The following is a 121,409-nucleotide window of genomic DNA, read 5'->3' as shown; positions in this document are numbered from 1 at the left end:
GAACTTGTTTGTAATTTGTGATACTAAACTGTTTTGTGACGCATTTGAAAGGGCCTCACCCACAGTCTTTGTTACACTCACGTTCAAGAGGCCATTCTGGTGCTGCTCAGTTTCCCTGCTAACCGTCTCCAAGACTGTGACACAGCACACAGAAAAGCCCACACAGAGAAGCAGTCATGTAAGAAGAAACAATGATTCAAGTGTTGCAGTAGCAGTAGTCTATTCCCACTCTTGAAATTTGTGCTAAATGCTACCTGCATTTTTGACAGCCTTTGTCTTCTATTGTGGATTAGTTCTAGACTCACTGGTGAAACAAAGACACACAGCCCACCAATAATTTGGGACATTTCATAAATTTGATAGCCTTCTTTTTAAGAAACTGCAACTTCATGATTACTTTAACTGTGAAAGGTCTTTAAGGAAGAGAAATGTTATGTCTTAATCAGCAACTGGTGTCTGCTTAAATGTATTTAGGATATTCTCCTGTATTATCACTGTAATTCATGTTATTGAATATGTTATTGAATGTTTAGGCATAATTAGTGCCATAACTAGGGGCTGGAGAGTATCCAACCACATAATGGGTAGGGTACGCCCTCCAGAAGTTATCAGTCTATTACTGGAGGAACACATCCTATTATTATTTACTTTTTTACACTGTCACTTAACAAATAGATAACTAGACTATTGTCTAGTTATCTATTTGGTTCAGAACTGAACCAATGGGACAGGTTATCATGGAATTGGATGGACTTGGATGGATCTGGAATTTTTAATAAGGTGTTTAAATCAACCTCTCAGAGATCATGTTAAAGGTATATCTGTACGATACAATGGATTATTTCTGAACAGTAATGTGAATTACAGCAAAAAACAAGTCTCACAACGTACAAATAGCACATGAATTTTGTTTTTAATTAAGAAACACCAAGGGCAAGAAGAGCATCTTTCAACATTGGAAATGAAACAGTCAAGTCATTTTGACATAGACATTTTTCAGCTGGTACACTTTCATTCATTTATCTGATACAGTAAGAATTTGCTTTTGTCTGCCGCTCAGAAGTGAAGGAGTAAAATGATCAATGAAAAAATAAAAATAAAAACAGCAAGTTAAAATCCAAAACCAAAAGTGCACCTTTCTTTATTTGTAGTGGAGTAAAATAAACCAAAAGCAGCTATCAGTTTCTCACTAACCGCATTTGGTGACAGTGTACAGTGTATGTGTGAAAATCCAGTTGAAGAGCAGATACACATAAGGCACCCACCAAGGGGCACACACACCATCATTATCTGCTTTAATGTCCTAACCTGGACCACAGCGTTAGCTTTCTTCATCCCGCTTGTTCATGATGACATCATTCTGTGCACTCATACATTTGGAGCCTAAGACTTTTTTCAATTAGTGAATAATAAGACCACTTTTCATCCATTTGACCAGGAAGCTCCAGTCAAATATCACATGTTAACCTTTAATGGAACCTTGTTGGGGTCATTTTTGAAGAAGTTTCCAGGTGGGCCCTATTGAAATCGAACATCAGGAGAAAAACAACAGGGTGTGGGAGGCAATACACAATAACCAAAGAAAAGAAAGTAGCAAGCTTCTGTAATTGTTCTAAAACAGTAGAATCGAGCCTAGAAAGCAATAAAAAAGCAGGGAAAAAAAGAAAAACACAAAATAAATTAAAACGGTGCAACTCTATGTGAAAGGATGCTGCTCATTTTAGGATATTAATACAAATATTTTAAGCTTACAAAAAAAACAAGAAAAGGGTTTGTGAATCCCAAAGTGATTGTGCCATTGTGTGGTGTGGTCAACTAAAGGCTTGCGAGCATGCTTTATTTTATTAGAGCTACACTATTGATCACAGCACCTGCAGGAGGCTTCCACTGCATTCACACATGGCCAAACACTAATCCAACTATGTGCTGCGGATGAATCTCTCTTTGGAGAGAAAACATCCCATAGAACCACAGAGCCTTCAGAGTTTCATAGCTTAGTGAGGTGTCTCTAAAGCTACCAAACCTGTGTAAAACCTTGAGGCAGTTCTGCATTGATCCTCCTGAGGATATGGATAATGACACATGCACACACACACAAACCCAAATGCACACATCTGACCCTTACTGCGGCTGAATGTGGAGTGTTCTGTGAAAAAACGGAAAGGTCTAAAACATACATAACAAACAAATTTACTTCACATATACACTCATTCTTAGTTGACACAGATATCTACCTGACTGGCAGATAGTTTAACACATAAAACAATATCTTCAATAACCATACATAAAAAATGACACATTTTCAGTTCACTTAAACTCCTTCTTTGAGATCTACTCAATCAAATAAGGCTGTTGAGGCAACAAACAATGCCATACCGCCATTAAATCAATCCAAAAATGCCATGCACATCAACAAAAGTAATGACTGTATGCTGATCTATGCCAAATTACTAAATAAAACCTCTACATGTGACATATTAACTATTTGACTATGTGCTGTATTGTAATGTCTCACCTTAGCACCAAGATTTCTTTCTTTAAAAATAAAAAAAATATATAGACAGAAGACAAAAAGCACTGCAAATTACTAGTGAATCAACAATAAGCCAAGCTGAAGCAGCGGTACTTATATCCTTAGCTTTTAATCCTTTGTATTTGACGTCCTGAGTTGTGTGCTGAAGCTGCAAGTGACTGTGACCATGTGCACTCCTCTCCCAACGGTTCAGGAAAGACTGTAAGCATGCTCGCAATGAAAAGGTTCCTCTACAGAAGTGAAGAAAGAAGGCCTAAAAGTCTTCAGGTATTAATACAGTTAGGCCTTTAAAAAGCCCAGGACACAGAGTACTAGAACCCAGAAACAATTCTAGGAAAGATGAAGAGCAGTTATGGTTAGTTTGCATGTTTCCCCCCACAAATATAATATATATAATCATATGTATATAAATAAAAATTCAGTGCTGTAAAAACATCTCCACCTCCTTAGGATCTGACCCATCGTAGAAGGCCTAATATGTTTTACTTTTCTCATGGCTAATTCTACTGCTGGAAGTATGTAAACTGTACTGGTTTTCCTGTGTTAATAGTCCTTCATCAAGAATACAACACCGAGGAAGAGAAGACGTGTTAATATTGTCTGAATTTTTCTGTCTTTTTTTTGGTTTTACTGCACACAGATAAATGCATCTTGTTGTGTAATCTTTTTTTTTTGGTAGCAGCAAAGCACCAAGTATGTGTCAGGCTCTATTTGTGTAAGTCTTTTTGTGTAGGTTTGCTGTGTGTGTGTGTGTGTGTGTGTGTGTGTGTGTGTGTGTGTGTGTGATGTTTCTTCAAAGTCTCTATGTGTGTTTGTGTACGTGTGTGCAGCAGTCTATGAAGAGCATGGCTGCACGTTGATGCCATGGGCCGCGTGGGCTTGCAGGTCAATGGCCTGGGCTGGCTGCTGTCCTGGCCGAGCATTCATCAGTGCCAGGTTCCTCACACAGCCCTTCATTCCTGATGAAAACTTCCCTCCTGTCATGGCAGTCATACCCGGGGCTCCACCTGTTGCATGGAATCACACCCACATAGGTAACTTTATTGATTTGCAAATATTGAAGAAAAGCATGTCTGAAACTGACATACTGGAATAAAGCTAGATGATAGATAAACACAGTGAGAAACTATTTCCATTGTAACCAAGAAAAATTAAAAGGTAACGATAATGCTATGAAGGCTAAAGAATTGTGTGAAAATTGTTTGCATGCCAGGAAAAATATGTGAACTACTTTGACACAATAATGCCTCTGAAAAGCTCAATTTTTTTCAGGGAAACTAAGTAGCCAGAAAATCCTCTGACTTGTGTTACAACTCATTATTTATCTGACTGTCTTTGAACAATGACAGCTGGGATAAGTGCCAGCCCCCCTGTGACTGTGCACTGGACAAGCGGTTAAGAAAATGGAAGAATGGATTATTATTTATTATTAATTCATCACTATTCATGTATTATTTAACTTATATTTGTGAATGAATGTATTCAATTGTGCAGTATTTTAGTCCTGTTTTTTCAAATAATCCATCTATATTTTGTCACTTTGTGGACTCAATCCTGCCATTCTACGCACCAAGATATATATTGCCTTTGGTGTTGACCATGAGGCTTTTGCCTTTAGATTGTCCATGTAGCTTGGCTCCTCCATCAACCTGGATATAGCCATCTTTTCCAGTTCTGTGAGAAAAGAGCCACACAACACAAGTTAATTCAAGAAATTATGGAACTCCACAGGTTAATAATCAACCTTTTCAACAACAGATAATCTGACAAAGTTACAGAAGTTACAAGTTATAGTACAAAAAGTATACGTTCATTTGATATAAATAATAGATGTATTCTACTGAGACAGAAAATTAAGTAGCTATTGATGAAAGAAGACAACCACAACTCATAGTGCTTTATTTTATTAAATACATCTAGAATGTAAAAGCAAATGACTGCAGGATAATGAAATGCAATCATACCTGACTGCTGTGATCTTATGCCATCTGCCGTCATTGATTGACCTGTCGGAAAAGATTTGTGCCTCTCCACTTCCCAGTTGGTAACTAGATAATACAAATCATGACCATAATTATGAGTTGTAAACATTTTTTCCTAATCTGCATGTCAGAAGATTTAGAGAATTTCAGAACAGACCTACCTGAAAACAAGGCGTCCATTCTGTAGGCCGAGGCTAATAAAGTCCTTGCGTTTGCCATGTTCTCCAGGTTCCTGGAATTAAATATGTTAGGTCACAACAAGGTCACAGCTTGTTGTGTGACTGTGTATGAATTGCTGAACACGGACCAGCTGACCTGTGGTCATATTGCAGAACAAGCGCTATAACAGCAAACATGAACCAGTGTAGTGAGATCATTCCTGGCAGTGACACAAAATGTTCCATGCAAACTAACAATGTCAAAAGAGGACTGATGATATAGTACCTTACAAACAAAGATACAATTCATGTGGCACAGATGGGAAAAAAAAAAGTGGATACCTTTTTAATAGCATGCACCTTTCGCAAAATGCGTGCACCATTGGTCTCCTGAGGAAAATTGAGGGGGTGAGTTAGAGAAGCAACATGCATTTATTTAGTGGTGTCAGAGGGTGCCAGGCTTACAGTCAGCATGCCTGAAAATGACATAGCTTCAGCAGAAGATTTGATAGTGTAATGATGAAAGATGTAGTAATGCATCAGTTATGTATTACCGACCGCACTGAAGTCTATAAATGACATGAAATGCTATGAAAATGGCAGCAATTCTTTTCTTTTCTTTTTTTTACAGTCACAGTGATGATTAAGAGTGCTCGAGTGCAGAAGCAAAGTTAGGTTGGGAATGAAAACATGGAGGAGAAATATGAATATAAGGCACAGAACTAGGCAGAACCAGGACTCACCACTCCCTGCCATAGGATCAGGCCATCAGAGGAGCTGGTGTTGATCTCCATTTCAATTGTTTCTGGTGAATCGTGGGCACTTAAACAGTAAAAAACAACAGCACCACAATAATAATTTCACTTCATCATTATATTAATTCATATAAATTCACTAAATGTGAAAACAAATTATTTACCTTCTTGGGAAAATGGATTTAGGAAGTGCAATGTATCCATTATTGTTGAAATGAGCTGCATACTGATAGGGTGAATCTGCAATAAATACAATAAAATAAGCATAAAAACAGATTCAAGTCACAGTAAAGCTGGTTCACCTTCACTTGAACTTATGGTGCCCTCTAGTGGTAAAAGTACAGAGAATTCCTGGTAAAACAGACTTGATTAGATGCAACATTTCTAGACAATTTCTACAGTCCCATTCTTCGACAGAAAAAAACACTATGTAACCATAGTGTAACCACAGGCTTTTTTTTTAAAAAACTGTCTTATTTGTCTGGTAGATACAGCAGCTACTCAACAATGAGACAAACCCAAAAACAGGGAATTTTTTTTCTCACTGACATTTTTTGCCTCTTGATTTAAATTTTTTTTTTTTAGTTTTCATTTAGCGCGATACCTCGACTGTACAGATGTTGCACATGCAGCCCCACTCATCTAGGATGGCACAGTACATGTCATTGCTAGGTTTGTTGCATCTCCAAACACAGTCTCATGAGCATGCAGGAGACTTTAGGAGACATACAGTTATTCTAGGAGAGCTTGACAGTGCCGTAGAAAGTCCCTAAACCATCACCAGGACTGGTATCTGCTCCTTTGTGTAGGAACAGGCTGAGCACTGCCAGAGTGCCCTAAAATGACCTCCAGCAGGACACCGATGTGAATCAAACAATGAGAAACAGACTTTATGAGGATGGTCTGAGTGCCCGACATCCACTTTTGGGACCACTGCCCGATTGGCATTTGCCAAAGAATACAAGAATTGGCAGGTCCATCACCGCGCCCTGTGCTTTTCACAGATGAGAGCAGGTTCACCCGGTGCACAGTGATGGTCTTGGGCGGCATATCCATGGAGGGATGCTCTACAGCAGGGGTGTCAAACTCAAATACACAGTGGGCCAAAATTCAAAACTGGAACAAAGTCGCGGGCTAACATTAATATTTATTGAAAAAAAAATCTTCCTCCAGATATAAGAATGAATCTTTTCTTATGGACTCAAATAAGTTTTGCTGGAAAACTGAATATGGAACAAGCAAAGCTTAATACCAAACAATATATATATTAGCTGTATAATACCAGTAGGCCAGCTCTAATAGTAATTTGGTATGGCTTCGCGGGCCAAATGTAATTAGGCTGCGGGCCAAATTTGGCCCGCGGGCCAGAGTTTGACACCTATGACTTATGGCAAAGTTAGTCTCAATGTTATTCTTTATTTTTTCTCAGTGTCTTCTTGAGGGACAGTATGTGTATATGTGTACGTGATATTAAATGAATGTTTAAGTGCAGGTTATTGTGCAGACTCAGCACAGAGCATCAAAGAGTTGATTTGTAGTGTGTCACATCAGTGTGGTGGCAGCTGTCCTGGCAGCCATTTTTGGAATTCCTTAAGATACTATGATTCATATCAGAATGTCACACATAAACACATTGTATTGAATGACACAAAAACAGAATCTTATGAGAATTATAAGCTTCTGCTAACATTCTGTCCACATTTGATAACCTGCTTAGTGATGTGAAATCATCATCAATGTGTGTGGGCAAAACAGAAGCAACTTTGGATTTCTAACTACAAATCCATTCTCTCTTGTTTCTTTTTGTCTTTATCCCACTCTAAAAGTTGGATGTAACAGTGAGACTAAATTCACAACCCAATAGAAACAGATCCAGGTACATTTACAGCAATATTCAAACTGAATACAGGCTGCTGGCCATTGACATGTAGTATACTTGAAGTCACCTGGAACTGTAGCTGTGCTGTAAACAAATAATGAAGCACAGTTTGACCAGAATAAGAACTAGAATCTTTAAAACACTAAGATAATAAAATACACAAGCCATTTGGCTGGTAACTGGCAATAAGCCAGAGGACTAATGGCCCAGAAGGCCCAAACGAAACTAGTAATGTCCAGACATCTAGCCTATATTACTTAATATTCATTAACCTATTTAAAAAGCACTTTTGCTCTGTTTCAGGTAAAGTGTAAATCTGCACCTCTGATTTGTGTGATTACATTTTCTCTTTGTCTTTTTCTGCTGCAGCAGCCAAAGTCTGATTTATTAATGACAAACCAGTGGTAGAAGCATCATAACATCAAGAAAACTGGACAGTTAAAGGATTTGTCTTTTTACATAAAAAAGAAAAAAAATGTTTGATGATCTGAAATGTTTAAGTGTGACAAACATACAAATAAATAGGAAAACGCTTTTTCACACCATTGTCATATAAAAGACTTACTTCCTTCATTCTGTTCATTGACCCCATTGTGGACCACTAAAATTTTGTATACTATGTAGTATATACCTTATTTACTTTATTTATTAAGTTTTGGGTTTGTTTTGTTTTTTTGCGCTACATTAGACAACATCAAAATAGCATTGTCAAAAATGACAATAGCGTTGGCATTTTTGTTATTTGTGTTTTGTAATCTTTATAAAAACCTAGAAAAAAACACCTCTTAATCTTTGGTATATGGCGAGGTGCGGTGGACATCCAAGTTTGTGATTGTGTCGATTTTTCAAATCAATACCATGGTTGCATCTACTGAAAATCTCTGTGAAGCTTAAAGCTCAGTGACCTTGACTTCAAGGTCAGAGGTCAACTTTTCTGAAAATCAGAGGCGTTTCACATTTATAACACAGGTATGTCTACTAGGAGGCTGAAGGGTATATATATTTATAAACAATCAAAAACAACAATTTAGTTCCAATTTGTATGGAATTTATTTCTGTAAACATGGTGTTTTAGGTCGGATTAAAGGACTGATGTGATGGTAAGGTGTCCGCTGCTCTGCTTTGAATATTGGTAGGCTTTTATTTTTTTTAATTTTCACAAGAATTGCTAGTTCCCCCAGAGTTTTGGCCACCCCAGCAATCAGAAGATTCCCTATGAGCAAGCATTTAGTGACAGTGGGAAGGAAAAACTCCCTTTAAAAAGGAAGAAACCTTCGACAGAACCAGGCTCAGGAAGGGACAGTTATCTGCCGCGACTGTTTGGGGTGGGGGGAGTGAAAATTAAAAAAAAAAAAAAGCCAAAGTGATAATTATTGGAGCAGCTTAATTAATATTTCCAGTGTAATTTGCTGTTAATATCCTTTTCCAACCCCAGTTTGTGTTTTTATCACTTTTGTCCAGGGTGGAAGATGCCATGCTGGAGAGTTGACTCTGTATGGTCTTTCAATGTTGATACTTGGGAACCTGTTGGAGAGGCCAGGGTTGAAAAAGGGATGCCGTAGAACCTGAGAGGGTGTTATCCGCTGGTGTGGATCCAAGGCCAACATCTCTTTAATTAGTCTGACAAATAAGCGTTGGCCATCTTCTGGTCCTCGTCTAAACATCATTATTTGTTCGAGGTCATCCAGACGTGTCAGTTTTATGTATCTTGTCTCCAAAGATTCATATCCTGTCTCGTATTTAAATTGTTGGGCGGTCTTAAATGTCCAGCGCTGTTGGTTGTAGTTGTAGTTGTCTTTTGTGAAATAGTCTTCAGTATACACGCCAGAATCGAGAACATGATCTGGTGGCTGACCCTGAGTCTCTATGATGAATTTCAAAACATCATAATATTTTTTTCCAGGGTAGAGTGGCACCCCTGTAACAAGCTCAACAGCCACCAGCCCCAGAGACCACATGTCACATGCTTCGTTATAAGGAAGGCCAAGCATAACCTCAGGTGCACTATAACCAACCGTCCCCACACGGTCACCAGGCATCACTGCAGACGCAGGACATGCGAGGCCAAAGTCTATAAGTCTGACTTTGACTGGAGACTCATAGCGTTTTACAACCATGATGTTGCCAGGTTTGAGGTCAGCGTGCACTATTCCCAAAGAACCCAGGTGGGACAGAGCATTTGTGAGTTGACCTAAAATTGGCCTGACTTCGCTTATGGGGAGACGCCGGTTATTCGGGTCCCCTATGTAGTCCCACAGGCATTGATCTACGTAGGAGTTCAAATTTCAGGCAAACTCGCTCTCTGTCAAGGAAAAAGCCGTTCCATTGAACAATGTTGGCGGCATCTGGATCCAACCTTTGCAGCTGCTCCAGGATGAAAATTTCCTTTTTTGCCTGTTCCAGAATATCAGTGCGGTTCTTGTTCACTTTAATAGCCACAGCTTGGTTGGTTTTAGTATCACGGCATTTGGCTACAATACCAAAGCCCCCTTCTCCGAGGAAATCCTCTACCTTGTAGTGGTTTCCCAAAAAGCTCCCTTCAACTATTTCAAGCTCATCTGAGCTGAAGGATGGGCTGGCTGATGTGTGGACGAATACTTGCTGAGAAAATTCAACCGAGTTTTGAAAACTGCAGTTGATTTTCTCTGATCTCTTGCATTTCAAGTTTGAAGGGTGCTGAAAGACCACAGGGTTTTGTGGTCTTTCAGCATGTCAATGCAAGGGGAACTCGTAGGGTTGAAAAAGGGATGCCGGAGAACCTCTAAGCCTTTCTAGACCTTTCTAAAAGTCACACTTTAACACACCTATGCAATGAAATGCCACTGCTTAAATTTCATTATGTTCTCAAAGATGAGAAGATAATGATGCATATGCAAATACTGCTTTTTTAAAGTGTAGAACAACAAAACTTCAAGATGCAGACTTGTGTCAACACTGGCCATCACATGAGTCAATTATTGACCGTTTCTTGCTCTTACGGACAAAAATCTTCACAGCCATGGCACCATGCACATATGCCACTGAGTACATAATATGCTTGAAATACATTCTGACTGAACCAAACAATGATCACATTGTACTTTCAGCAGACACTTTAAGTTGTTAGTGAGACCACAAATATTCTGACATGGAGCAGACTCAATGACCTGACTTAGTTTCAAAGAGGAAACAAGTGTTTTGCTTTAGGTTTTTTTTTTTTGGTGTGGTTGTACAAACAGGCAGGTTTTTAGTTTACAGAAACAAGATTGTATTTGTAAGTATCCATCTTACAGGCACAGGCATAATGAGAGTGAAAGAGGAAAAGAAAAACAAGGGGAATTCCACATTTCTATCACTTCCAGAATGAAAATGGTGCAACTCCAATGCAGAGTGCATATATTAGTTTAGCTCCCAAATGCAGGCTACCACCCTATTACCCCTTAGTTTAAATGCAGAATTCCCCTCTCCCAACTTTCAATGGGAATGATAGCCTCAGTTGTTGGTGAGAATAAAGACGCTTGGATTGTGTTTTTGTGGGCATGTATGTTAGGTAAAAGACAGTTCAGGTGGAGCTTTGAAGGGACATGGGGCCCCTCAAACTCAGACAGGGCCCTGTTAGTCACGGTCGCGTCAGGCAGACTGAATATTTAGATACTGTACCATTCGCCTCGCTAGACTCCAAATTCCTCAGGGCCTCTGGGAAGCTGACGACCTGGCCTGTGTGTGCAGGATATAGCGGTGAGAGTGCAGGAGTAAGACACGTGTAATCATTTAGGGTTAACCCTCCCAGCACTGCATGCTGGGAGCAAACTGTTTGATGTATAATGGGCTTTATTTTTTGGAAAATTTGAATCACATGTGCTGTATGTTTGTGACTGTGTGTGCAACCATTTTTGCTTTGATGATGTGTGGCTTTGTCTAAAGGATATACATTTGTGTACTAAGCAGTGTAACGTGAGAAGATATGAGTCGCTTTTTGCTCCTGGTTTAGACTGGTTTAATGACAACATGCAGTATTTCACCTGATAATACTTCCTCACAGTTGAGACCTGTGTACCCAGGTGTACACACACACTGGCTGTTGATGCAGATGCCTCCATTCTGGCAATGAAGATTGCTATGGCACGCATCCTTCACTATCTCGCACCGTTCACCTGCAGGGTCACATATCAATCATGAGTCAAGAAAGGTCACAGGTCAAACAGGTTACTTCTTCAAAAAAGTAACTGAGTTTTGCAAACAAAGTTTTTTGCAGCTCTTTCCCTAAAAATAAACATTTCAAACTATTTACAGAACAATCAGGTGTTCTGTTCTGCATCAAATCTGATGCCACACAAATTATTTGTGCCACTCCCAAAAAAGATTTCTGTCCACTATGAGATAAAGGGGAACATCACAAGCCTGATACCTGCAGGCCTGACAACAGGAGATGTATCACTCCTGTAACACCTGTAACATTTAGCAGTCGCCTCATTGTTCTGACACACACAACAAAACTATTGACTACACTACACACTAACTTCACAAGATTTGCGCTAAACGTCGCAAATCTCTCACATCTCAAAACACCGCTGCAACTCCTAAAACTTCTCTCTCCCTAAACAACTAAATGCCATGTTGTCATATCATTTTTTGATTGATAGTACATTTTTCCACTAATAGGAAAGGCTGGGGGGGGGTGGTTGCTCACAGGCGGAGAGCGCTTTCAAGCGTTTTCCTTATAAAACGCCATTTTTACAGTTTCTTCCCGCAGTAAATATAAATAACGATAGTATTCAGGAAATAAACAAACACGGCATATATTTTTTTATCATAACTATGGTTTTACGTGGCCTATCAACACAATTGAAAAACTGTTATAGTTTTTCAATTGTGCTATAGTCCACACTTTCACATCTCCAATGGTTGTACACGTCATTAACGTGGCTTCACTCCACATCAGCCACGCTTTGCTAGCTAAAATACCGGTGTCGGCACATAAGGATGCTGTCATAGCCTGCCAACGACGTTGATTAGCTGCGTATATACGAATGTGAATCGCATTATTGGCTGGACTATGGGATAAGGTGACATCGTTCTAATCCCATACTGGAGCAGCCAGTCACTTACTGACTAACACTATTTATTTTAATTTCAATTCAGGTTAGATTTCTTTTTGTGCGCAACACAGCTTAGAGGGAACATTGCATGTGACATTTGCTATGTCTTCTTTTAAGCACTCACCTTCAAATCCATCCTTACAGAGGCACTGGTACTCATACTCAGCACTAGACATGCAGTGACCACCATTCAGACAGGGCCGCCGGTCACATGGGCTTCTGTCCACACATTTACTGATAGATCTACTCTCTGTGAAGCTGTAGGACAAATCCACCTTCTTGTTGTTGATGGAAACCTAAGCATGTAATACAAACTAATTCAAGCTTCCACGTGTTCAAATATATTGTGTAACCACATCTCATTTTTAGTACACAGAGATCTCACCTCTCCTATGCAGCCCTTAAACATGTCGCTGACATTAGCAGGCTTAGGCAGGATGTCCATGTTGGACACTCCTCCTATGTACATGAGGGTGTGAATATTGAGGCCCTGGGCTTTGCCCGGAGATGTCTTTCTCTCCACTGGACCTTGGTCGACCCTCAGGTGGCCATCCCTCTTGTTCCGCTCAGCCACAACTCTGTGCCACTGCCCCAGAGAGACTGGCTCAGGACTGACAAGTATCGCCTGGCCTGAAAGACAAATACAAAAACTATTAAGTTTAATTTTATACTAATTACAATAAGAAAAGAGTGCCACTTTTATTGATTTAACATTTCTATAACTTCTATATATCATGGAGTGATATTTACAATCAATATCTATATATTATAGCTACTTTTCTAAACTTTTAATCAACTGTAAAACAGTTTCAGTTTATGTGTTGTTTTCAAGAAATTGCATGCTCAAAATTTTTTTGTTCTCACTCCCATTTCTTCTTGTTGCACATTGAAGCTCTACTTGGAACCTTGTGAAGATCCAACCATGCAAAATACGATTTTTTGCCATTTTTCAAGTAGACTTAAACTTTTAATCGGGACTGTATCACTACCTAAATTGTACAGTTGCTTATTTTGAAATAAAAAATAAATATGATTTCTCTTTACCTGTGCCCAGTTCATATCTAAACTCTACATGTCCCTTCACCATGGAAATGGCGACGAAATCCTCCACCTTCATTTTTTTCCCACCACAGAAGAAGATCAGGCCATCTCTCTGCACTGGCTTGAACTCCAGCTCAACACGCAGGTCATCATGGATGTTGGTCAGAGGAGGATAGGCGATGTATGACTCCTCACCATCAAACAGTGGCGTGGTAACCAGTTCCCCTAGGAGGAAATTAATAAAAAAAAATAAAACTTAATTTCTTATAGCAGTGTTATAAATAATTATATCTGCATATCACTATGTACCTTACATTTTCATCATGACCATTGTAAAAATATGTCATAACAGCTAGATTTTTCTGTTTTTATAAAAGACAAAGGTATATTTCAACTTACCATCCATGCATTTATCCCCAAATTTGCCAAGATGGCAGCGGCAGTCGTAGCCAAGGCCATTCAGGCGGTTGATGCAAGTAGCATCTGGTCCACAGGCCTCTGAAAAAGGTGTGAAAAATGATGAGTGCAACACTTTTATTCGTTTATAATAATTCCATTAGGAATATTCAGATACTTTGATTCAAATGTGGGGTCAATTAGTGATTCACACCTACCCGAGTGACAGTGGAGAGAAGAGTGGTGCTGACAGTTGCTGCCTGTAAATCCTCTGGGACAGCTGCACTTATACAAACTAGCCTCTGAATCCTCACACATCCCTCCATTCTAATTCAGGATATTACAATTTGTTTTACTAGTTATAATAAAATAAAACAGCAAACAAAGAAAGATGTGGATAGATTTAACTGACCTGACATGGTTTATCTTCACAGGTAGGACAGTTTGTCACACCAGTAGAGCTGCGGTCAAGGTCTTTAAAGATGATTTCCTCACCCTGGATGAATAGCTGACGAATACAGCCTGCATGGTACCAACACTCAGTAAGGGCAAATCATCACACATATATACAGAACCTTTCTCCACAATGTAGTTCTGTTATTTAGTAAAGCATGGGATATCTTACCCACAAAACCAGTCTTAATTCCAGCAGTTTTGGTGAGGAGTGTGTAGTTGGGATAACCACCCACATAAAGCTCCTCATTGAGATCCAGACCCTGGAACTTGCCCTTATTAACAGAAAAAAGACCACATTAACTTGCATTAAAAATGAAGTGCAAATAGCGGATCAGCTGTCTTGCTCAGCTGTCACTGAAACGACAGTACCTGTGAGCTGCCATTGATGGGCTCTCCTCCATCTACAATAATATATCCTTGGGTGAGGTTGCGATGCAGCTCAACTGTGTGAAACTCTCCCAGTTTAATAGGGTGCGGGTCACGTATGGTGGCCATGCCAGAGCCCACATCAAACCTAAGATAACAGAGATTTTAAAAATCCATACATCTTCTTAAGGTCACCTGTCCATTTTTAAATTATAGCAATAGTATATATGATAACAAATGTAAATTGATTTCAACTGACCGGAATTCCAAGCGGCCACCCACAAGCCCCAGAGAGATAAAGTCAGCTCCTGTAGTCCTTCTCTGGCCATTGTAGAGAATCATACCTGCACAGCAAGAAGACACAACACTAGTACAAAGTTGATTCTAGATAATTTTCCCCACATCTTAATCCTTATCCATCTTAATAAGTCAAATAAATCTACTAGATTTATTTAAACACATGATGTTATTTCAAGAATATCCTTGTCTCAGTGGTGCATAATTTCTCTTTTCAGCTGTGCCTTCATTTAATGGCACTGCTTTCAGAGTATTTACACGATATGTAAGTGACTTGTTAGGATGGATATTGGTTGCAGTATCATTCACACAGGAAGTGAAAGAATCAATCCAGTGAAAGCTGGATGGTAAAGCAGCATGCTAGGGCGACACGAGTATAAAGCCAACCAAAGCCATGTTACAAACGGTCCTCCTATCACTAGGCTGCAAAATGGAACCAGTCACATCATAATAGCATATTCTTCTGTTTTCTTTCTCTACATGCTGAAAATATACATGCTTATATGAGGCTCATGGTGAAATGCGAACATGCAATCTTGCATGTCTACCTTTATCTTTACCGAAAATGGATGATCAACATGTTAAAAAAAAATAAGGATACTGTAAAACATGTAATTAATTGTTATTCATTTGTCATTAATCTGAGGCTGCACTTACATAGTTTTAAGATCTTGTAAAGACCTGATCATTTTTATTAATTCCTGTTATGTAAAAACTTTACCATATTTGATCCTCTAAATATATGAAAGCAAAAGATTTTAATAGCATGGTCAAATTGTTCTTGCAGTTTATTTCATTTTGGGTTTTTTGCTTTGTTTTTTTTGCTACAATTTGCTACCTGATGGGTGGAGCAAAAATCTGTAATGTCACATATAAGTTGCAAAAGATAAAACTGGCAATGATGAAAATTAGAGCCAGATAGATTTCCATCAATGCTGAATTATTTCATGCCCCATTCATTCAAAAGAGAGAGTATAACTACTGTACTTGCAAAAGCAGCTTGACTTTAGCTTCAAATGTGCATTTGTAATATTGTTCTTCCTTATACATACAATCATTTGAAGCACAGCTGATTTGTACATAGCTTTGAAGCGGATGAACAAGACTGGGATGTGAAAGCAGACTTGTAAGCTTTTTTAATACTGATCACATCTAATATTACCAAATGTGTTCTTGGAATCACGAATGAAAACTCAGTACAAAAACATTGGCCATGCACCATGTCGAATCTGTTTCACAGCCCCAAAATCAGCTCTGAGCTGGATGCATTATGGGAAAATCTGATGCAGCCAAAAAGCAATACTGCCAACATCAGCCTTGAGTTCCTGAGATTCTCAAGCACTGAGACTCACCAGCGTACAATATGAGACCTTCCCACCACACGGGTGAGATGTGAGAGAGATGGAAGGGACAGGAGACGCAGTGAAATTACACATGAGGAGATATGAAAAATATACTACACAACAATGCGCAAGATTTAACAAAAAAGTAATGCAAAATATACACTATGCAATTAAAGCAGATTTAAGTATGTACATCCTTACCATCAACGTTATCAGGTCTAAAGTTGACCTTAATATTGAAAGCTTTATAAGCATTTTTGATAGTTGGCAGGGTGAGGTACGACGAAGGTTCCTGGGCAAAATATGGCATCACTCTCTCTGGAAGGAAAAACAAGAAAAAGAATCACATTATAGTTAACGCAGGCTTTTCTTTGGTTCATACTCACAGCTATTTACTAATATCTCAACTCCCCACACTAACCATGGACTTCAAGTGTAGTAAAGGACTCCACTTTGCCCTGCTTGTTTGAGGCTGTACAGACGTATGTGCCAGAATCCTCATGGGTGACCCGAGGAACTGTCAGCACGTTGGCTTCTTGGAAACACTTAGCAGGAAGCTCCCTATCAAGCTACATAAACAAACAAAATAAATAAATAAAAAGATTTGTACATAAAACACACTATGCACATATTTTTTAAATAAGGTTTTACCAAAGAGAGACTTTAGCCTCAATAATCCATCTTAACAATGTCTGCTAGGCTACCTTAGACCATTTGATATCAGGAACAGGATATCCTGAGGCCACACAAGGCAAGACTGCATCTGACCCAACCGCCACCTCCTTCGTTTTTGGCAGAGCAGCAATTTGAGGAAGGGCTGTGCAAACAAGTTAGGAATTGAAATGATGATGAGTGGGAGCTTAAGTCATTAATATGTTTGAAAGTGCAAGCATCTGCCTATGTGATGAAAGGGAAAAATGTCCCATTATGAACTCACACTGGACATTCAGGACCACTTGAGACTGTACTGAGCCCACATCATTGGTGGCTGTGCAGCGGTACTGGCCAGCATCGGCCTCTGTCACCTGTTCAATCTTCAGCATGCCACCCTTCACTACAATGTGAGGTGGCAGAGACCCACCGACTTTGCTCCACTTTACTGTGGGCTCTGGGTCACCAACAGCCTGGCATTCAAACTCCACAGAGTTCCCAATCATAACTGTCTGCACTGAGGTACGCACATTGATCATGACCTTTGGCAAGGCTGTGGAAAAAATAAATAACAAAGATGAATAAGGTTGGAACTGGTTTGGATAAAGCAGTGTATAGATTAGCGTATACACAAAGGACGTAACAGACCTTGGATTGTCAAACGAGCAGTGTCCTGTGCTTGACCATACACGCTGCTAGCTCGGCAGATATAAACACCTTCATTGCTTTGCTCTAGGTTCTCAATCCTGCAGGAAAAAGTGATTGGAAAAAAGTTTGAACACATATTATAGAACATTTAAGGGACTTGATTATTTTACTTTTGCTTCTCAGTTGTTGTAGAAAAAAAACATTACAAACATATCAACAAACTACACCGTCGTGTAGGAGAGTGTATTTATCACAGTGAACAAAGGCTCTGCAGTTTACTTTTAGCTCATTCCTTCTGTACTAACCTCCTGCCTGAAATAAACACAAGCACACCAAATCCACGTCTGAACATAGTCCCCATAAATTCATCATATTTTTTCCTTGATATGCAGTTTTCATAATCTGCCCTTTAAAATTAAAATCACATAATTGTAACTTGTTTTAAAAATGTTCAGTAGGAACAAATTTACCTTAACAGAGACAATATAGAAAACTCAAAATGCATTAAGAGATTGATTCATGTGATGACTGAATTGATGCACATTTGTTGACTTGTAAAAAATCCAAAGTACACAATATCACCTCACCTTTAGGTAGATCTTTTGAGTTTATTATGTTTAATTTGTTTTGGGAAGACTAAGATGAGAAGACTAAACTTTCAGGACACACAAACATCCACATACTGACACGTTTTTAATTATGACTTCTTTTCCATTTTCATGAATCCAAAACGAATTACCTGAGCACTCCATCCTTGATGTGGCTGTTTGGTGGCAGGGCTCCTCCTTCCTTTAGCCACTCAATCTTGGTTTCTACACCACCTGCTGCTGAACAGGTGAACTCCACAGCACTGCCCTGGGCTTTTACTTCAACCTGTGGTGCTACACGCACTGCCAACGGAGCTACAAAAAGGAAAGAAGACTGTCGTCTAAGTTTTGCTGTGACACAGCACATAACGGTTACAAGAAGAAATTTTCACAAGAAGAAATATGAGTGGTATTTATTTTAGACTACTGGCCTAACTCACATCTGACTGTGACTTTTGCAATCACTTCACTGTTGCCCACTTTGTTGCTGGCCACACACTTGTAGCTTCCAGCATCCTCAGAGGTAGCTAGGTTTATCTGGAGGTCCCCTTCCCTAACCTCAGCCCTTGGCGAGAGGTTTCCATCCAGCTTGGTCCAAGTATAGGTCAAAGGAGGAGTTCCATGGGCCAGGCATTGCAACCTGATCACCTCCCCAACCCGCACAGCCACATCATTAGGCACAGAGGTGGCATACGGAGGAGCTAGAGACAAGAGAGGAAAAACTCAGTAGATTAACTATAGACTGCAAAACTACTTTAAATCCATAGTACACGCATACCCAGACAGACTCTGAAAAGTGACTACAGAAGCAACAATGGAAATACAGACACTCACTCTCTACATCTAACGTAATGGTGACTTTAGTGGTGCCCATGTTGTTGGTGGCACTGCAGATGTACTCTCCAGAGTCTTGTCTGCCAACGTTTTGCAACACCAAGCTGTTGTTCACAAGCGTGTGCCGCCAAGGCAGAGGGGACCGCAGCTTGGTCCACCTGATTTCTGGGGCAGGGAAACCTACCAAAAGACAAAGCAGGGAAATAAATATATTCTTTTCAGCTCGGCTTGAAATGGACACTTTCAAACTGTTTACTTCTTGCAGTATTCACTTAAAATGAAGCTGATTTTACAGGTTTTACCTTTTTATAGTACTACAACATAAAAACTGTCAAAGTGTATTTATAAAAAGGTTTCAGATGAATTCAAAATACATTACCGTGGGCCTCACAGCGCAGTGTTGCAGTTTGACCCTCCACTACAATCATAAGCGGTTCAGGAACAAAGGCCCTGGGCACTGTAGGCAACTGGGATCCTCCCTCGACAATTACTTCCACCCTGGTCTCAGTAGTACCTTCATTGTTTCGAGCTGCACACACATATGTGCCACTGTCTTCTGGACGTGCTGCTAGTATCTGAAAAAAGGACATAATTAAAAGAGATAATATTAAAATAAACAGACAAGCACTGACTTGGAAGCTGGGTCTTTAACTAGGAAAACAGGTAGAAATCTGGATTGGTTTGAAAATTTTGACAGTGGTCTAAGAATATCAGTACCTGCATGACTGCGTTGGACTCCACGAGCACAGGACTGCTCAGCACTACCTTGCGGTTGTTGTCAAGCCTGTGCCATGAAACCAAGGGGCGGGGCTCTCCTGAAGCTTGGCATTCCAGGTTAATGGGCTCACCCACCCTAATCTGTACAGGCCCGACAGGGGTTACCGTGGCCACAGGAGCCTCTGAAGGTACATACGCACAATATTGGTATGGAGTGCTGATATTTAAGCAGCCACTAGAGGGAACCATCGTGCAAACCAGTTTGAATAAAGTGCTGAATGACATGCATGCAGCTTACCCTTAACAATCAAAGACACTATGGTGTGCGTGATGCCGAATGGGTTGCTTGCCACACAGCGATAGGCACCATGGTTGATGGTGCGTGCATTGGTAATGGTAATAACAGAACCATCAGAGCTGACTTTGACATTGTCTGCAGAACACAGTGGCAAATGAAACATTAAATTAGCTTTAAAAACTGAAGAAGACATTTAAAAAAATTGTACTCAGTCTACAAAATCAGCAGTAGTAATCTCTTATTCACTGGTACAAAGAGGTATCTAATTACTTCTTTAAGACAGACAAAAGTGTGAACCTTTTTGGCGGTGTGGGGTTTGAAAGAAGTAAAACTTCACGGGAAAGGAGAGTGCTAATGAAAACTCATTTAGAATTTCTCTTTCAGGTTGGGGTGCTGTCTGAACATTTTCTACGTTTGTTTATCAGAAAATACTTTGTATTAGTCATATTTTTAATACTAGAAATGCTCTGTGTGATTTAGGCTAAGAAGCTGCTTGACGAGAGCATGGAGGACGAAGTACACAGAAGCTTTGAATTCAATGTCCCACCTTTGAGCAATCTGACATAATATGGACACCTGAAAGTTCAAAGTTCACAAACTTGTGAACTTTCAGGTTAAAGATTTTTTATTGTCCAATTTAACCGTGGTGGACATGTGGTAACATTTAGAAAAGTTCAGAACTATAGTAAATGTGTGAAAACACCCTGGTTTTTATCCTTAAATCTCAGAAAACTCTCAAAAACATTCAAATATGTTTTTCTAGCCCCCCACGTAAACCCTTGGTTTCACTGTAAAAGCTTTCACTCTAGAAAATATGAATATTTATTGATCATATTTATAAGCAAGTATCAATTTGTTATTACAATAAAAAGGACGCTTTCTCAAAAGCTCCCTGAATGAAGTTTAAAATTAGTGATTAAACATAGAATATATTATGGAGGGTGAACTGCAGCTGTAACTGATTGTAAATAATTATGTCATAAAATCAGTAGTTATTAAGAAGGTTTTGTTCTTTAAAGGTGGTTTGAGCACAGTAATTACCTGGCAATGGCTTGTTACTGGCCAGTTTCCACTCCAGTCTAACAGGCTGGGCTCCACTGTACACATTGCATTTGAAGCTGGCTGACTCCCCTACACGCACTGCAGCGCTGTGGGGTTCAATGGCAATGATTGGGCTCTGCTGGCCTGCAGCAGAAAGCAGTGGTTTTGACTCTGGACAAAATCTCTTTGAACAATCTCATTCATTTAACTGATATACTAGTCACAAAAACATGAAGCAACAGATTCATCATGGTGATGGGTTACACTGGCAGCTGGGAAAGTAACTCAAACATCACTGAAGTCAAGGAAGAAGTGAATGAGGATGAGATCATGGGATAGTTGCAGGGAAAATAATTCAATCTGAGGTCACACTGGGCAACACTGGAAACTGAAAATGGAAAGTTAATTCATGAAGTGAAGCAGTGAGAACAACACCTTCCCATGTAATGCCCTGTTTCGCCCAGCTGCTGACGGATGCTGGCAAATAAAAATCCCTGGTACTGTCAATCTCAAGCATGGTGAACACAGTGAGCTTAAACAATGTGAAAAAACCCAATGGGCTCTTAGATTACTTGAGTCTGTCAGTCAGTCTTTATAACAGAACATTGGAAACAATCAAATATTTAAACTGAGTCATTTTACTATTTCACAAAAAAATATTAGATCATTTGAATATAATGGCAACGGAAAATCAAAAAAAAAAAAAGACTGAGCAAAGAAGACTGGAAAATTAAGTGTTACCAAAAAATAAAAAATAAACAGCTGGAAGAAAATTTTGCAACTAATTTGGTTAATTAGCAACAGGTCACTAACATGAGTGGGTCTAAAAAGAACATCTTTTCATAGATTCTCTGAAATAAAGAGGGATGCCAGTCAGCAGAAAAATTATTTGAGCAATTTCAGAATAATGTTCCTCAACGTACAATTCTGAATTCTGAATGTCTCATATTATGGAGGTGCATTAGTGCCTATAGAATGGGCAGCTTGCACATCTGGAAAGGCACCATCAATGCTGAAAGATCCATACAGGTTTTAGAACATGTGCTCCCGTATGATATCTTTTTCAGGGAAGGCTCTCAGTGCCACACAAACTTACGTGAAGAAGACGAAGTAACAGACACAGAGACAGAGGCCTGATGGACACGAGATCCAGAGCTGCCGGGGTTTCCTTGTACTCGACAGATATACTCTCCTGAGTCGTCTGCAGTAGCTGACAGGATTCGTAGCTGACTGCCCACAACCTGCACAAAGGAATCGAGTTGCTTCAACTGAACATGCAAGATGAAATTACCACCTTACATTTACTACTGGAAAAAAAATCAATACACTAATGAGCAAAACATTATAACCACTCACTAATGAAGCCAATATAATTGATTATTATGTCTCAACATTACACGTTAAGCTGAGGAATATATTCACACAAGTTACGGGAAATTTAATGATAGTTACTAACATAAAGTATGCTGTTGTATATACCCATACAGAAAAGAAATAGTAAAAACTTATATGTGATTACTCATGAAAGTGGCCACTTTCATGAGTAAATCATATAAGGCTTACATGATTTACTCATGAAAGTGGCCACTTTCGCATTACTTTCATACATTGTTTTAGTAATTATCCAAAACATACAAGTTTCATTATATAATTTTTCAAGGGATCTTATATCTGTTTTCACACTTATATGCTTTTCATACAAGTTTCACACAAGACAGATACAAACTTTATAAGATTTATATATATCTTTTCCATATGGGTAGGGCTGCAAATTCACAGACCAGGGACTGAACTACATTTTAAGCAATTGAAGGAAGCCAGCTGATTCCCTTCTCTTTGAAATCGTGTGAACAGCTAACATTTACCAGGGGAAGCAATGCCACCAGGATGCACTGTGGGAAGGATGAACCCTACAGCTAATTTCCCCAGATGAAACTCAAACTGAGCATCTGTGAGCTGCTGTGGAACAACAAGTCTGTCATCACATTGAAACTTAGGGGAGTTAAAGGATTTGCAGTTCATATCTTGTTGCCAGATACCACAAGGCCTGAAAAGTCTATTTCTTGGTGGTTCGCAGCTGTTTTGACAGATGTGTCCATCTAGATTATTTTGTGTGACATGCTTAGTTTTGGAGATATCATTTTTGGAAATGTCAGCCTTTTCTTGAACTAGATGGCATAACTTTCTGGTGGTTAAAGCATTAAAAAAAGTCAGCAGTAATGTCTCGTTCCAAATCTTAAAAGTTTTTCTTACTATTTACTGTTTTTACAAAGTTCTTTTGTCTGAAATACATGCTAACTGTGCATGCATTACTAAGGATTATATATTACTATATATATATATTACTATATATATATATATATTTATATATATATATATATAATATATATATATATATATATATATATATATTACTATATCTGACATAAAAATGCTGACAAAACTGATATAATGGATAGGCACAAAAGTAGGTTGTGCATACACTGGACTTTGGCAAGAACTGCGATCCTTGTGATTGTATAGTATGTACTGTATGCATGTTGAGTGAGTCTAAGTCAAAGAACCAAATTTATGTGCAGTCTGGAAAAGATAAAGGTTATATAGATTATTTTCCCTTGCTAGCATATAAGATATCTCTTATCAAATGGAGGAACAATGACGCACAATGTGTGATTACCTGGTGATTGGCAGAGAGGTGTCCACTAGCTTTAGTCCAGATGACAGGGGGAGGAGGATTTCCTGGCGCAAAACAATTGAGCTCCAGATTGTGGCCTACTTGGACATCAGCTATGGATGGTTGGATGCTCACCACATTATAGCTATGATCAGCTGCAAGGCACAAACATAAATAGTTAAGCTGAACAGTGTTTTTATCTGTCAGAGTATTTATAGTAAAACACAATAAAATGAAATTAAAATTGAAAGTTGTGTCTGAGCCACTGATGACTTTAGTTTGACTACCATGCTGTCTTACCTTTGTGCACACTGACTTTAATGGGAGCACTATTTGAGCCAATGCTGTTGCTGCCGACACACATATAAGTACCCGAGTCGGCCACCTTGATATTAGGGATGAACAGAGTACCGATGTCGGTGCGGTCATTACGAGCCTGGAGAGGACATACAAAAATGAGACAAACTTAGAAACTACATTACCATTCTTTTGTGAAACAATACAAAACAAGCGTTATTTGACTTATATTTGCCTCATATTTGACAAAGATAAATCATAAACTGACAGAGCACATTACTTACCTGTGTCCCTTGAAACAGCACAAATATAACATTGCTGATTGAGTCACATTACTAGCTAAAAGCAACACAAAAGCGCTATAGCATAGGTCTTAAAGACGAGACAAGAGCTGTTATTACTCTAGTTTGTACAGTTGTTTATGAATTTGGTGACACTGTCCATCGTACATGGAAGTGTAAAAAGTAGTGCCAGCTTTACTACGATGTTATGATTTGTTAATAGTCCATGATCAGTGATAATTACAGCACTGTGCACTCATCTTGAGGACTTTTCTTTATATTTTGTTCCCAAGCTTCCAGCAGCCTTCTTGATTTTTTAGGTGGTCTCTTCTCCATTTTCTCTTATGAAGGTCTTTCAAAATTCTTTGAACATTGGCTGTTTTTTAAATCCTTTTAGACCATTTGCAAAGGAAGGATTTTTGTTTTTTAAGCCACATACCACTTACCAGGCCTAAAAAAGTATCTAGAGCAAATAAACAGTATCTGTTTAGGAACAGATGCTTCAAACCGCTTCAAGAATTTACAAAGAAATGTTGCTTAAGAGCAATATTTCTTGTGTTGAATCATAAGCACAGACTGAACAAGTATTATTGTTCAGTCCCAATTCCCAATTATTGACTTTCAAGCTGGTTTAAAATTGAACAAACTCTGTTTTTGCCTTACATAATGTACCTCGATTTACATTTGCACATTTCAATAAATCACTGTACCTATTTTCAACTTTCCTAGCAAAATATAAAGAAATTTGGGGTGACTCAAAACTTTTTGCACAGTACTGTAAATTTACTACAGCTTACAGTTGTTGATCACCAAAATAATGAAAAAATTACAACATTTAGAGAAGACAGGTTGTGACAGTTAGCATTTTAAAACAGGTCTAAACTTTATATCCACCATCAAATATCTTAAAACAATTTCACCACATATTTATGAGCTCCTGAGACTTTTCAGCTAGCAACTTGACTTGTTTGTACTCTACTCCACATGGCAGTCAGATGCCCAGCAAAGCTGAAAATGAGCTTGTATTAAGTTTGGAAACACCTTAGATGGGAGGAGAAACAGAAAGGGGTTGGTCTGGGGAGGGATTACTGTATCCGGGGGGTGTCAGGGCATCCATGGACAAAGCTGCTTAGCTTCGGACCATTCAACCGTGAGGGAGGCTAAACCGAGCAGTGGCTGAGGCGGGCTGTGGCTCAATGTGTGTCTGAACCCATTGACAAGTTTTCAAAGCAAGCTGTTTGCTAGAGCATACAGAATTTCTGCGTGGTCGCACGGCAGAGCCCGGCTCCCCCTGGGAAAGGCTGACACAACGCAGTGGCTCTCTGAGGCAGAACTAAACAGGCCCCGAAGCCCTTGTCAAGCCGAGGAGGGCCGGTCAGAATCCAGACTAACACAAAACCCTCTGGGCAGGGGGGCAGAGGGCTACGCCTGGCATAGAGAAAAATATGTCTGAAATACCTACAGTACCTACTGTATGCTTAGTGCTGTTAATACACTCAATGGAATGATGGGGTCAACTGGGTGCTGAGAACCCAAACATTTGAGGGATGGTATGATATGGACAGCACAAAAACAGGACACCATGGAATGCCTTTATTATTACAACATAATTTAAAAACAGGTACTGCATGCGAGTACACTAAGAAGTCAACCGGGCCAAGCTAGTTGGTTTTAATGTATTTGGCACCAATGCCACAATGACTTAGTGAGCAGCTGTGACAAATTAACATAGTTTACAAAGTGTGAATCAAGGACACGTTTGATCATGCACTTAGTCGACAATGTGTGAAGACAAGGTCAGTAGAGGACAATGGATGTGAACTATGAGACAAAACAGACAGACGGTGGACAGATGGACAGACCTGCAGGTCCTCAATACGTCTCTGTAACACATCGAGACTGTTGCTTTTAAACTGATGGAAACCGTGAGAGGGAATAGCCTGAGCAAATGTCAGAACAGGGTAGGACAAAAAAAAGAAGAGGAGGAGACAAACAGAAGGGAGGGAAAAATAAAGTTAAGAGGTCAAAATGCTGAAACAGCCATAAACACTCTGATTACCATCGGCACTGGACTTACCTTGAGGTTTTAGATAGAGATAATACAGAAAGGAATATAAATGCGATTACCGTTTTTAATTAAATGCTGTTCTTTCAGGCATTGGAAAGATGGATATAGCTCACCTGAGGGGGGATTTGTCCTCCATTTTTCAGCCAGGTGAGCTTCGGGGTGGGTGATCCCGATGCTCTGCAGTACAACCTCAATGTGTCACCTTCTTGGACTTCTGTATTTTGAGGACTGACTTGGACTTGAGGTAGGTTGCCTAGACCGCTAGGGTTAGAGTCTAACCAAAGAATGCAACATGACATTCAAAGACACATATTGTGATCACAGGAAACTGGAATCATCTGTTAACTTAGAAAACCACTCTATTCCTAAACCCGAACATTGTATTTTGTCCCCAGATAGTTGTGAGTCCTCAAAATGTTTCTGTGGAAACATGAAATAAAAAGGCACACACACTTAAACACAGTGCATACTTTGGACAAGGAGAGAAACCCGCGCTGTGTGCTCGCCATGCGTGTTTAGGGCCTTGCAGGTGTAGTCTCCCTCATCAGCCGCGTCCACTGAGGTGAAGGTCAGTATGCCACCTCGTATCACTGCTCTCTGACTCATTCGGTTACCTGGACCTCCTGTAGGGATCACACAATTACACTAATGTCACTAATGACAAAATCAAAGCAGTGGGGGTAAGTTTTGTAGATTTCTTTTGCTGGACTAGATTTCCTAGAGACAAACACAACATAGCGGAATCTGGTCTTTCTACTTAAATAACTAGAAATAGCTCAATAAACCCTGCATTAAATAGATTAAGAATGAAATCCAACTTATCATACCAATCCATTCGATGGCAGGGGTTGGGTTTCCAGTTACTGTGCAGTGGAACTCTGCCCTCTGGCCTTGATAGACGTTCAGCACTGAGGGAGTTACAGTGGCCAGAGGCCGGGCCCCCTCTGCAGCTACAGAAGGACACAATTCAGTCAAGCACAGCTCTAAAATCTCGCCAGACCTAACATGGAGAAACAGACCTTCTAAATGAATCATGAATTTTTGTCAGGAGACTACAGCCTCTGCTTGACCATCGGGTTATTTTATTACAAACTGTGGAAATGTTTTTACATGTAAGGGAGTGATCAGACTTAGAGAGAAAGTGATGGCCTGTGCCTCAACCCACTTGGCAGCCTAAATCCCCAGTGCAGACAAAACAGATGAGATGTGGCATGCAGTCCTTGGCAGGGCCTCTGGGTATATTGCTGTCTACGCCAGTTTGGCTAGCTTCTGGACTGTGTATTCGATCCCAGGGTAGCAGACCAAAAGAAAGGGCTCTTTCAGTCGGATGGGAGGAGGCTATGTACTGTAGGCTGAAAACTGGGATTTTTGAAGCCTTGGCTAATCTTTGACTCTCTGACCCCAGTGACACGAACACTCCAGGGCGTTCACTGTGGGACATGAGGCAGGCATGACAGTCTGAACACTGGCTTAGCATCTATGAACTGATTTGATTATGACTATAGATGTATTTTATTATTTGTATTTGTTATGTTTTGTAAATGTCACGTCACAGCAAGAAGGCCGTGGGTATGAATCCTCCGTGTGACCTTTCTATGTGAAGTTTGCATATTCTCCTCATGCTTGCCTGGGTTCTCTCTGGATTCCTCCCACAGTCCAAAGACATGAGGTTTGGCTAACTGGTGATTCTAAATTGTCTGAAGGTGTGAATGTGAATGGTTGTCTGTCTCTGTGTGTTGGCCCACTGACAGACTGGTGACGTGTCTGTCACAGGGCAGACATGGTTGCCCCCCACCCACACATACCTGGATTGGATAAGTGGAACAAAACGGATGGATGGATGTAAATGTCTATGGTAGAATCAGTGCAACATGCAATAACACTTAAAATACCAAAAAAGGAAGAAAACCCACCAAAAAACTACTTCTCACATTATTAACATGGGATCTGTCTTAGCAGTTAGCTTTGGTTTTATCTGCCCAGTTTTTGAGATATAATTCTTCTCATCTTTTTTTACTCTGGTTATACTGTATTACAGTAAAGGTATTTCATTTGCTATTCAAAAAGACTAGCAATATCAGTAGTTCCATTAGTTTGTACTATTTTTTAACTAAATGCCAAGAAACATGTTAACCTGCATGTGTTTAGGAAATATATTGAATAATTTGCTAATTATCACATTTTAAGAAGAGCTCAAAAAGATTGGATGTTTTTATTTAACAAGTTTTAGGGCTATAAAAAATACCTGACACTCTCGGCCTGATGATGGTGCTATGTGAAAGGTTTACTGGTGTTTACAAACAGTTGTGAAAGGATGTGAATATGTGTAGTGCTGCATATTTCATGGCAATCCATAAAGAAGTTGTTGAGGAATTTTATTCAAAAAAACATAAACTGAGCACTGAGTGAGTCTGGAAAATAGTCATGGGAATAAGAGTTATTCTCTGGGCACCACAGATATTATATGGAAATCCATTCTGTTACTCGTTGAGCTAATTCACCTGTGGCCACTGCAGAAAACAACTATCTATAATCACACTAGAATTAAGATACTGCTTTAAGAAACAAATATTTTCTTCATACAGTGTTTGATTGTATGAAGCCACTGCAGTATAGTTTAGCCTAAACACTCACGGTGTTACTTGAAGTACACTTCCATCTGAGTATCTCTTCACACAAATGGAAGTGTGGACTCCAGTCTGCTATGCACATTTAGCTATGATGCAATGGGGTTGTGATGAGATGTATTAAGCACAGTATGATGTTTGAAGCCCAGATGACAGTATAAAAAAAGTTTAGCATGATTCCTGAAACGATAGAGGAAAGTGAAGAGGAAAAGAAGGTAAGGATGAAGTGACATTTCCTATATGACATTCTGTCATATAAAACATGCAAGTACACAACCAGAAAATTAGCTGGACAATTATTATTTTAACAAAACATACTTAATTACTTTGTCCACGTTATATTTCATCTTTTTTGGTCATCTGTAACTAGGACGATAAAGTAACTTAAAGGACTCCAGTGACTGAAAAAAATAGATTTTTAAAAGTCTTTTTCTAAATGATGGAAAGTAGACTCTACATTCACAAGGAGATGCCCATTGGAATGAACATGCACTTTTCCCAGCAGTGATGGATCCAAATGAACCAAAAAAGTCAAGTAGGAACCAGTAACACTCATGTACAATCTTATAAGCCTTAATTCTAAGAAGGACACAAAAAACACATTTTTAGCTCTAAATTTGACTTTTTTGATACTTTTTGAACACCACATAAGAGAGCATGTATGCTCCAGGCTATTATTTATGCAGCGTCTGCAGCTGTTGCTTGGGTGGTTGTACATGGATGTTACCAAATCACTAGCGCATCCATGCTGTGGAAGATTAGAGCATGCATGTAAAGGAGACAGAGAGAGGAGGGTCCTTCTAGGGAACCCTGTAGAAGAAATCATGCTCATGCGGACTTACTATGTCTGCGTCCTTCAAACATTTCATAGGATGTGTAAAACATCTGAGTCTGTGAGGCCTCTGGATATGAGGGAGGGAGGAAGGGATGAAGGGAACAGGTAAACTGACAGGTCAGCTTTCTGAAGTAACGGTGGTTTACCTCGCATCTCCTCAGAGACACTTACATCCGTCCTTGCATGTGAGTCGCCGTAGTTTTTCCCACTCGATTGCAAACATCATCACACACGATGTAAACATGTTAAAAAAATCATGGGATTGAATTGAAATGGCACCACTTTGACATTTGTTTTTCCATTTCAGCTTGTGGTTTTTTTAAATTGTTTAAGAATTTGTCACTCGTGGTGCCATTAAATAGCTTCATGCATTCAAATTAATACTTACCTAATACATATTGTGTGAGTCAAGATAGTTTCCGAAATGATGCTTTGAAATTTATCAGTTTTATGCTTATCTAACAATGAGGAAAACCCACTTAGACTTTAAAGTCTGACCACCACATGTGTAACAGACAAAAGAATCATGAAACATACAAACACACAGACACACAGACTCAAAGAGCATCACTATGAGAACTGTTCAGCAACACAAAATTAAGATATACAAAGTAGCCACATGCAGGTTAGTAGCAAGAAGCTGTTTTAAATACAGAAATTTCAGGTGCTAAAAGCCAACATACAGCTTGTGGTCACCCTGAATCTAAAATATATTATAGATGTAAATGAGTGAGGCTGTAAAAAAAAAATCTCTTTGTTCTATATGTGATACTTTTAATAACTTTTTTTCTTTTAAACATATTTCACAGTTAATATAAATACATTGTAGTGTACATTACATAATTTTGGTGTGTTTTAAAAAGAAAGTAAAAAAAAGGAGAGTAAATTAAAAAATATATTTAAAAGCACATTTGTGTATACATGCTGACATGTAGCCTTTGAATTAATAAGAATGAAAAATAAAGAAATCTACTCAGTCGACTGAAATAAAGCCAAAAGACAACATTTAAAGTTTAACCTGTGAAATTTAAAAGTATTTTTTTTTAGTAAAAATACTTAAAATTGTGTGAATGTAAACAAACATCTTGCCATGTAACTGTGTCCACGTTGCCTTTTTTAAAGGTTCCTTTAAAAAGCCACCCAAAATCTACATTTCTTATATATTTGATTTCATGAAAACATTCTAGGCTAACAAATTTCAGTCAATCACAGAATCAAAAGCACCAACAACATTGACAAAGTGTAAATAAAAAACACAATATACAATTGTAGTTGATTTAATACATGCTTTTTTCTTTTTCTTCTGCAGGTCAGATGAAAAAGTCAGATATTGAAGTTTTTAACCAACAAAAAATTAGAAGTAGCAATCAATACAAAGGTGGACTAACACTAAAGGAATGAAACATTACTATTACAACAGTACAGCACAGTTCAACAGTAAATTTAAACATAGATTTAACCAACTGTGTGACTAGTAGCACCATTTTGTTCAACAACGTTCATCATCAGGATGGTAAGTGGAGTAACAAAGCAGCCAGTAGTTTCATGAAGGGACACTTTAAAAGTTGGGTAACACAAATACTCAAGAGTAGTAGGACTTCTTCCTATTCATCCTTTACAGTGAAGTCCTAGTTGAATGTCAGTCACAGAGTCACTAAGCACACATCGTGGCATCCGCATTTCCCCTCGTCTTATGCACTACGCTACACACACTACACTTAAGCCAGGGAGGAGCATAGGAGCACACCAGAATCCAGCACCCTGCTAGCAAAATGTTTGGCGGCACCAACAAGAAAATCTATGAGTAATCAGGAAGCAACCAGACCACCACCGATTAATTATGAAAAAATAAACCAAAAAACAAACAAACAAGAAGATAAAAATCAGCAGTAGCTTCATCAGAGTGTTGGCAGAAAGCATTGTCCACAAATCACATCTCCAAAAGAGATATGACCTTTGAGTGCCCATTAGTTAATCTGTATGCTTGCCCATGTATATTGTGTGTTATATCTTATGTTCTACAGTTTCAGTTATTACCAAACCCACAAGCTGTATTTCTTCATATATATTCCAGGAAACCACATTAAGAGACACAAAAGACTGTAAGTTAAAAAAAAGCAGAGAAGAGAGCTGATTGATTGGCAGCATGAGGTCAGACATGTCATATATGTGGTAACTGAGAGCAGAGGGCGAAAGCACTGGGAGTTAGAACTGCAAGCGCTTAGGAAGCTGTTAACCCTGAGCTGAATGTTTACATCACACGGCGTGAAACGAAAAGCATGCACTACTGTAAGACGACGGACTGGGGTAATGTGTGAGGATGAGAAAGTATGGTAGTCACAGCTGGTATGGCAGCAAGGCGTGATGGGTAATGGAATGCGGTGCCAAGGATCACGAACCTGGCACGTAGAGGATGGCTCTGCCCTCGTCCATGCCAAACATGTTGGAACCTGTGCAAATGTAGACACCTGCATCCTCAGGCTGGACATTCTGAATTGTTAGGATGCCGTTAAAGTCCATGGCACGGTTGGGAAGTTTCCCATTGCCGCTTCGAGTCCAGACCAGAGTGTAGGCTGGTGACTGTACGTAAGTTAGCAGATAAACATATATGAATCTCACAGGGTATGCGTCTCCAAAACACTGTCTCAGTGTCTCATAAATAAAGGATGAGCCAGCGTTACCTTGCTCTGTGCAGTACAGATGAATTGGACAGTAGACCCGACCCTTATAGTCTGGGATTTGGGCTCTTCAACGATTACCTGGATAGGTTTGGAAGGGACACCTGGTGGCAGGGAGAGTTAGATTACATTGACTGTTTAAAAATACTTCAAGTGGATTTCAGAACGCAACACAAGACACCAATTTAAATTTACCACAAAGCCCAAATCCTTTTTTTTCATCATAAAAATCAGTGTTTATTGAACCACAGCTGACATATATTTGGTGTTCTTTAACAGGCAGCATCAGGAAAAACATCTTTCTCTTAATGTGACAGTGATACCCATACACACTTGTGACAACAATTTCAGCGTGGCTCCTGTTAGTGCTGCGCTGGTCTTGGCAGGTGCAGATGTAAACACCGGCATCCTTTGGCTGGACGCTGGTGAAGTACAGCTCGGCTCCTGCACACACAAATTTCGCATTTGCATATATATCATCATTCTACTATACAAGATACGATCATGTCAGTTTCATTTACATTTAGGGTGAAAGGGTTGAATCTTGTACCTTGTCTATGTCTCTCAGCACTGCCGGAGATTGGCTGTCCATCTTCTCTCGACCAGAAGAAATAGTGCGGAGGTGATCCAGACACCTGACACCGCAGAGTGACAGGGTTTCCCTGTGGCACTAGGACTCTCTCTGGATAAATTCTGACTACGAGTGGGGCTGCAACTGGAGGTGCAACGGTCAATATAAACACTCAGGAATTCACTCTGAGAAGAATTTTGTAAGAACAGTCAAAAATTTCATAAATTTCTGAATTATTATGTTTCCTATAGATTTCATGCACAGTTACAGCACAAGGCTTTCATTTATTTTATTGGAAGCATGGAAACGTTACCATCATTTGGACGACACTTCTCTCTTGCCTGTGGGTTTCCAACATATCCAGGAGCACAACTAACAGGCACAGAAAAAAAACCCCGTCTCACAACAGTCCATGGAAAGCAAAAGCACTTTTACAGAAATTCCAGTAGGTGTATTTTCATAAATGATGCATTTCATCTTATTAAGGTTTTTCTGAAATAAACACATGAGGTATTCTCTCTGAGAGTAGCAGTTATCTTACCGTTCACAGTACTGGCCAGTGTAGCCAGGCTGACAGGCAGTACACTGGTAACCTCCATTTCCAAGGCTCTCACAGGTAGGGGAGAACCTGCATAAGTTACACACAAAGTAAAAGTGTTGGTCTAGAAACTCAGTTAACAAGTAATTGGTGTTTACTTGTAATTTTGACTAGACTTAGGGTCCTTTATGGAAGTTATAGTAGTCTTTAAGACTTTGCCTTTTTACAATTGTTTTTCAAAATTATTATTTTCAACAGATTTGGTATTTCATTGCCATGAAACAGCAAAATTATGTTATGGTAAAGTGAAATGTAAGTGCAAAATCAGACACTTTCATCAGGATAATGAAATACGCAGGATTTGATATAAGGCTGTAGTAAACAGGGTAATGTTTCACCAATACTCCAAAATCTACAAGACAGGGTTAATTGCACTGGACAGTTGTCCTGAGCTATAAATAGAGCTGGAATGTAACGTCTTAATATACGTGCCAGAACTTACTGGTTGTCTGGGTCAGTGTGAGGGCAGGCACATGGCTGGCAGTCTTCTGGAGTGCCAACAGTGGGGTCACCAAAGAAACCAGGAGCACACTGCTCACAGAGCTCACCCTGCGTGTTATGTAGGCAGCTCTGGAAGAAGGCAAATACTCTGTTTAGAGATCTTGTCAGGAAGCTTTAATTCAAAGAAAAATACCAATCATTAGCTGATCTGGTGCTTCGTACTGTACAGATGCCGGTCTCCGGGTGACAGGAGTCAGAGTGACCATTGCATTCACAGAGCTCACAGTGACCCAGGTACAAGCCACCACCGGTGCGGGTATAGCCAGGAGCACAGTCCTAAAAATGACACATACTTGATTTAGGCACAATCAGGTAAAAAGGAAAAAGAAAGAAAAATCTGAGAAATTTATTGAAAAAAATATTGACCTGGCAGGAGAGTCCCTGGTATCCAGGTGGGCATCGGCACTGCTCCACCTCGAGGGCCTGTGCCAAGCCGCTGTAGTTGGGCACAGCAACTTCCATGCTGATGTCAGAGATGCTGGAGGAGCGCATCTCTGTGGAGTAGGATGCTCGAATCAGGATGTCATCGAGATCAGCCAGAACCATCATCAGGTGCTCTCTAGTGGCAATCATGCCATCAGGTCGACGCCAATTTTCCTAGTAGGGAGGAAAAAAAATAGGCTAAAGCAATTGGTGTGCATTATGAATAGATTTTAAGAAAAGTGAGTTTTAGCATGTTCAGCTTCAGGAAGATAAGAAAACAAAGGACAGGCTCAGTCGTGGATGGTTTCACTTCAACAAGCCTAAAATTTTCTGTAGTTTTTATCTCTATCTATATATATATAACACAGGCCTATAGTAAAAATTAAAAATATATTTAAATTGGAAAAATCTAACTTGTAATTAAATTGGCTTATAAAATAACTTAACGCTATGAACCACTCACCTCTCTGAAGACGATCTCAAATGTATTCATCTCTCTGCCCTGTTGCCTCCGCTGCCAAGGCTGACGGGCTACCAAGGTGATGTCATTACCCTGAAGGAAAAACACAAGCAGGTGAGCAAATCCTCCTAATGCATATAACAATGGTAGAAAACAGCAAACTTCCCAGAGATACTCACAATAATCTGAACGTCAGCATCATCAAGGAGCGTTCCTCTCGGACCAGCCACATAGGAAATGGTATATTTAAGTTTTCCACCATAGGACCCCACCTAAAGCGTGAAATTTAATGTCAGGTTAATGAGTGTTGCAGTTCTCAAGATAAAAGAGAAATGTGAAACACATTGGTGGCTTCTGAAAGTGAGTTTTTACTGACAACAAGTCCTTTGATAGGAGGATATAAAGGTGTAAACTGATTTTTTTCCAACATGTGAGCATCTTTACATTTTGCAGAGTTGTAAATACATGTAAAAGTGCATTCCCTGAATTTTATCCATGGGAAGGATGTCTAATGGCTTCTGTGATTGTGAAGGTTATTTTTTCCAAGGCCATTAACAAAGAAAGATACCATCAACTTGCTTTATGTATGCTTTTGAAGCCGGAGGCCATAGCAAAGAATGAAAGTCATGACATTGCTGCATCTGCTGCTTTTGTCTCATGTGAGACGTATACTGCCACGCATGTTTTCATCACTTCATCACTTAATTAAGAGAAAATCTAATAACATGATCTCTGACCTTTGCATTACATCTCACTTTACAAAAAGCCAAGCAGTTAAAACTCCAATCATAACATGGCAAAAAGCCCTCACATTTTAATACATAGGAGGAATGTAGGACAGGAAATCAAGAAGCTACACTGAAGGGAAAGGGTGGGGGACAACTGGAAAACTATGGGCATAGGTTTTGTGGACAGGTATGTAGGAATGCTTGCGGATAATAGGAGTGCAATATTTTATGTGACCTCTAAGGGGATGACCAGGAGCGAGCCACGTTTTCACAATTACCTTATCCCCTGTGAACTGCCCTGGAAGCTGCCAGTAGAGCAGACCATCCTGGTGCAAGTTGAAACCTTTGTAGACCAGAAAGTACTGAGAGGCAAAGGAGGAAGGAGAATAAGCCACAGGAAGCGAGCGAGAGTTAAGCAGCAAGATGAAATCACAAGCAAGCAAGCAAGAATTCCAGAAAGTATGCCTGGGAAGTATCGGGGACAAACATAACATGTAACTAAACACTTTGAAGTAGATGTTTTCACATAGGAGTTTCATTGCTGCCAATCGATAACAGCAGAGCACTTGCACTGTGCCTTGCCTGACAACTAAAACAGCAACTTGCACAGTCAGTAATACGGCAATGACAGCTTAACAAGTGCCTCAATTAGATGGGGATCTAAACCAGACAACAGCATAATGACAGGCCATTATAAAAACCAGTGTTAAGTGGAGAATTACAGTGCACACTGTGACAGCAATGAGTGGGAGTGATTTGCTTAACAACAAAAAATACCTCCATTCCAATTAATCACTAGAATTAAGTCAACTACCCATTCTCTAGTGTTTATGAACTACATGCATTATATTCAGCATTAATGTCGCAAATTATAATTAAGTTTTATTTTAAATATCTGGAAAAAAACAACCCTCAACAAATAAAAAAAGAAAGTTGTTAATTAACTTTAAAGGTTTAAGATTATAATGTACATGAAGTTAGTCACTCAGTCATTCCACTATCTACCTTGCTGGTCCCACCAGTCGTACTATAAGTCTTGCTCACTGTGTTCTTGCTCTGCTGATTCACGGGAGAACCAGGCCCCAAAAAGAAATGCAAGACATCAACATAAGGGTTGCGAAAAATAAACGAAACCTCTTGCAATCTCTGACAGAGTGTACCTGGAGATGAGGAGCATGTCCTGGGGAGTAAGGTTGGGGTCGAGTTGGTCTAACTGAAGCGATACCAGATGGGGAGGGTGGGGGACTCGGGTTACGCAAAGACCAGCGAGAATGAGAGGAAGACGAAGAGGAAGTCGAGACTCGGGAAGTATAGGGAGAAGAGTACGGAGGAAAGGAGGAGGATTTATAGGAGGGAAAAAATGGAGGAGAACCAGCTTGCCCATTGGAGAAATTAGAGAGAAGTGCCCAGACTTCATCATCCAGCTCTCTGACAGCACCCTGAGGGGAAAGTGGTGTACCAGAGACAGGTAATAGGTAACCTGATATATACCCACTCCAAGAGAAGGGGGACCTACCATGGAAACCTTGCTTGACCATCAATAAAAGTGACAAAGTTTATTTAGAAACACCAGGTTATACATGCAATCAGTTTTTATATAGTTACTGTAGATGCTGCCCATGATAGGCTCATTCTATTATTTCCATTCAAACAATGTAGTCACACCAACAAAACACTTAAAAAGTTCTTTCACGTAAGAAACTAAGATTTTGCTATTCATGCCAGAGTTCTCTATAACTCACTCACATGCACACACGCTCATATCTGACGATGTGCTTCTGCTCAGTCCCACTTCATCAAACCCAAGTGTTCATGCTGCTACATCTAATAACCAAGATGATGTTGTTACTTCTATAGATGTCCACAAAAACACTGTGCATCACTTATTCTTGTTAGACAAACGAGTTTTACATTCTCCGATCTACAGTGCAGGTCACACCAAATACCTGACTAGCTCTTTTGGTTCTGTGGGTGTCTTTACGTTGAGTGGCCATTAGGTTCCAGATGGAAGCATCCTTCCTTAGCTGCTCCTCTGGCAAATATGAATCACTCTATTGATGTGGATAAAGTAAGCTCTTTGATCACTTTGCTCACCACTGAGCTGATGGTATTTGCAAGTGTTATGGCAGTGTTATTCCAGTAAAAGTTAAAGTTTATGAAGCTCTTTAATGGACCATTAATGATCAATCCACAAGGCTTATATCATGTGAAGCAGAAAGCGATGTGGAATATGGACTTTGATAAAAGTGGGTAACTCTAAGGGGCCTTTGTTTGCCACCTTCAGCTGCAAAATGCATGCACAGCTGTAAAAATGGCATGCATCTAATAAATAACTGTGCCAGTATAGATAAATGATCACAGAACTTTTCAGTGCATATTCACGATATATGCATAACATGATAATTATTATTATTGTACATCAACCAGCGTATTTCAAATGCAGTACAGTTACTTGAAACATGCCAGATAACACTGCACTTCAGAAAAAAATCACCAGATTTTATATGATCTAATAGCAATCACAACATACAACAACTTTATACCTGATCTTTTCGTTTCACACGAGCAAAATGAGAATTTTTCTATAGAGCGTGGAGAGGGAGACAAACACAAAGAACAAGCTACAGTATGTGAGTCGTCACTGGGGCCATCAAATCTATACAAATTATTTTGCCAATATAAATGCTGTTCAGATTTAAAAGATGAAACCACTGCAGGAATGAAGGAAAAGAAATCACGCAAAGATTGATAAACAAGTTCACTCTAAAAGGACTGGCTGAAGCTTGAAGTAAGAAAAAGCAGCAAAAGGGAGAAAATAGTTGAGTAGGATGGTCTAGTTGTTTCTGATGTGTGCTGCTGAGCATGTTTATATGCAGCATGGGGGTGTTTTAACTGTTGTATCTGTGGTATATTCTTTTTAATACTGACCTTATCACCCTGGTAAACTCCTGGAAGCTGCCAGTAGTGAGGCTCCTGTCCCAGGTAGTCAAAGTTACTGTAGGACAGCTGAGTGCCTTCATTGGAAATCTCTACAGTGAAACCAGTGGAAATGCGACTGGTGCGCTGACGGTTGACCAGAGCGAATCCCTGGAAGTTCCCTGGAGAAAAGACTGAGGACACCTACAAAGCAAATTTAAGTATACAAGCCACTAAATAATGCAGTACCACTTAAAAAACATTAATAAATACGGTGCTTAAAAGAAAAATATTTTGCATTTCCTCATTTTTTAATCGCAAAGTTTTAAAGTGATAAAAGACGCTCCTATTAAACATTCCCACAGATAAGTAATCTCTTTGATCCAAATGCTCAGAGTTCAGACGGTTTTAAACGCTCCACTTCAAACACATTTTTACACTTTCAGATCAGCGAAAGTTGATACCCCTAATATGGTGATGTCATATTCTCATATTCTGGCTGTGAGCACAGAACACCCTTCCACCATGTGCTGAAATCTTTCATTTCCAAGAGGCAGAAAATCAGAAAAAAAAACTTTGCTAAAAGGAAGGGAGAAGCAGACTAACAGGCTTGATACAGACTGCATGAGACTTGAAGGTCTTCTTGCACATGAATAATGAAAGTGCAGGGTTTAATAGAGGCCCACTACAAAAGATACATTAAAAAAGGTACCAATGAAGAAAGCAAAATGGGGGAAGTTGCAATAATGAAAAAAAAACAGGAACCTTTCTGTCACTCAATTGTTTATTTGTTACTTAATTACTTTGGTGTAGTATGAATGACTACAACGGAGGTCTTTATCAGCAGGAAACACTGTAAAACTTATGATAATACAGTTAAAAGTCCAAGATTTATGCCCTCCATCACATTTTCTAACGCTGCCCAGTAGGCCATATTGGAGTCTTTGCTGGGCCTTGACCCTATCTGTTTTTGTATTTTTACTATTATTTAAAGTCTTACCAGATCTCTGTAGTAGGTTGAGCTGAAGCACTGCTGAGTGACACCCATACAGAAGCAGGACAGGCAGCCATCTTTGTTTTCTTGGCTCAGATGGAAGGCCCCAGTCTTACAGGTGGAGCAATACTGGCCTTCAACGTTCATCTACACCAGCATCAGAGGAAAAAGATACAAGCAGCCCATGCTATAATATTCAGAAGGTGAAAATACCTAAGGAATTAATGCAAACATGAAGTGACGGTGTCTGATCACCTTGCAGTTGCACACACCACTATTGCAGCTTTCATGCCCTCTTTGGTCACAGTTATAGCACTCTGTCACACGGCAGAAAGGTAGAAGATTACAGTAAGTTCTGTATTGAATAGTATCTTTGCAACTTGTATTTTCCTTATAAAAATAAGGCACAGATTTGTTATTTTTCTAGATCAAAATACTGAATTTACCATCACGTCCATTGCCAACTTTACAGCTCTGTCCAAGCATTGGATTACCAGTGTATCCTGGAGCACATCTGAAATAAAAATAGATAGTTAAAGTAAATATTTCCAGTCAAGAAGGATGCAAAAAGTATTAACCTGAAGAACAATGGGGCAGGAAGCTGGGAAGCCTGCTAGAAGAGATACATTTGATGAATAATGTCCTTTAAGGCATCTTCTTGACCCAAACCAGACCTCAGCAAGAAACAAAGGACTGAGTGACTCAGACAAGAAACACATGTACCATTCTGTTACTCCATTCAGCAAGTATACGCATCTACACAGACAGCTAGCATTACATCAACATGAACCAAATCACCCAGCTTTTCCGCTGTATACTAACAGGTTTTAAACACTGCCTGCACTGGAGATGGATGAAGCACAGCCTCTGATAAAACTTTCAACATGTCTCAGATGTTGATCCCATCTCTCACAGGAGTGTTGTACAGCTGAAAATGAGAAATCTCTTTTTCAAATGAACAGAAACACTACAATTTATAGAAAACCAGAAAAAAATGATCAAGATGAAAACAATTATTAATCTAAACTCATGTGACAACAAAGAAAGCAGAGGTAGGAATAGTAGCTACTAGGAATAGATAAAAGAGAAGATGCTAAGGCAGAAGAAAGTGATCATTTTTGATAGTGCGACAAAGAAAAGCAAAGCACCATCAGCTCAAGCATACATTGGCACTGTCACCCAGCTCATCCAAACCCGATTTGTGCAGGGACGACTGCTGTCAGTCTTACCTCACCTATCCTCTGGCAGGTCCATAGGTCAACAGCCAAGAAAGCAGACTTCCATGCTATAAACTTGTTTTCAGAAACACTATTCAAACTGTCTACTGGGACTTCAAGAACTTTCCAAAAGGAGTTAACTTAATCTTGTTTTACAGACATCATAATAACAAAAATCAACATACAGTACATCGAAATTGTCATACTGAAAGAACATCATATGGAAATTATAAAAATATAAAACGCAAAGCACAATCTCCAAAAGCAGAAAGCAACACTCACTTTTTTACATGACAATATTAAAATTTTGCCCTTGGATTCTTTTTTTTTATGTCCAAAGCCTTGGACTGCAGAGGAACATTTAGGGGTCAAATTTGAGGTAGCATGCCCATAATGAAGTGAACAAAGTACACATATGAAAGGTTCACATGCTAAGCAATCTCTTCATAGCGGAATTGTGTGCAATAGTTCTGACAGTACTTTGCCACATAATACACTTAAAAATATGTAAGCATCTGCATTAAAGACTAAAGGAATAATACACTAAAGGTATCAAATGCAGGACTTGTTGGTTACTGTTTGCAAAAAAACCAAAAAGAACAAAGCAAAAACAAAGCATTGTCCCTTTAAAATCGGCCCCTCTTTATGACTCGACAAGTAAGAGGGAGAGGAATTTTGCTTCAAGCTGTCCCCTGTGGTCTCTGCTCTGTGTGAGCAGCACAGCTCAGCCGTCAAACACACACAGAGAGCAGAGGACAGAACATTTTTAAAGATATCCACTGTGACTAACCTGCAATTTGTTTTTGGTTTGGGATAAAAGTTGCAGCTTAGAAATGTAGCAAACACAGCAGAATAAGAGGGGAGAGAAGAAATGACAAAAAATGGTTGGGTTTCTGCAGAGGAAAACATCCCCCCCAAACACTTTTGTATTAGTCTATACTGTAAACGCATAGTATACCTTTAATAAATTAAAAGTCACTGTAAAATACTGTAAGTACTGTAATATTTGTGCCTTCATTATATTCCATTGATATGATTGTAGTATATATAAATAGGACCAAGATCAGAGAAATAAAAAAAAAATAACTGAAAAAAAATTATACAACAACAACATATTTTCTAGTCATCAGGGATAATTTTGATGGGAATGGCCAGCTTTCCCAAGACAATATGTAGAGAACCTTCTTGATTCCTGCTCTGCTTAGCAGATTTAGAATCTCCATTTAGAAGCCTCAGCAGGTCCAAAACTCCAGATTCAAAATATTTTTTCTTTTTATGTTGGTGTTTTTTAGTGTTTTTCTTCCTAGCAACAGCCTTGGATTTAGTGGGACTTGATGTCCTTTTTATCGTTATGTTCGACTTCTTCTTTGGAGAGGTAGCGTTGATTTGAGCAAGAGTTGTCCTTCTTACTGTTGTTTTAGGTTTCTTGGCTGTAGTAGCCTTAACAGTCTTTGTGGCTGTCACTGTGACCTTGGTTGAATTTTTCGTTTTGTGAGAGGGCAACTTATGAGCAAACTTGTGCTCAGTCTTTTTCTTATCTGGGTTAGAGCTACCTTTGTGAGGCTTTGGCAATTTCTTTGAATCATCTTCTGAAGTTTTCACACTCTCCGGAGCCTTCTTTGTTGCATCTGCTATCACTGTCTTTTTACGGCCATTGTTTATGTTAAGTAGAGCTGGATCCTTTTTATTGGCCCGATCAGACTGTTTTTGCAGCTGAGGGATTTTAGCAGGCTTTGAGTTGTGAGGTGGTGGGTCCACTTGAAATTTTGTGATTGTTGCCTCTTCTTTAACTTCCTTTAGTTTTGTTTGCCTTGGCTGTGAATTATGTTTTGGTGTCACAGCAGCCCTCCTGCCCTCCGGCTTTTTTGTTTGAGGCTTCACTACAGTTTGAGGTGTAGACTCTGAGTTAGTGTTAGGTTTACTTTGGCTGGTCTTCAACCTGACTGTTGATCTTGCTGAAGACTGATTTTTGAATGACCTATTGACTGATTGGAGGTTTGTTGTGTTTTTCACTGATTGGACTTTTCTATCTGTCTTAGGAGCAGATTTGTGTTTGTTTGAGAGGAGACCTGGAGTCGGTATGCTTTTGGGAACAGTGGCTTTACTAGTGAGAGACATTTTAGTAGGTATAACTCTGACCTGAGGCTGAGGTGTTGAGTGCAATGGGACCGCAATGACAGTTGTGAGTGAAGGCAGAACCCTTTTTTCTTGGAGTGAACGGGAAATGTGTCTTGTACGTTTCATCTTGTTCATCTCCTGAGCCAGGGCTGTGAAACCATCTATTAGGATCTCTAACCGCCCCTCTAGTCTGCTCAGACGAGCCTCCATTTCTGTGTAGCTCTTTTCCAGCTCGCTAACTTTCTTGTTCTTCTCTGAGGCTGTCTGCAGACTGATAACGTCTTTCAGCTGGGAGCTGAGAAGACTCTGCTGTTTCTCCATACTATGAATGCTGTCCTTCATATCAAGCGTGTTGCTTTCCATCATGGTCAGTCGTCGGTTAAAGGAGTTCAGGTGAAGCCGGAGAAGTTGCTGGAAGCTTGACTGTCTGCGCTCTGGGCTTGGAGTGAAGCGTGGTGGGAGTCTGGACACTAACTTTTTGGGGGTGACTGAAACAACGCCCACCCCAATTATTTTTGTTGATTGAGTTCTGTGATGCTGTGATGCAGTAGACAATAAAGCCCTAGTAGGGATAATAGTAGTAACAGGCCTAGGATTTTCACTGTCATCATCTCCACTGCCGTTTAGTTCTAATTCTTTATCCCAGTTGAAATTGAATATTGTTTCAGATCCACATCCCATAGGCAGGGAGCCCTCTGTGTGCTTCTCCAGGAATGGGTCCCCACAACTGTCTGCAGATGGCATCTCTTCTCTTAATATCAAAATAGCAAAATCAGGCAGGGATACAGGCAGGGACTTCATATCATAGTAAATGACAAGATGCGCTGTGTACCCAAGTCACCTTTTCATCTTTGCCATTGGGGTGGCAAAGATTCATTAGCCAGACAGTCCACATAAATGCCACATCTACATTTATGACCAAAACAACTGATCTGTGCAGAAATCACATTAGCCAGCACCTACAATGTGTTTCTATCAGCCAAGCAAAAAGGTGAAGCAGAAGGCAACCTTTGAAAAAGGCTTCTGGAGATAATGTAAAAGGAGAAGAAAGCAAAAGTAAGATATACAGAGGGAAAAAAGTCTATTTCCAAACTGTTAGTTCTCCTTCAGCATATTTCTTTTCTATAAAAAAAAAAAAATCTAATCTGACTGATGGCATCCTCGTTACCAACGAAGGGAACTTAGCCAACAACAAAGACACAGCATTGTGCCACAGGAGAAATAACCTTAGTGGTCTGTGTCGCATGTGGGACGAAGAAAACTACTAGTAGCAGCAGAAATAACTTCACAATCTGCAAATCAAAACACCCACAATACAACACTGAGAACCACCAGCAGCTCTGTGAGGACACAGTACAAAACCTTAAAGATATATTAGAGATCCCATCCCTCCTTTGATATACTTCAGCTACAAAAACCATGAAAAAAAGGGAAATTTGAACCACAGACATGCTTATATCCCTCTCCTGTGAATGAAATCAGTCTGTGCTACTGCCAGCCCCTGGAAACCTTTCTGCCGGCCAGCCAGGTAACCCCAAACACTGAGCAGTGCTTAGACAACCCTGAGAGGAAGACAAAGAGAAAAATAGAGAGATGAGAAATAGAAGAGGAGCAACGTACCTTTCACAGCGTCGGCCAGTGAATCCAAGAGGACAGTTGTCACAGGTCGGCTGGCCGTCAGAATCCAGATAGCAGGTCGTGGAGAATCTGTTTGAAAAAACAGAGATGACGATTGAGAATGATCCTGCCCTGCACACAGTTTACTTTAGCATGAAAAAGAACAAAAAAGTAAACTGAAAATGATTTCTGACATAAACTTACTGGTTATTAGAAGAGATTCCAGGGCAGGAGCAGGGCTTACAGGCCTGAGCACCACCCGTGACAGGGTCTCCATAGAAACCATTTTGACAGCGCTCACATCTTGAGCCAGCAGTGTTATGGAGACATTGCTTTAGGTCAGGAAACACATAAAAAAGGGGTGTGATCCATGGAACAGTTGAAGATATGGCACTTAGGTAGCCACATGTTGGGATTTGCCAAGAAATAATTTGCACATTCCGTGTCAGAGATCAAAGACGGCTCAGCACTGACAAAGGCTACAGAGAGGGGAAGAGTAGCACAGAACCTACCAGACACCTGCCGGTCTCCGGGTCACAGCTGCTGGCGTGACCGTTACAATCACACCTCCCACATGTGCCCAGGTAAAGCCCAGAGGTAGTCCGCGTATACCCTTCGTCACATTCCTGCAGAATGGAAAAAAATGGAAAAGCACCTCAGGTGAGAGACAAGTGATGACAAACAGGAAAATGTCTTTGTTCCACTGCCGGAGCGAGACAGACTGCAATTATCGCCAAGCAGTATTATGGAAAAAATTAAGAGACTTTATTTCTAGCAAGCTTAGACACATCTGTGGTGCCTTTGCTTTCTTTCCTTTGTCAGAATAACTTCAGTAAAATCGAAGGTTGCAAAGTTGCTCGTACCAATTCAAAACAGCAGTTTGAATTATCAGAAGATGGAGTTTGCAGTTTCACATAGAACGGACTACAGAAGCTTGAAGCTAAGCTAGCCTCAGATGAACAACCATCAATGTTTAACATCCTGTTATTCTTGCTTTGATACATTAAACTGATTTAACTGGCAGCTGTAGTTCACTTGAGGGAAAATATTTCCTGTGCAAAACTACATGTATAAATAATTATTGATTTATTTATAAAGAGACATTAGTGCAGATTTTTTTCATTTTCCATTACTTTAAAAACTCCAAAGCAAAAATGCCTCTTTCTGTACAACTAATAACAATGAATAGAATCATAAATCAATAATCATTAGTTGCAGCTATTAAGTTTTTGTCATCTCATCTAGAATAATCTAGACTACTCTCCTCATGTGTACCTGGCAAGATGGTCCTCTGTATCCTTGAGGGCAGGCGCACTCTTCCACCTCCAGAGCACGTTCATACCCAGTCGAGTGAGGAACAGCAATGTCCATCTGGATATCTGAGACACTAAATCACGCATAAAAAAGACATGTGAAGCAGTGTGATCCTCTCGGATTAATATGTGATTTGTGAAACTTTTCCACACTCTTTGAGGAACCTCCCAGCATACCTGCTCTCAGCCAAATTGTCGGCATAGCTGGCTCTGATCATGAAGACAGCAACGTCTGCCAGCGCCATCAGTAGGTGCTCACGAGTACACGGCTGTCCGTCAGCACGACGCCATTCAGACTGTCAGCCAGAGAAAAACAATTAAGCGAAAGTGAAATGTTGATGAGGATTTAGGTTTAGCTAAACTCCCAAAAAACACTGAAACACACCTCTCGGAAGGTCACAGTGACAATTTGTGGGAGACGTGGGAGCGGTCTGGTTTGAGCGTAGTGTTCCAGGAAGATTCCATTGCCTTGGAGAACCACATCTGGCTGACCATCAATCACAAGAGAGCGCTGAAATGGTTCAAAGCTCACTGTGTAGCGAAGCTCTCCGCCATAAGCTGTCACCTGGTAGCAACATGTTGAAAACAAATGCTCATTCGAATCAAATTAGTTTTATTCGTGTAGTGCCAAATCATAACATAGGTCATCTAAGAGCACTTTACATAGTAATATCAAGACATTACAATACAGAGGCAGCACGGTGGCACGGTGGTTAGCACCGTTGCCGCACAGCAAGAAGGTCCTGAGTTCAAATTCCAACATCAGGCCGGGGTCTTTCTGTGTGGAGTTTGCATGTTCTCCCCGTGTTCGCGTGGGTTCTCTCCGGGTACTCCGGCTTCCTCCCACCGTCCAAAGACATGCAGCTTGTGGGGATAGGTTAATTGGATAATCCAAATTGTCACTAGGTGTGAATGTGTGAATGAATGTGAGTGCAAATGGTTGTCTATCCCTGTGTGTTAGCCCTGTGACAGACTGGCGACCTGTCCAGGGTGTACCCCGCCTCTCGCCCTATGACAGCTGGGATAGGCTCCAGCGCCCCCCGCGACCCTGAAAAGGATAAGCGGAAGCGAATGGATGGATGGACAATACAGAGAGAAGCACAAATTTCCTTTGAGCAAGTGTTTGGAGACAGCTGAGAGACATCATCAGTTTTAAACAGAAAGAAACTCCCAGCAGAAACAGATTAATGAAGTATGGCCATCTGCTTTGAAAAGGTGAGCATTTCAACAAACTGAATAGTGGAAAGGTATTTAACCCCTCCGATACTGTGAGGGGAGTCACAAGACATCCTTGACTGGCTTTGACTCGAAGGTCCAAAAAGAGCCTCAATGCATGGATAAAGGCAGCCTTCTTACTTGACAACATAGAAATCAGAAAACAGAAATCACCTTAAACATGCATGATTTTTTCCTTGTTCCCTGCCTGCTACTCACTTGGTTGTTGTTTTGTTAGTTTTCCTCACCTTATCTCCCCTGAAGTTCTCAGGCAGGACCCAGTAGTAGATGTCATTAGGGAGACTCGAGAAGAAACGGTAGACAACTTCAGAGGAGCCCCTTTGTGAGATGCCTTCAGTGATGGTATTAGTGTTGGCACTATTGGAGAGGGAGAAGAGTTGCCCGTTTACGCCGCCCCGCACCTGAGAGATGCAGAAACAAGTCTGACTGAAGCGTTTGCACATTGCTTATAACTAGAAACAATCTAGAACCTGAAAAGATTTGCTGATACAGCATTAGTGAGCAAACACTGAGTGACATCATGGTGCCAAATATATGTGCTCCTTCTTTTTCCATTCAGAGCTTGGCAGCCCACCTGTTCTCTATTCCAAGTGGAGCTGGAACACTGTTTGGTGACGCCCATACAGAAACACTGTAGACAGCCTTCAGCGTTGGACCCTGATAGGTGGAAGAACCCAGGCTTGCACTCGTCACACAGAGCGCCTGCCACATTGTTCTGCAACGTAGGCAAAGAAGCAAATAAACAAACACAGTCACATATGTGGCCCATGTGCCTGTCAAGCCCTTCAATCCTTTGATAAAAAATGGCAGCAGAAAAACTCAGCCTTGCAGATTTATAACAACTGACGATTTAAATGTTTACCATACTGCAGCCATACCTTACAGCTGCATGGCCCGCTGCTGGAGCTGACAATTCCTCTCTCATCACACTTGGTAGATGGGTTTGCTGCAGGGACAGAGCAGTGGAAAGATCACATATGGAGAAGAAAGTCCACCTGGGAGGGTTCCAGCCACCCTGCACACCTAAGCCATGACCACACACTACAATCTACTGTAACCCCAGGAGGGAAAAACTGATGGGAATCATTGCACAAGATTTAGATCTTCTTGTGATCATATGGCTGGATAACTGACTAGTTCAACAAGCCAAACAATAATGTAAAGGTATTTGGATTTCTTTAATGTAAGTGTACTCACAGACAGGGACACATTTTCCATTAGGCAGAAGAGGGTTACCCTGATAACCAGGAGCACACCTGGAAAAAAAAACAGACAGAGATATAGTAGATATCAAAGTGTAGTTAATTTTAATTTTAAATACATTTGGCATATTTGAGAAACCACCTGTATAATATTGCACCATACAATACAACAGTCATTGTCGCAAACAGCCCCAAGTGAGTCGTACAGCTTAATTCATATCCGTACAGGTTCTTAATTACGCTCAGCGATAAGGTACAGGTAATGATATACGTTTCCTCACTTTTCACAGCGTCTTCCTGTATAGCCGGGCCTGCATGCGTCACATGTTGGCTGTTGGTCAATGTTCAGGAAGCAGGTGTCAGAGAACCTACAAGGTCCGCAGAAAGAATAATGAATCAAAATCTAGGAGCTGCAGTTTAATGAGTAGCATGTGAAATACATAAAACAGTATTCTCGTATCTGAATGAGCTCAGTTTGAGTAGTGAGAAAGCTCAGTTTATTTACCAATGAAACCTTGTTTGAAGACTGTTTCCGCATGCATTAGTCTTCCATATTGTACTGTAGATGTGTTTGAGCATTTGTCTGTGACCTTACCGTCGTGATGTCTCAGTGTACGGGCAAGGGCAGGGCTTGCAGTCATCAGGGCGGCCTCGGCTTGGGTCGCCAAAGTAGCCAGAACGACACTTGTCACACTGAGGGCCCTCTGTGTTGTGCTGGCAGCTCTGTGGTTAGGAGAACACACAGTCAATTCACTCACACAGATGTCACTCAAAGTATATTTAACATTTTCGAGAATATTTTGGGTTTTTCTATTGTTGAGAATTCAATGAGAAGAGTGATACCATTGTTAATGACTCTACCAATAAACCTGGACCCAAGCATGCATGCAAGACTGGAATCATGGGGAAATGTGGGGTGTTTTTTATATCATAACTAGCAAGTTTGGGTTTTGCAGTGAATAATATGCTGGAACTGTTTCTTAGCCTTTTTGCTCCATTATGCATCCACCATGAAACCAACTTCTGACTATTTTCCTGTTTGAATCAAAAGGTGTTACTTGCATATGTGCTGGTAGTGAGGCTCTATAAGCCTTTAAAAAGGACTAAACAACCTATTTTGTCCTGCTTTTGTTTTTTAACCTGGGCTAAACAAATCATCCTCTAATGCAGACACAATTGTCTGACTCATTTTTTTTTTGTTTTGGGGTTTTTTACCAGACATTGTCCGCTGATTGGATCACAGGCAGTAGCATGTCCATTACAATTACAACCAGCACAGGTTCCCAGATACAAGCCACCAGGAACACGCTCGAAACCAGCAGAGCACATCTCACAAGACAGGCCTGTGTATCCAGGAGGACATCTGGGAAAGATTAAAATACAAATGATCAAGCATTGCTTTCATAATGAAACTATGATGAGGCAAATTACAACACTTTGCGGTAAATAGAAAACAGCTGACTGAAAAACAGACTTTTTGTTGTTCTTGTTGCATTAGACACAAAGGAGACTGAGATGAAACTATTATAAATAATCACCAAAGTATAAATATAAAATTAGCCCTTGCGATGAAATAATCCATTTATTACTGTATTGTGCTCTTTACACTACATGTGTACACACTGGAGAAACCCAACAGACTGGGCGTTTCCTCCTTCTCACTTAACGCACCTGCATTCTTCAACGTCCTTAGCATGACCCAAAACGCTGAACTCCACAGTCGTGGTATCCATGACAATGTCACTGAGTGCCACACTGACCATGTGGTTATCATAGTTGGTGCGGATGCTGATGCTTTCCAGGTTGGCCAAGGTCATCATCAGCTCATCTCGGGTCACAGAACGACCACTGGAGTGCTGCCAGTTGTCCTAAAAATGTAACAATTAGGTTAACTAACATAATGCATGTGGAAGTGCTTAATTCATCTTACTTTTGATCATTATTAGATTATTACTCCGTCATGACCTATAAAATCTTTCTACATTTTCAAAAACACATATAATCATTACATCATTACAAAGTTACCACAGGATTGTGCAGAATATGAACCAGAGCCCTTACTTCAGTGAATCTGATCTCCTTTTGGTTGACCACATTGGGAGGGGTGCCATTGCCTCTGCGGTACACAAGCCTGCGCCCATTTCCAACCAGCGTCACATCTGGCTTCTCCACAGACTCGGACAATCCGCGTGCTAGTGTGTACCGCACCTTAAACTTCAATGATCCTCCATAGGAATCGATCTAAAACAAATGGAATGATTAACACGAATAAGCGTGTCAATTAAAATGAGACTTGTGAATTATTTTCTCCTTACTTTATTGCCCAGGAACTGGCGAGGCAAGGTCCAGAAGGAGTCGAGGTTAAGGAAACGACGTGAGAGGTCGACAAGCTGGAACTCTTCCATCTCCGGGTTAATAAGGAGCTGAGTGGAGGAAAGAGGAGGAGTACCAGGCCTCGATGGGTAGGTAACGTTCACTCCTGGAATTGACAAGTTCAGATTTATTTTATGTTAGCTCTTAATGTTAGGAATAAAAGTTTGAAAGGTATTTCAGCTGACAGTTTATCTGTTCTGTCAGCTTAAACCATACGCATATGGATTAAAAGCTTTTTTTGCCTTTGAAGTTTTCCTCCTCTGTGAACCGCAGACTGATATGGTTGCGATAACGTCCAGTGCTCTTGCAATTTTTAGAGATTCCACCGCAGAAGCAGGACAAACAGCGGCCATTCACGCTAAAGTGACCATCAGGACAGTTGCCTGGAAAGAACAAGTGGATATAACTTATCTACAGTTATCCTACAGTTTCCAAGGTACATAACTGAATGTTTGTTGTTAAAACTGTAGTCACGTTGACGCTGGGCCCAAGGGATGTGTCCGTACCTTGGTTTGGATTTGAAATAAGAGTTAACACTCCATCTGGGATGCCAAACACCAAGCCTTTAGCATTAATGGCCTCGCATGTGTACGCCCCCTGATCTGACTCCTTCACATCACGAATAATGAGGGTCCCACGGCCATTATCACTGGTCACGGTAATCCTGAGAATAGAGAAATAAAACACCATTGGAATAAGATAAAAAGCTTTCCTTTACATCTCACTGTTACAGTCTTAGAAAACATTGTTACACAAAAACCCATCAATTTTAAATGTAATTGCCCAAACCACACATGCAGTCGTCTACGCCTAGAGTGAACATTTCGAAACGGCAACATCTGGAGCTGGAGTACACCACAAATATTCGGGTAATTACAATCATGGGCCTAAAGATGAAGAGTCAAAGCTGAGACGATCAGCTACACTGTCAACAGCCTCCTCACCTGAAACTGTATCACAGAGGAAAATACCTTCACAGAGATTTTCAAATCTTCAGCGACTACTGCAGATGACTTCTAGCTTTTATCAGATATCAGATTGGAAACAGATTGACTAAAAAATAACATTAACAAACTCCAATTCATAGATATTTTAGGCCATTTTGACTGTGTTTTCTCCAAACTTTGAATTATCAGAGGTTAAGAGTTTCTGAATGTGTACACTAAATTAGGTTTGATTATAGACCTGATGAACAAAAAGCACAGAGGTGGTGAATTTCCTATCAAACCCACCTGTTGCTGGTAGGAATGTGTCCCCAGTTGAGTCTCCAGGTGATAATGGGTGTTGGCACTCCAACAGCTTGACAGGTGAATGTTACTGTGGCTCCCCGTGCAACCTGAACTGACTCTTCTGGGGGGCTTGTTACAGCAGGAGGGGCTGTGAGGAGTCAAAAAGGACAAAAAACCAAAAAATAAATGCACATTTACAAAACAGCTGGCATGTCACTGGAATTTGGCGAGTGAAGCTCATAAAGGCCGAGGAAGTCAAATTCTCTGCTATGGACAGACAATTTTCTTTTAGTTCAGGGATGGAGGGCTCACAAAAGCCCTGTGTTTCACTGAATACATGTGAAAAAAGCCTGTTTCACAGAAAATTAGGCAAAGTGTACAAAGGAGGCAATATACAGAGTAGTGTCAGAGAAGTGATTTGCATGAAAATATGAAAGAAAGCAGTTGAATGTGTATGAGAATGAGTCTATTAACAGGCAGATGTGGACAGGCACTGGAGTGAGACTTACTGCAGCCATACTCATCGGAGCGGTCTTCACAGTCTGGCTCTTCATCACACTGGTAACTAGCTGGGATACATTTGTTATCACTCAGGCATTCAAACTGCTCAGGAGCACACCTGTCATCGGGGCCCTTGGAGGCTGCAGTGATGACAAGATGAAAAGTAATAGCAAATTTATATCCCTTCACAACATAAACAGCAGCTTTGAATCAAGGTCAGAAAGGCTCATAGCAATTGCTTAGCACCAGCAACCAATAACCTAAACTGAAACCAATCATTTTTAGCATTATGGGAAAGGTGCTACCCCACCTCTTGCCCTATGGTAGCAGGGATAGGCTCCTTACCCTGAGATGGCTGGATGGATGGATGGATGGATGGATGGATGGATGGATGGATGGATGGATGGATGGATGGATGGGAAAGGTGCTTTTTTGCAGAGTCAAATAAGAAGATGAATACCACTATTTCTGGATTTAATATATGAACCTGAAGGTGTTAATTGGCCTCACTCAACATAAAGAATGATAAAGAAGGACACCTATCATGGATCTATCCTCCTATCCTTAATTAATATGTACACACAAAAAAACGCTGATGGACTCTTTTTCTTCATCAAGGTCACATTCACAGTAAAGCGACTTATTCTCAGTGGCAATACATACATTTGTGGAAAGTTTCGGAGGCCTATGATTTGTTCCTTCTTTTTAAATAAGTGTGCTCATATTCACACGCAAGTATTTTCCTTTGCTTAACCAGTTCTGGGATATGGCGGTGGGGGGTGGAGCCTATCCCAGCTGTCATAGGGCAAACAGCAGGGTACACACTGGAGAGGCCACCAATCTGTCCGAGGGCTAAACCATAGAGACAGAAAATCGTTCACACCTACAGCTAGTTTAAAATAACCAATTAACCTAACCCCATGCATGTCTTTGGACTGTGCGAAGAAGACTGAGTGTCTGGAAATAGCTCATGAAAATACAAATGTCACACAAAACACCCCAGGTGGAATTTGCACCCAGAACCTTCGCACTGAGGAGACAGCGCTAACCACTGCACTATCATGCCACCCACACAATTATTTGAAATAATAAGATGACTTAACAAATCCAAAATTAGATTTAATATTGTTGTTTAAATTTAAGAGACGGACATCAGAGAGGTAAGGGAGCTTTACTTATTCCTTTAAGACAGATTTTTACTGTCTCACAAAAGAAACGGAGACTTACGGCAGTCGGTTTCATCTGAGTTATCCTCACAGTCATTGTCTCCGTCGCAGCGCCAAAGTTTGAGTGCACAGCGACCATTTTTACACTTGAACTCGTTGGGTTCACAGGGAGATGGAGTACCTGCAAAAAAGGCAAGAGGCTGATTAGGGATCATGTTGCTCTCTGGGACTGTTCGCATGTACAGGGCTGCGTTACTCACCACATCTAAACTCGTCGCTTCCATCTGGGCAGTCCCGCTGACCGTCACAGATATAGTCACGAGGTATACACTCTCCAGTCTGACATGTAGCCTGATCCACTCTGCAGGGTCCAGGTTGGCCGGGGGGACGCACTACCTTCTGGGTTGTATCGACTGTGGTGGCAGGGGTTGTGATGATCGGAATAATCGGCCCTATTGAGTATGACACAACTCTTTCATTAGGCCTATGCAAAGATGTACACAGGTGCTAATTACTGTCCCACACATCAAACAGCCATTACTCCAGCATATAACTGATCATGTTAAACTGCCAACCAGTCACAATGAGGCCACTCACCACAATTGAGCTCATCACTCATGTCTCTGCAGTCTTGTCGGTTGTCACACAGGTATTCCATTAGGATACATGTCCCATCACCACACCTGTGCTCATCTGGCATGCAGGGTCTCACACTGGGGGTTACTGTTAGAGATGCAGAGGGGAAGCAGGGGGAGGGGGATGTTGAAGGATCAAAGACATGCAAGCGTTGACTATGGTACAGCCAAAAAACTACCTAACGTCATATTAAAACACAATTAACAATTTTTTTTTAAATATTTCATTTAATTTTTTTTTAAAAACTTCTCCTGGAACTCTACTGCAGAAAGAACAACTCAGAAGTGTTGAAAATATTACCAAAATCTGAAAGCTTGTGATAATTAGGGAGCTTTTCAAGAACATTACAAGATTTTCATTAGTGTTTGTGTTCTGGTAACCATAAAATATACCATAGGTTCAAACCAACATGGCAGCTATACAATAACACATTAGACAGATTACATTAGGCGGGCAAGACAACACTGGACAGACTAGACTGAAGAACACACAAAAAAGAGATTGACACAAACTAAATGACAAAGAGTAGATTAGACATGGCTAGATGGATACAAAAAAATAGAACAGACATATTTGATACACAATAAGAAATAAATACAAGACTGGACAAGAAAGGCTTAATAACGCACAAATAAAGACTGGATTGAACAAACACTACACTACAGTGAACACAGGCTACAAATACTTTGTAAGAATAGATTCGACACACAGACACACAAAGACAGCAAAACGAGACAGACAGATGAATGACAATGCTGTCACCTGAATAAACAAATAAAAGATAAAGTCACCATTTAACTCTATTAGTTGCCATGTCTGTATAGAGAGTTTTGTGGAATTGATGGCAAAAAAATTTAAAAAGCTGCATTCCTAATCACACTCATGCCATGCAAATATACTTTATACTCATTGGGCACTACTGGACTTCAAAGACTAAACTCAGAAGTAGACTCAAAGTCTGCTTCACACTTCTGTGCTTCCATGCAAAACATTCCTCAGACAACGGGACTTGTACACATCAAATTAAAGACACAAATGCTCAACTGTTCTTTCTAAATGCACTACAGTTTCTAACTCACCATGCAACAGGCATGGCAAAATACAAACCTGGGTCTGCTACATGCTCCGCTGAAGGCAAAGGTTCAGCTATAAACCAGAGGGAAATGTTAAGGTAACTGCCTACCCCGCTGGTAAATCTTCATCTGCTGTAAGTATACAGCAAACTCTTGGGTAACAGTGGCACCTGTTTCAGTACTTCTTGAGGTCTTACCTACTCCAAGCCGTCTGAACTGAAAGCCCTGGACCGAAGTGCTGTAGGAAGCAATTGCTCCCTCCTTCACCACGTTGTACAGCACGCTGCGGATCTGTTCCTCATTGGCGTTGTATTCAGATCCCACATCTATTTCCACAAATACATCAACGCCATCCTCTCTTATCTCCTTTCTGCAAAGACCAAAAGAAGGCCAGCTGAGCCTACAGACTGTGTGGCATGCACCGCATATGTTAAACAATAAAGCTTGTTAAAAGCGTCCTCTTTGGCTGTCCTAGAAAGGACTTACTTATTGCTCCTGTATTACTGACTGAATGTCTACAATGCTGCTGGCCTACTGGCCTTGGGTAATACGGAAAAACAAGAAGAAATATCACCTGGCAAGGTAAAAAAATATCCAAACAACAAAATAAAGCTACTTTAAGTGTCACAAATAAATATTTAAATAATATTGTGTATGTTCTTACTTAACAAGGATCACACTGACTGTCTGGACACCTGGAATCTTGTTGTACTCTGACTCGAGCTGTGGAGGAAAAATAAATTTTTAGACACACAGTCACACATTCTTAAATTAGCAAAGTCATAAATAAAATGTCTTTCACCATATAAGGTAGTAACAGTCTTATGATACTGTACAAGAGCGCTATTTAGCACAGTTTATGAGAACAGGACATACCGTGTCCACCACTGCTTCAGAAAGCTCGATAAATTCACGAGAGAAGATTTCTTCGTATTCGGGACCGTAGACCAGGGAGGTGAAGTTGACAGAAGCTCTGTAATAAACTAGAAACACAAAGTGGGGAGAATTATCTGTTAGTTAAACTGCACATTAATATCCAACTATTGTCAGGTGTGCATGTTATAAGCTGCATTCAAGTCACTGTAGTCACGGTCACTGTGATGTGGGATACTGTTTGGAACTTCCTTTCCTCAGGAAAACCTCTGGTTAAATGTTTCAGGAGGTAAAAACTGAAAAGCACGACTGCGGCTTAAGTGAAAGCCACATACAAATTACAGCATCTATTTCTATATCTCAACTGTGACTGTGTCTGTGGCCAACAACCGACACACACTGACACAGTCACACTCCTCCACATACTGAAAAATAACCATTAAATTGTACTATCAACTATTCTGTGGGTCACAGACATGGAACATAAATAATCTAACATTTTTAAGCATATTTAAATAGAGACACATGATAGAAATGAGTTACAAATACACATAATACTCGTGACATTCAATATAACAGGGCCAAAAGTTTGCTTCAGATCTCCTGACTGAATGCTGATGATATCACAGACTTGGAAGGTCAGTAGGAGTAAAGTCACCATCAATACTGTGCCAGCAGCTGTGGAGGAAGAAGAAGAGGATCCTCTGTGAATGACTCTAGAAGAAGGCCTCAACATTCCCTCCTCAAGTCATACATGCATGAGGCAGGAAGGCTGGAGAGCAGTGTAAGGGGTCAGAGGATTACATCAATGGCCTACTTAGACTCCTTGTTCATGTAGTTCAGCAGCTAAAAACAGAACACTTTGCATTCAAATGTGTGGCAAACAGAAGCTGCAGTTAAATCGAGTTTTTATGCAACGCAAGCAAGTAGACATTTATTTAAATGAGGTTTTACAGGGTTGAGAACATAACAGATGGTGATACCGTGCAAGGACTTTAGGGGTTTTCACATAGCTTAAGAAAGCTTCATGTTAAAAGGTGAGAGCATGCAGACTGAGATCCTGCAAACCATGTGCAATGTTTTCAGAAAATGATTCACAGTATATTCATATATTTTACAACAATAGCTTGTGATGATTACAGGAGAAACAAAAACAATAATGGCATCCGGATAGATAACAACAAAATTCTGTAGAAGCATCCAGCAAAGCAATTGTTCTTCACTTGTGGTAGATTATAGGAGCCACACTGTAAAATAATAGCTTCTGCCAGTACTTCACTGTAATTTAACGGGGAAATTAGCTGCATTAAAGGCTTTTGAAACATTCTCAAATTGTTGATATACCCTCTTGTACAAAACAACTATAATGTGCGACTCGTTTTGAGGGAAATATTCGCTATAATATTATGATTACAATGTCACAGGCTTAGCCATGAAACTTAAAATAGCCTGCGCCTGCGGGGTGCCCCATTCTCACACTCCTGCCAACACTTTGTTAGGATGGGCTTGCCAACCTCTGATTTTAGGCTGGTAGTGTGGATTTAGGGAGGAAGTCAATATTTGTACTGTTTCTTGCAGTGAGATGCTATTTGCCGTGCCAAAAGCAAAGAGTCATGTTCTAAGTAGGCATCTGCTCAGCCTCTAGTTAGAAACATACATGCCCAAATATGCATAAAACAATAAATCTGCTCACATACACACCTACTGTGTGCAGCCGCTATACCCAGTCTTGGTGTATATAATTTTCTTCACCCTTTCCTTGTTCTTTGGATAATTGCACATCACTAGACATTCACACTGGCAGCAGATGTACATCATGCTTAACAGCAGCTACCTAATTAAAAGTTATAGATTTCGTGTCTCACATAAAGGCTGTGCGGTCACTGTGTTTAAGAGCTTTCCTCACTTTATGCCGCTAAGTCCCATTTTCCTTCTACACATCGGTGTTACAACAAGACGTCCAACTCCTGGCGAGAAAAGCACCTTTTATGTCAAAGTAAACTGAGCATTGCCTAAGAAAACAGTAAGGGGAACAAGTAAGAACAGCACTGCAGGCTTTAGCACAACCTGGTGTGCTCGCTTTTCAGACTGCTACTATTAGATTTATAGGACCAATTGTTAGGCCTGAATATGGTCTCAGAAAACAAGCAACATCAAAGTTGCTCATCAAAGCGCCTCTTTTGACCCATATATAATCTAATCACTTGAGTGGGTACTTGCTGCCAGGTCAACAGTGGCTTGAAGCCCCATTTCTCTCCGAGCTTGCCGCAAAAAACAGAATAATGGGACTGCCTGAGATCCTTTGATTAGAGCACCGAGTTGTGCCATACTGCTAACGAGGGCCTCTTTCACTCCAAGAGCTCCTGTGGGCAACTTGCTGCTTTCAGCAAGGGGGAAATCCCCTTTGCCAAGCGCCACCACCATCAAAGGTGATGAAACTGTGAGAACAGATGTGACGAGTGGGAGAGAGAAAAAAAGTGTGGAAAAGTAACATTCCATACTTTTAATTCATAAACTTATTTGGCGATTAAAGCTGTTCAGTAGAACTGTGGCAGCTTTGTGCAATGGGCCCCTCTAACACTCAGAGGGCTACGCAGAAGACAAAGAGTTGATTGAGCAATGAGCCCAGCCTGGCCTTTAAACCCCAGCCACGCTGGGTTTGACCTTCAACCCCCGAGGCTGCGCCCAGCACCAGTCAAGCCATTTCCAAAACATGTGGGGGAGAGCCAGATTCTATAAGAACAAGGCCCAAACCACAATGCTCTAATAACGCCAACAAAGATCTTTAGTAACTCCCCTACATGGGATTTTGCTCTCTCTCATCTCAATCTCCTCCCTAGTTTTTCTGCCTATATTTCCATTTGCCAGCTGTCTCTTTCTCATCTTAACTCCCGTAGACACGACCGCTCCTACTTAACCCCTTCGCTGGTAACAAGCCAAAACCTCTGTTTCCAAGTCCATTTATTGCCCTGTGGGGAAATCTAGGGACTTAATTCTGGCTTCATTATTAAGCTCTCCCCATCCTGCTCATCCACAGCTTGCAATGTAGAGATCAAAACCACCACTATATATAAAAAAGGCTCATTTTCATACTTGTGTTATAGCTACTTAGTATAAGACCTGGTTTGTTGCATTGGAGTTGAACCACCAACATGAGGCTGATATTTCAAAGAGCAATTTTAAAATGAAAGCATGGAGTACATTTTGCAAGTGTCATGGTAACGTCATTTCAAAGACATTTTTAGCAAGAAATGGAAATGTTGTCACTCTGTTACATGATGGAAAAAGCACATAATTTTCCATAGAATCGGAAATCATTGGGAAACGCCTGTAAGACATTTGGAAAAACAAACCAGCTGGACTCAGACACTACATGCCCCAGCTGAGTCTTCCTTGGAATGTTATCTGAGAGTGTGTTTGGAAAAGACCGTGCATAACTGAATGGAACAGGTGAAAGCAGAGTGTGCCAAAGACAAGAAACAAGAGAAAAACAAAGTGTTAAGAAAGAGGTGCGTCAGGACTTACTTTGGTCGTGCTCACTTGGGTTCTGTATGTTCCTCAGATATGAAGAATCCAACCAATGTGCTATAGCAAGAAATGAAGTGCAAGCAGCAGAGAGCAAGCAATAGTGGGAAAAGACGTGACGGGGAGGTCAACACGGCACAAACATGAGCCAGAGGTCAAAGGTCAACCAAGGAAAGCAACACAAGAACAAGGGAAACAAATGAAGTTAGCCAGGCAGGTGCAGAGAGGTTAAAGTTTCAGGAAAGTTAGACAGGGAAACAAATGCAGGGAGAGAGAAAACAGAGAGAGATAATAAGTAGGAGAATTGAAAAGAGAAAAAGTTGTAGTAACAGAAACAGGAAATCAAGAAGAGCCACTACGATTATGTGAAACAGACATATTACAGTGGTAGCAGAACAAAAAATCAAAAAAATCCCAACATAGTTTCATGAGAAGCTGGAAATGTCACCATCGATTTGCTGTGATCAACAGTCACACTAATCATTACCATCTAAATGTTGTGGATACTGCTTCATGGGACAGAGGCTGCAGGAGGCGTGTGGTTTTATTAACCAGTGTCTGCCAGGAAACACATAAGGAAATCTCTTTACATGACAGTGACGAGGAGAAAAGGTGAGGGGCCATAACTTTAGACAAACCTCTTCCTCAGTCTTTCAACACAAAGAGAATACTTTACAAACAAAGCGCACACTTCCACATCCTGCTCTTCACATCTCAGCTGTCTGACACATACATCCACCCTGGCACTGCAGTAATGCAGGGAGGAGCTGTTTCCTGTTTTCCTTTTTAAATGGAAGAACTGAGCACCATTAAAAGAGTTTTAACTGGTTTTACCCTAAGTTCTCTCCACTGGCATGGGCAACAATGACCACGTTCTTTTTCGTGGTGACTCATTCATTCTGCTTGGGGCGTGCTATGAAATGTCAAGTGAGGAGGCCTTTTGGTTGTTTCAAGAAAGAGATCCAAGTACAAAGGTTGATTTACAAACCATTTACAGGATCTATTCACTATCTTGTAAACAAAAGCACCCTTAAAATGTATTAAAATGCTCCACACAAGCACTTTATACTAACAAGAGAGATTTTTTATGCTCCTCTCCAGATAAATATGAGTCCACTCCATAAACTTCAACAAACAGTAGTAAACAAGATCTCCTTCATAATTGAGTGAGTATACTGGATCCAGCTGTTGTACAGCTGCACATGCAAAAACCATGAGGGTTCTGACACACGTTACTGCAGTTGTGGCATATATTTTAGAAGAAGGCAGAGTTTACAAAAAGAAAAAAACTGTGTTAAGAGTTAAGAGCATTTCTTCAAGTCTAAAATGCCCAGCCAGGAAACAATTGAGAGAAAACATGCCCTACCCAAATGACATGAGGTTTCCCACAAGAATAGTGACCCAAACTAATTAAGGCTAATGAAGCATTTGCTACTTCAAAGTCTGCTGATCTGCTGTGATCACTGTCAGAAACAGAAAAAGAGTGGAAGCCAGAGAGGAGGAGGTAACAGATTTGTTAATACTCTCTGCTCTGTTGTGGGTTGATCGGGCTGAGGTCACTTACTGAGACAGTGCTCACTGTGTAAGAGGCTGGATAGAGAGATATTTGAAAATACAACAAACTAAATGGATCTTTTACCCAACAGGAGAAACATAAAGTAAGTATATTGCTCAAAATACAGTAATTAAGACAACACTCAATCTTCATAGTATAACTTGAAGTCGGTTACACTTCAGGGACATCAATGTGTCCAGTTACGAAGCATAAACAATTGTGAATCCATTTCACTCGCTCTGAGGCAAATGAATGTGACAACAGGTGCAATGGAGAGGAAACAACAAGACAACTACATCCATTTTCTTCCGCTTATCCAATTCAGGGTCATGGGCAAGGCAATCCCTAAAAAGGGAATGGTTTTGTACGTGGTGGCCACAGACCATTGCTCTCTCCTTATCCGTCTAGACTGATTTTTGTATACTTTATCCTTTTGTTAGTGTCCTTAACACCACTGAGACACAGTCTTAAGAGTGTGGAGGAGATGCTTGAAGATGGATACACAAAGTGCAATGGACAGGGGCATAGAATGGCATCAATGCAGCAGATGGACAGTATCGGCTTCTTTGGGTCAGGGGCAGCAGGAGCACCGTCAGGACCCTAGAAAATGACCTTAAGCAAGCTACTGATCTGCATGTTTCTGACCAAACTGCTCATGGAGAGAATCAGAACCAGCACCACAAAGCTTGACTGACGATCGGGACCCTAACCCTAACAGAAGAATGGTAGGTCTTCCACTGTGACTCTGTTCATTTCAAAGATGAGAACAGGTTCACACTGAGCACATGTGACAGGTAAAAAAAGAGTCTGGGGATATCAGCAACATCATCTTGCATGACTGGTTTGGCAGTGGGTCAGTAATGGTCTGGCAAGGAATATCCTTGGAGGGTCAAACTTCTGCTAGGTACAAGAATGAAATCCTCAGAATCATTGTCAGAATTTCTGGGCCCCATGTTCCTCCTGGCACAGCGTCATGTGACCAGAGTGTGCAGGCAATGCCTGGATCAAGCAAATATTTTTGAATCCAAATGAGAACCTCTGGGGCATTGTGTAAATAGTGCCACAGACTGTCCAGCAGCTCACTGATGCCCCAGGCAGGCACATGGGGTAATACACTCAGTAGAGTGTGTCTCATGTCAAGCTGCATTATCTTGTGGTTTAAAATTTTAACTTTGATTGAATCCAGCCAGAATACATTATTTTGGCCTCCACTGACTTTTGTTACACCAGTTTATGTGATTTCCCTCTGTTTTGGGGGGCCAGTGGATGTATATGAATTGTCAGCAACAGAAGAAGAACTAGTTAAGAACTTAATTAGTCCCGGGAGTGGTATTATTTAATATAGATACTCTCTAGGGTGCAACCAGGAAGCCACTAATCAACTGTGGAGCTTTATCCAAATGAACTCATATCTGGGAAAACCACAGGACAATTGAATACCCAGCCAATAACCACTTTAATTCAGTATTTGGTCTGCAGCACAATTAAACATTTTGCTAGCACAAGTGTAAGTTACTCACTTATGACGTATCGTAGCTTATTTTTAAGCTCATCAAAATGCACAGAGATATAAAGTACAAGTCCTTCCTGGAGAGAGGAAAAAGAAAATCACTCCAGCAGGCAGATAAGCTCTCTTTGAACGAAACCCTAAAAATCTCTTTCCTAAAGAGGAGTGGCACAAGCCAGCTCTCCAAGGCAACTCATTTGTTATTGGTACAACAGAGTGTAGGATCACAGGGCTAGGTGCAGTAATAGAGCTCAAGTTAGTGACTAAGATCATTCAGCAGGAGTCTTTCAGAACTATGCCCACCCAAAATGAATTGCACACAGTCAGAGTGACAATCTGCTGCTTATGAATGGATAGAAGCTTTTGTCACTGATTGAGACGAGTAGGTAAGACAAAGGTTAGTCCAAACGTGTCGTTTAAAACTGCAGCACCAACGTTCGTTTGCTCCTACAACTGTCCTGTCCACAACATTCTGTTTCAAGTGCGTGACCTCCTTGTAGGGCTCCAGCAGTACAACAACAAAGATCTCAGCAAAATAACTGCAGCTGCCAGCGTTTGTCCCTCTGTGTAAGTGCCCAAGAGGCTCCGTGTATCTGACACACTCTTGCAAACACACACACAGGCAGTGCCACTGAGACACACATACCAGCTGACCATGAAAAAGCATGAAACTGAGTGGGTGGCCTGGCACTGCACAGGCCAAACTGACAAGACAAGCTACATTACCCTGATGTATTGTCCACTAATGGTGCAACATCTGCTCAATTTGACAGATAACGGAGGAATCCAAACCTATGTCGTGTTTTTTTCAGTAAGCGCTCACTAGTAAATGATTAGAAGCAAAGCCAGGTGAGGCTACACAGGAATGCAGTACCCTGTCTGTGAGTCTCCTTCTACTCACATCAGTGTCAACAGTATACACACACACACATGCACACACACACAAATCACAGCATGTAGATCGAACGCCAATGACAGGTGAGTCCTTGTCTAGCTTATTTAAACAATGGATGAGAGAGCTAGTTTAGACAGCAGCATTAGATATTGATGTATAGCAATCTCAGCACGACAATAGCTAGAAGCCATCTGAGTTTCTCAGGGCTGAGATGCTGTTTATCTTGTTTACACTGACATATCTTTTCACCACTTGCACTAACAAAACACAAAGAAAAAGAATGACAGCTAGTAGGATTGTTGACAGAGTGACTTTGACATGTATTGCTTATCTCTTCTATTTTTAATATGTTGTTGTCTTTTCCTTTTTTTTTTCTTTTTTTTGCACAGCAAAAGATAAAAAAAAATATTATATAATTTCTGAGTACATCTCAAGACTTCTTTAAAAGGAGGCTACTTGGACAAATACAATACACTATAATACTGACATGTTCCTGAACCATTGCAATGAGAAATGTACTTGATGGGACATATTACGGTTGAAGTTGGTCTACTATGGGACTGCACTGGGACCTACACCAAATGCCTTCCACTTGCATCTGTGGAAAGCACAAGGTGGAAAGAGCGCACCTCCCTTCCTTTTCATGCGCATACATGGAAAGTTGTGGAGGTGTGGAGAATAAGACTGCAGCATAGTACAAAACAGGAACAAGAGACAACAGACACTGATAAAGTTTTTTAAAAAAGGAGCTGAGGTGGAGGGGGGTTGTAGCTGGACTTCTCTGAGAAGTCAGAAATTAATCAAGCATAATATTCAACTACTAAAAAGAAATATTATTTGTTATTCTGCATTTTAATCAAAAACTAATAGTCCATCCTTGCATTCTCTTCCACTTATCCTTATCAGGGTCGTGGGGGAGGGATGGAGCCTATCCCAGCTTTTATAGGGCGAGAGGCAGGGTGCACCCTGGACAGGTTGCCAGTGTGTTACAGGGCTAACAAAGAGAGGCCGACCATTTGTGCTCATATTCACACATATGGGAAATTTAGTAGAATTACCAATAAACTCAACCCCACTAACTGCATGTCTTTGGACCGTGGAAGGAAGTCAGAGTACCTGGCCCACAGAGACATAAGAGAACATGCAAACTCCACACAGGTGGAGTGGAACTCAGGCAACAGTGATAACCTCCGAGGTGCTCCAAACAATGTGCTTTACTATTTTTTCTTGGATAACAACAACTTACATACATATTTACAACAACATAGTGAATTAACCACTAGAAAATAATGAAAATATATTTTGCTGATTACTAGTACTGTTAAGCTGGGGCATAAACCTTATTTTTAGTAATGGTTAATTACCTTTATTTATTTAGATAGAAAAAGAAGTGGTCTGCCATGTTTTTTCACCCTGGTCTAAGTATATTTAAAAATAATAATTCTCAAACTTTTTACCCAAAATAAACACTGTGCAGAGCGTAACCCCAGCGGCCTTTCGCCAATTACTACACTATTACAAGCGAGTGGCCTGGTAACCTTTGTTTCCTTATGTCCTAAACAAAGTGGCCAATATCCTTAGAACACTGGGAATGTCTGTAATGGAGCCAGTGAAACAAGGAAAGGCTCTCACAGAGCAGATAAGCTGGATTTACCTCCTCAGAGTCCCAAAGAAATCTCTTTGGGACTCTGAGTTTAGAGGTCACGATGAAAGGTTAGGAGGACATGGGACACAGTTTCCATATCTCTGGAAAAGATTGCAGACTATGATTAAGAGGGAGACAAAGAGCAACAATACACAGAAGACGGTTCACAATAGCTCTTATTTAAGAGCAGTTTCAATTCCAGATGTTTTGCAGGGATTCATTTTACATGTCTGAGACAAAGGGAATTGGAAATTCCTTAACCACCATCAGCAAACAGTCACACAACAGGATACAAAGCATAATGGGGGCATCTGTACCACCAGCGTCTCGCCATTTACAGAAGTGGAGGGGGAAGGAAGGCACAGGCTTGGGTGAATTGTCTGGACAGCCAACAGGACAGAGACACTCAGCAAAGTATTCAGGATTCAGCACAGGAAACAGAATTTCCTTCCCAAGGCAGATTTACTCAGATCTATATATGGCGCTAGTCTGACTACACTAATCTTACCACCATGGTCATACTGGGGAGAATGCAAATGTGTCCAGGCACCTTTGAGATAAGGCAATATAATTAAGAAAGCACCAAATAATCTCAACTTTCTTTTCAACAGCTACATTAAAAGAAAATTGACCTCTATGTGAAAACAAAAGCAAGGAAGTTTATGGAACCAGAGTACTTGGGACTGTTCTTGACTCATTCACGCTCAAAATGTTAACACACACAAATGGAAATATATTTTCTCATCCTGTACTGTGAACAGAACACTGATTTGCTTTGTCTTTTATGACTTTTAGATATTTTTTCTCACACAAATCTTTCTGCCATTCTCATTATAAGAGCAGCTCAGTGTGCTGCAGAAGGCTGGAGTACAACTTAGGCTGAAACAAGCGGCAAACTGTGTTTATGGGGTAAAAATGCATTCCCTTTAACTATGTCTCAATCAGTCAACACTAAACAAATACTGAAGGTTGAGTCAAAAAGTGATTCAACAGTCAGTTAAGCGTTGCTAGACTAATCTGCTTCTATCACATGATGTCAACACCACACACATTAATGCTAGCCGTGTCAAAATATCCTCTGGCACCTTTAACTGGCCTAGATTCTGTGAGGCCAGGCAGAATTGCTATTTCTGTGAGTGAACCACATGATGCTCTTATGCTAGCTTGCTACCAAAACAATTATTGTGCCCTGATGTAATTAGCTCCACGAATTGTTGCAAAACATAATCTATTATGTGTCAGAGTCTTTTGGACATGACCTTTTAGTTCACTGGCTCTTTATATGGAATCTACTTTTGAATCTATGGTATTACTGAATACAATTTAATGTTCTTTTCATAAATTCTGGTCCTCATTACAGTCAAACAGGATGATAAGTTATGGTATGCTTTAGGGCCACAGCCATACTACTAACCCAGATCAAAATGGCTGAAGTTATGGCAGCAAATTTCTATCTTTTACATATAGTGTATGTAGATCTAAAGACTTCAGCTAATTGAGTGTCATGTGAGAACTAAAATTAAAAGAACTTTAACCTATTAGCTCCCTTGTACCTGTGATTTCCGATTGCATGCAATTTCCTAGTGGATTCAGGGAGTGTCATGTTTGCACATGCAGACAAGCAGTCAGCAGTCATTACTAAACGAGAGTACTTACTAATCTAAAGTGAGAAATGGCAACTTTGGGCAATGCTTGGACCTAACTCATTGCTGTCACAAAATAGAGTGTTAACACTATAATTATGGGAAATAAAATTAAAGCACATATAGGATGCCATCGATCAGTGAAGTTTCATGGTGAACTATAAATCAAAACCTGAGCAATGGATATCTACGATGCGATTCCAGTTATCCTTTGACGTCGAGCATTAATTTAGCTACAACATCACAGCTCAGCAGTTAAATATAGTATGCTACTAGGTAATACTCTTAAGGCATCCTTTGTGGCTAACCCTGAGTAGCATGCACACATGTTCAGTGAAAAGGTCAGGTAACAGTAATTCTTACTTATTTTGCTGTCTGCAATGAAAAGCAACCCATGGATTGTAAAAACTATAAAACACGGACCAAGAACAGCGGCACACGTAAACTTTAGGTATGATTAAAGAGTCAGACCATCATGCAAAGTTTATTATGGTTCCTGCATTATTATTTTCTGAAACTATGTGCGGTGATATAGTGTGTTCCTTGAACAGAATACAAGTCTGAATAAAAATAATGGGGTAGAGGTGCTTTCCCGCAGTTTTTATTGTTCATTGGGCGTTTATTTATCTTATTGTGCTGTCACCTTCGCCAATGGTTAAAAGGATGAAAGAGGAGATGTTTATGTCTCACAGATAAAGCCAAGGCCCTGTGTTATGACCAGAGTCTGGCAAGCTGGCGAAGAGGGAGGAGAGGATGTAGCAGGATGTGGAGGTATCATCACTCAGGCACCGACAGACATTATGCACAAGTGTGCATGCACAAATGCACGCAATGACACACGCGCGTCAGAGTTGCAGATGGGGGAGCTTTAGAGGGCTGAGTGATCCACTGCATGTAAACAAAATCTGTCAGAGTGGATTGTTAGAGCCACAAGATTGTCTCTTCACTTACTTGTGCTATCAGGCCACGGTGTGCTTCCATATTCCTCTCCACTGGGCTGGTCTTTGGAATGAGAGAAACAGAAGTATAGGTCAATGTGCCAATTTGAGGTGAAGAAAACATGCTTTATTCAATTATATTTAAAGTAGTGCACCAAATCTCCTGGAGATCTATATTCCCCTTAAACAGTCGGAATCTCGCAAGTCACTATAAGACGAATCTCTGAACAAATATTTACCGATTTTCTGTTTTGGCGTGGGTTAACAATCTTAAGAATTTATATTGAAAGCATAAGTGGTGTGAATTAAGAGCAGCTGTTGTTTTGTGGTTATTCAGCTTTTACCAAACCCACCTCCTGACGCTTCATCAGCTGCAAAGTCCTCATCATCATCCAGTAAACTCTGAGATCCCTGGACAGTTTTTTCTGCCTCCAAATCTTCTGGCAGAGGAACCTCTCCCCATACCTTGGAGGCCTGTGTCACCTGCAGTAAACACAGAGTGATTAATAAGGGTTAAAGTCTCTTGGGAAAAGGGTTACACCCAGTGCTATACATGAGCTCTGGAATTGTGCAGCGAAAACAAAAGCTGGAATGGGAAATGGGGCATTGTGATCTGTTTACTTTAATCTTTTATTATCTCTTTTAACAGCATGCAAATAAAAGTTCACGACATCTAAGTTCTATTTTTTTCAGTCCACTCGCTTAAATTCAAAGCATGGCGTTTATGTTTTTTCCTCATGTAAATGTTAATGCGACGAAATTCACAGCTGACTCCAAATCCAATGACAAGCACAGGAATACCTGCGTAAGTACACAGGCACACACACAAATAAAACGTATTTCCGAAAGCCAGAAAAAACAGCTGAAGTTCAGATCAGAATGACACTAATCTGTTAAAGTATCCTTTACACTCTGTTCTCCAGGCTAAAAATATATGCCACATACCACAACTAGTCCTTCAAAACTGACTCTGTACCCTGGAATCAGGAAATAGTCAATCAATAAACCATCATGTGCCCTCCAGCACCTCTAACCAAAACCTTTCTTTTTGATAAAGTGTTTGGTAAGGGCTGGATCAGGTGACCCTGAATCCTTCCTTAGTTATTCTGCGATAGGTCTAAGCTGCTGAGGGCTTCCCATGATGCACATGAGTACTTTTTCTTTGCCATCTCCCGGTCGCAGCAGATGGCCACATCTCCCTGAGCTTGATTACGCCGGAGGTTTGTTCCTGTTAAATGGGAGTTTTTCCTTTCAACTGTTGCCAAAGTGCTTGCTTTTATTGTAGGCTCTTTACCTTACAATGTAAGGTGCCTTGAGGCAACTATTGTTGTGATTTGGCTATATAAATAAAATGGAATTGAAACATCAAAAAGTCATAAAATGTCAGCTCAAAAAGGAAAAGTGGCTTTTTATCCTGTTTACCACAATTTGCCATGTTAGTGAGGTATGTTAGGATAAATGTATTGCTTCACACTGTGCCTGTTCTCCTGCTGTATTGCTCATAATCTAAAGATTTATTAAATATGGAACTTGATAAAGTGTTAGTACATTCACCTCAAGGGAGATTTGAATACCCAGTCCACATCAGAATAATTCCACGTGACCTTTTCCTCAATTATTAAACTACAGACTACCAGCCTCAGGAAGTGCAAATTCTTTTGCAATATTCTCTTTATTGCATGACAACACATAGAAAATCAAATAAGCATGTAGCCAGAATAACGTCCTCCTGCAGGACACGTGACAGACACATCAGACACCTCACTGAGAAGACACAAAGCTTTTCCAGCCATTCCCATATCCTGATCATCTTGATAAAGTTTACTATGGCGGCCTGACTGGAGCACAGTGTGGGTTTATTATCTCTGCTCTCAGCATCTCAGCATGCAGACTGCCCAGACGCTGGCTATAAGTTTAGATACGACTCTGGCAGGATGCCACCTCTGGCATTTCCAGTAGGCATGGCACGCCAGTTCCTATTTCCACCCAACTCTGTCATGGTAGTTTTCCCATTTGAATGGATCCAGCTAATAAATAACTAGATCTAACCCCCCTAAATCCTCTCTCCCCTGACTGAACACCCTTACAACAACAATCCCGGGCCATTTTCAAAAGCAAACTGCTGACTAACCAAATTCTTTTCAGTGATGCCGACCAGCCAACCATTGGTGTGATCATCTCCCGCTTCCCACTCCCTTGGGATGGTGTATGATCTGGACATGCTGGATGCCATTTTGGGTGAAAAAAAAAAAAAAACCCTGAACAAACTTACAGATGGCTGCATATTCACACCTGATCTAAAGCTAACATGCTGAGCCACACTTGTTTGAGAATGTCAGCCGACCTCATCTTAGGCAGAGCTGAGAACTCCATGTGAATGCGCCCTCTCACTCCATTCTAGTTCAAAAGCTAATCTGACCTTTAGTCTGAGTCTTGAGGTTGAGACATGTCTGTGGTGTTAGAGTTATCTCTCCCTGGAGATAAAGCTCTTGACGGACTGTAATTCTTCAAACCCCACCCCACCCAGAGGACAAACACCTCAGAAGCTCTCCTGACTCTAGTACCTTGCTGTGTAAACACATTGCTCTATTAATTTGTTTCAATTTCCAATAAGACATGGTAATCAGGTTAGGCTTTAAAAAAAAAAAAAAAGTAGGCGTCGACATAAACGCACAGGAAGTGGCCTAGATACACACAAAAACACACATGGACACCTTTCACATATAATATTTACTTATAAATTACTTAAAAATATGCAGCATTGACCTTACAAAACCAAATGGTAGTAGCAAAGGGAAATGATGGAATCCATGAATAATGAGTGGCAGGTGACATGGGACAATAAAGACCTTTAGCATGAACAACTGATGATGACGGCAATGAGTGAGAAGCAAAACCTTTTGAAAAACGATTGATCGCACTACACAAAAAGTGAGCCAAGAACCTTTCAAGACTGAAATACTGTCAGCTGTCGTTGAGTCTTGCAGCTGGAGGCCTGCTATCACCTCTGGTTCTCAACAAGTAATGCCTCCCCAATGCTAATATTTGCACTACAAGCCCTTTTATTCATCATTCAAGCATTTCATCACAATTTTTGGTTTTTTGCATTTTTTTTTTGCATTTTCATCATTCTGTGCTGATGAGTTTCACATTAACGTTCCCATATTAACCTCCTCGTCTGCCCTTTGATGAAAACTGATTGGCACTTAATGGTATTGTGCTGCCTGCATGCCAAATTATAACAAGCGTGAAACTGTGGAAGGCAAAACAGCACTGCAAACTGATTCTAATGCAGATAAGTAAAAAACTCACAAACACTGGCATTTGGTACCACGTGCAAACAAACACGGTCAAATACGGCCTTGCATGAACAGACACACACTATCATACACCCACACGTCAGCATTCCCGTCCTGGTTACATCTCAGTGATATCCAAAGCCTGTCAGAGGAAGCGTGAGAAGATTTCTTCAGGGATTCAGTTCGCCCACTCTGTTAATAAACCCACTGATGCAGCTGCAGGACAATCTGTAGGAAATGTCTTAAAGGCACAGCCAGTGTTTTACAGTAAAAAAAAGAGAAAGAAATTGGATTTGCTCATGACAGACACGAGTCTCCCGCAAGTGATGCTCTCTCATTAAAATGTTTATTGATAGCAGCTGACACTGTTTGTTGATAGCAGCAGCACAGGTTTAGCATTTAAATCACCTCTTGAGCTCACACAACCTATCAGCCTTTGTTCCCATGAGAGCTTGGGATATGCAAAAACAGAGAAATGAAAGCTGGAAAAAAGGCAGCATTGCTCATTCCAATCAATTTGATCCAAACGCCAAGTTGTGACCTTTTATGCAAGCAGAAAACCTTCACAAGATGAATTCTCAGCCTACTTGACCCTCCATCTCCCTTTACCCACCACACCTTCTCTTCCTTTTACCCTCTCTAATATCTGCTTGGGCTTGAAGTAGCAGCATGTACTAAGCAGGAATGGAATGTAAACCGTAGAAAGCTTCAAGTAGATGAAAGCTTGACACATACTGACTTCTTTTAGATAGGGTAGGTTGAAAAAGGGCCAACCAAGCACAACCGGGCACCAATGCAGGCTGAGTCGTTGAACTCCCTTTAGTTGACCCATTGTTATCTGAGGAATAGGTGTTGTGAACAAGCAGGCCTACGCTAGATCAGGTCTACTACAGCAGGTAAAAATATGTTGTATGTGCATACAAAGAAAACAACATGAAAAAAGCTACTGAGAGAATAAAAGAAAATACATGATTCTCATGCTACAGTTAAAAAATATTAAGATGCTAAATCTACTCATCTCAAAACATAGATATGAGGGAGGTTTTACAACATGCTTGGCTGAGTGTTGTGAAAGAGTGATGAAAGGAAAAGAGGAAAAGAGATAAGCCCAAGAGCACTGTTCCTTTGCACACCTTTGACTACAAATCTGTGTTACTAGTGCAGGATTTTTATGTTTGTATGATACAAATTTCTACATTTAACCTGCGTAGGAGTGGTCTGTGATTTGACAAACTACCAGTTCCGACAGTAAACCTCTGCTTGAGCCCCTACTGGATAAAGCACTTGCACAATGTGGCCCTTCTGCACTCAGCAATACATTGGTATTTCTACATGGTTTAATCTAATGTGACTGGACAGGAAGGAAGTTTAAGGAGCCCTTTGACATTATTCACAGATTGGCTTTTTAAAGTGTTCAGTGACTAATGCTGTGGGTGGAACAAACACACCAGATTTCTTCAGAAGAGATGAATAGCAGTGAGAAGGAAGGGGCCCAGAATAGCATATGTCCACATTTCTGAACACTTTTTCGGAGTGTCTGCTTGACCATCTTCTGCTTCAGTTATATTCTGGTAGCTTGAATGAGTCATAGATTAGCATTAAGTGGCTAAATAAAAATCATCTGAAAATGGATTGGTACAAAGACTGGACTAAAAATGAAAATGAAAAAAAAGGAAAAACCTTCAGAAAACCTAGATAACTATTGCTCAAGACCAGTTAAGGCAGAGCTTCCCAAAGTGTGTGTGTGTGGGGGGGGGGGGGGGGGGGGGGGGGGGACGGGACGACAAACGCTTGGACACTAGTTATGCTTTTTACATCCACTAGGGTCCGAGTGAGTAAATTTTAACAGTGATGTTAGCACAAGCAGCATAATATGTAAGAAAAATTATTAATCAGTTGCTTCTGCAGCAGTCTGTTGCTTTTATCTAATGTCCATCCCTTTATAGGAGGGCCAAACATTCCATGTGGCAAGCAACTATGGCCTCGGGCTAGCATTTGCCACACAGCCTCACACACACGCCTTTCCCTTTAAACCAACCCTCACTGTTTAGGGAGGCATGTCAGAATAAGCATCCAGCCTGTATAGACTTGTGTACATGGTGCAGCTAAACAGGATGAGAAAGGATATCTGCACTGTAGGCAACTGGAAAAGGTGATGAGCTTTTCCTTTGTTGTTCCCATGGAATTAAAATGGAGGAGTCATCACTGAATACATGCTTACAAATATTCCTTACTTTTACACCTTTCATACCTGTTATTTTGGTCTGCTCAAGTGCTTTAAATGTGACTGATGCTAACTGATTCCACTACATCGTTAGATGTTCAACATGGGTTAAAATGTTTTTCTTTTTGTGTGAATCTGAATTGGTTCAAAACAATATCACTCGCAAATTGGATAACATACTGTATTTCGGGCTAAAAGGTCAGCCTGGCGACACCATGACCAGACATGGAGCAGAGATTGCAAACCAGCCGTGAAACAAGATACCCCAGCCTAATGCTAAATGAAATCCTATCTCTAATGGTCTTTTTGTCAGCCTCAGTGACAGCAAAACGACAAGACTTGGAGCCTTGCTACTTTTACTCTTTATTTATGTTGTATTGTTGAGAGTTTAGAAGAAACATACTCATAAGACTTTATATCAAATCATCAAAAAACTGCATAAACACTGATTTTCTCAAATTTTCTTAGGTAGATGTAAGTGATTTCAAAACCTATATTGCATTCCCAATGTGGCTGGGATAATATAGCATGACCACATTCCCCCCAAATAATCCTAGGCGTGAAAACCTAACTGACACCTAAAGAAACACAGTAATTTCAATGATCACCCCAGCAGGATGCTACATTAACAGACCACCTAGAATGACAGCCACTCCTTTTTTCAATGGTCAGTCCTGAGTAACTCCAAAATTAATGAACAAAAGCTCAGCAAACACCCCCCCCCCCCCCCCCCCCCCCCCCCCCCCCGCATTGGTATGGTGCAGGTATAAAGGAATGCATGCATACACTGCCTAACAGTTATCAGCCCATTAGTTATGCCAGGAATTAAACTAATCTGTTTTAATAGGCCAGTGCGGTAAGCGAGAAAGCTGACTTTACTGGATTGGAGGTTTAGCTCCTGGTGTGCTTATTGTGAGAAAAATGTGCCAATGAATGTTTATATGCTCATGGGCAGAACACAAGCAGTAGTAGAATACTTAAAAAGGCAAATACAAAAACACCATCAAGTCCTTGCCCACCTGAGCTGCATGTCACAACATAAACACTGCAGCACTGCATGGTCTGAAAATAGTGCATGTGTTTCCGGTAACATTTCTGAGAGTGTCCTACAGGGAGGAGGGGAAAAAGGGGCCAGTTCCCCCAGACGACAGCTGACAGGCGAGGTGTTGAGACCTGTAGCAGCTCAGAGGGGAAGAGCAGCTCTAGCTTGGCCAGCCCTGGCCTGTTTATTTATAACAGAAAGAGCCCCTTTGAAAGCACTGCTGTGTCACTTAAGAAGTCTGCTTTTCTTCCCACTGGGGAACTAGGAGAGATCAGAGATCTGAGTTGCCTGAACATCTAGATGACTCTAAAACACAGCAAAAGCTCAGGACAAATATCAGATTGAGCCTCAGTACATATGCAATATAAAAACTATTGATATCCTTGCACAGTATTTACCTTACAATGTAGCCGATAGTTTTCAAAACAGCCATTCCACTATTATTAACTCAAAGGTGAGCAGTGGATATGGTAACTTTAATGAAGTAAAGGAGCTAATCTAAGGGAAGGTAAGTGAAGAAATCTATGCTGTGATATCGCAGGATGAAACAAAAATCTCAGCAGCACTGGACATAATGTGCCACTAACTGCAAACATTTCTGTCACTAACTTTCTCTGCCAATTTACTCTTTGACAGCTTTAAAGGTAATAAAAATAAGAATTACAGGCATATTTCAATCGACTGCAACACTCTGGAGGACGGCGAAGAAGACTTGGACAGTTTGCAGTATTTTATTGATGAGTGTTTAGCAAACATTCAACACTCCACTAGTTAGTTTAAACATGACCACCCCGAGGTTTGTCTCATGGAATGTATGTGGAATCGGTTCCAGGGAAAAGAGGCTTAAAATTACTAACCGATTAAATGGCTTACAGGCAGACATTGTCTTTCTACAGGAGACTCACATGTTCAAAACATCTTGCACACACACTCACTTCTCCACAGTTCCCTCACACGTTCTCAGCCTGTTACAACTCAAAACAAAGAGGCGTAGCCAAATTAATTAGCAGAAAAATAAACTTCACTGTTAGCAACACTATTACAGATCTAGAAGGCAAAGTTTATAAAACTTAATTTATGTATTCAAAATATGGATCTGTCATATGCTGTGGGAGTGTCTGGTCGGGTATGGTCCAGGTTCCTGTTGTCCGTCCCCTAGGGTGGAGTTGGCCAGCTCATCACCTGCTTCCAATTTCCGGGGCTCCATCTAGAGGGTTTTTAAGCCAGCACTGCCTGCTACTCCTCGCCAGTTCGTCCTGCTACCACCCGTGGTAAACCTGGCCTCCTCTATGCTCAGACTCTGTGTGCCTGGATCGTGGGTTAATGTGTCCTCCGTCTCCTGTATTCTCCAGATTCATCACCCGTCGTACTCACCAGCAGTGCTGGTTCTGTTTCCGTCCTGTTCTCCCATCTGCCCAGAACCCGAGGACCACACACTCATCTTCTCCTCAGCCTGCCCTCCAGCCCGTACTTCAACCTCCCTGGACACCTTGGAACCTGGACCAGCCTCCCCACACTCTCAACCATCCCTGGAACGCCCCCCACGGCAACCCCTTCCCCGCCTAATAGCCGGTGTTTTCAAGTAAGCCCAAGACTCTCCACTAGTACCACTCACCTCTGCCCTTTAATTGTTTCCCATTCAGTAAAACCCTTCTCCTGTGTTTGCAGAAGTTCCCACCCGTGTTCTCCCTGTGTTCTACGTCCGTTTCTCCGCCCTCGGGCCTCCCTCAGTTCCTGCGAATGATTTCTGTTAGACCCAGTCTTGTTCCTTTTCCTTTCAATAAATTGTACATAGTTCGAGCAATTGAGTCTGCTCTTGAGTCCACTGCATCCTTGTTTGTGACAGGATCTGTGTATCGCTATGGTCCAGAATTAGCAATGGCGAATTCCTTGGATGTCTGAAACTGAAGTCCATCATACAGGAACTATTCAATCCCAGTCAACTGAATCTACAAACGCCAACTTGAGTAACAAAATTTTAAATATCTGTACCCCAAATGGTTATCAAAAATGTGTAAGATATTGTTTAAAACTGACGAATTACTTTCCATCCTAACTGTGAAGTGGGAACGAGATCTTTCCATTGGTCTACATCAAAACTTCTGGACACAAATAGGCTTAAACACCTTCAAAATGACTAAAAGCCCCAACTTAGAACTTATACAATACAAAATTCTCTACAGAACACACCATACAGGACAAAGGCTGTTCCAAATGGGCCTTACATACTAATATGCACCTATTGCAAAGACAACTCTGCTGAGAACTATATGTACTCTATGGTCCTGCAGGTCTGTCCAGAGATTCTGGCAGAGGATATGCGAAGAGCTATCCGCACGGTTTAGTTGCAGTATCCCAACCTCACCCAAGCTGTGCATCTTAGGTGACATATGGAAGCAAATGCATCACATATACTCCTTACTTCCTTATCCATCGCCAAGAAAACTATTCTCATGAACTGGAAATCAAAAAACAGCTTATGTATCAGTCAATATAGAAATGTACTTCTTGATCACATTAGTTTTTAGAGAATGTCTGCCTCTTCAAAATACCAACTGGATGAATTTGTCCCTCACTGGTCCCCACTTATCAATTCCATTACTTAGTGGATGACTGTAGTCTCTTTTCCCTGTTTGCCTTGCAGATGGATAAGGGTGGTCTCTGGGACTACAGGTGTCTGGTGGCCTTCTAGGGACTGGAGAGCTGAGGTTGTGGTTTTGGAGTGTATGTGTGTCTACCTCGGTTAGTGGCAGTGGAGGACTGAAGCAGGTGTTGTCTAACGGTCTTGGGATGTGGGGCCTGGGGTGCTTGTGGTGGCAGGTGCTGGCCCTGCATGGCAATGCTGGGGTTTGGGTGGTTTTTGGGTGCCTGGGACACTGTTCTAGACAAATATCAGGGTGGCTGGCCTCTAGTGGGGTCGACTGACTGTTGCCTCTGGTCCTCTGGGACTCTCACTCTTTGGCCCTTCTTCTCTTGCTGGGATGGGCGTTTGGTTGTTGTCAAGATGAGGGGCATTATTGTGGCTTCCCAGCCTCATCGATTTGTGACAAAGACACAGGCATTTTAACACTCTCTGTTTCTCTCTCTTACTCACACTAGAAAAAGATTGTTGATTTATGTATCTGTGTGTTTTCTAATTTGTGTGTGGGTGAATGCCTGTACAAATGCCTGTACAAAATCCCCCAGAAATCCAGTGAAAGGTTTTTAAGATATTTTAATTTAGAGGAAAGCATTGGCATTACTAAGCCAAGAACCAAGGTGCTAACATGACTTATAAGATGTCTTTTTTAAACATAGATTATAATTAGTTGATTTAAAGGTTTGCTTTCTAGCTAAGCTTTAGAAAGGAAGTGCCTACACCTGTTTGATGGCTCTGAAATTAAGCACTGGCTTCCCTACGCTGAATGCAGTAGAGTTGCCCTCCTCGCTTCCTCTCTTGCTCATTCTCACCTCAGGACCAACTAATCTGACACCACCTGTTGACTTGGCCACACTTACAATGTCCCACATAATCACAGGCCAAAGCTAGATCAGTCTGTCAGCTTGCCCAGTACACTTTTCTCCACAACACTGTGGTACACTACATTGTACCGTGTAGGAAAGGCACTTCATGCAACCATTTCTACAACTGAAATTTAATCTTTAGAGCTGCAACACATCCACAGCTTCTCAGTGAGGTGCAGAAAGTAAACATCTGCATCTTGACAATAACAGAGTCTTGAATTTGTGAGCAGAATAGGCTTTTGCCAGGAAGGGAATGACCTCCAGGTGTCCGGGCCTTAGGGAATAGTTTCATGTCAGTAAAGCCACTTTCCACCAGTTCCCAAGGTCATGCTCTTTGGCAATCTCATAATTAACTGGGCTTTGCAGGGAACCATTGTGAAGTTTCTGGAATGAAAGACAGTTGCAACATGTTAAGCATCTCATACTGTGAGTTTTGAACAGTCCTTGTTCAGAGACCCAAGATACACTTTGAGCTCAGAACATCACAATAAAACCTGTCTTTGTTGGACACCATCTGCACATCAAAGTCCCGTTCCTATTCTTTTTTTCCCCCCACAACAGTACTAACAGTACAGTTCTGTTAGCTTTGCCAAGGCCTATATTAGGTCTACTGAAGTGATGGGCTGTGAGAACAAAATATTCTTCCACAGCTGTTTATGCCATTAATATAAACATAATAGGGCTGAAGCATGAAAGAGAGCTGTGCTCCCCTCCAGATGTTCTGTGCTGCAGAGCAAACAAGACACTGCTGTCTGATGTTGACAAAAATCATCAAAGGGTGCAAAGAGAGGAGAAATTCAGAGGTTAACCTTGCCTTTCAAGAGCCCGCCCCTCCATTCTAACTTGGAAATTACCTGGCAGCTGTTTTGGCAAACCTTCGCTCCACGGAAAGACCAAAAGTGGGAGTAGACAAGGAGCATGGTAGGAAAAATCTGATCTGGCCTTACTTGCCGAACAGCGCAAAATATCCATGAGCAATAAGAAAAGGTTAGCTTTCATCACAGCCCACACAACAAGCACGAAAGGGGTTCTCTAGTTGTTAAAATTATTATAAAATAAATATTGATGGGAGTATCATGGTCTTGGTACCTGCAGCCAGCAATTAAGAAGAAATTTGAAACATATTAACACTATGAACCATTAGTAATGGGCAATTTGCAATCGAGATCATCTGACACTTCGGCGACAGATGAACTCATCTTTGTCTTCAGGCATAAACATTATTCACTGTTACCGTAGTTACATTTTTTCTAATATTGCTTGGGGAGTACTCCTGCTGTCTGATTATGCATGAAATCCCTACTTCATTTGGTGTGCATGATGGGTGAGATGAAAGGTTTAATGTCTATATCAACATGCACTTGTGTGAAAACAGTGAAAAAGAAGACTTTACTAAATGTAAAGACCTGCTGTAAAATTAGAGGGATATTTAAGTAAAGGTGGCCCAACTGTGCCTAGGTTAAGGCTAAACTCTGTAGCAGATTAATTAATTAACTTTATTCACATGAAAAAAAACCTGTGACTGAACATTAACTCAGGTAGACAGTCATCACAAATACCTCTACTATGAATCCTCTCAGCCATTTGCATAAAGTATGTTTTGATAGAACGGTGCTATCAACCAGTACCACAGCACCAAAGTCATTTATGTTGCTGTCATTTCTGTTCCAAATGTCAGCATATTTTCCAAGTCATCTGCTCTTGTTTGTTTGGATCTGGTTCAAAACACCAGTGTGAAGAGCACACAGCTCTCATCCATTGGGAGATGTGGTAAAGGTTAAAAATTTAGTTTCACTAGTTTTTGAAAGAGCAGCTGCTCATGACTAACATCAACCTGACAAAAAAAACATCAGTTTGTTAATGCAGCTAGTAATTCTCAAAGCTGGAAGTGTGTGGCTTCATATATCAATGAGCTATGTCAGCAAGAGTGAATGAAAAACGATGAGGTAGGTGTTTAAATCTATGTCAAGGATCATCACTGAGTGAATTCCCATGAGCTTAGACGGGAGGTCTAGGCGGAGAACAGAAGTGGAATTCCGGGGGGGATAAAAATACCTCAGGAGCTGCGTAGCTGCAGGTGTTATTACACCCCCCTCCAAAGGCCCTGCAGGGCCTCTAAAGAACAGGGTCTAAGGGGCATCTTCAGATCGCTGAGCTGTTTCTTGTTGTTTCCATCACTTTCATTAATGTTTTAGATGTTAATTGCATAAAAAAATAATGATTAGAAGTGGAAAAAATTGCTAGTCACTGCATATTATGCAGAGCTAGCTATTACAGAAGTGTTCAGGATATTTAAGTTGTGCTTACTTTCCTGACTTTTTTTTTGGCCAGCAACTTTAAAGAAGCTTTTGTGTAAGACTCTTGCTTATGTAAAACTCTACACATGCAGTTTCCAGATCAATCATCAGAGAGGTTGGGTACTACAGTAGGCAGTCTGCTGCAGCAGTTGGCAAGCCCCTTACGCTCCCATCTGAGGTTAAACCTGGAAAGCAACCAATAAATTTGAGAGAATCCTGTGAGAGGTAGAAGGCACAGCCAACTATTGCTCAGCATAGTGCACACCCACATCTGCATGAAAATTAACTGAAGATGTCTTTAAATTGGTAAGCTTCTGACAGTGATTCAGTTAGAAGGCAAGAGACAGCAGCTCTGGTCCACTTTCCTTTTTTTCTCTGCATAGAACAAAGTGATTTAGTTTTTTTTTTTTTTTGTTTGTTTTGACAGTGTGCAAAATGACCAAAAATAGGCATGAATGCTTTAAGGCAAATCCACCCACAGCTTGCCTAGCAGAGATGTGGCCCTTAAGCTTCAGTCTAACAAGGGACTTTCCCACAGGTTGTCTTCTTTGTCTGATGAAGGAAGTCATTTATTTCCCACAACCCAAGGACAGAGGCAAATCTTAATCTTCACTTCTTTAACCACAGCCTAAAGCAGAGAAATGTGAACATTCCTAAAGCCAGTTATTCCAAATGGCCTGAGAAAGGGAATCAGCTACCCACTACACACAGCATAAAATGCCTTCAGCCCGACTGGCCTTCACTATTTTCAATCACAGTTTTATTCTCTGGATTCAAATTCTCTCTGTCACTCCTTGACAAAGGATCAAGGGGCAGGGCACTTGCCAAAAAAACCAGCTTATCTCCTGAAGGATGGTTCAAGAAGAAGAATCAGGGGAATCCCAGAGACTCCTTAGATTTGTCCAGGTGTAAAGAGCTTCTGTTTTGGCCAGAAAGAAAGATCCAACCATATACATAGGATTAGTTTACTTGGCTTGCTCGGGTTAAACACTTGTGATGGTCTTATGTCTCCTTTTTGTAGTATTTTATTATCTTTTTGAAGTCTTCTAGATCTTTAAAAGCCCATAAACATGTTTTCTAATTCTATTCTGATTTGAGAGTTCCCATGTTAATGGTGTGAATTAACTAAGTAAAAAGATACTGGCTCAAACTAACTAAAAGTTGAGCACTTGCAAAAGAAGTTCCTTAGTGTTTCAATGCTTTAGCAACAAGTATGGAAATCCATGCCAGCTCAAACCTTAGTAAGTCTCAGTGCAGACTTTGGCTAAGCAAACAGAGAGTGCAGGATGAAGATATGGTTATGAATGAAGGCTGGGGAAAAGCTGTTGGACAGGAGATAAACAGTAGTCCATTCATTACTTTTGTCCAAGGTCAACAAGGGCCTCAACTAGAGCCTCTTGAGATCTTGTTGAGTTTTCTTGCAACATTTGCATTCACAAAAACAAAAGTTATACATATTCTTCATTTTATCCATTGCTTTTATGGTTTTACATTGGTGGCGATGGCAATATAAAGTAATTATTACTGTATTCTGTTATTGCCTTTAATGTTTTTTCTCAGACTACCTATCCTATTTAACCTCAGGTAAAACCTTTCAGCATGAGTCATGCTTAAAAGCTGTGACACTCTGTATTTTGTTACTGACTGTATCAGCAATGAAAGATTTAGTATATTAATGCACCTAGACTGGGAATGTTCCTGTCTAGACTCTTTCCCTGGAGTGATAAGTCACCCGTCCATCACGCAAAAACGAAAAAGCAGGTACTGATGTGGGTTGAGCTGTCATGATACACAAACTGATAAATACAAGTAAATGAGTCACTCTGAAACACAAACAAATTAATAAAATTAGTCACTAAATGTCAGAATCTCAAACACATCTGCCAAACCAAATGCACAGAGATCAGAAAAAAGTAAACAAGTAAAAACATATAACTGTAAAGATACTGAGTGTGATAAAGTCTTACTGCTATCCCATTTTCCCTGATGAACTTAGAGGAAGGAATTCCCCCAGAAAGAACCACGCCTGCTGGATCTTACGCTTAGAGATCCAGATAAAATCCCTGAGCTAAATTAAACACTTCCTTTACTTCACCTACCCTTCCTCCACAAGATAGATCCAAAAATAAAGTGCCTGCGTGTTCGCAGCAGGACAATATCTAAATACAGCAGTAACTACAGTGTAAACAGACAAAAACAGCAACAGCAAGTTCGTACTGTGTGCTGGAAAATTTAGCACGTCACTTTCACCGGGAACAGCAAATATCCCCATAGTATAGAAACATAAACAGTCTGTGTGTTCAGTTTAAACAGTGATGTTAAGGTAAAACCCACAGATCACCAATATCACCAATGGTGGTTGCTAAAAAATGTAACATTAGGCAATATCGGTTTTAATACCACTGCACTGACCAGTCGTTCACTTACGGTGATATCGCAAATCAGTGCAAATTTTACGCTGATGTTAGCTCTAAGTTATATTTGTATCTTTTTTACTCTTTCACTCAGAACAAATTACATTAGTCAGCAAAACAGCAAAAAACTTAGTCAGCTATGAAGACAGACTATTCATTGCATATTGCTAATGTGCAACATGGAATGTTGAGTAATAATGAGTAATAATTCCATTTTTGATTCACTAAGTCAGGGGTGTCGAACTCCAGGTCTCGAGGGCCGGTGTCCTGCAGGTTTTAGATCTCACCCTGGTAATTAAGCAAATGATTAATTATTTTACCAGGCCTCTGGAGAACTTCAAGAGGAGATGTTGCGGAGATAATTTAGCCATTAAATCAGCTGGACACGTCTAAAACCTGCGCGACACCGGCCCTCGAGGCCTGGAGTTCGACAAATGTGCACTAAGTGGAGCAACAAACAAGCAGCAAACGTATGTTTCTACATTAGTGACAAAATATTAAGTAATACTTTTGTGCTCTTCATGTATTATTAACTAGGACTAAAATATAACATCACCCCGCTTTCCCACAACAACTCATTGTTCACTGTGCATGGAGGAATATATCAAATGGGCTACAATCCTAATGATGGCCATGTCGATCCATCTACCTTTCACAACACCTGTACCTGTTTGTGATTTTTCTCCATCTCAGAGCGTGATGTTTTAAATCAGTGCTGCAGAAAGTTTACATATATATCAAAGACTTAAAGGTGTTTTTGGCCATCTTCCAACCAGACAACAAACCTGAAGGCCAACATGTGACAACTGTAAACAAAGTCTGGGAGTACTTTTTAATGGTTGATGGATGAATTTCACCAGTCCTCATAATTCAACAACAGGCCCTTATTTGACTGCATGCTCACACCTACAAAGACATCTGTTTGCCAGGACTTGAAGCAATAATACAAGAAAGCAGAAGGTCTAACCTGCCCATTCATTGGAAGCAGATGTGAGGGATCTATTTCCTACTATAATAAAAGGTAATTATAGGCAAGGGGCCCTGTGTGTTCTTATGAAAACACAGGGAGCAGTGGTGGTTAATCAGCAAAGTGAACCCGTCAGGTATATGAGAGAAGCCAGTGAACTGCAGCCTGTTCTGTGTGTGACTCATCACTGTCATAATGGACAGGTCAGCACAAGCCGGCTGACCTTTCAAGGGGAAAAAAAGAGCAGAATAAGGATCATTTAAGACCCAGCTTTCACCGGGGTGATTACATCACTCCCTGTGACCTTTGTGACAGTTTACAATAAAGCTATACTTCTTCATAAAACGAGCAACAACACAATCTTTGCATGAATAAGAATCTAATAATACAAATATTTCTTTTGCTTGCATTTTTAGTCACATCACTCTATCATCTGCTTAATTCCTACCCAGGAGGCAGAACAACAGCAAGATGGGCAATAACCGACAATGCCTGCTATCCTTGAAAAAATAACAAAAAGTATATAATCATATTTATAATAAATTTGTTGCTCCTCATAGTTGAGACATGAAGTCTTTTTTTTTTTTGCACAAATGCACGAGTTCACAACTCTTTCATCTATAAGTACCTGTGCGCCTTTATTAGATTATTACAGGATTCATGAATTATTAACCTAAGTGGCATGTTGTCAGTGTTCTGGTGGGATGAGAAAAACTTATTAATCACTAAGTTTAACTTCTTAATTCTTCTTTTGGAGAAAAGTCAACTTTTGAGGCTTTTTTATAAATGTAACTGATGAAAAGGAAAAGGGTGGAGTGCCCAATCCGGGTCAGGGACGAGTTCTTGCCCCAAGTGGAAGAGTTTAAATCTTGTTCACGAGTGACGGGAGAAGGCAGCGGGAGATCGACAGACGGATTGGTGCTGCGGCTGCAGTGATGTCTGGATTGGTGAAGAGAGAGCTAAGTGTAAAAGCGAAACTCTCAATTTAGCAGTCGATCGATGTCCCTACCCTCACCTATGGTCACGAGCTGTGGGTAGTGACCGAAAGAACTCCCTTAGAGATAGGGTGAGAAATTCGGCCATCTGAGAGGGGCTCAGAGTAGAGCCAGAGGTGGTTCGAGCATCTGACAAGGATGCCTCGTGGCACCTCCTGGGTGAGGTGTTCCGGGCATGTCCCACTGGGAGTAGGGCCCCAGGGCAGACCCAGGACACGCTGGATAGATTATATCGCTCGGTTGGCCTGGGAACACCTTGGTGTCCCCCGTGGGCTGCTGTCCCCACGACCCTGCCCCGGATAAGTGGAAGAAGATGGATGGATGGTAACTGATGATTCCTGATTCCTACTACTGCAATTAAAAGTATTCACAAAGATCAAAATACCAACCCAGATGGATGTCACTTGCGTCTAAAAAGACTTTGGATGTAAATGACTATTTTTTCTGGTCCTTTTTAAAATGTCCTAGAGACTGAGCATGGCTAATGCCTGACATTACATTTTTGAGTGGTAAAACCTATGATTCATGCAGCGCATTTAAAGTGCCGAGCAGGTTTAAACATTAGTACCAACGCTTTGTGCTAACAAAAGTAGTGTGCAATGAAATATACAACTTTTTTGTAACGTTACTGGATCATTGACCTGACAGTCAGACAGCAGAGTTCTACATCAGGACTTTTTTAATGGTTAAATGACAATTGTTATGTAGATTTAATCTATAGATCACTTGGGTATGAGATATTACAAGAATATTACAACGGGTGCAACAACAATGCTGAGCCACTGCATCCAGAGGGCATTGGGCACCTAATCCTCGCCTGCCTGGTCAGTTCATTCCAGTAAACAAATAGGAACGAAATAACAACTCCACTCTCGTTCTACTGTTATCACTCTCAAATTTTGTTTTCCATTATCCCTGCACTGGGAAAGCACAGTTGAATCAACAGACTGAGGTTAGCCATGTGCCCGCAGGCAAGACTGACGTCTGTGCCAGAAAATCTGACTGCAGTCTGGTGTTTGGGCCAAATCTTATTCCCTGTGTGCCCCCATCTCCACCCCTTCTACCCATGACAGGGTCATAACAGAGCCTCAGCAGGTGGAGCCTGGTGGGAAAGACGGAGGCTCTTCATCATGACACAGTTTAAAGAACATCCTCAGTGTGTTCATAGTCCACATAAATCACTCAAGCCCTTAGTTCAGGGGAAGAACCATTTAATTACCCCCCTTAAAGGAATAATTGCCTGACTTGGCTTGAGATGCTGCCTGCATGACGAAGAACAAAAAAGTGAGGCCTTTACCATATCTGATGTTTATAGAAAGAACATCAAGGGCAACCGAGATTTTTAATTTAGATTAAAAAATCCAATACGTTTACCTCTTGGGTTCATGAAAAGAGATCAAGAAAAATATCTAAAATTGAACTATAAGTGTAAAATCAAATTATGTGCTCAGATTTTTTTCTTTAAGTGACACTCAACAGCTGCCCTTCCTGCAACTCAGTCTTTATTGGTGCGGTATTGCAAAGGCACAGTCGGTGGTCACCAGCTACTTGCTGGTCTTAACTGAACATGGGCTGACTCATTCATCCACTATGTCAGAAATTAACAGTGGGCTGGGTTTTTTAATGTGTTTTTTTCTGCATATCCTCTGACTATGCCATCTCTGACTGAGGGGCTGTAACAGTCCGAAGTAAATAAACAAACTTTTTAAGCTGACTATTTATTTAGATGTGCTCTCCTCCCACGGACTCAACAGATGGTTTGGTGGAGAGAAGATTATATACAACCACTTTGGCTTAAAACCACAAACATTTCCTTGCCCTACCAACTGTGTTACAAGGCCAACCTCCAGTTTGAATAAGCCTGCCAGGTACACACTGTCGAGCCTCAGGGCACATGATAGATGTTTAGCTACTTTAGTCAGCATGGTTGTTAAGCAGACTTTCTCATATTTGGGCGTGTGTGTGTCGGGGAGGGGGGGATGTTAGTTGGCAATACACCACAAGAAAAAAGATAAAATCTAAAAGGTTTTTCTCAGCTTCTTTTAGAGGGTGATCTGGAACAACTTCAAGAGAAATGTACTTCAAAATAATTAGAGGGCTCAGTGGTGATAGCTTCCAGCAAGAAGCTGTGATTTTAATCTAGTGAAACTCTCCGCCACCTAAAGGTCTGACATTATTTGCTATCAATACTATGATTTTCACTGCTACATGTATTTACATACAGATGAGTGTATAATGTAAGGCTATCACACTAACGATCATGTCTCATTATGTTAACATCGCTTGTTGGAACGGGGACCATTTGGTTATTTATTATCAGTTCAGCCACATGTCTGGTTAATTGTCCTGTTACCTACAATAGCTACCAAGTGTTAAATTCCTTTATATAGCTTTTAGCCACTTGGGGATATGCTCATTGGCAGTGGTTTCACAGTCAGATCTCTCATCACATCTGGATTTACAAACCAAGATGGTGACAATGAAAATGCACATCTCGGGGATTAAAACAGGTCTTCAAAAACCTTAACCGATTCTATTAAATGCATTAAAGTTTTCATTCTTACAGTACTTTTGATATTCATTATTATTATTATATTTGCAATTACAGTGGTCCCTCACTATAATGCAGTTCACCTTTCGCGGCCTCGCTGTTTCACGGATTTTTCTGTGTGCAATTTTGCATGCCTTTTTTTTTTCTTCTTTACAGCGCATTGTGTTCTGCATCATGATTGGCTGTAGACCATAGTCAATCTCCTCCGTGCCGTGTCCCCTGTACAGCACAGAACGTGTTCAGCTTCTTAAATTTACATAAATCTTCGATCGCTAGCAGTGTGACTCTGAAGTTCTGTACTGTATGCTTGTAAGTTTTCTCCCCAACAAACACAACAATGTCGATGAAATGTTTTGCACCGTCAAAGGCACCTGCAGTAGCACCCAAAAGGCAGAGGAAGATGTTAACCATCGCACAAAAAGTTGGATTTCTGGACATGCTAAAAGAAGGTGGAAGTTACCATATTTTTTGGATTATAAGGCACATTAAGCGAAACAAAACAGTCAGCCTTTACTCAACTCATTCTTCTTGCTTCCTCTACTTCCATACCATTGATTCATTAATGTTGAATTCTCTCACAGCTGCTCTATTCCCATGTGCTGGACCTGAAAACAGGGTTTGAGCTTTGGTTTCATTCTATAATACTGGACATATTTTTCCACAAAGGTTTGAACGTTGAGGGTGTTTAAACAAGAGAGAAACGTGTGAGCCTTAAAACAGTTATAATAGTTGTGAAAAATAAAGTTTGCCACTTCCTGGAGTTCACCCATCGCGGGTTATTTCCTGTGATAAATGAGGGACCACTGTATAATAAATGTGGTTATAATAAACAATAAATATGCGGTTAGGATGTATTATTTTCTCAACTCTGGTTTGTAGAAATTTGTAGAAATATATATAGCTTTTACATTTATTTAACCTGAGATCAGGTCATAGTCTCTGTGAGCGATTTTCACGTTTCATTAAGAATAGTGTATGTGCATATGTAAGCATGTCTATCAATGTCTTTTTCCATTACAGCAGAGTTTGGCTTACAGTGGGGATAACACATCTTCAAAAGCTGCAAACCTGAAAGGAAAATATTTTCACCCAAGCAGTGCTACTCAGTTAAAACATGCTGTGATGGAAATTCAAAAGTCATATACAAGCTGAGAGAGAAGGAATAAAAACAACAAGTGCTTGTGCTGGTTGTAATTAGATCCAGGGGAATTCATTAATCCTTAGTTCCCGCCTGTTATGTGCCAAGTTATAAAAACTAATAAGACCTTCAGTACAGCTTTGCAACTAGAAGCTGTGACCAGCCAAGAGACACTACAAGTGAAGTCAGTTTCATTGTGCAAGAAATAAAAACTTGTGAAATGTGCCTCTGTGTCTTCAATGCATGATAAAAAGGTTCAAAGAGGAGAGACGCTGGAGATGCAGAAATCCAGGACAATGTCAAAGACTTCAAATTGTGGGGATTTTTAGCTATAAATTAAAAAAGCGGATTTATATGGTAACTAACACACACACACACACACACAGAGGTACATCTGTGCACACGACAGCCTGGGTAAACTTTGCTTCAGAGGAAGCGGGGTCCTCTTGTTCTGTAGACAATTCATGGTTTTATTTCCGAAACAGGATGATGACTCAGCAAGGGACAAAACTTTCAGACCATCACAAGCCATTGCACTAAAACAATGGAGTGCTGGAAACCACTTAACTACAGACCCATTTGTTTTCAGAAAGCTCTGAAAATATCTCATTATGGACCAAATTGTCCTGTCCAAATTGCCTTCCTTGTTCTTGCAGTAAAAGGTGTGCAATAGGAGGATAGAAATTACTTCTTTATAGCAAATCTGATTTACTGTAAATGTTCATTCGCCACTGCAAGGTGAAAGGATTTGGAGATTTGAACAATGCATGCTATAAGTGAGTGAGCAGAAAGAATAAAGGACATGCAGTAAAAAAAAAAAAAAGTAAGAAAGCTCCCCTGAGAACAAGAGTTTCTCCTTGTGTGAGCATGTGTTTGTATCAGGCAAAAGAGTTGTTATGTCTTGTGGGATAACAGCTGACGTGATAACACACACCAAACTGGTCCTCTCCTGTCTCTGTAGATTTATTGTGGGGCACAGCTGAGGCCTAGTACACCAGAACTCAATTCTTCTGTAAAACCAGATGTAATGTTGTCATAGTGTTAGAAAATATAGAAAATATTGCAGAAAAAATATCATTTAGACATCGTATTGTCACATAGATTTTCCATTGCTTACAATTTTCAGCATTTTCTGCAGCACACACAGCAGAGGATCACTGCCGATCATAGTTGGAGGTGCTGAACCATGCATTGTCAAGACAATAAAATATTGCTAGAAAGTTAAAGAAACATAAATATAATTACAATAAATAGTTTGCATATGTACATCTATTTAAAAAATCCAGCAACTGATTTTTTGTTCCTTGAAACCTGGTATCTGTCCAAAAAATCCATTATCAGTTATAATCAAACTTTAGCAGCAGTGGCTTGAAGAGAAGTGCTGCATGCAAAAGGTATCAGTTTTACCCAGAGATATCTGAATCGGCTTGTTTTTGCAGGCATATGATTTAGTCGCAAGTTTGTGGTTGAAATAATCCCCTGTGTTTATTCAATCACTAATCTCTGTATAACTGATGTCAAAAACAGCTGACTTTTAATATTTCATGCAATAATGACAGATATAAATGTCTTAGATAAATTGGAACACCTGATGTCATACTGAAAGACTGAGGCTAGACCTTTAATTATGACTCAAAAGTTTATCTTCATCAGTTATTGCTCATAAAATAAAAGCAACACAGGACCAGCAATGTTCTTGCTTTGCATGTGATGTGTTTTAATAAGATAATTATTTCCTTCTAAAAATATTTGTTGTGGATCCATCCACCCATCCCACCATGCCCAGAGAGGCCTTCTCTGTAACCAATTCCTCCAGGCCTTCCGGAGGACCACTGAGGGGTTCCCAAACCTGTTGAGAGATGTAATCTCTCCACTGTGTCGTGCATTTGTCAAGGGGCCTCCTCCCGGTAGACACCCAGGAAGCATCCTAATCAGATACCAAACCACCTCAAGTGACTATCTGGCTAGCTCTAGGGGAGAGTCCAGCAACCCTTTGGCGGAAGCTTATTTTCACCGCCTGTATCCTAATTAGCCTGCTAAAAGACAGCAGGGTTGAGTTACTGCCATCAAAAACACACTTGAATTAAATGAAACTTGGCAGAAAGGGGAAGCCAATGTTTGCCCATTATTTACCTTTCAGTGAGTCATTCAAACCCCCAAAGCCGAATTCCACTTGCCGACCTCCCTCTGCGAATATTAAGGGTTTAACAGCAGCTTAGGTGGTGAATTTGCATCTTCTTACAATAAAGTCTTGCAAATGGGGAAGCCTTTTTGTTTCACATGTAGAGACTTGCTGCTGAGTAAGAGGAAGTGAAGCCAAGGTTCTGCAGGTTAGCTCTCAGAGAATGAGAACTCAGAGTTGATAAGACACCACAGGGTTGGACTTTTATAACCATTTAACTGGATGTCAGCTACAAACTGGGCTTTTAAAGAAAAAGGGGTAAAAGGTTGATAACGATCTCTTACCTTTGTTAATTACCAAAGAAAAAATGCTCTGTTTCCTACACACCAACATGCAATTGATAAAAAGGGCACGGGGTCCCATCAGAGTACTTCTATATGTTGGGAGGGAACAAACAAGACAATGGAGCCCCTTTAACCAAAAAGTGGAAGTGATTTCCCATCACTCCCTCTGAAAAGACAATGGCAGATTCAATAGGGCACAGGCTATGGACCACCTTCAAAGGGAGAGTGCAATGCAGTAAAGTTAGCATTTCAATGAATCTGTAATAAGTGCAAGCTTAGGTCCAGCCCACAGAAAAGCCAGTGAAAAGACTGAAGACGACTGTTTGAGATGGGGGAATTGCACAGACTTGTTACCAGTCTATTCCAAACCTTTTGTTTTGCATGTTAGATTTAAGGCTCAGTATTTCCACAGGAGTAATCACTGGCAGTAAAGAACGGCAATTTAAAAAACTTGCTTGTGTCGCAAAAATGAATTAATTCCACAAAAACTGGAGCACAATATCCCCTGGTATTAAGTATTCCCCGAACCGAACCAATCGATCTCTTTCTTAAAAGTTGAAATGGCAATATCTATCATATTTTGATGCACTTCTTTTTGTACAGACTATGAATGGTGTTAGGATAGCAGGGGGGAAAATCAGACATGTAATTCGCTGCGCTGAATTACTTTTTGGCCATTACTAATCTTTATTGCTTGTGGTCACAGTGCTGACCTCACCATGAACTCTGCCGGTTTTATTGCACCTGTGGCTCTATAACTCAGGAGTGAAGAGAGATATGTACAATATCAAATGTAGAGTGATCACGCCTTTTAAAGATTCTGGTCAAGGAATCCTTTAAGTACTTGTTACAGTGAAAATCGGGTCAAATCACAGACTTCAGTGTGAGTGTGAAGCAATAGTGTCAGGAATCTTGGTTGCTCAAATATACTTTAGGGAGTAATTAGTCTATCTAAACTTGGGCCTATTTATAAGTGTTCAATGGTGTGTTGAGCAAAAAAGAACACAAAAAAACCAAATGTGATAATAAGAGAAAGGAATGATAACTTATGACACCTTTTAACACTCACGTGTGGAAAGTTTTTGTTTTGTTTTTTAAATTAAAATCAGATTTAAATGTAGATTTGCACTTTCCCAGATAGAAGCTTTGCATCAGTCTGACTATGATATATACGTGTGATTTGGTGATTTGAACCAAAGCCATCCGCATGACTTCTTCAGAGGAGGAAACGCAGAACAAGTCTGAATGTAAAGAGATGACTCTAGCTACAACAAGCAGTAGTCAAAGTACCAGAGTCTCATGTCAGCACATGCACAACGTTGCTGCTGTACCAGCTGAGGTGCAGCTGTGTTTGGATTTGGCTCTTCTGTCCGACATGAAGCGACATTGGGCATGAAAGCACAGCACTCTACAGCCAAGAACCACAGAGTATCATGAAAAGACATTAGTAAGTGTCTGTGTGAAGTTGTGCCCAGAGGATAGGGTGGAATAAAACACCCTTGTAAATTTTATCAACCTAAGGGTTTGAAGCAACTTTTGCAGCATAAATTTGTATTTCAGAACACAAAATATACTTGATACTAACATTTTTAATAAAATACACAAACCAGATTCTAGGAATAACACGATAATAATAACCTACATTTACTGCAAACCAAAGGTTTAAAAAAAATCCCAAACAAAGTGGCTAACTTCAGATGTGCGGTGAGATTAACCTGTAGATTGATAAAAGAGTATGCCAAAATTTTCAGCATATTTTAGGTTGTTGTCATCTGTAGATGCCAATAGGAAAAAGCTCCCTCAAAGGGAAATGCTAAACAGAGAGGTGAACATTAAAGCCATGGGAGAAACTTTAAAAAGCATTGCAAACAGGGTGATTTTAAATTGGTAAAAAGTCAATGAAAAACTAAAATGCTGCAAGCTTTAGACCAGATAGTCAAATCAAATCAAATCAAATCACTTTTATTGTCACATCACATGTGCAGGCACACTTGCACAGCACATGCGAGTGAAATTCTTGTGTGCGAGCCCCACAAGCAACAGAGATGTGCAAACACAACAACACAAACGAGCAAAATACAAGAATGGCCAACCTGAAACTAATAAATATATGTACAATATATAATAGTGTATGCATTTCTGGATGTGTATACTAAATATTTTCCTACGTGTGTGTGTGTGTGTGTGTGTGTGTGTGTGTGTGTGTGTGTGTGTGTGTGTGTATACACATTTTTACAAATTAAATAGTAAAAAATAAATAAATAAATAAATAAATAAAAAAAATTTTAAAAAAATTTAAAAAATTAAAAAATTAAAAAAATAATAATAATAATAAAATATATAAAATATACAGAGTTGAATATGTGCAAAACAAGTGGCATTTATATACAGTGTGGAGTGCATAATGTTGAAGTTCCAGTAGTGAAGCTGAGGTGTCTATGACGTGTTCAGCAGTCTGATGGCCTGATGGAAAAAGCTGTCTCTCAGTCTGCTGGTACGGGACCGGATGCTGCAGAACCTCCTTCCTGATGGAAGCAGTCTGAACAGTTTATGGCTGGGGTGACTGGAGTCCTTGATGATCCTCCCCGCTTTCCTCAGGCAGCGCTTCCTGTAGATGTCTTGGAGGGAGGGAAGCTCACCTCCAATTATCCGTTCAGAGCACCGCACTACTCGCTGGAGAGCTTTGCAGTTGTAGGCGGTGCTGTTGCCATACCAGGTGGTGATGCATCCAGTGAGGATGCTCTCAATGGCACAGTGATAGAAGGTCCTGAGGATGCGGGGGCTCATGCCGAATCTTTTCAGTCTCCTGAGAAAGAAGAGGCGCTGCTGCACCTTCTTCACTGTTTTGTTTGTGTGTACTGACCACGTAAGATCCTCAGCCAGATGTACTCCAAGGAACCGGAAGCTGCTCACTCTCTCCACAGCAGCGCCGTTGATGGTGATGGGGGTGTGTACTTCTCTGCACCTCCGGAAGTCCACTATCAACTCCTTTGTCTTTGCGACGTTGAGGGTGAGATGTTTGTCTTGACACCAGTGGGTCAGGGCGCTGACCTCCTCCCTGTAAGCTGTCTCATCACCGTTGGTGATAAGACCCACCACTGTAGTGTCGTCCGCAAACTTCACAATGATGTTGGAGCTGTTAGTGGCTGTGCAGTCGTAGGTGTAGAGTGAGTACAGGAGAGGGCTCAGTACACACCCCTGTGGAGCACCAGTGTTCAGTGTGATGGGGGATGAGGTGATGCTGCCCAGTCTGACCACCTGGCGTCTGTCAGACAGGAAGCTAAGGATCCAGCTGCAGAGGGAGCTGCTCAGTCCTAGATCCTGCAGTTTCCTGTCCAGCTTCGAGGGAACGATGGTATTGAATGCTGAGCTGTAATCTACAAACAGCATCCTCACATACGTGTCTCTCTTCTCCAGGTGTGACAGGGCAGTGTGTAGTGTCAGGGCTATGGCATCATCAGTGGACCTGTTGTGGCGGTATGCAAACTGTAGAGGGTCCAGTGAGTCGGGTAGTGCAGAGCAGATGAAGTCCCTGACCAGCTTCTCGAAGCATTTGCTTACGATGGGGGTCAGGGCTACAGGTCGCCAGTCGTTCAATGAGGAGATGGTGGAGGATTTGGGTACAGGGACGATGGTGGCCATTTTGAAGCAGGCTGGGACTACAGACACATCAGATGTAATTTCATTACATAAAAGCAGGTCTACAGGAATGAGTGTTAGGAAGGGATTTTAAGGAATTCACTGATTCTGCAAGACTGAGCTCATTAAACAAGTTACAAAGCCAAAGGGTCCTGATAGCAAAATCATAGTTCATGAAATATTTCAGAGTAATTGTAAATGTAAAGGCTGTGATGCATGTCTGTTCAACCTGTAATTATCTATAGACTCGATGAAAACCCTTACAGAGAAGCAAATCTTCTCTGTGAGGTGGAAAAGCAGCAAAGGACGTGTCAGGCCAATGAAAAGGTTATAGCAAAGCAGCATGACTGATTGTGAAGACAAACACGTGAAAAGTTCAGGTAGCAGTGGCTAATGTAGGCTATGAATAAATAATGAGGAACTCTGCTGAACTGTGAAACAGAGCCAGGTTCGGAGTCCTCGCCTCTTGATCTCTATACCGTTCCAAGTCACACTTCGCTGCAGAGTCAACAAATGCCAGCTTCCTGGCCTGCTCTCCATATGTGCCAATGTGCTTGAGGGTGGGGTGGGCCAATTTAGTGCAGTATTGTCCCATCAACCAAGATGGCCTCTCTCCTGGGACTATAATTCAACAATGCAGTGTTTACCAAACCTAGTCTTCAAGCAATTATGTGAATGTGTCCAGGGGGCAGGCTTTCCCTACTGTTCAAACTATGGAGTGGAGTTGGTGTTTGCACTGCTGTGCTTTTCAACTCCCCAGAGTCCTCATTGATTCTGAATGGGAATTAAACACCAGGTAGCTGGATCTGAAATGACAAAGCACCACACAGACGGCCGACCACTTCACCAAGTCTGCATGGCACAAACTGACTACACCATCGAATCAAACAGTCACTGCATAATATTTAGTAGGGGGATGAAGGGGTCGAGTTACACGCAGCAGAAAAAGACAACAATTCAGACCAATGACACACACACACACACTTCAGACTATGTAGTCATAGCGATCCAAGCTGCCCTTCCCCCGCCGCCCCGAATGAAGTCAAGGAACACTTATGACAGTCTATACTGGGAGAAATTTCTGTACCAAAATTGTCAGTGGTAATGTCACGGTTAGTCTGATGTCATACCCCCAGAAAGCCAAGTGACCTCCCAAGCTTACATATGCTTAAGAAAGACATAATGAAAAAAAAACAGTCATCATTTGTTTCTTATTAAATATGAAGCTGTGTCGATGTTTGGTTCGCACAATTCTTCACACTTTTACTGCTGCTTGTTCACAGTGGGATATGGGTACTCTTTTTTATTTATTTAATGGATAACTCTCACCCACTGAGTTTTTATTGACTTTGATTGTCTTGAGCTGTTGCGCATGAAGCTGACATTCCAGCACGAAGGAAAGAGGATCTCGTAGTAACATCAGTACGCGCGTGTGCTTAATTGAATCAAGAGACAGTTCGCCTGCTGGAGTTCAAAAGCATAATACCAGAAACAGATGCTGTTTGCGGTTACAGATAATTCAATTATACTGGTGTTGTTGGCCTAACAGTCAGCCAAGGCTGTGGTAAAAGTGTAGAGGCCATCTCATGTTACCTTTCAGTGACAGAACACAACAGGTGATAATAGCCCTCTGGAGCTGACTTCTATAGATCGATGATATTGAACATACATAACTTATGGTGACACTGAAGACACACGCGATACATGTTCTGCCACTCCAAACGAAAAGCTCAGTGCTCAATAGCATGGCATCACCGGATGTAAAATATATCTTAAAGTCATGAAAACTTCAACACTACAGCTTTTCAAACGTCAAGCGTACCACTGCTCACACACCAAGTCCAGCATGTGAAAGATTTATGTCTGCTGACCTGTGCAACTATGTCCCATCATTCAAAAAGGATTTGGTTTAGATCAAATCAACACAGAGATGTCACAGATATTTCAATCGTGACAGCTCTGTTTATTGGAGGGCATAAAGGTGAGACACCAGACGGGATTTGCAAAGGGTGGGGGCAGTCTATTCTCAGCCGCCCGGTAACGGTCATCCTCTATATGATTCACAGCGCAGACACAGAGGCAAGAAGACAAACAATATCTTAGGCTGCAATATCAGTAATTAATCAAACAAATATATTCAACACTGTGTGGACTGTACACTCATTTGTTAGTTAGTTACCAAGCAAAAATATTTCAACTTCATATTTGTTCCATTCATTTGTTGTTTGCTCTCAATTGGACATAATGAGCAATACCAAGCCAGTTTTACATCCTAAAAACTGGATCGAGTAAATAAATGAACAAATATTCAATAAAGATAACTGCTGGCTGCTGCCTTAAGTGAAAACAGACATAGGTAAGAAATTCTCAGTACAGCACATTTTTGTACCTGCAGTCGCTCTTGAATACACGTCAATGGTAATGTTGAGGTGAATGCATTTCTTTTTCCTTTTGAATAACATTACTGAAAACTCAAGCCATCACCCTCAAGCGACCTGCATCTTTTATTCTCAAGAATTCCAGGCTCTCCAGGACAGAATAAAACACTCAGCCTAAATGTGAGAAGACACAAACTACCAACTACCACAGAATTCTGTTATTTCCGGTTTTTTTAATCATTGTCAAACATTGCATATCTTAGTTATAACAGAAAGCCTAGGCCACGCAAAATGGAGCCTCACAAAGTTTAAGAAGGTTTAGGAGTTGAGTACTCCAGGGAGACTATGAATAGCTTGTTTCTATGGACAAACTTAGCCCGGCTCGGAGCCTCTAGTTTGTCATATTACTTCTAAAAGCATCTTTACAGTTCATGCTGACTGGATTCAGTTATACAGCCCACCTGCATGTGAGCAACCCGTCGCCACACATTTACCCACAATCAACACTACTATCAACATATGACCTTTTAATAGGATACAAAGACACTGCTTCTTAACCTTAACTTGATTTTGGGGAGTGGAATAAATTGTTTGTATATTTGAGTTATGTAAGCAACTGATAAATAAAGTCGCCAGTGGGGAGTTTAAAAGTAAAATGAAAGCGTAAAGAGAAAGTTTGAGCTCACTTACAGTAAAAAGCTGCGATGTGAGTATGAAAGAGAGGATAAGTCCACAGATCGAAGTGGTCAGAGTGCCCATTTTCCACCGACCCAGCACAGGCTGTAAATGCTGGGGGAAAGGGGGGAATACGAGGGTCCTTCACGCCTCCTGGCCACTGGAACGGTGCACCTATTTCAGACTTTTCTTCTAGAAACCCGACTGCTCCGCTTCGTCCCACGCCCGGTGGGACTTCATCAACAGGTAAAACGGATCCCTTCTCGTGTTTTTCTCTCTTTTTCTTTTCAAAAAGATTACGCAAATAAAAAAGATCGACACTATGGGGCTTCTTCTCCCTTGCACTCCGAAACTTGGGACTTGTGGTGGGTTGAATGCAGCCTTGCAAAGTCAATGGGAAGTCCTGTGCGGAGAGTGCGCTGCCGAAAAGTAAAAGGCGGAATGGAATTCATGGAGTGCTCAAAGAGAGTACAACTAATACCACTGTGGGGAGACGTCGCCGAGAATAAAGTGTGTGGTGGTGGTGAAGGACGTTTTTAAGTCTTTACTCGAACAAAAGTAGCAAAGCACCACTGTTCCAATACTTTAGTATCCTGCAAGTAAAAATCCAAAAGTATTCCGGGTAATCTGTAAGAGTGCAGAAATTACTTGATTTCCAAAAGAACGAATTCGGCACAGTGGCTCAGTGACAGGCTTTGATACTGAAGTGGAATTTTGAATGGGTAATTGTAGGACTGATTTGATCAATTGTTGGAAAATTCAGTTAAAATGTAATTTAAAAAATGAAATTCTAAAGTACATTAAAACTGTTTACTGACCATCTGATTCGTGTTTAAATGAGGACAAGTGTAACAGCGTAGTTAATTATTATTTTATTATAACACATATGAGTTACTTTTTGTTTATTTTTAAACTAGCTACACATCTGAATTATCCAGAAATAAGTAACAAGTTTCAGGAACAACACCTAACCTAGAGGGATCTGTTATTTGTCTTTACCTACTGGGGGACATGCTAGTGCTTCATAAATATATATATATATATATATATATATATATATATATATATATATATATATATATATATATATATATATATATATATATTTAGGAGACGCATTCCTGTAACAAATTCCACTCACTCAATATTTACTGACAACAGTAAAAGCAATGAAGAGTGCCCATCTGTTTGCAGTCAGGACTGGTTCAATTGGTTTGAAAATAAAAGTGTTGCTGCAGAGTTTATGAAAATATGTCGCTTCAGTTCTTGGCAATATATTTGGGCTTTTGTTGCCCTCTACTGGAGTTCTAAAGTGCAGCACACCGACTTCCCAGTGCAGAGATACCCCCACAACCATTTAACTGCCTTGCGTTGCTGTGTGCTGTGTCGCTGGAGACACGTCCCAAATATAAGCTTGTTTGTCAGGACTGAAGTCAGTAGCTGTTTGAAGGACTGGATGTCTGCATCCAACCATTTAAAAGAGTGATACTTTATCACTCTGAGGTTTGAGAGGGCAGCTGTTGCCAATTAAAAGCTAAACCCTGAATAGAGACAGTTATGGGCTGCTCCAGTTTGCTCATGAAAATAGACTAAAAGTAGATGAACAAAATGGGCTCATCATGTTTGGTTGGCATCTAGTGAATTTGACACCTCTGAGCTCCTATCCAGTCGAATCATTTACTGTACAAAAGCAGTCTTCTAAAAAATCAATTCTGTGTCTCATCTTGGAATATCAAAAAGATGTCAAAAGAAAACAAAACAAGGTGTGGAAGGGTAAATACACCAGAGACCTCACAGTAGAGCCAGCCGCGCCTAATCACACGTTTGAGACACATGCAAGGAGGGACAAGGGATTTAAGTTGTTTTATGTTGTCAGAGGTCGCATACCAAAAGTGTTGGAAACACTGCTGAAAGTTATGATAAACTTCCAAACTTTTACTCAGTGAACTCTTTTATTATACTGTAATACCATAAACACCACCATTACATAAACTAAATGCTACAGCATAGAGGATAAATAACACCTAAACTGCTGCAGTTATTCCAAGAGCAGGAATTTGTACCAGTGCTCTATAGACCCCTCTAGCCTCTTGGATACAAGAGGGAGCTTATTTCTGGGTCTGACTGGTCTGACTATGAATGTTTATAAGAGGCATCTCACTGACCACAGTGGTGTGATTTAGGGACTACTCCCTTGCTTGCAGTCAGCAGAAAAGTTCTGGAAAAATCATGTGAAAAAGTTAAGTAAAAAATGTCTTAACCCATTATTATAGGCCTCAAAGTCAACTTAACTTTCAACAAACTGTTTAGTTGTCTGTTTTGTGGCCGTGTTGGAAACGCCAAACGAGTCCTCTGTGAATTCCGAACGTGTGTTGGTGTTCAATAAAGTACTGTTTCAGCAGCATGTTTATGAAGCATAATGCCAGGAGTATATATACATTGTATGTAATTTCATGCCTTTGAGAGTTTTATTTTGTAGTTGGAGAAGTAAATAAACAATGGATTGAAAACTATTCAGAAGTTAAGATCAAGTCTCTCTTTTTTTTTTTTGTGTCCGACCCTTTAAAACCTGTAGCTTAGCAGTGTTGTTTGTTACTATGTATTGTGATATTACTGTAACTGTGATACAGTGAAGCTGGACTGTTCAGCTGCAGATTACAGCTGCCAAAAACCAACAGACCAGCCAGAAAAAATGAAATGATTCCTCTCTCAGCAAGGGTCAACGCCCCTTGGAGCCTGATGCAAATGAAGTTATGCTGAAAGAAGTTGGAGCACACATAGGATGCTCGTCCCAATCTTTTTCATTTCATCATAATATGTATGTCATATCTTTCCCTGCCCTCTGCTTCGATTGCACCAGATAAGTCCCAAGCAGCGTTTTGTTAAAAAAGTGCTGTTGGTAAATTAGAAAGATGGGAAATGAGAGTAACTCCAGAGTCACTTTGCAGATTACAAGTTGATTATCCGCATGTATAAAGCTACATGTCACAAAGACATCAAGACTTTATATAGTAAATATTTTGCTAAGAGAACTCAAGTTCATTTTAAAAATGACAAAATATTAAAAGAAGTAAACAAGCAATAAGTAAAAACATATATTGCAACTCTGATAATCCTACAAAATTACAGTCTGTAGATAGATAGATATTTTTATATTGTCTGTTTTACCCTTTTATTATTTGTTATCTTATGTGCAGCACTTTGTGATTCTGTCTAGAAAGGTGCTATACAAATAAAATTGCGCATATATATATATATATATATATATACAGTGGGGCAAAAAAGTATTTAGTCAGCCACCGATTGTGCAAGTTCCCCCACTTAAAATGATGACAGAGGTCAGTAATTTGCACCAGAGGTACACTTCAACTGTGAGAGACAGAATGTGAAAAAAAATAATCCATGAATCCACATGGTAGGATTTGTAAAGAATTTATTCATAAATCAGGGTGGAAAATAAGTATTTGGTCAATAACAAAAATACAACTCAATACTTTGTAACATAACCTTTGTTGGCAATAACAGAGGTCAAACGTTTACTATAGGTCTTTACCAGGTTTGCACACACAGTAGCTGGTATTTTGGCCCATTCCTCCATGCAGATCTTCTCGAGAGCAGTGATGTTTTGGGGCTGTCGCCGAGCAACACAGACTTTCAACTCCCGCCACAGATTTTCTATGGGGTTGAGGTCTGGAGACTGGCTAGGCCACTCCAGGACTTTCAAATGCTTCTTACGGAGCCACTCCTTTGTTGCCCGGGCGGTGTGTTTTGGATCATTGTCATGTTGGAAGACCCAGCCTCGTTTCATCTTCACAGTTCTCACTGATGGAAGGAGGTTTTGGCTCAAAATCTCACGATACATGGCCCCATTCATTCTGTCCTTAACACGGATCAGTCGTCCTGTCCCCTTGACAGAAAAACAGCCCCATAGCATGATGTTTCCACCCCCATGCTTCACAGTAGGTAGGGTGTTCTTGGGATGCAACTCAGTATTCTTCGTCCTCCAAACACGACGAGTTGAGTTTATACCAAAAAGTTCTACTTTGGTTTCATCTGACCACATGACATTCTCCCAATCCTCTGCTGTATCATCCATGTGCTCTCTGGCAAACTTCAGACGGGCCTGGACATGCACTGGCTTCAGCAGCGGAACACGTCTGGCACTGCGGGATTTGATTCCCTGCCGTTGTAGTGTGTTACTGATGGTGACCTTTGTTACTTTGGTCCCAGCTCTCTGCAGGTCATTCACCAGGTCCCCCCGTGTGGTTCTGGGATCTTTGCTCACCGTTCTCATGATCATTTTGACCCCACGGGATGAGATCTTGCGTGGAGCCCCAGATCGAGGGAGATTATCAGTGGTCTTGTATGTCTTCCATTTTCTGATGATTGCTCCCACAGTTGATTTTTTCACACCAAGCTGCTTGCCTATTGTAGATTCACTCTTCCCAGTCTGGTGCAGGTCTACAATACTTTTCCTGGTGTCCTTCGAAAGCTCTTTGGTCTTGGCCATGGCGGAGTTTGGAGTCTGACTGTTTGAGGCTGTGGACAGGTGTCTTTTATACAGATGATGAGTTCAAACAGGTGCCATTCATACAGGTAACGAGTGGGGGACAGAAAAGCTTCTTACAGAAGACGTTACAGGTCTGTGAGAGCCAGAGATTTTCCTTGTTTGAGGTGACCAAATACTTATTTTCCACCCTAATTTACGAATAAATTCTTTACAAATCCTACCATGTGAATTCATGGATTTTTTTTTCACATTCTGTCTCTCACAGTTGAAGTGTACCTCTGGTGCAAATTACTGACCTCTGTCATCATTTTAAGTGGGGGAACTTGCACAATCGGTGGCTGACTAAATACTTTTTTGCCCCACTGTATATATCTATATCTATATATATATATATACATATATACACACACACACACACACACACACACACACACACTCTTCAGGTCAACAACCACTGGAATATGTTACCATTTTTTTAAATGAAATTATACAGTTTGGCTGATTTTATAGGCACTGTGTCTGTTCTATCATTTTTGTCAAGAAAATATGGCCAATAATGTGTTGCCAGACTGAGATTAAAGTTAGCAGTGCTTGAAGAATAACCCATAATCACAACCCATCCAGAGAGGTTGGAGAAAATTATAAACCCATGCAAGCATGGGGGAGACAACTACACACAGAAACACCCGGGAGACTGATGAGACAGCAGTATTAATCCCTGTGACACTATGCTGACCTTCAAGAAAGGGAAAAGATAGGAAATGAAGACGGGTAAAAGAAGAGGAAAAAGAAGGTTGGTTGAAAAAAAATATTGTATTTTTTTTGAGTTATATAAAGGTGTCCAAGGCCTACATTTCAGAAAAAGTACAATTCTCTCTTATAATAGCTGCTGTTATATAATGCTAATAAAATACAGTACTGTGCAAGCCTTGAGTCATCCCTCCTTCTTTCATATTTTGCATCTAAGCCAGACTTTGACATTTTTAAAGTGGTCATTTGCAATAGTTACAATAGACTTCGTGAAGGTCGCGTTCTGTTCAAGGAACTAGATTAGGATGATTTGAGTTTTGTGGCATTTTGAGCCATCCTTCTTGCAGCAGTCATCAGAAGATGTGCACACTGGTGATAAAATGATGGACAGCAACAATAGTCAGGTATGCTGGGCCATTTAAACAATGCTCAGTTGGCACTACAGGGCCCAAAGTGTGCCAGGATGATATTTGTGTTAACACCTGGAGAACACACATTTCAAGCATTAGAAAAAACATGAATTAGTAACCAGTTTTCATATCGTGAATTTTGAAACCATAGACATGTAACATTTTTCTGAAAGGTTGAAATAAAAGCCTTTTAAGAAATGAAATGCTCCTGCGCAGTATATACTGAGTTTGTACAACAGCATAAACAATGCAAGAGTGCCAGGCACTATGACTGGATTGTGATATCAGAAGGAAGAAACTTGTTTTCAGCAGTCAAGGTAAATAAAGACACTTCAAAAATAAGATTTCCTTACGTATTTACTAAAAGCAGCAGTTAGTTTAAATCACTGACCGGTTTGTCTTTCTTGCCTTAAATGCACATTGGTGAATACTGAATTTCACATTTCTGTACACCCAAACAGCACTACACTTAAGTTGTCATGGTCTTAAAACTCATCTGCAGCACTGCACTGTTGAATGAGTGCAGGATTTCCTAATGAAGCCAATACTTACAGAATCAAAACTTGTGTCCACTGCGGCATACTCATCATTTTGTTCGCAATTTATAAGACAGTAATTACCCTCAGATATTTTAGTGTCATTCAAGAGTGCAAAGCATGACTGTACCAAAATTTGATTGTCCGAGTTTTTCCAAAACTACACATTTTATTCTCTTCTATGCTCTCAGTATTTATCAATAGTACTTAATTTTTGGGAGAACACATAACATTTCAAAGAGGAGGTTGGCCCCAGTCAATGCAGTGTTTCCTGTTGACAGAATGAAAGAAAAAAATGAAATGAATAAGAGGACAAGAGGGAAAAAATACATTAGAAAGAAAATTGGAATTTCAAAAGAATTTAAATGTTAAAAAAAGCACCTGTGGTGTCGTAGGGTGGTGACACCTCCACTAGATCACATCCAACAAGGTTCAGACCATGGCATCCCCGAATAATCTCAACTCCCTAAATCCAATCGTGACGATTGATTGAAAAAATGAATTAATAATGCAGCAGAAAATACAACATTTCCTTGCTTGGTGTATGTAGTTTTGTTTATATATAGCTAGTAACTAGTATAGTAAACTTTGAGGTGTCTTTAGCACTTTGATTACCTGTATGGGAGTGAGCCCTGCTATCTCAGGTGTGCCTGTTCCAGGAGCAAAGCCAGGGTCAAGAGCATCAATGTCAAAACTGAGGTATACTGGACCTTTGCCCATCTGATTCCTGACCTCATCCATTAAAGGCGCAAGAGATTTGAACCAACACTCTTCCACTTGCACAACACGGAAGCCCTAGAGGAGTAGAAAAAACACATAGTAGCCTTGTTATGAGAAAATTATTTTGAGACATATGGCATCTCCGAGTCAGCGCCATAAAATGCCCTTGTTCTAGATGAAAGCATTTGCATCTTGTTGTCAAAAAACAAGCACAATAAAGATATAAAATATACCAATTATTAGCATAGATTCTTGCAACTTTATATTAATCCAGTTATACAGCATTTACTCTCCAGACAAAATGCCAAAACCATTATGTTGAATTTATCTGAGGCATTTCCCTATGGGGAACAAGCAAGTAAAGGTTTATTTATCCAACGCCAAAAAATATATGCTACATAAGCATGCTTTACACACATGAAACAGTAACCTAGCAGAGTACCTGTGCCCGACTCCATTCATATGAGTCGGCAGAATAGCCTGAACCCCGAAGGCCAATCTGGACCACTCTCTTGCAGTCCAGTAATCCTTCCTCCACACATCGTCTGAATGGAGTCCCGTGGCCTATTTTCTCCCCCAATACCACATCACTGGTGTCAGCATGAGCATCCACATGGATCAAACCCACTGGGCCATGCCTAACAAATTATCACAGGAACAAGGGCATGGGGTATAAAATGGTTAAAGAGGAAGTTTATCAGTGGCAGCTATATATATTAACTGAGGACTCTTCCTGCATTCTCAGTAAACCCAATTCACACAAAACAGTATTCTTTCATTTTATTGCATTCTCAGATTGTAAAGTCAGTGAATACAAGAATGCATAACTCAAGCGACACCTGAATCATGCATTTTTGGATTTGTAGGCTGTACAGTTTTGGAAGTTTGAGGGAAAAATGCTTAATAGCCGTGTTAAGACAGTTCAACACAGATCAAAACAATGTTTATTGTATCCTAAAGTGTGTAAAAAAGTAGCACTGTATCAGCAGTCTCAACTTCAAATAATTTGCATCACATGTAGTTCCTAGGAATAAAGCACACTTACTTCTCAGCAACGGCTTGCAGGATTGGGTAAGCAATAGTGTGATCGCCACCTGCAGACAAAACTTCCTTAAAATCCAACCTTTGATCAAATCTTCTCTTTGGTTTATAGAGCTATCTAAATGGCTAATAATTGAACATGTATTACAACACTGTGCTTTGTTAAATATTTACTGAGCTATCCTTGACTATCTGTGCAACTGTCTGAATAAAATGTGAGCAAGGGCACTTTTAGAGCGTTTTCTTCACCTCTAGAGATCAGTTTTCTTCTCACCCATAGTTAGCGGGATGCAGCCAGTGGCCAGGATCTTTCTGTAGGCCTCCCTGATGCGTTTGCAAGTGTCTTTCAGGTCATACACATTAACGTTCACATCCCCAATATCAGCAACCACGAGGGACTCATAAGGTGCTGCCCTGGTGCCACTGTTGTAAGCCCTCAGCATGGCCGACTCAACTCTGATCTGTCGTGGGCCAAACCTGTGAACCAGGATGACAGCTATGATTGTTCAAGCACAATGGCTGCTGCTTGGATTTTGCTTTTTTTTTTTTTTTATTGTGACAATTTTTAACCTTGATGGCATGAAAATAGTGTTTACTGTACACAGTAAGGTATTGGGTGGTCAAAATGAATTTGGACGTTTCAGCTTTTGTACATTCCCTGCAGCTGAGGATTTCTGTTGCCTATATATGTGTCAATTGTGTACAAGATGGTCTGTGAAGTTTTGCACAACATGAGGATAAGATTAATTTAGTCACTTTAATTACAAAAGTGAAACTTAAATCTATCTTTAAACGCCTGAAAACATCAGCTTTGTTATGCATGCATCCAATGACAGTCTACGGAGCAGCAGGCCCATACGTTTAAATATTAGCTGCAGAGAAAAACACTACCTTGCGCCAGGTCGGTTCGAGGTCCCGGTATCAATTGGGACGCCAACAAACGCTGCATCAAGCCCTTCTGCGGTGTCCTGGTAAGGTAATTTGGCCATGGTGGGGATCCCGGCCACCCTGGCAACAAACTCGGCGCTCGGTGGTACATTGTAGCGTTTCCCTGAGCATTGTCTGTTCGGATTTATGCAAAGGCCTCGTCTGTCGCTGCAAAGAGCCAAAGTCTGTCGTGGCTGCAAGGCGAAAAAGTCCGCTGCTGCAGCGGTAATGGTACGACTCAAATGCAAGTTTCTCCGAAGCGACGACATGCCTGCTAACTTGAGCGTAAAGTTAAGTTGTGTCAGCAGGCCTTTAAAGGACTTCTGCTACTTTAGTGCTTTATTGTATGCTCGTAATATTTTGTTTTGCGTCGAGCAGCGTAATGAAAAAGTATAGTTGAACAGTATTTATTTAACTTATTAATTTGCACTGTACACACTGTGATATTGGATGCACAAATTGATTCTTATTATGCAGGTTAAGTAATGCACATCTTTGTTAGGCGACTGATTAATTCATTACTTTTCTTATAGGTCTTATAAGTCACAGCATGATTCGGAGCCCTGAAGGCAGCACGAGTCTGCAAATGAGTAATCGAGGGAGAAACCAGCTGTGACCGTCTATCAGGAAGAGGACCAGCGTTATGAATGATTGATAAACAAAACTATGAAGAATACATATAAAGTAGTTATAATACTCTCGATCGACAGAATGCGAGTTCTATGATTTTTGCTAATGACTTCATTAAAGTAGAATGTAGAAGAAAATATATAGGGAAAAATGCAATATTACAGCTGTGATAAGATTGAAATTTAAAAATTTGTAATTTCAAAGTTACTTTTGCTCCTGGACACGTCAGCCAAGCCATTTGTTCAATGTACACGACCACATAAGTGGAGTTCAACGGCTGAAGTATTTGTCATTTTCCTGAATTAAGCCTTTTTTATTTTATTCTCTCGGATCTCCAAACAATATAGCTTCCATTGTGATGCCGTGGCTTTACTCAAGATAACAGGTTTCTGGCTAATTGCATTGATTTACACAAGCAAAGCGAATACCCCTTTTTATTTATTTATTTATTAGAAAAAGGACATCCGAGGGTCTTGCCTCCTACCAGATTTTATGAAATTCTGCTCTCTTTTTTGCACAGTCCTGTATTATATTGTCCTGCATAATCCTACCGACTCACGCCTTAGCGGAGGAGGAATTAGCTCCCGAAAGCCTCTTATCGCACATTGGAGGTTCTGAATGGGAAACAATTACTGCGCCAGACGGAGAAGGATTTTCAGTTTGTGCACTTCACCTGTCCTCCTGAAGAGGCAGAGCGAAGATCGTCATCACAGCAGCCTCAGACACCGAGCACCTCAGTCGCAGACACTCCTTTGGCTTGTTTCATTACATTGCATAATACCGACAAGCAATCATGGTAAGCGAGACCTTAATTTCTAACATTTGACTTGCTTATTTGTTACTGTTTAAGTCTAACATATGTGGAAATTAAACTAGGTCGTTTTTTCAGATCTCTTTCTTTCCAAATTACTGCAACCGTGCTTGTTGCCATGCAGTATTCCGCAGCTTACTGTGATCATACATAATTGCGAATAGAAATAGTGTGAGATGTCGTCAGTTCGTTAAGTTCGTACTTAAATGATAAATTACATTCATATGGAAGAGCCTGATCCTTATCCTACACAACTCCTGTAAATCATCTTAGTCTTCACCACTAGCCTTGTCCACTTGCCTTCCATTGGCTCCCTTATCAATTTCTGAACATGATCTCCAGCCATTTAACACAACGTGTATGTAAATGTATGTTACATAAATGCAGTGTCCTCTTTTCTAAAAAATAATTATGTCAGTGACATAATACACCATATTGTGTTTGTGTGTTATATAAAACTAAGCCATCCCTAATATCATATATGCTTAAAAATATACCATAAAATCAAATACAGCACAAATTGTGTTACATATAACCTCAGTGGATGATCTGAATGTGTCTTTTTAAAGAGCCAGCACACTGCAACATGTCTGACCTAGATAATCCTCTCTGTCTACAGTAATCCTGCAGTAGGCAGTTTTATGTCGCAGCACAAAATGCATGGGCTTCTGTAAAATAAATGGCAGACTGAGACTCAATCCAAATGTTATAATAGAATATAGAAAATGTATTATTAACGGTTTCTTGTGCAAGGTAGGGAAAATGTAATTTAAGCAGTTGTGTTAAAGGCAATTTAAAATACAGTGATTGTTTCATTTGTGAGCCCGATTAATGTGTTTTATCCCTCCTTCTTTTAATTAGCAAAAACTGTTCTGAAAACTGGTTATCTTCAGCAAGTGGAAGACTCGTCTTTGTTTTTAATCCAAATCTTTTTTCCCCTTACACTAGCGTGAGTGTATTTCCATCCACGTTGGTCAAGCTGGTGTCCAAATTGGCAATGCCTGCTGGGAGCTTTACTGCCTGGAACATGGGATCCAGCCAGACGGTCAGATGCCCAGTGACAAAGCCATTGGTGGTGGAGACGATTCTTTCAACACCTTCTTCAGTGAGACTGGAGCTGGAAAGCACGTTCCCAGAGCTGTTTTTGTCGACTTAGAGCCCACTGTCATCGGTAAACTTCTAGAAATAAACTTATCGCTGTTGCCTCTTTAATTTGTTAAAACCCTTACATAATTTCTTAATGGTGGTTTTTTGTAGATGAGGTGCGCACTGGGACCTACCGCCAGTTGTTCCACCCTGAGCAGCTGATCACTGGCAAGGAGGATGCTGCTAACAACTACGCCCGTGGACACTACACCATTGGCAAAGAAATCATTGACTTGGTTCTGGACAGGATTCGTAAACTGGTGGGTAAATCAGAGCAGAAGAATCCTGCATAAATGACCTAACTGATGGGTATATCTCTTATCTGGTTGCTGTCTCTCCCTCTCTCTCCTCAGGCTGATCAGTGCACTGGTCTTCAGGGCTTCCTGGTGTTCCACAGCTTCGGCGGTGGCACCGGCTCTGGTTTCACCTCCCTGCTGATGGAGCGTCTGTCTGTCGACTACGGCAAGAAGTCCAAGCTAGAGTTCTCCATTTACCCAGCTCCCCAGGTGTCCACCGCTGTGGTGGAGCCCTACAACTCCATCCTGACCACCCACACCACCCTAGAGCACTCTGACTGTGCCTTCATGGTAGATAACGAGGCCATCTACGATATCTGTCGTAGGAACCTCGATATCGAGCGTCCTACTTACACCAACCTGAACAGGCTGATCAGTCAGATTGTGTCCTCCATCACTGCTTCCCTCCGCTTTGATGGTGCCCTCAATGTTGATCTGACAGAGTTCCAGACCAACTTGGTGCCATACCCCCGTATCCACTTCCCCCTGGCCACCTATGCTCCAGTCATCTCTGCCGAGAAGGCTTACCACGAGCAGCTCTCAGTGGCTGAGATCACAAACGCCTGCTTTGAGCCAGCCAATCAGATGGTGAAATGTGACCCTCGCCACGGCAAGTACATGGCCTGTTGCCTTTTGTACCGTGGTGATGTGGTACCCAAAGATGTCAATGCTGCCATTGCCACCATCAAAACTAAGCGCTCCATCCAGTTTGTGGACTGGTGCCCCACTGGTTTCAAGGTTGGCATCAACTACCAGCCCCCCACTGTGGTTCCTGGTGGAGATCTGGCCAAGGTCCAGAGGGCTGTGTGCATGCTGAGCAACACAACTGCTATTGCAGAGGCCTGGGCTCGCCTCGACCACAAGTTCGATCTGATGTACGCTAAGCGTGCCTTTGTTCACTGGTACGTGGGTGAGGGTATGGAGGAGGGAGAGTTCTCCGAGGCCAGAGAGGACATGGCAGCTCTGGAGAAGGATTATGAGGAGGTGGGAGTTGATTCTATTGAAGGTGAAGGAGAAGAGGAAGGAGAGGAGTACTGAAAGGGTCATGAGGGATTATACAGGAAACTTCAGTGTGTTCCTAAATACATTCCGGTCTATTTATTACCCGTTTGACTTTGTTCAGAGTATAAATTATTAAAATGCTAATATGGCTCTGTCTTAAATAAAGTTTCTGAAAAATGAAGTCTTGTATCAAACCTTTTTTTTGCATAACAACACCTTTAAGTTGTGAGGGATTTTTAGAGAAACAATTTTAGTTTGTCCAAGATCACATGGAAAAATCCAGGTGAAATCTGCTTTGGAACTCCAAGAAAAAGACATTTAAGATCAGGCCGCAACTTGTTATTTCACAAACAGTGCTAATAATATTCATCATCAAAATTTAAAAAAAAATGTATGGATATTACTATATCACCAATACGAGTTATTTATTTTGAAAATATCTAAAGACAAAGGAAAGAACTTGAACAACCACTTCAGGGCTCTTTAACACTTTTATTCTGAAACACTGCAAAAAAAACGACATACATCTAAAATCCGTCTTATAATCTTTTGTAGGAAGCCATATACATGCATCCCTTTCATTCTTTTTGACAGTAGATTATCCTAATATGAAGGATTAAGTCCCAATATTTCAATTATTATGAAATCTGTATATTATATTAGCTGAAAACCTCAGCTCTGAACAGGTGCATAACATGAGCATAAAGTGCAAACAGCAGCAATGTGGAACAAAGTCAGATCCTTAAGATTAATTAATTACTCATGCATGACACATCAGGATCAATGTGATTCATATGTTCTAGCATTTAGGACAGGTCTATGTTCCTTAGCTGTGAAATATCAGTGTACAACTGACTGCAACACACATATCCACTGACAACCAGATCTTCAAGGGGCAACTTTATGTCCTACTTGTGAACCTTTCACTTGGTCTTACCCTACACAGTAGAGTCTAACTTGATCTGTATTGACCTCCACATTTACTGGTACAAAAAATTTTCATAGTTGCAAAAATAACTGCATGAATGTGAGTTTTTGTTTGTTTTTTCCCCCACAGGCTGATTTGAAAAAGTGTATCATAATTTGGAAAACAAAATATCCACTCACATAATAGAATTTCTTGCTGCGAAGCAACTCAAATGTTGGGAAAAATTAAACACAATCACTCCCCAGCAGCCGTCTCAGTAATCCACAATGCATTGCACGTGTAAGACAAACTGCATTTTTGTATGATGGGTACCAATAACACTTGAATGTTTGAAGTGCTTGAATTCCTGCTGATACAGTGATGATGGCAAGTGAAACATATTCACAAGTATGTGAGAAATGCAGATAAGTAACATTAGCAGCATTAGAGGACACAGGTTTGAGGGTCGGGTTCTTGAAAAGGGAGAATTACACCACTTGGCAATTCATGATAAATAATCAAACAATACCCACAGCCATTAGATGTTACAGCTAAAACAATAAATACCACACATACAGAAGTCTGAGTATTGAAAGCAATTTTAAGCCCCAGTTTATCCATATCAGTGACTCTCAGCTACGTGTTTGAGTTAATCTAGACAGACAGCACGCAGGCCTGGCTCTGCTCTCGCCCATAGAGGAGGAAGCCTACAGCAGTGCGCAGGTCCTCCAGCTCTAAGTTAGCCAGGAAACTCCTCTGAAGCTCCGCCTCCACTTTGTTCCCACTGGGCCCCTGACAGCCCTTAAGGAGAACCACAGCAGACTGGCAGAGCAACCAATCAGCCAGCTTCCTCATGCCCACACTGTCCTGGTTAGCCAGAGCCTTCCGACCCCAGAGGCTCAGATGTAGCATGTTAGCTGCCACACGGGCAGTGGGGCGCTGCAGGGTATGAAGAACATGTTTCAGTAGTGGAATGGTAGAGATGCCTCTCAGGTAAATCTACAGAAAATGTTAACTTCACAATTCCCCTTAGTGTTGAGAGAATTGTGATTTTTTTTAGTTCAATGTTTCGGTTTAATAAATGAAACTATATTGTTTTAGCTCTCTTTTACTGAAAACTTAAATATTAAACTAAACACAGCCCCTTCTTTACCTTGTTTGGGTTCCTCCTGAGAAGTAAGCGTATCACGAACTGCACATCAGCTGGAACACTGGAGGGTAGAGGAGGAAGCTGCTTCTCCTGGTAATTCCTGCTCTCCAGTCCCACTGCTCGATAGAATGGATTTTGCTGTCCAAATATCTCGTAGGAAATGGCGCCCACGGCCCAGGCATCTGCCTTGCTGTAGTCAAGCACCACACCACATCCTGGAACTGCAGTGGCCACCTGATGGCAGAAAAATTATGAGAAATTAAAGTGATTAAATATCTGGTTAACTGCAAATTATCTATTTATATGAATTCTTATTTATCTTAATGATAAATAAGAAAGACAAAGATACAATTAGGTTACTTGAATGGTATCCAAGTGTCACCTCCGGTTATAACCAGAGTGGAGGCAAAAGTCACAAAATTCAGTCTTAATAGTCACCAATAAGAGACGGCGCAGCAACTGTGGCTACTCAGTTACAATAAAGACATTTTTAATCTTACCTCCGGAGCCATAAGTGAAGCATTCCCTCCTTTGCTGACCCAAATGCTGTTGAAGGGCAGCTGCAGACTAGAATCGCTCTGGGCCAGACAGCATCCAAAGTCAGAAATCACTAAACGGGGGCAACCATCTGCATAAAGGACAAATCAATATAACACCGGTGACCCAAACAGACCTCAAGCTGGCATAGTTTACATTTGGCTTTAAACTGTTCTGTTATTGACAGAATTTTGTTCGGACCTGAGTCGAATTCCAACAGCACGTTGTCTGATTTTAGATCCCTGTGAGCGACACCCTCTCTGCACAAATGGTCAATCCCCTCAAGGAGCTGCAGCACCATCAGAGTGCCCTGCCTGCGGCTTGGTGTGGACATTTCCAGGTACTGCCTCAGTGTGCATGGATAGCTATGACACAAAAAATCTGTGAAGTTACTGAATAAAAATGACCTGACACGTACACTATAAAAAAACCCCCAACAAAATAATAAAAATCTCTGAAAACAAAGACAGTGACTTTTTTTTAATTTTTTTATACACAATGTTTCTAGCACACATACTGGGTTGGACTGAGGTAGGTAGGAAGGTAGGTCTTACTTCTTCATGACCAGGAAAAGAGTGCGATTGTTGCCCAGGCCTGTAGGGTTAAGCCTGGGTGGCAAAACATCTGGATATTCCTCCTGAGCACCTGGTAGCAATGGAACATCTGCAGTAAAAGCCAGGTACACTCGGATTACATTAGGGTGTGCTGACACTCTTTTGGGCAGGACTCCGAAATGTCTGCATGTAGAGAAATCACAGCCATTCATTAGTACGTTTCCTATCCTTAGGTCACCACTCTGAGGCAGGAATAAAAAGAACTGAGGTTATAATACTTACCCATCCAGAGTAATTTCTTCTTTTTCCTGCTTTAAGGCATGAGGACCTGCAGGGACCAGCTCCTGAGACATAGACTTTAAGATGGCCTCACTTGATGACCCAGCCTGCAAACAAATAGCAAAATACCCGTCGGTACTGATGTGTGGCTCTTTTTCGTTTGTTTTCATACAGAGGATTAAAACCTAAAACAGATGTGAAATCATTATCAAACCATTAGTATACTACCCACCCCAAAGTTCCACATCATCTTAATAGCAAAAGGGAAGTTCCTTAGTGAGCAGCATGTCAGAGATCGAGGTGCCTCAGCTTCCACTTCACCTTCTTTTATCTGCACCAGGGAGCATTTTCTGGCACTTTGCTTTGGAGGAGCAAACTGAGCTGCAGCCTCATACACAGCTGCATTGGAGCCTTTCCCAATCTGGTTCCCTAGAATGTAATCCTCCAGTTTATATCCAGAGGTGAATGGCTTAAATGGACTCTGGAATTTCTTCTTTCTAAAAACAGCCTGCAGGGGAAAGCAATAACAATAATAATAATAATAAGCTACACAAAGATATGTTCATATCAATCACGTGCTATAAACAAATTTAGTCAAGAAAAAAAAGGAAAAACAATCAGACTGTATACAACAACTTTTTAAAGCCCCCAAATGTACCTACACTTGTTATAGACGCAGCTAGAGACATATTAAAATAATAAAAAGTAAATTAATGCAAGATTGTAACCAGGTTATCCATTCAGGCCTCAGTGCAAACAGCATGAAAATTAAAGAACGTACACAAATCTTGGGTCTATGCATTACCGTATCAACAAAACATTCATAAATGTAAAAACAATATGCAGAATTGGTGAAGATACAAATAAACAAACTTTCAGTGAAAAAAAAACCCAATACGGCAAATAACCATGAAAATAAAGACTAAAAGAAAAACGACTACTAACAAACCACTTTGTCAGAAGCTACTACACTTAACGACTTAAATGTCGCTTAGGTACCCTACTGTGACCTACTTTTAGATACCATACCTGGATCTCCTGGCATGTTGAAGCACTCTTTCTATCATCCTCCAACTGTTGTTCGATAAGCCCCACACCGAGACCGAAAGCCAAAAATACAGCTCTGTTACGCGGGGACCCGCCAGCAAACCTCCTGAAGCCGGCGGACTGAAGCTGAGCTGCCAGGCCTTTCAGAGAAGTGCGGTAATAGCGGTACCGAGACGGCAGGAAAGCCTGAGGCTGAGCGGTGCGGACCGACGGGCCTGCACGGAAACGGTCAGCTCGGAGCTTTGCTGCGAGTCGGCCACCGGATTTCAGGAGACCGAGCTGAAAGACCGACCGGCCCAACTCGAGTCCCCGGCTAATAGCGTGTTTCACAGACATAATTTACCCGGACAGGTAACTTAAGCTGCTACAACGAAGTTTTACTTCTGCCTAGCTCTCTACGCCTAGCTCTCGAAAGGCCCCACAAGAGGACAGCGTTATGTAAACAAAACAATAACTGCTGCTGCTGAGCATGCGCAAACCTTTAGACTGTCTTCTTTTCGTTTACCGGAGGGTGGCGTTTAACGATCAGGGGACATATCAGGGTATAAACACAAATACATTTAATCATGTCACAAATACAGGATCACTAGAGGTTCAATTTATGCTGGGCTGCCGAGCACACTATATATTTTAAAAAAAATGTATAACAACCCAGTCCCCAATGGCATTTAAAAGGTTGTTTAAGGCCTGACACAAAAATGTTTGAGTAGTTTCTCCCTCCTTAACTACTCAAGGTGATGTAGATTTTTTTCTTTTCTTTTCTGTTTGTTTCTTTTCTTTTTTTTCTTTTAAAAAGTCATCCAACTACCCATGTGGATACTTATTTTATTAGAAAACTGACAAAAATTATGGCTTGCCTATGTGGTACAGACCACCCAAGAATCTGTTACTTTGCACTAATTAGTGAATATCTGTATCTGTGCATTACACCTGTACAGTTTATAAATGAAGCCTGCTAATTAGGTTTGCTGTTGTAAGTGTTGTCAGTTCATAGTTTTGTTGTATGTTGGATACAACATGTTAATTTAGTGAATTCTGGTCAAAAGGCGGGTGAAGCTTTACCATGTCACTGACATGTTGGCCAGTGGGTGTGCAGTGTCCCTCAGTTTCACAGTCCTGATATAAACTGGTGAAAATGCTCAGCCTGAAGCTTCACAACCTGACTTCTCTAAACATCAAGGTGACTATATCCATCTTTTATTTAAAATGTATGTTGTCTTGATGCATGCTCAATCATCCAGGTAAGTAAATCTCCAAAAGTTGATTCTGTTCATCACTTGGATGAGTCACGAAATGTTTCTCCCACGCTACGTCCAGATGAACAGAATCAACTTTTGGAGATGAAATGTATGATCTCACAAGAAATGTGTGGCTCAAATAAGAGATATTTTAATCATTAATTCATCACTACTAAAATTATTAATTTAAACTTAACAGTTATGCAACTACAGAGGAACCACACAAGTGTACAAAATCTGTAGCATAAGACTATAAAAACAAATTTAGCTTCCATTAATGCTTATAAAAAATTGGACAAATGGTAGCATTTGCTTGATCACATGATCAATGCCAAACCTGTAGCATGTATAGTTTATCTCTGAAGTTCCATTGGGTAGGATCCAGTCACCTTACTGTAAACAACAACAAAAAAAAGCAGAGAGAATGCCCCTGACAGGGGTGTGCTTTCTTTTCTTCAGCAATACGTTTTGTTTTCTTCCAAAGTATGAATAAAAAATTAACCATATAATATTACAAGTTCAAATGACCACCTAATCCTTTTTGGTAAATGTAATTATCACACACACACACACACACACACACACACACACACACACACACACACACACACACACACACACACACACACAGTAGAGGTCAGATACTGTGTGTATACTCTTAAAAAGTTTGAAAACCCACCAAGGTTAAAGGCACTTTTTTAAACCTTATTTTCATTTTGTGTAGATCATTGTTTGTTCGTTCGTTGTTTGTTGTTAGTTTAGCACATGCATAACCAACTAACTAGATGGGGTCACTGTGCCAAACAAGGACACTGATTTATAAAAGTCTTCATTTAACAATCATTTCCACTGGACCAGGATGTATCATACACACTTACTGCACTATTTTCAACTTATTCGTAGTCATAATGTTTCACTGTTAAATTATAGTTAACCTCAACAGGTTCACATGAATTTCCCAGTAATATACTTCCCAGCATGCCATTATTTTTAATCAGAGCTTTTTAGGATATGTTATAACTTTGTTAGGTTAACTGGCGTAGGTGTGAATGTGAGCATGAATGTTTAGGTTTAGCTTAACAACAGAAACCAGCACCAGAGAGAAGCTGTAATTATTCAGTGTGCAGCAGGATAGCTTCTATATTTAGTTGTTTAGATACAGTACCCAACAACTTGATTAGGCACCCAGTGTGAGGTTAATGCCACAGCTGCCCTAAGTTGCTCTATAACACGAGTAAACACTTTCCTAAGGAGTTCTTTATGTTTAAAACAAGACCCGAGTTCAGTGAAGTCGATAATTTTGAGTTTTAAACAGGTTTTTGACAGATTACTAAAATATTTGTTTGTTTGTCTAGCTGCATTATGTAACCATTTGCTATGTGTTTTATGAACATATAAAGGTCAGCTCTTCTTTGTGAAGAAAAATTGAGCACTTTGTTGATTTTTATATTCTAAGCAACTTTTGGACATTTTGGACTTTGAACACAAGAGACTGATAGAAGCATGATACAGACAATCAGCATCTTCACTGTCACTGTGGATGGGTTAACCTTTTATTCCATACTAGTAGTAGTAGCAAGTATCACTTGTCAGTTTATAGACCCAGTGCACTGGTAAAATTGTTCTTAAAGCTGCACTAATTGAAACTGTCATATTTACAATGAAGCTTAAATAAAATATAAGAGGTTTTGCTTGTAGTAACAGGCATAATAGGAAAATTGATTCATGTGAAAACAACAACATTGGTGATTTTTCAATAGTACTATTCACTTTGAATGATTAACACAGTTACTAATTATACTGCTATAGTACCAACAAAAAATAAAAAGGATATCATAACAACAAGTCTTTCTTTTATTATTCCCTATCAGAAAAAAGAGTGACAATCAATTAATTATAGGTGCAATATTGACATATTTCCAGGAACATTTTAGAAATTCCTAACGTTAATATTTATTTATTTCAGGCCCATCTGAAAATTATGTTCATTTAACTGTTTTTGAAAAAAATCGCTCATGCTGTGTTGTCAATAACCCAGTTAATCCACTGAATATAGCTCCTGACTCTGGTGTAGACACCAGGGTAGTACTGATTTGCACAGCCAATACCCCAGGAGACAATGCCCTCAAAGTAGCCATTGCAGACAAGGGGGCCCCCGGAGTCGCCCTGTGGAGTACCACAACAAATCAGGATTGTTTTTTGATAATAGAGCATTTCACATTCACCCTTAAATGGAAAATGTTAAATATTATTAAAATGACACTGAAATTATATGTAAATCATCACTGGTTAAAATATATTTTATAGCATATATAACAGGTGTCATTTTGCCTATAAATTTAAGAGGAAATATTCATTTAAAAATAGTATTACTCTACAAAATGCAGTTGCTAAGTAGTAATTAAGCATACCACAAACACAAAATAAATCATGTTTTCCATGAATGTATACCTGGCAAGAGTCCTTTCCCCCGTATGGAGATCCAGCACAAAGCATACCTGGTTTGATCCTGCCCCAGTAATACCAAGTGCAGTAAGGTATTTCTCTTACATCCACAGCACGTAGCACAGGGGAGAGGGTGTAACTGTAAACCTGTGTCACTCCCCAGCCACTCACTATGCAGGTGCCACTAAAGGGAGGGGTACCTTCATCAGGTATCAGAACTGGCTGAACATAAGCATTCAGCTGTGCTGGTCTGCTAAGCTGTAACACAAACCAAAGTTAGGGTGGTACCATTGTGAGATCACATTTTTTGTAGCTAAGTACAAGTCCTACTTACCTTAATAAGCATGATGTCATTCTCATATGTCCTGAAATTATAATTGTGTACATATATCTTTGAGACATTGAAGATCTGTTCAAATCCCTCTGTTTTGATCAGGCTGTGCTCACATAGCACAACCCTCATAAAATTACTCCTGTTAAACAGAAAGAGACAAAACGAAATGAGAATTTCACATATGTTCTTTCAAAACAGACCTTTTTCCATCAATAATTATTAAACATTTTCATTAATGTTTATTAGTAAAGCTGCAATCTTGCTGTATGGTGTCAGTACTTACGGTCTCCAGCAGTGGGCAGCAGATACCACCCACTCTGGGTGAACTAGCGTGGCTCCACAATAGTGATCCCCGACCTCAGTCTGAAGGGATGCCTGGTATTTGATAGAGTATGGTTCGACCTCTTGACCCCCGATGATCCTTCCTGTATTCTCTTTCTCTGTGACGAAAGACAGAGCGAATCAGACAATTTGTCTCTATATTTTACGTTCTTTTGGTTTACAACAAAAAAGATAGATTGTCAGGGTAATGTGCCTTAACAAAAAAAAAAAAAAAAAAAAAAGCAGAATATTCTAGTAAGTTTCTTAACTTAAAGAAGTCTAGTTGTTTTCGTTCCAAGCTCCTTATAATATTCCAGTTCTGTATTCATTTCTACAGTATTGTCTGGCTTCATAAACTGAGTCAGACAGCAGTATTACAGCCACGTCACAGAAAATTTCTCCTGATCGACTAACATGTCTGTTTTTGTCAGCTGTTTTAAAGTCTTTGTGTATTAGTCTTTAGATCTAAACATTGAGACTAGAATTTCATATCCTTTGCTAAGTGTCTTGGAATGAAAAATTCAAAGATATAACTCACGTGAATTTACTGAAAAAGACAAAAGAAGCAGCACAGTAGTGATTGCCACAGCAGCCATATTGTAATTGATACCTGTAACACAGAACAACGACAGCTAGCAGCTTCTATATACATAAATTACTGTCATTTTAATTGCTCGTGCTAATGAACTATAAATTATTTGCTTAGTTTTGCTTAATTTGGTTATTTTGCTTTGTTTAAAAACTGTATCGCAACAATTACAGGATCAACAATATCTTCAAAAGCACTAAATGACCATTTAATTCAATTCTTTTGAACAATGAGCTTTTATTTTTAAAATATAGTGAGACTGTGAATTATTTTTAGACAGTTGAACATTAATTACAATTTCACTAAAAAGGGTTCAAATAAAAATTTGCTTACCTGAAAGTCTAGACACAGGAAGCTTCAGAGTTTCTCCAAATGATGAGACCAATGCTCTCCTCTTTCTTTTTATAGTGTAACTATATCCTTGTCAAGATCTTTTGTTTAAATTATCTTTTCGTCTTGTTGTGTTCTGTAACCATCTCACGCTCCTACAATGAAACTGACCTACAACCTGACAAAGCTAGGGTGTTCTCTTGTATTATGCCCATTTCTAAGCTCAAGTTTTATACTTGCAGTTTTTAGGTTGGCAACGCCTCTACAGGATCAACAATATCTTCAACAGTTATTTCTCTATTAAATGTTGATAATGTTTTTAATGAGATGAAATTAGATTGCAATAGTTTCCACGATTATGTAGGATATAAAATAATAAAGTTAGAAAAGTCACACTGGCAAGATTAACTTCATTTCAAAACTAAAAAAACACAAAAGACAGAAGCACTTCCGGTTTCTATGATTCATTTTATGAAAATCTAAAAAAAATCAGAATCTTATTTAAACATCTAAAAATTTCAAATGTATTAGTTGAGATTTAAATGAAATAACTGGCCATCACAGACAATGATAAACAGTTTACTGGCTAAGAGTACATTGCTAAACTCTGGCTTTATGGTGTTTGTATTATTGCAGACTAATAGAGATAAAATACAAACAATGGTTGGTATTATTTTCCATGAAGTCTTCGACTTCCTCCCATAGTCCAAAGACACTTAGACTAAGATATCCATAGGTGTGAATGTGAATGGGAATGGCTGTCTGTCTCTCTGTGTTAGCCCTCTGAATGGCTGGTGATGTCCAGGATGTACCCTGCCTCTTGCCTTACGGTAGCTGGGATAGGCTCCAAACTCCTATCAAACTCCCTCCCCAAGCCTAAGGATAAGCGAAAAAAGAATGGATGAACAGAATATTAATTATAACCACATGGAGACTTTGTCGTGTTCAAATTTTTCAGAAGGAATTCAGGAGAAATATCTGTCCTTTAGAAAGATTTAATTTACTTCAGCAGTTGAAATTACAAGTTTACTTCGCTGGAATGCAATGTGATAATCTGCCTCACACCAAGATGATCATGGCTAGACAGACACACAACACACTCCCTGCGTAGTCTTGATTATCTATATTATCCATTATTCTTCAACCGATTCTAAGGCCCAGTTAAGGACATCTTCTTCAGACTTCTTGACCCAGAGAATATTCAAACCATCATCATGTGTGTGTAAGCATGCTGCAAAAAACCCTCTGCACTCAACGTCACTAACAATATTTCAGCCCAGTTATAGCGTTGGATGAAACTTTTGACCCTCAAAACATAGAGTGTACATTGTGTTCTT

The 121,409-nt window shown here is 40.5% G+C and overlaps 5 protein-coding genes across 12 annotated transcripts; 1 reads left to right on the top strand and 4 right to left on the bottom strand.

Annotated features, from left to right (window-relative positions):
* Positions 1–894: 894 nt before the first annotated feature.
* On the bottom strand, positions 895–97,983 carry hspg2 (heparan sulfate proteoglycan 2). 7 transcript variants are annotated; one of them, XM_085260479.1, is made up of 90 exons: positions 97,578–97,983; positions 68,327–68,456; positions 67,987–68,037; positions 59,791–59,850; positions 56,269–56,375; positions 56,057–56,115; positions 55,590–55,762; positions 55,427–55,465; positions 54,281–54,406; positions 53,944–54,135; positions 53,745–53,864; positions 52,526–52,657; positions 52,020–52,164; positions 51,294–51,451; positions 51,030–51,170; positions 50,730–50,893; positions 50,476–50,655; positions 50,086–50,282; positions 49,630–49,777; positions 49,010–49,137; positions 48,696–48,782; positions 48,410–48,468; positions 48,091–48,158; positions 47,787–47,927; positions 47,440–47,613; positions 46,362–46,541; positions 46,154–46,272; positions 45,939–46,050; positions 45,176–45,289; positions 44,868–44,995; positions 44,667–44,753; positions 40,158–40,225; positions 39,967–40,028; positions 39,718–39,858; positions 38,730–38,921; positions 38,345–38,383; positions 37,748–37,852; positions 36,962–37,240; positions 36,807–36,860; positions 36,080–36,163; positions 35,253–35,345; positions 35,077–35,166; positions 34,557–34,787; positions 34,353–34,466; positions 34,132–34,259; positions 33,633–33,719; positions 33,405–33,463; positions 33,071–33,235; positions 32,854–32,964; positions 32,524–32,624; positions 32,242–32,422; positions 29,850–29,909; positions 27,208–27,330; positions 26,851–27,003; positions 26,494–26,654; positions 26,175–26,252; positions 24,035–24,170; positions 23,738–23,889; positions 22,157–22,301; positions 21,061–21,204; positions 20,020–20,154; positions 19,722–19,903; positions 19,384–19,579; positions 19,005–19,184; positions 18,611–18,871; positions 18,323–18,485; positions 17,584–17,681; positions 17,222–17,488; positions 16,989–17,101; positions 16,706–16,853; positions 16,486–16,602; positions 16,294–16,311; positions 14,904–14,988; positions 14,648–14,792; positions 14,448–14,550; positions 14,235–14,344; positions 14,041–14,149; positions 13,826–13,924; positions 13,430–13,651; positions 12,771–13,015; positions 12,510–12,681; positions 11,309–11,440; positions 10,947–11,003; positions 5,593–5,668; positions 5,417–5,495; positions 5,016–5,063; positions 4,677–4,747; positions 4,498–4,581; positions 4,104–4,207; positions 895–3,540 (listed from the first exon to the last, which is right to left on the bottom strand). In XM_085260479.1, exons 1-90 carry the CDS (start codon positions 97,644–97,646, stop codon positions 3,368–3,370), a joined length of 11,316 nt encoding a protein of 3,771 aa, XP_085116605.1. In that variant the 5' UTR covers positions 97,647–97,983; the 3' UTR covers positions 895–3,367. The 7 variants fall into 7 exon arrangements, with proteins under 7 accessions (XP_085116605.1, XP_085116601.1, XP_085116602.1 ...); XM_085260475.1 differs by lacking the exon at positions 55,427–55,465 and having other exon boundaries at positions 36,807–36,857; XM_085260476.1 differs by lacking the exons at positions 37,748–37,852; positions 55,427–55,465 and having other exon boundaries at positions 36,807–36,857.
* A 4,919-nt stretch (positions 97,984–102,902) lies between these two features.
* agmat (agmatinase (putative)) lies at positions 102,903–106,766 on the bottom strand. Its single transcript, XM_085258745.1, has 7 exons — positions 106,421–106,766; positions 105,804–106,006; positions 105,534–105,582; positions 104,931–105,126; positions 104,384–104,563; positions 104,150–104,234; positions 102,903–104,039 (listed from the first exon to the last, which is right to left on the bottom strand). The coding sequence occupies exons 1-7, from the start codon at positions 106,723–106,725 to the stop codon at positions 103,966–103,968; spliced, it is 1,092 nt and encodes a 363-aa protein (XP_085114871.1). The 5' UTR covers positions 106,726–106,766; the 3' UTR covers positions 102,903–103,965.
* A 953-nt stretch (positions 106,767–107,719) lies between these two features.
* LOC146551166 (tubulin alpha-1B chain) lies at positions 107,720–110,522 on the top strand. Its single transcript, XM_085258744.1, has 4 exons — positions 107,720–107,882; positions 108,846–109,068; positions 109,155–109,303; positions 109,397–110,522. Exons 1-4 carry the CDS (start codon positions 107,880–107,882, stop codon positions 110,375–110,377), a joined length of 1,356 nt encoding a protein of 451 aa, XP_085114870.1. The 5' UTR covers positions 107,720–107,879; the 3' UTR covers positions 110,378–110,522.
* A 291-nt stretch (positions 110,523–110,813) lies between these two features.
* On the bottom strand, positions 110,814–115,274 carry pink1 (PTEN induced kinase 1). The gene is made up of 8 exons (XM_085258743.1): positions 114,798–115,274; positions 114,001–114,276; positions 113,772–113,875; positions 113,490–113,672; positions 113,137–113,300; positions 112,899–113,026; positions 112,402–112,632; positions 110,814–112,187 (listed from the first exon to the last, which is right to left on the bottom strand). Exons 1-8 carry the CDS (start codon positions 115,149–115,151, stop codon positions 111,903–111,905), a joined length of 1,725 nt encoding a protein of 574 aa, XP_085114869.1. The 5' UTR covers positions 115,152–115,274; the 3' UTR covers positions 110,814–111,902.
* A 2,099-nt stretch (positions 115,275–117,373) lies between these two features.
* Positions 117,374–120,189, bottom strand: LOC146551164 (trypsin-3). Of its 2 annotated transcripts, XM_085258665.1 has the most exons (6): positions 120,076–120,189; positions 119,692–119,763; positions 119,116–119,272; positions 118,833–118,971; positions 118,505–118,756; positions 117,374–118,219 (listed from the first exon to the last, which is right to left on the bottom strand). In XM_085258665.1, the coding sequence occupies exons 2-6, from the start codon at positions 119,747–119,749 to the stop codon at positions 118,067–118,069; spliced, it is 759 nt and encodes a 252-aa protein (XP_085114791.1). In that variant the 5' UTR covers positions 119,750–119,763; positions 120,076–120,189; the 3' UTR covers positions 117,374–118,066. The 2 variants fall into 2 exon arrangements, with proteins under 2 accessions (XP_085114791.1, XP_085114792.1); XM_085258666.1 differs by lacking the exon at positions 120,076–120,189 and having other exon boundaries at positions 119,692–119,868.
* Between the last annotated feature and the right edge of the window lie 1,220 nt (positions 120,190–121,409).

Source organism: Mchenga conophoros, linkage group LG20, assembly GCF_057382185.1.
Source record: "Mchenga conophoros isolate Kocher_MC1m ecotype Shallow Benthic linkage group LG20, M_conophoros_male_GT1.1, whole genome shotgun sequence".
In the NCBI taxonomy this organism is placed as follows: domain Eukaryota; kingdom Metazoa; phylum Chordata; class Actinopteri; order Cichliformes; family Cichlidae; genus Mchenga; species Mchenga conophoros.
This window is presented reverse-complemented; position numbering and strand designations above follow the sequence as displayed.

Bases quoted from the DNA above. Each gene is read 5' to 3' on its own strand.
- hspg2 (XM_085260479.1), bottom strand. From the start codon at position 97,646: ATGGGCACTCTGACCACTTCGATCTGTGGACTTATCCTCTCTTTCATA. The intron at 18,872-19,004 runs GTGAGTGTCTGT...TCTTGTCTCTAG, and splicing joins CATTACGTTAGATGTAGAGA to CTCCTCCGTATGCCACCTCT. The intron at 17,489-17,583 runs GTCTGTTACGTC...TTTTTTCCACAG, and splicing joins TGCTCGTTTGACAATCCAAG to CCTTGCCAAAGGTCATGATC.
- agmat (XM_085258745.1), bottom strand. From the start codon at position 106,725: ATGTCGTCGCTTCGGAGAAACTTGCATTTGAGTCGTACCATTACCGCT. The intron at 105,583-105,803 runs GTGAGAAGAAAA...TTTTGTCTGCAG, and splicing joins CTGCATCCCGCTAACTATGG to GTGGCGATCACACTATTGCT. The intron at 104,040-104,149 runs GTGCTTTTTTTA...TTCTGTCAACAG, and splicing joins ACCACCCTACGACACCACAG to GAAACACTGCATTGACTGGG.
- LOC146551166 (XM_085258744.1), top strand. The intron at 109,069-109,154 runs GTAAACTTCTAG...GGTTTTTTGTAG, and splicing joins CTTAGAGCCCACTGTCATCG to ATGAGGTGCGCACTGGGACC. The intron at 109,304-109,396 runs GTGGGTAAATCA...CTCTCTCCTCAG, and splicing joins TGGACAGGATTCGTAAACTG to GCTGATCAGTGCACTGGTCT.
- pink1 (XM_085258743.1), bottom strand. From the start codon at position 115,151: ATGTCTGTGAAACACGCTATTAGCCGGGGACTCGAGTTGGGCCGGTCG. The intron at 114,277-114,797 runs GTATGGTATCTA...TTTCCCCTGCAG, and splicing joins CAACATGCCAGGAGATCCAG to GCTGTTTTTAGAAAGAAGAA. The intron at 113,673-113,771 runs GTAAGTATTATA...CTCTACATGCAG, and splicing joins GAAGAAATTACTCTGGATGG to ACATTTCGGAGTCCTGCCCA.
- LOC146551164 (XM_085258665.1), bottom strand. From the start codon at position 119,749: ATGGCTGCTGTGGCAATCACTACTGTGCTGCTTCTTTTGTCTTTTTCA. The intron at 119,273-119,691 runs GTGAGTTATATC...CTTTCGTCACAG, and splicing joins GTCTTTTTCAGTAAATTCAC to AGAAAGAGAATACAGGAAGG. The intron at 118,972-119,115 runs GTAAGTACTGAC...TCTGTTTAACAG, and splicing joins GCTGCCCACTGCTGGAGACC to GAGTAATTTTATGAGGGTTG.